The 126,986-nt window shown below is 40.7% G+C and overlaps 1 protein-coding gene across 1 annotated transcript; it reads right to left on the bottom strand.

Annotated features, from left to right (window-relative positions):
- Positions 1 to 5,632: 5,632 nt before the first annotated feature.
- LOC124051436 (ephrin-A5b-like) lies at positions 5,633 to 71,796 on the bottom strand. The gene is made up of 5 exons (XM_046374809.1): positions 70,857 to 71,796; positions 15,025 to 15,317; positions 8,251 to 8,316; positions 8,036 to 8,116; positions 5,633 to 7,187 (listed from the first exon to the last, which is right to left on the bottom strand). The coding sequence occupies exons 1-5, from the start codon at positions 70,979 to 70,981 to the stop codon at positions 7,063 to 7,065; spliced, it is 690 nt and encodes a 229-aa protein (XP_046230765.1). The 5' UTR covers positions 70,982 to 71,796; the 3' UTR covers positions 5,633 to 7,062.
- Positions 71,797 to 126,986: the final 55,190 nt, after the last annotated feature.

Genomic DNA, 126,986 nt, shown 5'->3' with positions numbered 1-126,986 from the left:
AAGTACCTCCTGCAAATCCTCATCCATCAGCTATCCATTTATTTTTTTTCTCCAATACTGGGAACAGACTACACCAAATTTTTGCCTTACATGATGATCACTGTGTCAGATTAGGCAATCATAGAGTCATAAATTTTTGGTATGACTTGGCTTAGAGAAATGGTTCACTACCTGCTGGCCCCTGACCAGTCATAGACTGAGGGATGTACAAGGGTAATGGAGAAATTCTCCTTGACACTGAACCCCAAATTGTTCCCAAGGGAGCAACTTGCATGGTAGCTCATAGCATTTATGAGTGAAAGTGAAGCTGGAACCTTCGCTCTGCGGTAATCAAGTACAAGAGTGAGAGTGTGTGGGTGCAGCATGTTGTACATACAGATGTGATTAATTTGGTATAAAGCTCCTGACTCAGTGAAATTGTCTCAAGTTCAAAAATTCTTGTTGTTGCATTAGTTGTCTTCAGCTACTCAGAATGAAAAAAAAGTCTGGCCTGATGGTTACTTTCATTCTCGACATCATTAGGCGAATATGGTGCAACAGCGCGCTTTATAAGAAATATTTTCCTTTTTAAATTTTTTTTTTCTTTTTCATTTAAAGTTACATTACTATTATTATTATCATTATTACTCGTGTTTCTTTCCTTTTTTATATATTTTCTTCTTTAACTTAAACTTTTTTCCTATTATTTATTTATTTATTTCAGTTTTATTTAGTTGCTGGTCCATATTGCAGAAAAATCAGTTTATGTTTGAAAGAGGAGAAACCTGTTGGTTGCATGTAGTGTCTTCACAAGAGACCTCACTGACGTTACATAATAGGCTTTGGCAGAAAGTGCAACACACTTGCCAGGTCATGTAGTGGCATTATGTCCATTACTCACTCCAAACATTACAACCATGCTGCATGTCAGTGGTTTCAAACCTTTTGAACATGTGTAAAATTTATCCAGAAATTCACCTGAAAAAAACGTTAAGTTGGAATAAGTAAAAAAATAAAACAAGTTCATTTTGTGTAGTGCAATTATTCCTAAACTGTGAGCATTACTCTGCTGCCTGCAGAGATTTGCTCCCATTACTGCGCTCCAACACTGAGGTTTGGCTCACAGTCTGCATTTCAGTTCATCCCTATGGGTGCTGGATGGAGTTAAGGTCAAGACTCTGTGCAGGCCAGTCAACTTCTGCCACATCAAACTGAAAAAAAGAAACTTCCTGTTGAAAGAGGAAAGGGTCAAACAAACCTCTGACACAAAGTTGGAAGCACACTCATGAAAAATATCACTGTATGCATCAAACATTAAGATCTCCCTTCAGGGGCCTATAACAAACCTTGAAAAACAGCTTCAGACATTAAGTGCAGTGGATAGTGTCTGCATACTTTTGGACATACCTTATGGGAAAAAACAAACCCATTGCAGCTGCTGTCAGCCTACACTTTATCTCCTGTTCTCTCAGACCAAACAACAGCAACCATCAGACTCCACTTCCTGCAGCTGACATTTTCTCAAGGTGGCAGGTTTCTTCACAGCTGAGTTAATGAAAGTGACTTTCCTCACGCCTCCCGCGAAGGCGTCTGCTGCACGAGGCGCGCTGCAGATGGTTTCAGTAAAAGACAGAAAAGAGCTTCTAGGCTTTTACTGTTTGAAAGAAAACGATGGGGCAGGGTCGCTATTTGCATCTCATTCAACTCCCTCACTCTCTCAGGTGGTCTAACGCAGGATTACATACAGATGATCAGCTGCAACCGTATGCACAACACTCCCATGATGTCACATCCCTGCCCAGTAAAAAACATTTCTCCAAATTTTATGTTGTTTGTAGGTATGGAAATATTGTCATAGGCTGATAAAACTCTTTAGAATCTCCTAGAAATGCTTAAAACAAGGCTGTTTATCAATTCAGAAAAAAGCTGTTGTAATGAAGGGACAGGAATGAGTTCTAAGAAATACATCTCGCAATGATAATCATCAGCTTTTGCAGTCTTAAGTTGATCTATCTAACAGCAGAGCAGATGCAGTGAGTCTGACTGTAACTAATCCCGCCACTGAGAACAGGCTCCTGGATTTATCCTCCATAATCTTGCAATAAGAGTTTAAACATTTGAGCTATCCCACAGTCCTAAACACTGATTGTATCCTCCAGAGAGTGGTGGAAAACACTGATTACATGTTTACTTCTTGACACTGTGTTCATAAAGGTTTACTGAAAATCACTGCTCACATAACCACAGACAAGGCCACAAAATCAGAGGTAGCAGGAAGTGGAAATGCCTGACAGATATTTTTCCCTCAGACCCAAAACACAGATAACAGGGGACTGGATATCAGTGGGAAGTCCAGTTTGAGACATTCCCACAATCCCACATTTGTCAACATGAAGCTACAGAAGTTTAAACTCAATGTAGCCTCTATGCGCATGTTTTCATATATACGGTATATATATATATATATATATGTAATATATATTTCAGCATGTGTCCATTGAAAGGGAATGTTTTACGACCACTGACAAAAACATCTGTATTTAGTCTAACTTGATATATGGTGGGTTTTTTTTAACCCTATTTTCAGTACATGGGGTGGTTAACTGCTAATTGGCAACACCTCCAGTGTTGGCAATATGCATTAAAGCCTTTCTGAATGAAGTGTTGACATTATTCCCCTGGGCCTGCAGTCCTACCAATGAAGTGACAGTTTATGAAATACAAACTTAGAACTGTAAGACACTGAAATTATCTCTCTATGGCTAATGTCTAAATGCTTTTTCCAAAGCCTTTAACACACTCCAAGGCAACCATTCATTTGCTACAAATTACATTTCTAATTTACAAAGGCAAATGGGTTTTGAAAGAAACACGATGTTGGTGTGAATGCATCTGAATGTGTTGTATCAGCAAACCATTTACTGATGGCATATTTCATTTGCTTTTCAATTTCCAATACATCTGATTTTTCAGTATAGTATATGTTTATTTTTAACATGAAGTCGGCGTTATAAACTAGTGGGTTTTTGAATTTCTATTTGGGGTCGTTTAGTGAATGACAATTTCAAGTTGAATTATGGGAACATGTAGGAACCAGTAGTTTGGAACTTGGCACCTTTAGGGGGAAAAACCTGAATATGATATGTCAGCCTCTATTGCATCACTCTTGACTGTTATTTTATCGTTCTGTCTTGTGTGGACTCTATGAAGGTATAAGACAAGTACAGCATCAGTGGCACCAAACAATCCAAAGCAGAAATCAGACATTTCCACCACAAACACACCTCATCTGCACCTTCCTCACTGCATCGTTGGCCCACAGAGCAGTGCGTTCTTGACCTTCTCCTGTAGACTACCCCGCTGTGTTTGTGACATCGGCGTGTGAATGCAACGACAGCACGTGTTTACGTTTTTTGCAGCAGGTTGATGAAAGGAGGCAAAGTCAGCGGCGAGACGGAGGGAGGAAAAGAAAAACTGAGGAAGACGAAATGAGGAATTGAAGCAGACAGCAGGAGAGGCAGAGCGAGGCGAGGAGCAAAAGACCGTGTGAGACAGAGTTTTCTTGGCAGAGCTCCCCAAAGCGCTGCACATTCCCGCAAGATTAATTGAAGCGGTTTGTGTTTTTGTTTTTTTAGGCTGTGAATTACCTCCAGATTACAGAGAAACAGCTGTTCACCCACTTCCCCCAGACCCAGTCTGTGATTATGCATCGAGTGACAACCAAGACAAACATCCAGCTCTCAATCGAGCCGCTCCGACAAAACCTTCACGCCTTTTTGATGCTCTTTCCATTTCAAACTGTCACTCTTTTGCATAGCGATCAATAAAACAAGTCAGGAACATGGCTACAACGACAAAGAAATATTTATTAAATCTTTTTTTTTGTTGTTTGTTTTTTGTTAGTCATAGCTGCTCCAACACGTGTATTTACAAAGAAATGACCTTTTTGTAGAAAATTCTAGTGAGGGGTTGAGCAGGAAACAGAATAGTTTAGATGAGTACAGGAGAGGATGGGGCTCATATAGGCACAAGGTACAGTTACTACAATGTTAAAAGAAGTGTGCAGTTTTGTGGCACATCCATGTCTAGTTTAGGGGGGAAAGCACAGATGTGGTAACAAAAACTTTCCCGATATTTGATGCATTGACAAAAGCACACATTCTTTTGTAAGCGACAGAGGATGGAGAAGAGACATTGCAAACTGGGGACACAGTGGTGTTAGCTTCAGGCTACATGGTACCAAAATCTGAAAGTCCTTGTGCTTGTAGCACAGTTTGTTCAATAAAACATGGAAAAAAAAAACCCCTCATAATTCAGGGTGGAAAAAACATTTTCTCCTGCTGACACAAAGAAACACAATGAGCTTCTACAGCAAGAAAAATCAATTACATCTCCTGAATCTTGCAACATCGTCATCACAGCAATCTTAACAGCAGCTTGGCTTGGAAACAGCTGGAGGTGAAGGTTAGCAAAAGAACAGAAAAAGAAGAAGATTCTGCACCTTAAAGACATTTTGATGTATCAATACAATGAATAAGAGTGTTTTTGTTTTGTTTTTTTAAAAAAAAGGGGAACAAAAACAATTATTCCAGAGACGTCTGCTCTTTCTTCAGGCCCTTTGATTGATGATTGTAACCTGACTGCACCGCGCGTTTGCTACATCCCTTGTTTTACAGATAGAGGGTGCAATGTTGATACTCTTTTTTTGTTTCATATAAAAGACATTTAAAATGAAACAAAGATTTTTTTATATATATCAAACTGTGAACTTTTTTCTTGCTAAGAACATTAATGTGTCAGTTAAATCGCCCTTCAAAAGAGGTGTGAAAAAGAGAAAATATCTAACACTGTATGTTACAACAGACTAACTGTTGGATACACAGTATCCACAAAACTAACTGATTGGTTTTTCTTATCACACCGTGGCTAAAGGCAATGATTTCAGTGACAGTGGACTCTTAATGTTGGCTGAACTAAAAGGCTGGTAGGTGCGAGGGGGAAATGATTTAATACAGTAGTAGTTTGTGCTCTCGAATTAAAAATCACCTCCTGAAATTAATCAGTATATTTAATACACTTATTTGCTCCCAATTCGTAGTACTGGATAATACACCCAAATGGACAAAGTAGTAGGTCTCTGTGCACAACTTTCTGGAGTCCTCTTGGAGGAAAACTTTTAACACATTGCTTGCTGTAGTTGTACTTGTCCACAAAAAATTTTAGTTACACAGACGTCCATACAGAGGGTACACGTACGTCCTCTGATGATGAACTGCATGTCATGCAGACCCTTACGTGCAGATACTTGCAGAATTACTTTGTAAAGCAAAAATTTTGCACATCAACTTCTGTTTACACAGAGAGCTCTGCTCAGTCTGTGAAAGCATTGCAAAGGGTGTTGTGTGGCTCTGGAGGATTCTTTTTTATGAAGTCCTAAAAAAATAACAGTGATGATGTCATCAGATCTTTCATATCCAAAATAACCAATACGAGGGGGGTCCTGGTGTCTTTTCTGTACAGACGCCACTTTACATAAAAAGGGCAATTGAGTCAGCCCCCTACACGCTACTGCCATCGCCTCTGTAACTCCGTAACTGTCTCACTGACACACCTTTAGCCATAGAAAACTTGTGCTGCTGCATTTGAGAAAAAGTTAACCCTTCCCGATTAAAAAACAGTAATCTTATTTTTTTTTTTTAACCTCATGTTAGGCATGGACACATCCCTGAACTTTAGGAAATTCGCTTCTATATACAACACTTGTGTTATGACAGTGATTCACAAAAGCAATAGTGTGATAGTAAAACTACATTTGTGACATTTTTAATGACAAAGTTTGAAACACAAATATTCTATGTTTTCTGCACCCTGATAGCACATCAGATGTTTTTTTTTCTTCACGGACTTTGTTAAAAACAATTACAAAAAAAAGCAACATCAAAAAAAACAAAAAAAAAACATCATCAGCAGTCAATTCAAGCAGATAGATAACATCATACTCAGTGTGTTTGTATGATTGTATCAAATAAATTGTGTGTAACATGACCTAACTTAATGGTAAGTGTACTGACTTTTTATTGCCTTTCTACTAGACTTGCAGACGAAACCAGAACAGAAAAAAGCACGAGGACTTCACAATAAATAGGAAAATACAATTTTGCCTGGCAAAATACCATATCCTCTTCTACGCTCCGTTCAAATATTTTACTGTACACCCATGTTGGCTGCTACAATTGAATTACGTGACTTATTAAAAAACAAATACATTAATCGATCATTAAATCGCCCCTATCCAAACACTAAAAGATGAGTGCTTCTTTAAATTTTCTTTTTTTATTTACTCTCAACAAGGGTCCTCCACAGTCCGACATGATGCATCTGACTCCTTTTTAACCTGAGAGGAAGGTTAAGTCGTCAAAGTCCTGCCTCCTACCCTCACGCCCCTCTCAACAGCCTCCTCGCAAAAACATCCACTTTTTCCGTCAGCCTCCGCGTGATGTGTCGCTTCTAGATCTTCTTCGAAACTTCTTCCACTTTTTGACGTGAGATTTAATCATGTTACAAAGTTGGGGGTTATGTGATGTTTTGCTGAAAACAAGAAATGTTAAATGTCTGTAAACTTTTGAGGGATCCTGCTGTGCTTCTTTGCCATTCAAGCTAAAGAGTGTACTGATTGTGTAGTTTGTGTTCTCTATGTGTATATGTTTAAAAGCATGTATGTGTGCTTGTCTTTAATGCAAAGAAATGTTTAATATCTGCATACTGTGTATGGTAGCAAGGCGAACAGATCAGAGACGCTACCTCTTTCATCTCCGGGTGCCTCCACGATCAGCACCCACCAGAAAGTCAAGAATCATGCTAGTTGGCCAGTCAAAAAAAAAATAAACAAGAAAAAAAGAAAAAAAAAAGGCTTCAGTTTTGAAGTCCCTTCCTCTCTCTTTTCACTAAGAGAGATTGTCAGTGTTTCTTTTTTAAAAGTGCTCCTTGAGGGGAGAGGTTGCAGGGTAGGGCGGCCTGTGGTCCAATCAGGACAGTCTGATGGCGGGGGGGGGGGGAGGGGGTGGGGTTTCCTCAGACTGGGCGCTATAAAGACAAGACAGCAGCCAGGATTATGAGGGCGGAGCTGAGCAGGAGGACTGAAGTCTGGTGCCGACCAGCGGAGTTCACATCCCTTCGAGCTGGTTCTGGTGACTCGTGACTGATGTCGTCTGAAGGCAAAGAAATTAAAATGATCATTATTTTAAAAAGTGGTGCTTTTGTCATCTGTCTCAGTTAACATTGAAGAAACCAGACACTGTGAGCAGGACTCTTCACACAGGACTAAATGACAGACAAAAATATACAACAAGGCAATTACCAACCAGGAAAACAACAGTTTTACTTTCACATCTCAGTCATACTGGAAGCAGCCAAGAGATGGTAGCTTAGCTAATCACAAAGACTGGTAATAGCAACAAGTTGGGTTTTACAAGGGGTTATGTGCTGTACTGTCTCTTAGATGGGAACAGGGACCAGGTCCACATTCTTTTCGTAATTACTTCGGTCGGATAGTCTTGTTCAAAAAACACTCTTTTCCCATTGTGATGGATCTCTTTCTTTTTCCAAGCAGATCTAAGCACCAGTTCTTTAATTTTATATTCCAGGAAATAGACGATTATGGATCTTGGGTTAGATCGTAGGCAGTGGTTTGTATTGCAGTATTGTGCTCTATAGTAAATATTCCTGTTATTAAACAAAAAACTGTCTATCATTATGTCATCAGCACAATGCAAAATCAACCTGACTTAGTTCTACATACTTAATTTTGTATCTTTTCCACTTCTAAACATGCTGAATACATTTAGGAGATGGTAAGGAACTGAGACAACTGATGACATTTTGACATTTTTCTAGGCAACAAGTCGTGATATGAAACTTTATTTATTATCTGATTGGTGTGACATCTGACATGATGTACAAAATGAAAAAAAATTTAAAGGAAATGAAAAGAAAGGAATATTATCATTTCTAACACACACACACACACACACATTGTGTACTGTTTATTCTCACCAACCTCTGGGTTCCAGAGAGTTGTGACTGTTGTCATCAAAATCGACCCCTTCCTGCACACTGCCAGAGTTTTTCACACAATTGTCTGGAAAAACAAAGAGCAGAGAGGACATGTGAAGATTAGAGAAGTTGAACGTCATTGGTCCACAGTCTGATTGCAAGATGGTGCACAACAGAATGGAAAACTGGACAGAGCAGACACAACAGTCCGTGACTCACTTTGAGGTCTGACAAAGACTTTGAGCCGAAGGCAGCTTCTTCTTCCCTTGTCGTCAGTGATAGACGCTGTGGAAGCATCACGCAGAGTTAAACAATTTGCCAACACTTTCCAGTTTAGTAATACTTCTTGATCTCTGATCTAATCTAGGCATTCATTATTGTGGTTCAAATTTGTTCAATAATGAGATCATCATGAGTTTTCAGAACCAAAACAACTGAACAAATTAAATTACATTTTAAAATTGCCCTCAAGAAAACAGCTTTGAATGTACAAACATTTAAATCAAAATGGGGTCAAACAAGAGACATGGTTAACGCAAACACACACATACACGCACACACACACATGCACGCAGTTCTGTAATAAAGATTAAAATGTCATTATTCAATAACACAATCACCTGTCTCTTCAGTTTCATATTAGCAGCTAATCGCAAAACACCTGCAAGTTTAACTGGCTGAAAACAAGACACACCGATTTCAAGATCTGTTCAACTGCCAAAACTGAACAACAAACAGCGACTCAAACTTTAAATAGGCAAAACTCTTGTACAGCTTCTTGTTTTCACACGTTTAACATCTGACGCAATATTTACATTAGTTAAATAAAAGGTTGTTAAGTTATTAAAGAAAAGTTTTAGTATTGATACCGAAACTGGGATACTGTATATGCACAAGCTTATGACACCCAGTCCTACCATGATGTACACAAGTATGTCTCAAGCATCTCCACAATATCTCTGATATTTTTGTATCTGTTGTCCAGAATCCAGAATCACTGCTGCTTGTTAATTCAGCATGTAATCAGATCATCTATACTTTCAATGACTGACAGACAGACCTGTAAAAGGTTTATATGTTACCTCAAACACTTTGACAACTGCAATTTTTACAGTATGTCCCTGGAACCTCCTTCCCGTTTACCTATAGCATGTCTGTACTGCAAGTTTTGATAGTAGCGAAGGTAGTTGCATAGTCTGATTCCAGCATATATTTTGTGGTCCTAGTTCTGCAAAATCACTCAACATTCTCCATCCCTCTCAATCACATCACAGCGTCACCTGAGATCTCTTCACTCATTGGTTAAGCAATAAAAACTAACAATCTCTGACAAGGTCGATGGTTTCTTCATCAGAGGTACTCTACACGTATCTGCTTTATATACAGTCTGAAGGGTTTTATCTCGCCTTCTGAACTTCCCACTCATCCTGATGTGAAATGCTCCATATTTTATGATACGAAACAACTCAATGTCACCCTCATATTTCCAAGTCTAATTTGGACAGGGGCAGCCATTTCTGCAGATGTGTGTCATGCTGTCATGCTCACCTACAAAATCTCATTTCCTCTGTTTCCTGATTGTGAAAGGCAATCATTAAAAAACTTTTTTGTGGGTTTGCTGTGATTGTTTTGCAGAGCTACCAAGACTGATTAGTTTTCAAGTAATGTTAGAGACCAAGTAGCTAATAGAGCGCTGAGGTAATCTCCAGCTGTGACGAATGACTTCAACTTCTGTCTGCACTTTTGTCAAAAATATTTTCATGTTTTGTCTTGCTGTATCTTCATCCAGTGACAGATTTTCTCCTTTCTTTTTCAGAATTTTCCTCATGGGCCTTGATAGTCTGACTTCTGTCATTTCCTGTTGGCTGCCAAATCTGTCAAACACACACAAAACCATGAGTGTGTATGTTCGTGACCATGTGCTGGGTTAATATGCATGCATGTATGTGGTTTCTCGAGTATGTGCATCTGTGCTCAGACGTGTCCATAGTTTGTCCACAGACACTCTTCTATCCTTTCACTCAGACGCTGTGTGTGTAATGGATTCTGACCCAGCAGTGAATTCCTGATAAAAGTAAACCATGTCAGTGTTTCCACTGTCGGCAATGACTCTGGCTCTTATTTCAAAAGGCACTTTATCAGATACCATACGGCTGTGAGAGGAGATCAAAATCATCTTTAAAACTTCACCATGAGAGAAATATTAGAATTGAAGCAGCAGAGAGGAAATAAACGAGAGAGAAACGGTGTCAATCATGCTGCTTCTGTCTGTGTCAGCGAGTATCAAGTAACTTACCTCACACCCCAACGGTGGCTGGAACAGACGGGAGAACTCACTGTCTCAGTTTCTGTCTCTGAACTCCACTGGACAAAACCTTCTCTTTCTTTTGCTTTATGCCTCTCATGCTCCTTCTGTCTCTATTTCCCGACTGTCATTACCTCTCTTTACTTTGTCTGACATATAAAGACACATTATAGGATAAAAGAAAGGAAGCTTTGCTTTGTCTCAAGCTCCCAGCTGGAATGTTATATGTATAAAACTTTGTCCAACTAATGGTCCATAAGCCAAAAACATGGTTTAAACTGACTGAAATGTCAGTGTGCATAAGGTTCTGCTATGCATATTTAAGTTGTACTTAAATAAAAACAAAATAGCAAGTTCAGATTCCAGACTTTCTGTAGGTGCACCAGGCACCAGAGTTGTTGGCCAGTAAGCAGTAGTCTTTTGGACGGTGATGCCTCTTGGAGGGATGAAACTCAGCAGTTCTTGTTTCCCTTTGATAAGTGACCATGGTGTAAGCAGAATAACACACTGAAGTGTCATTCATTAGGAGACATACACATTGTTGTTACTTAATTGTTATGACATCTTGTTATTGCTTAGATGCTTGTTCTTTTGTGTGTTTTAAGTACTTTTGGCTAATTACTTGTTTCATTACACATTTTTTTGATTTGGGATTATTTGCCAGATGAGCTCTCCTTTATGAAATGTTTTTAGATCTGAGGGAGATTCTCCATCTTCATCCAAAATGTTTTCTTGTTTGTGAATAAAATGTCCCTTTTTTTTGGTTTGTCCAACCCCTCTACCTTCATCTCTTTCTGACATCGTGTGACACTGTCTTTCTCTCTTCGCACTTTCTCACCACCATCCCTTCACAGATTCCAGAGCACACAAAATTACCCAACTGTCTCTCTTCCTCTCTCTCGTGTCTGCCGCTGAGGTCAAAGTCTGGGTTTTCTGTCCTCGAGCAACACAGTTGTGCTTCACCGCGACTGTAACTCCAGCTCTCCCTGCAACCCTAAACCCAGCGTTACTCAGGTCATTCGGCAGCCGCCTCACCATGGCGACGGGACGATGGTGAACCACCTGGTCACACGTTTGGGCACATGTTACACATTCAGCCATGTGCTGTTGGACCTGTGAACTTTGCACACATCACAAATTCAGGACTGGCAGCACATACCACTGAACAGTCTGGAATGCCGTGTAAACGCCAGGCTTTAATGCGACTGTGAGGTGAACTAGACGGATCCTGATAAAAATACTGCGGGATCAGATGTTTTTCTTGTGATGATCAGTTTATCTTGGGAACAAAGCCTTTTGTCTTTCCTTCAGCAGTGGGAAGCTAAAGGGAAACTGTCAGGACGCTGTGCTGGCGGGGTTCATGTCATTATCAATGTAGATCTGCACTGGCTGTACAGAGCGGGACCCTGGTGTTTGAAGCACAAGCGGCTTTACAGGGAGACAGTCATCTCTCTCACACAGGGAGAGCCAGACTCTCAACTGTCTCCTTTGAAAATTGGATTTCTATCCCCCGAGATTAGGATCAGGCTTTCCCCGCTCCACTGAGGCTCTATTAGAAAAACATGCCGCCCTCTGAGGCTACGAGAAGCTCGCAGTGCAGGCCTCGTCGTCATTTCAGTGACCTTTGACCTTCTAGGACCAGCCGCAATACTGATCCCACACTAGGGTGGCTTTCCTCCGGGTGTTTGTCTGACTGCCAGACGGGCATGCTCTTAGCCAAGTGCAGGTGTCATCTATTTGACGTGGCCCCACCCGCTCTTCCACCCTGCCTGGGGCAAATGACGATCACCACGGTCGAGGACAAAGGAGCGTCTGTCTTCGTTGAGACAAGCAGACATGAACACCCCATCTACCCCCCCTTCAGTGTGTCATTTACATGGCTACTTAACAGGTTCCCAAACCATATTATATGTATAACACTAGTACTAACTATCAAGCATTGTTAGGTGGTGTGAGAGCAGCAAACAGTCAACATGCAATCTGACACTGAGAGCAGCAGCTGATAAAACACACCAACATTTCTGCATGTGGATGATGCAGCTGGGAATAAAATAAGGATCTAACTGGATAAAAGTGTTTTCATGTGTGACAGTAATACTTGTTTTCTTACTGACAACAACAGAAGTTTAAAGGCCCCAAGAAAGACTCATTAAGAGAGTGAATAAATTATGACATAATGTAAGCATTCAGTTTAATTTTTTTTTTTTTTGTTTTTTGGCAGAGATAATGTGAGCTGCGTGACAGTCGGAACACCCTTCAGCAACTTAAAGCTGCCTCAATGCTGCCATATTCTACAGTAGATCAAATTACTATGTGTAATGAGAAAGGGGTCGCTCGTAATGAGAAAAAATGATCACTACTGTGCTTTTCCGCTGCTCTCCGGGGCATTTCAGCATCTTTTAGCAAAAGGCTTAGTTTTTAATCAGCATGCATCTTTACTGTTTTGGTTCACTTGCATCAACCTTGTTTTTAGCCACAAGAGGAAGCTGTTCAAAAAAGCATTGATAAAGTCATTGCACTTCACCAACACCACACAGCAGATATTCTAAATGAATAGCTAAAATGAAAGACAGCATTTAGCAGCTAAACGCTGCCTTCTGGATAAAAAAAAAAAAAAAAAAGCAATAAAAGAAGAGTGAATATTCGACTTGTATTCATCAGATGACCAGAAATTAGCTTTAAAGGAATGCTAATGTTGCAGCAGCTGAAGCTCATGGGTAATGTAGTATTTAGAGCCATTCATCACACCAAGACAGGTGAGTCAGGTATTTCTATGTGAATGAACAATGGTTACTATTCAAATGGGAATTTTTTGGCATACATAATTCCAGAAGTAGCTCTTTTTTCCCAACTACACATCTCTGTACAATGTGAGGACAAATATGGGTATTATGTGAAATGTCCTGGCTGTCAGGCTTTGGTATTTTCCCGGAGGTGTGTCTGTCTTTTGTTATTTCATCCCATGCTCAGATCCTGTGTTCTCTGAAGGGAAAACAGTGTCTTTACTGAACAAGGTTTTGATGGATGAGTCATGAATCTAAGTCAGTGAGAGACAGTCCATATGGCTTGAAACTGCCTGAAGCCATATGGACTGTCTTTCTACCTCTTTCTTTCTTTCTTTTTTTTTTCTCTCTCTCTCGTTCTCTCTTTCTCTACCCCCCACATCTCTGTCTTTGGATGATCAACCATCACCTAAGTCTACCTAAGTCATTCTCAGTTTCACATCAACCAGAACCACATGGCCAAATAAAGCAGAAGTATGCAGTCTATGACTTTCCAAAGAATTGCAGTAAAATCAGCTATTCTGTGGAATGACTAACAGCACACCACAATTTCCCCAAACAATACTGACACAAAAATGCCTCACGCAGACTAGCCAATAAACACAAAAATCCAACAGAAGCAAGGGTAATACACCACAGAAAACAAGTTTAGATTTGGTTCAACATGCATGAGGTTGATGCTCTCCTGTAACGCCATCTAAGATCAGAAGTGTTGAAAGTTATGAGAATAAATTCTGCAGTGACTGAGATTTTGCATTCCTTGTATTTAGATTCTGTTAATCTTCATACCAAATGGACCCAACTTCATAGTTTATTCTTAATTTCACAGAAACAAAATGTGTCAAGTTGGAATTTAATGTGGATCACAGGGTTGAATCACTGAATGCATTTTAACTGAGAAAAAAAAACATCCTTTGAGACTGGGCAGGTGAGACAAACTGTATTTTCTAAATGAATTTGGAGTTTCAGGCAGTTTTCTGAAACACCTGCTGTCAGTCTGGCTGCAAGGCTGAAAAGCTGCTCCAACTCTGAAGGAGAAATGGAGAAAAAAACTTTCCTCAAAATGTTCCTACCAGTCCTTGGATTTAGACTTGATATCTTTATTATGTACTTCGCCGCGATGCCAAGACTGTGCTCTCTTTTCACTCTTACTATGGGTTCCTTCTAAGTTTGAAGTTCCTCTGCCCAGTGTCAGTTCAATACCACAATTCTGCCATGGAACACACTGTATCTCATTTATCCCCTCTCTTGTGGCCCTGCAGGGCCCTGACTTCACTTATGGAAACATGACTTCCCAGCTGTTTGTTTTCCTGACCGTGTCTTCTCATGAGGAGGAGAAAGCTGAACTCAGCCAGACACTTCAGACAAGACCTCAACAGTAGAGATGTTTTGCTCCCCATGACTTGTATTTTGGCTTGGCTCTTACTCCAAGGATTTGGAAGAAAAGAACAACAAAAAAAACCCTGAACACTGCTGCTGCCTTTGTGTGAGATTCCAAGATGAAACTGATATCTACTAATGTAACTCCCCATTAAAACTGGGTATTTTTGTCAATCTTTCAGCACTAATGCTGTAACAATACCCGAGTTCATCAAAATAATAGCTTTTGGGCACCTTCCTTTGAGATTCATACACAAACTTTTTTTCTATTTTTCTTTTCTTTATTTCTTCCCATTTTGCACTCAGCTGAAGAAGCCAAGGTTGTCAAATGATAAACGTTTAAACACAAGCAGCCTTACCAAGTGATAGTATTTATATGATCAAACAAAAAGTAAAAAATGACGAAGTCGTGCTAATATTCGTTACCAAATTTCAGTATTTGACAGCTTTTGATACTGAGCAGCATGAATAAGTCTCTGTCTGTATCAAAAGTGCAAAACAGAAAACAATGAAGTGCATACTCACAGATATAATAGTACTCTCTGCCAGGGCGAAACTCAAAGCCCAAGGAGAAGGGAGTGAAGAGCTGAAACTTCTCTGAGAACTTCAGCGGCCCATTTGGAGCCAGAGGCCTGTTGCACTCCCAGCGTTTGAAGCCCTTGGCCGTGTGGTCACACGAGCTGTAGCCGTCATAGTTCACCATGTAGAGGATGTAGCGCTCAGCCCGTTCGTCAGAGACCGGGCCAGTGTAGTGCGGACAGTAGACGTCAAGGTAGTCATTGATGCAGACGTCAATGTGGTAATCGCCCCGATAAAACCTGGAGGGGAGAGAGTGAGAAGAGAGAGAATTGTGAATATATCAAACCTGTGTGAAATACCAAAGCACTTAGAAGTATTTTGGGGCAAGTGTCAAGCCATTAAAGGCAAATTATGAGTCATTTGCAAGTCTTTCAGGTCTGTGAATACTGACCAAGTTATTTCAAAGCTTTCGTCACTTAAAGTTACCCTTTGGAGCTTTTGGCCACTAGTGGTGCTATGGGTTTTTATTATTTTTTTTAGTTTTTATTGTTTTTAAGAGTTTTTATTTTGCCACATACAAACATGTGGTTGATGCAGTGCATTCCTGCCGATGGTTTCGGACTCCTTCAAAAGGCAGGTAAGAAAAAGAGTGGTGGTAAGAACTACCTAAACAATGCAGGCTTCAAAATGATCCAGAAATTGGCTTTCCAAATGCTTTGAGGACAGACATGCATTCGCGTTTGCTAGACCTCAAGGATATACACAACAAATTTTGGTAAGTAATACTGAAAATAAACAGGGCACCTTTAAATCTACAACCCTGGAAGATACATCAATAAAATTATGTTTTCATTTACACCAAAGACACGTGACCACTTACGCTTACATGGCTGAATTTAACTGTGGTTATAATCCTCAGTAAGGATGGTTTCCAACATGTAAGCAATAATACTAATGTGATTAATCTATTACCGGCGAGGTGGTTGTTCTGCATGTTTACATGCAAAGATAATTCCCAGCATCCTACATCCATCATTTGATCACTCATCTTGACCTTTATTTAACCAGTGAAAATGTGCTGCGCAGGCACGCTCTCTCTACAGCAGCCTGCTTTGTGTTTCCTGCACATTTAACATTCAGATCCCCTGAAGCAGTGCTTTGCACAAGGGTACCTTGGTAGCAGCTGTTTAAATGTGAACATAGTTACTCATTGATTTGTTTGGGGAGTCTCTCGTCATAATGCTACTCGATGCTGCGTTCTCCAAAGAGTTATGAGTACTCCAACACCTGATGATGAGAGATGATACTATGGGTATCTTAGAGAGGCCACAGCTGAGGTAAAAGTTACCACATGCGTTCTGAAACTGAGGCCACACTGTGAAAGACATATCCAGGCTACCACTGGTCTGGTATTGTTTACAAGAACTCATCATGTCAGTCTTGATCATCCAAAGCCTCTTGTGAGACTCACCCGAATCCCCCTGCAGCACAACCGCACCGACAGGAACCTCTTATGACACACACTAGTCAGTCCTAAATCATATATCAATGTTAGTGCTCAGCAGCGATGACTTATGCTGGTGCTGAAATTAAAGTCCCCTAGTATTACAGGGCTAATCCCTTGGTTAGCATGTGCCTTTAGCAGCTTTAAGAGGATCCCTCTGTAGAATGAGATTTTCATTAGCCCAATATGACAGCTTGATGTAGAAGCCCCTTGTGGAATCTCCAAGTCTGGGAAAAGAAGGCCTTTCCTCAAGACTCGCCTTGAAACTGCCTCAAGATTTTTTGCCTGGTGCGTACTGTAAACCAAGTGGACAGGAGAAAGTGAAAAAAGTGCAGCGGCGAGATATGCCAGGTATTCATTCCTGAGGAGAGTGATTGGAAACATATATTCCCATAGGCGCCATATAAGGTTGCATTTCTGAGGCTTTTAGCGGAGACAGATTAGGCTTGGACAGCCGGCTGGTTGTGTCTCTATAGCTGCTAATGGCCCGTGGTTCAGTATCACTGACATACTGCGGATGTCTTCAATGCTCCACCTCTGTTCATTGACACAGTGAGGGCCGTCAGGGGAGCCAGGCCAGGGACCATGTTGGAGCGAAGCAGGCCAATGATCTGATACGGGTGAACTCACTGGAGCACCAAGGAGGGGTTTCACCCCGCCGTTTCACCGTTCACAGATCAGATATTACACCTACTCCTGCTGTTCACCAAGGGAAAGGGAGTACCACTGAGCTGATCTGAGGCCAGGTGAGACAGGGAGGGAAGGGTTGAGATGCAGCTGTTGCTGCTGACATGTTGGGGCTTCAGGAGGCGCGAGTTAGCATAAAGGGAGGTGTATGTGGGCCTACTGGGGGTATCAGGTTGTCGTTGTACAGACTGTAAATATGCTGCAGGATTAGTGGCCGTCCTAGTGGGTTTGCAGGGGCCACAAACGAGCGGATGTGTGTATATACATGATAGCGAACTGTGGGGGTGTCTCATGGCATCAATGGCCATATTCTAATCTTTTTCTCTCTCTAATTATAGTCTGGTCAAACGTGAAACCAAAGCTCTTGTTTTCTCTCAGCTTTTTCTTTTTTTCCTCCCTTCAGCACCAGCTGAGCTCTTTGGCTCCAGGCAGGCACAGCATGGCTTCCTTTAGCCTCAGTTTCAGAGCTGCTCACTGATATTATGACTGCCAGGGGTCAACCGGCTCCACAGTATCATGTCGTCAGCCAGAGGCACTGTGGGATAGCCTCCTTTGTCCTCCTGTGTCTTTACATAGTTTTAAATGTTAGTTTCAGTCTTGCAAGGGTCAGTGGCTGTCAATCAAACCTGACGTGGGAGTAACAGCTAAGATTAGTCAGGATTAAGAAGGGTTTCTTACAAATACCACTGTGAGAGAGATGTGGGATAAACTTTTTGAAAGTGATGATGATCCTGGATGATCGTGTTCGGATACATCCTGATTGTGTCTGGAGTGGGGTCAGCATTTGCACCATCAAAGACCCTAAAATTAGTCTGCAGTGACCACTTCTGATTGGATATCACTTCTGCACTCAATAGAAATCAATCATCACTACTCAGTGCTTCATTGCATTCTCTCTCTCTCTTCTCTTCTTCTCTCTCTCTCAGGGATACATTTGCAAATTAGTTTATTTAAAGAGTTGCTGAACCTGATGCATTATGATCCTTAAGCAAAGTTCACAGTATATTTTTGATGTGATTTTCTTGTCAAATCAGTTCATGCATGCAATGTTTGACTTAGCCAATAAAACTGCAGCATTAAAATTATACTTTTTTGCTTAAAAAACTTTCAGAATTCCTTTTCAACACTGTACATCACATTTTGACAGCATCATATGACGTCTGGTCAGTGAATTTGACAGTCTGACAACATTATAGTTAGGAAAGGCACTTTCGTCATTAAGATAACTACACTGCCAGAACAGAGGCGCCACTCATGGCATGACCAAAGCTGCATTTAAGCTGTATTTGAACTACATTTAGCTGGAAAGGCGGTCTGAATTCGATCCAAACGTTCCTGCCACAAGACATCAAAGCAAAAAAACATACTGCAGAACACTATCCAAAATATTGTGCCATGGGAGGGCATTGCACTGCAGTGCTCCTACTTAGTGACAGACAAATGCAGTTTGGGTGATCGGGTTTTCATGATCCATGGGTTTAGATAGCAGCTCTGAACAGTGTCATATGTGACCAAACATCTGCAGCAAAGAGGCTATGCACAACAAAAATCTAAAGTATGGGCTGTAAGGTGTTTATTACAAAAGATGATGAAATGCACTGAGAGAAGCAGGAGTACCAACAGATCATCCAGATGTTTTCCAGATGGAGGATATAAGGACGTTTTTGAGTGGCAGAAATGAAATATTGTTAAGACACAGAGTCATAAACACAGCCTGACTCAAGATGTGGATAAATGATATTTAATCTCTCAGTGTCTTCTTCTGCTGTTGTCTACTCTAATTTCTACTGTCTCTGCCCTCCATAGACTCTGAGAGCATCGGTGACACCAAACCCCCAATAGGCTGGACTCAATTGTGAGAAACCTTTATTTACTGAGATACAAACCTTCAGAAATATGTGCAATCTTCAGCACCAGGGTTTCTTCATTTTCATTACCAACAAGATTTATTCATCTGTTTTTCTAAATGGCTTTGCTGTTATGGGCGATTTAGTGAGTCATTAAGCCTTCACAGGGCTGATAGAGGCAATTTAAACAGTTGTGTTTTCCTGTTGGCATTGTTCTGAGCAGCAAGGCGCGGCGAAGGCTGATAGAGGCTTTGGGGGTTTTGATAGCAGGAGGCAGAAAGAATGATCAAGCCATGGTTCAGAAGTTCAGCACCGGTGTCAGTAATAAATGTGTCATAATGAGCCATTAACAAAATAAAAGCACCTAAATCCTAAATCGATTTGTTTTGGGGATTAATGATCCCCGATTGGCTGAATTACTCACGGCCAGTTGGAGGGGCTTATCAATGAATCAGTAACTGGAGCTCTTAACAAAGCACACATCTATGGATAATCCCTCTTTTCAGTGAGCTCCCCTGCTTGTTTGCTTTCTTTATCCCCTTCTGTTGTGTTCTTGTCATTGTGTGTCCTGGCACAGGTAAGGTATGTTAGAGCCAGTATGGAGAGAGAAACAGACAAATTGAAAAAAGAGAGATAAAGGCAAGGATAGAAGAGAGAATAAGTGCAGAGTACAGGAGTAAAGAAAAAAAAGAGGAGAGGAAGAGAAGAATGTAGAGAACAAGGAATATGAAAGTATATATAAAAGACAGAGGGAGGCTTGAGGGGAACTTTCCACTACTTCCCTCCCTAAGACAATCTGACAATCAGGTAATTACCCATTGATTATAAGTAAATAAACTTTAAAATGTCTGCATGAGAACTTTGTCTCTATTTGTTCTATTTATTACACAGTTCTTTCCAGGAAACTTCCAAGGAAATTATGAGGAAGTTAGAGAGCTGCACATCCCATAAACGTGTTACCATTTTATTTTCCAACTTGAAATTCTAAATACTGTTTCAAAGTCTTCTCCATATTGCTTGGAAAATAATTCTGGGCCAAAAATACTAAATTCTTTGTGTACTTCTTTTTTCTTTCTTTCTTTCTTTCTTTTTTTAACTTTGCTGGCAAGAATAAAAATACTAATTAAAAAATGAAAAACTTCTGCATACTATCTCCCTAAATACTACTCGATCTAGATAAAAAGATAAGAAAGAAATGGAATCAGTTAAAATTATTTAGGCATGGTTTTAAACTGTTGAATGTCATTTCAAGGCTTGCTAATACAATCCAATTTCTAGAGAAATACAGAAAAGGTGAATAATAAACAAAGGAGTGAGGAGGAAAATAGAAGAAGAGAGGAAGTTAGTTGGGAGAAGGAGATGAGTTGAAAAAGGGGAAGAACTGTAGAAAAGGAATATAGAACACAAGAAGAGAGTAGAGAAAAAGAAGACTGCCAAGGAGTAGAAGGATAGGAGGGGAGAAGAGGGCTGAACTGACGACAAAGAGAGGAGAACATACGAAAAGTGAGAAGAGGAGCAGAAGAAGAATGCAGACAAAATGAGGGTGGAAGAAAGTAGCACAGAAGAGGAGGAGGAGGAAGAGGAGGAGGAGGAGGAAAAGCAGAAGAGGATAAAGCCCTCCTGTTGTTTTCCTCATGAACACAGTTGGGTCAGACAAGGGGCAGCTTCCCAGGGTTATTCCACAAACAGAAAAGAGGAGATGCTTTCAGCCCACAGAAACACATGAAGCTCCCGTCTTAACACACACACACACACACACACAAACACACATGCAGAGATAATGTCAACACAGAAAGACACAAACCGCAAACTGCAGACCTCATACTGCTTCTATATCAAGTCCCTCAATTTCCTCCTCCGCAAACCGATGTGTACTAACTGTCTTTTTAAACCGTAGAAATGTGCAGTTCCTGATTACAGCCTCTAGGGGGAACTCTATATGGGGCCAGAAAAGGGGTGATCAGGCCCTAGTCATGTGACTTGATGTCACCAGATGGGGTCTGTCCATCCTGATGCCCTAGGGGTTGGGAGGTCTCGATCACCCTCCTTCCACCTGTCCCATCATTCATAGCTCTTTTGCCGTTGGGAAGTTAAAGCCATTATTACTTAGTAGTCTAATTACATACACACATCTGCCTGTGGACTCACAAACACATGCGCACGCACACACACACAGAATGTATTTAAACACATAATGTGTCTGCCAGGGGGCTCAGTCTGACTGGGCGTTGACAGTGGAGAGATGGGAAAAATGGAGCCTGTAAAGTATGGACAGTTCTCTGTTTCTCTGTTTTTTTTCCTGCTGGGAACAAAACCAGAGGAGGTGAATAATTGGCCTCAGATTGAAAACACATTGCTGCTTGTGGGAAGGCACCTCAGATAGTTAAAAACTAAAACAGAGGCTGGTGAGGGGAGGGAGTGGAAGCAGAGACAGGAAGAATGAGAGCGGACCGTCTGTTTATGGATCCTGGTGGTCCTGACTGTGCCAATCACTAACTTCAATGCAGCTGCAGCCCCACTTTGTGCCAGGCTGAGTGAATCCACACAGACAATGTCTTATGTAAAGCTTCATGTATATTCTAATCTGTTGGTTTGCAAATGAGACATGGTTGTCCTTGTGACAAGTGTGCCAGTACACACTAAAACATAACGATATTTTTCAATACCTTCAGTGTTTTTCTAAACTGTTTTTAATTTAAAAAGAGGAAGCCAAAATTCTCAAATATTAATTATTACCTAAACACAAGCCTTGTAAGACTGCAGTGTTTGCAGGGGTAACTAGAAATTACCTTGAAGGAAAAGCTGCATTTAAACAGCTGCCCTCATGAACACAGTTGGTGAACACAATCATGAACACAATCAAAGTGATTTAGTGATGCACTTCAAAAACGTTAGACTTTAAAAAAAAGAATTGTCAAAATTAACACAGAACGAGACATCCTGACATGTAGTTCATAGGAAGGATCAAGCTCCAAAAAGCTCATCCTCCCTTTCCAATACTGCAACTAACTTATGTCTTAAATTAGACCCTCCCTGCCTGCCCATGACTGACAATGTCAAAGCTCCTCATTTACTACAATGCAGAGAAGATATGAAGTCTCAACCACAGAACCACAGGAAACAGTAGCACACAATAGCATCCAACAAAAGCTGAGAATAACTAACCACGACAAGTAAACTGATCCCTATGCATAAAAGCAGTGCAGTGCCCCTTTAAAACCAAGCAAATATTCATTTATAATTAATTTATTAATGGAAACTTTATTATTCATCCATCCATCTATCTATCTGAAGACAATTTCATGTTTGTGCAGCTGAATTAAACTGAATGTTGTCAGGCCATGTACTGCACGAGTCTCCTGCTCGGCTCAGACTAACAACAGTGCAAAGTGCAAAAAATCAAAGACTCGCAAAAATGGACTAATGTTACTGGCTGACCAGTGCGAGAACAAAGCAGCCAATCAGGCTACTTGATGTGAGAGAGCTCAAGATGAATATTTCTGACTGTGTGAGACAAGAGTCTTACATGGATGAGGCAGGTTAATTAGTGACAACGCTATTCTGGTGTCAAGGAGGTCAAAGTAGCAACAGCAGCATGGGGTGAGTGTCAGTCAACACACACACACACACACACACACACACACACACACACACACAGCAGGACTCCATCATTCAGTCAGTGTAAAACCCCAAGGGGCCGGCAGAGCGACTCATAAATCCCCTCTGTGCCAAAGATGGTTGTTCAGGTTGCTATGGCACCAGTTTACAACAACACAATCTTCCGACCACAAACTCCGCACTTTAGACAAACACATAGTGTTCATACTTGCAGGTGCATACATGCAGGCATGCATATATGTGGGCCTCGACACAGGAACACACAAGCGTACCACGACTACCACCTCTAATGCCACATAACTCCAGGAGGCCCCGAGCAGGTCCTGTTAAAATAACCCCACTAAAATCTGTCCCATCAGCACATGCTGGACATGTGTACTGAGGAACAGGATGCAGGATACTACAGATCACTGCATGGCGATGATTATACAGTATAGTCAATGAATGACTTTTTTAATTGAATCTAACGCGGGTGCAATGTAACCTCTAATAGCGGCCGAACTTCCCAGGATGCCTCCCATCAGACGAGCTGCTCACCGTGCTCGGCTGATATCGATCTGACCCCTTAGACTCCGAGCTGAGGTCAAGGGTTAGTGACAGCCCATTATTCAGCCTGAGAGCCAGTGTTTGGTCGGTGTCTGAACACAGGTGACAGAGTGACCTCGCTGTTGTCCATCTTGGAAGCTGCTGAAGGATGGAAGGTGAAGTTTAAAAAGTCTCTTCAAATAAAAACAAAAAATCTAAATTCCCTAGTGAATTGCTCCATGCTGCCTTCACTTCTGTATTTTAATCCTGTGAACTGGAGTCATTCTCTCCATCTCTGTCCTGTTCAGGGGACATCACATCACCTTCTTTATTGCTGTTGTTTATATATATATATATATATATATATGTGTGTGTGTGTGTGTGTGTGTGTGTGTACAGTACATACTTGCACAGGTATAGGTATAGATTTTACTTTCTTCTTAAAAACTTCTAAAATGTTTTCTTCAAACGGATTTTCTCTTTTTATCAATAACTTAAAGTCATTAAAAATATATATTTTTACAACTGCAACTCTTGTCACACATGTGCAGGCAGTGCACCCAGTCCACATACATGCCTGTGTGCATGGGCTGATGAACAAATGAACAAAAGTATAGTTTGAGCTTGAGCTTCTAACTATAAAAGAAGAATAAAAGTCCTAAAAAACAAGTACTCTAAGTACTTTCAAGCAGGCAAGTTTTTGCTTCGAAAATTGATCTTCTTTATGTGTTCATGCTGTAAACATACACTTGTTTTGTTTCTGTATAGATGTAGGTGTGGAAAATGTACACTGACATTGACTGATTTCCTCAATTTTCTTCAGCAGGAACAAGATGAAAGAGAAAGTTAAAAAAAAAATAAGACAATGAGTAATAGTTAACACACAGAAGTAAGACTAATGCACATCTCCACTAATGCACATTCTCACCCATGCACACACGCACACACACACAAACCCAGATGTGAGCTAAGAAGCAGTGGATTCTACAGGAAGGCCCCACCTGAAGCACGTTTCACTAACATGGCCCTGATCTTCACTCGGCAGGGCCGAGAGTCAGACCTCTGACCTCCCTCCCCAGGGGTGATCCAAGCCCCCCGCGCTGCCCTATCACTTTACTGCACCCCAGGGAACCACAGCCCCGCCTGCCCCGGGCCCGACACACTCTGAACCCACAACCAGCAGGGGGAGGGGACGGCGGTGAAGAGAGGAACCCACAGCGTCTGGACTCAATCACCCGCCCATGACAAGCCTGAAAAGCTCTCACACACACATACGCACACACACACACACACACACACACACACACACACACACACACACACACACACACACCAACACCAGCACTTATCCACCAGTGAGGTCTCACACACATCAAAGTGCGGTGGAGCTGACTTGGTTGAGTAAGAGGCGTTCTGTGGGGAGATGGTGAAATGCTAAAATCTCAGGCTTGGAAAATTTGTTGTTTTCATGGTTTGGAGAAGAGAGGGGGAGAGAGAAAGGGTGAGAGAGGATTATATTTAAGGTCTGAAAGAGAGAGAGGGGGGGGGGGGTAGAAGTGGTAGAGTGAAAGATTGACTAGTGGGAGAAATGTGAAAGAAGAAGCCAAAATGATGTGAGAAAATGTGAGGGATGTGAAAGAGGGAAGTGGGAAAGAGCACATCCTTGATTTAAAACTCCCATAGGTGCTATATAAGAACTAGGAGGTCTGTATGTGTGTTATTTTTCTTGTGTGTGTGTGTGTGTGTGTGTGCATGCATACTTGCTTCTGAGATTGTTTAGCGTATTCGCAAGGCCTGATATCACATACTAAAGACCTTAATGGCTCACAACCCAGCAAGTCAAACCCCTGCAAGCAAAAAGTAATGAGATGTGTCAAATGCAACTCATAACTCTTGGTCAGCATTCCGATATGGCAGCACAGCTGGGAGATGACAACAAGGAGTCTCTCAAGCCTCTCAAGGAGCCACTACAAGATGCAAGGTGAGGCTCACAAACAGAGCAGGAAGGCATCAGCAGTTCTTAGTTCTTGATTACAGCTTGACGTCGCTTGAGATTCTCCAGGTGAAAAACACTTTAGGGGATGTAATGTGGACCTCTTGTCAAATTGCTAACTGAGTGACATCGACATCGCTGAAAACCATGGTTACAAAGAACGGTTACGCATGTGTGGGCATGTTACTGCAGGTACAGGAGAGATTAAGACCCCCCGCTGTGCCAACGAAGTGGTCCCTGTGACGCAAATGACAGGGCTGCGTTTAACACAGTGCATTTATTGGTCTGAAATCAGTGCAAACATAAGGCAGAGATGCAGAACACATGGGGATTATTACCCAGCCATAGAGCAATTAGCTCAGTCATCTCATGAGTTGTGAAGATGAAAACCAACTGTGTTAAGTGCACTTGAGGAAATAAGTTAACACTGAGATACTGAGTTGAATGTTGAACTGTTCATCCGGATTTGCGAACGGTACAGTTTGTTTTGATTTTCAGTCACATTCTCAGTTTGATAATTTTGGGAAAATAAACACAACTCATCTTAAAACATGTTAAAGAAATAAATCAAGTCCCAATAATATCTGTTACACGAAAAAGTACAAAAGGAAGACTCCCAATGAGACAATGCATGCTGGGAAACCTGTTAATAAGACACTTAATTTGATGAGTTCACTGAACTCTCAGCAGTGCCTTTAATCAGCTGATCATTTCAAGTCAAAACACTTCAAGGTAGGTGAACTCATGTAACAAATGGGTCTGAAGATGAAATGGGAATGCTGAATGCACTTGGAATGAACAAAACTTCAATTATATCAAGTTGATGATAAAGAATACATTCAAAGCTGAGGTGTTTCTGAACTTTCATTAAGTTGACATGATATTTGACAGTGTGCGTAACTGATGTACTGATGTTACTTATAAAAGAGGTCTAAAAAAATTGCTACAGAGGGCAGATCACTCAGGAGGCACAGCTCTGTCCCCTTTACATCCTGCAGCAGGCCCAGAAAAAACAGCACAAGTAACATCATGTAAGGGCTAAACATAGAAGTGCCCTCCGAGTGCCCCGCATGCCAGCGCCGAGGCGTACCACCTGGCCCGCTCAATCTGCCCCTGCAGGGCCCCCCATTCCACCCCACGCCCCTTCCCCTTGACACAGAACGTCTGTCAAAGTCTTGTCCATCAACCTGCAAGCCGGAGACCGGCTCAGATCCGCACATGCCGCCTTAAGAGAAGCCCTGCTCGGATTCACGCACACACCGCTTAGATGTCCAGGGCTCGGTTTCACACGCTCCACCTTAAGAGGCTGTATTTCATATTCACACCCACCGTAGCATTCCAGTGTCAGCGCCAGTGGAGGCCATATTCCCCATTCACATATTCGGCTCAGTGCAAGGCGTACTGTCAGCAAGCTAATGGCCCGCCTTTTGGGACTTCCAGTGGACAAATTTCAATGCATATAAAACGGTTTCCCACTGCTAAAGAGTGTAAATGGACCTGAGAGGTGCTCCAAAATTTCAAGCATATGTGAATATATACAGGACCTGCAGACACACACACCCAGGCTCACACAGAGAGGCAGCGGGAGCTAAACAGTGAAGACTTATGACTGAAAGGCTGCTAATTTGAATCCCTGAATCACACACTGTTCAAACACACGCTTAGCCTGACTGTTCATTTTATAGCACGGAAATCCAGTATTAAATCTAGTTATCTAACTTCAATCTCCCTGAATCTCTTTTCTAATCTTTAAAGAATTGATTTTCAAAGTAGCAAAAGTTGTTAATAATCATGTATTTTATAAGTAAAACTTCGTTCACCAGAGCAACAATTAATATCCCAGACTGATCCTAAATTTCCTAAATTACTAAATGTTACTCATTGCTGACAAAATGGAGATTGTTATAAAAAGTATTTCATTCCCCATTAGCCCAGTATTCACAAGGATTATTTTCTTTGGAGGAAAGTCACTCCAGTCAAGTCTTTTTACAGTGTGCTCTGTGGATTATCCTGAGTAATGATGACTAACTGACATTGTTCCTGGCTTTTGAGATTTTGAGAGAATGTTTTGAGGATGACAAAAAGAAAATCCATCCCTACCATTGTGCTGGAGCGGAGGCGGCCGCCTCAGAGGAGAAATAAAACCAAAAGAATTTGTGTGGCTGCATGCCACTAGAGGTTAGTTGTTAATTAGGTGAACTGACCTTTTAATGAATCAAAGTATTTTTCCAGTTTAGAACCAGATCCAAACTAAATCCACCTCTCAGAAAAGACTATGCGCAATTAGTGCAGAAGGCAGTCATGTGGCTAACTTTGTGAACCTAGAACAGGGCGTTGCCAACAGAAAAACCTCCCTGGATAAATATCAGTTAAGAAAAAATACACACATACAAATCCATCCGCCCACATGTACATGCACTTTGCAGACACAGCTCATATTATTCTGAGCAAAAGGCCGCAGAGAGCAGCAGAAATCTGGCCCAGGACATAGCAGACCGGTCTGACAGGGTGGACAGGCCAAAAAAAATATCAGCAGCTGCTATCCAACAACTGATCAGCATTAAACCAAACTGAGCTCACTCACATACAGAAATACGCCTTTCAAATGTTCAAAATAAACTCACATCTGCACCACATCCAAGAAACATTGTGGACACATTCTCCTCATGTGTTTTGCAACACCTGATGCATGTCCAGTCTCTAGCCGCCGCGCTCTGAACTTCACACCTGACCCCAGATCAGCTATCAGCGCATTCCTCGCCATGGTGAGCGTCACCTCGGCTGAATCCAGGTCAGTTGTGAAATCACTAGATAGGAACCACATGTCAGCAGCTACATGTCAGTTTGGGGAAGGATTTACTGCTTCGATGTGATGATGGAGAGGGCCATAAAGGAGAGACAGAGCCGCTGATGATAGATCACCTCACCGCGGGCCAGTTTCCACCTCTCTGAGAACACAAGCAGGCGGCTTCTTCGCCTCCACACCTCGCCGAAGGGAAGGAGACATAAGACAGATGTGTATCTATTTTCTGACAGTCTCAATGTCAGTAACTTCCTTTTTCTTTCCGTTCACAGTCTGCCACAGTGCGCGCTTTAACACATACACTATGAGCCTGGGTTAAATTAAGCATTTCGTGGCAACCAAATCCTCCCCTCTGCCCGTCATTATCGCTGTGTTTTAGGGAGCAGACTGCAGTGATTAGCCCCAGCCGCTGAACCGTGGGCCACCTCATTTAACACACCACTTGATGTAATTGTTATTAGAGTGGAGATACTAGCCTGCTGTTCAGACGGTAACACGCGACAACACTTCTCACGTCTCACTGTGACAGTTGTTGGAGACGCTGTACCCGCCTGTCCTTGTTTGTGAGTTGGAAGAAAAAAAAACAAAAGGCAAAATCTGGCAAAGGTCACAGAGCTTGAACAGTGTATTAAATATATGAACGGAGGCCAAAAATACAGTTAAAGACACCATCTGCTGAGCCAAAAACATCAAGAGGGAGAGATATCATTACAAGCAACTTGTTACTTTGGGATTTGTCAAATGAAAATTTAGAAATTGAGCTATGTTTGGCTGAAAAATTGAACTGTTTTTGATTTTTTTTTTGTTTGTTTTTTTGGAAATCTAGATTCATCTAACTGTCATCTAACTGTGCTTCAACAGAATTTAAATGAATATAATGTATTTCTGAAGAAGGTTTAACTAATTGATCTGACCATTTTAGATCATGATCAGCATTGAATGCCTCAACATTCTACTCTTCAGGCGGATTGAACAGGTCGTGTTGTTGTTCTGTCAATGTCCTCTTGTTTCTGTCTGTCCAAACTTCACATTACCTTACTGCCCAGGAGATCCACCCTACATGAACAAACCAATAGAGTGATGTATCCAACTAGATGGCCATGCTGATTGGACATGACATTTACCTATCAATCAGTCCTAAACTTTTAAAGGCGCAGAGCTAATGCTCGTTTGTTAGCAATCTGTTTGAACGTTTAGTTATGACACGCCTATTTCTCAATGTTCAGATACCCCCAAACGATAAATCCCGATGAAGCCTATCCTGCTTCACTCAGAAATACGTCACGGCACAGGGGATAGAAACACTCAAAATGTTGCTTCATTTGGACGTTGATAAGACTGAAAATGAACAAAACGCGGTTAACGGTGGTTCACTGTTATTTGTTCATGTAAGTTTGTTGAATGCTGTTGTTTATGTGATTCTGTTCACCTTTGCCATATTGTGCCATGTATTCCTATCAGAAAAACACCCACATTATTTCATCTTATTTTATTACACTTAAATCACCACGTCAGTGTCTGTGAAGGGATGTGAGTGTGTGTGTGTGTGTGTGTGTGTGTGTGTGGGCAGCGGGGGGACTGGGTGGAGGTCGGAGACGAAGATAGGGATATATGAAGGTGAAAAAAGAAGAAAAAATGAAGGAAGAAAATTGAAAATGAAAGATTTAAAAGAGGAAAAATAGGGAAAGAGCTCAAACAGGGATAGAAACATATTCAGTGGGAGTCAGTTGAGACAGTGGGGTGGAGGGTTGGATAAATATACTTCCCTTCACTGAATGACAGGCATTCTCATCTCTCATCTACCCCCTGGGGAGATAGAAAGAGCAGAGCGGGGCTGGACCTGCCATCTTAACCCTTCCTCTCTGCTCATTTTACACTACAATCCCTCTCTTCATCTCTCCGCCTGCTCCGTTTCCACTCGCGCTCCGAGCTGCCATCTTAACCCTGGATCTCTAATCGTTTTAATAGAACCCCTAACCCCCCATCTCTTTCTCCCTCTCTCTGTCCTTTCATTGCCATTAAACCTCTCTCTCCCGCCCTAAATGGCATGTGACTGCCATTATCGCCTTGTGGAAAAGAGCGGCGTCATCATGTGTGCCATCATTTTCATCCATTACCATTAGAAACGCTGTAAAAAGATACGACCACTCACACAGTGTCTTCAAATAATGGACTGTAGGCACACGGTTGGACTGTAGCTGCACGCCAACATCAGCAGACGCTGTCATTACTTTTTACGACTTTGAGTACTTTGGCCCTTAATGTACATTCTTCCTGTCCTTCAGTGTTTGAACCCGAAGAGTGAGGGCAAATTAGCAGTGGGGGCAGGCCATTTGGTTATCAAAACAGCCACATGTTCGATCTGTGCAGCAATTAGCAGAGCTCTGTTTTGGAGCTGAGGCCAGGCTGGCAGTATTTGTCCAGGGTGTGGCAGCAGTTCAGTAAACTGTTGACTGTTGTTTAGTAGAATCATATCACAATGTAGTAGTGGTGTTGGCTTGTCATGATGCATGACTCTCTTGTGGAAAAGATATAAATACAAAAGAAATGTTGAGTGTAGGTGTTTTCAAGAAAGTATGTGTTTACTGTGCTTTTATGAATCTTCCATTGTAGGATTATTAATAACATGAAAGTCGAACATTTTGCTGTTGCTGATCACTAAATGTTAGGCAGAAAAAAAAGATGACAGCCTGTGGAAGTTTGTTATTTTTGTTAATTATCCTCTTTTATTCTCAAATCTTAACTGCAGATAAAAAAAAGACACACACAGAGTTACATAAATGAATCACCGATTAAAAAGCTGCATTCCTGATAAGGAAATACCCAGCAAAGTCTGTAAGAACACTCAAAAATATGGAAGTCCTGAGTAAGTAACTTTTCAAAGCTAATATATAAATGCAGCTTCCTGACTGGCAGTGTGACAAGAGCTAAGTGTTTCTGCTGATTGGTTGACCTTCAGAACTACAATCACTGAAAGAAAAAGCCTGTGTGCATGAAAGAGACAGTTTAGGTAAGATGGCCAGAGTTAAAAATCACTGTGAATCAGTGTCAGTCAGCACATACACACAGAGTTCGGGACACAGAGTACACACACTGCACTCAGCACTCAGCACGTTAACACACACACACACACACACATCGAACACTTCACAGGATCAGCTCTTCTCAGATAGTGTTTATCCTCCGAACAAGAGCCAATTACATGGACAGGGAGGCTTTGAGCATCTACACCAGGGCCATTATAATCACAGAGACACAAACATTTGGACATATTTCATGTTATTCTACACAATATTGTTTGGGTTAAATTAAATAAAATCAAAGTGAAAAACATAACTCAGTGTAGACATAAATGCACATTTTTCAACTGGGGCTCACATACACTAAAACATTAAACATCCTGAACTCTGTTAGCGTTGTAATTCATCAAACCTACTATTTCCCTTATCCTTACGTACACTACTGCAAGGCATGCTGGTGAAAACTCATACAAATAAGACTCAAAGAATGGCCCCAGCTTAACCTGCTGGGGGTCTGGGACAAACTCACTCCCACACTTAAGAATAAGCACAGCATAAGAAACCAAACAGTATGAGATTTTCTTTGCCAATGCCAATACTGATATTACAGTGTGAAAAAATTCTGATATTGATATGAGAACTATAATTGCATTATAATCTGCAATCATAGTGAATATCAGACATCACAAATACCAGTAGCGATATATAAACTAATAGATGTGTGACAGGCCAATATATAGACAGACTAAGTGATAGCTTATGAACCCTTTCAAAGATTAATCCTTCAAAATCTAGTTTTCCTATGATGACTGCTGACTAATAGCTCAGTCTCAATACAAGACCATAAAAATGAGTATTTGTCTAAAGGGTTCTTGGTCCAATGGAGATCCTCAAAATCAATTTGTTGCATAATCGACCGAGAGGCAGCAGACCGAGAGTTCAGTTCAAATGAAGCTCTATATATTTATCCTTATATAGATTTATTCCACTGTTTTTACTTATTCTTGTGCAAAGTACTTCAGTGTGACTGCTGTTATCTGAAGTCACTCACATGGGAAATCACTTATGTGCCCAGAGTTATGATGTCATCTCGCACATTCAACCTGTCTGATTGCAGAGCCGGGTCATCGCAGTTGAGGAGAGGTCTCGGTTTAACACCTACAGGTCACAGAGTGCACCTTGTCTCTGTCATTAGGCGCTAGCTGAGCTTAACCCAGGGAGTAACCCGAGCCCTGCCTCGGCCTGCAGGCGGCTAACCCACCTCAACATAGCCTTTCTGCTGCTCTGACAGCCTGAGCGATCATCAGTCAGGTAAAGCAAACTGCTCCATCCTGGCCACTATGCACACAGGTGGCTTTACTGGCCGCTTTGTATGTTTGAATAGGTGGGTATTTGTGTGTGTGTTGGGGTGGTGTGAGGTCGCAGGAAACACATTTGATAAACAGTGTGTCACTGTCTACTGATTGGTTGTTTGTGTGTGTGCGCGTGCGCGCATGTGTGTGTGCCTCAGTTGCTCACAGTGTGTGACATGCCTGGACCTGTTAGGTTTCATACGACATGAGAAGGTCCGACTCAGAAACCGAGGCTGCAGCCACCACATCCAGACAGACTGATTAGGTCGCCTTTTCTCACAGCAGGTAAAGACTCAAATCCCCATAATCCCTCAAATGATTAAGCTCCAGTCAGAAGTGACAGCACACACACATGCACAAAACTCCAGAGAAAAACACTACTTTTTAACTGAAATCTGATAACTCACTCACATAGTAAGTGATAGAGACATTTGTGTTTAATGAATAAATTGTTCTTGATTGGTTGGCAGTGTTTCGATTTTCGCACTTTCCTATATGTGACATTCAGGCCAAAACCCAGTGGTTCCTTGTTTCCTTTTAAAAATGGTTCCTGAATATGTAGTTTAATTTTGTGAAAGGCTCTGTACAGGGAACTGTAGCTTTCAAAAAAAAAGAAACAAAAAGGAGTAAGTAGTGCATTTGTGCAGGACTTGTAGATGAACGTACATGAAGGAATATGGACAAGAGTGGAGCTGTATGACACAGAGGAGTAACATATATCAGCCTTTAAACAGTCAGTGGGATCTGTTAGGATCTGTTAATTGAAGAAATGTTAATGATGTCGATAATGAACTGTGAAATGTAGCAGGATTCTTTACCTGCACCTCATCATTATTTTCTCATGCCAGAGCATTCCTTTGTGTTTGCATTATGTCTTACTGAAATTACCTTTATGTAATTTGCTACCCAACTGAGAGCCTAAAATTGTACTTCTTTGTGTCTGCCCTCATTATTTTTCCTTTAAAAAAGTTATTTAAATGTCCAGTGTTTCTTAGATATATAAAGGTGACAATAATAAAATCCTTCCATAATAAATAATAATTAACATATTTAAAGAAGAATAGGTAACAAACCGAGTGCTGAGACATAAGGAGGAAGTGAATGGTTTTCTTCTGGGAGGCTTGTTGCAATTCTCGAAGAAATGCAGGTTAGCCACAGGCAAACAAACAGCATGTATCAGCTTCAACAAGCTAGTGAGAGCAATTCTTCCAAACACACACACACACACACACAGTGTCTGCTGCATTCCTGTGTGCCTTCTGCCTCTCGTCCCTCCACACTTGTCACCGGACAGCAGCAGCAGCAGGGCCCTGCGGTGTGTGTGCCAGCCAGCCTGAAGAGGCTCTCACAGGCCTGTTAGCATGCAGATGGTGTCAGGTGACAAGAGCCGGAGCTGTAGGACACAGAGGGACCCTGCTGGCTGCTGCAGTCTGAACACTCATGAGGGGGGAATTTATTAAAAGTCCAACGTACAACATCTAGGATCCAGCTATGGTGTATAATTGCTTTAAATTAGACAGCAAAGGCAAAGTGGCAGTTTGGTTTGACGAAATGGAAATTAACACTATATTAACATGCATGATTCCAGTAGATAATTGAAATAAGTGATCTAATCAGTTCATCCTTGAGGCTAAATCAACATTTGTGCCAAATTTGAGGAAATTCCCTGAAGGTATTCTTAAGTGACCTTTCTGACCTTTTCACCTATCAGGCTGAAGTCTCTGTCTTCTCTCTTGTTTGGTGGGTCTTTTTTTGATAAAACAACAATAACACGATTTTGTTCTCCAAACTGTGGTGTCAACAAAGTCTGTTAGGGTATCGCTTCTGAATCTCAGTTATTGTACTGCAGTGATACCAAGCTCTACTTTTCTATAAAGTATGGCTGGTATGAATGTCATATCACATATCCAACAGATCAAACTGCCAAATGTGCCAGCCTTTGTGTCCAAGTACTGTACTGTACTAAGCTCTCATATGGTGTCCCCAGCCGAGCCAAGGTACAAACGAAGGAGGGGCAGGGAGGAGTTCGGGGATTCCAGGAGGAGACCGAGACCCCTCTGAAGGGTCACAAACCAGCTGTGCTCTCTTGGCTTCATCACTCAGAAGGAGAACAGAGAAGGGAGGAATTACATTATGGGAACATAATAGACTAAGGAGCAGAGATAACTGACTTTTGGTGGTTTATGGGTGCAAACATTTGTCAACTAAAATGTTTATAGAACCCATAATAAGCACAAAATCCCCGCTGTGACAGAATATTGAATATTTATATGTGGCAGCGTGTGTATAGTCTACCCTGCATGGTGCAGTATGTCTTGTCATGTCTTTGTATATTGTAAGGGCAGTCCTGTTTATATTTTACCATATGTTTCAGTATAAACTGTTGTTAGAAAGTCCCTGTGGCAGCGTCATTAAGACAAATTCTTGCCTATTTAATGTTTCCTGGTGATTAATTGATGCTTAAACTATAAAATGCTTGCTTGTCTGAGTTTGTATGCATTTCATTGCTCTCTGATATAACACAGATGATATTATCGTGACACAGATGATTAAAACGTGAAAACTCATACATCTTAATAACTGCTAATGAATCCTTGAGACAGTCTTTAATTCTGTAAGTCTTCTTGGCGTTGTCTCATCCTCTATTTGTCTCCATAAAGAGGAATTTCCCCTGTTTGGCATAAATATTCACCTCTCTGCTTCCTGTCTTTGAGGCGATGATCTGACACCGGAGATGAGAACTCATACTTGTACTTACACACACACACACACACACACACACACACACACACACCTTCAGGCTGTTCTGCTTCTCATTAACACTGCAGTGAAGTTCACAGATATATGCATACAAAGGCACGCACACACACATCCTGAGACATTTGCAACCACACACACTGCAAGCTTGCAGGTCGCAAATGAGGCTTCTTTCAGCAGAATCAGTCAGCGTGCCCATCACCCAATATTTGACACAATTTTCTGCCTCTGACACACACATCACAGAGGGCTGCTTTCAATCACTCACTAACTTACTCTCACAAACACTCCTGGGCTCTGCCAGCTCTGCCTCTGGGCCCATCGTCATGACTGAAGCACTCACTGCCTCGCTGTAAATGGATGAGAGCATCAGGGTGGCCCTGCGGTCAGCGGGAACGGCCCACAAATGACATGTCACAGATTTTGGTGCCAGCCATGGCTGATATGCGCATCTGTGGCTGCATTAAGTGGACGGTGTTGACAGTGAACACTGCACAATAGGATGGTATTACAGTCGATGAGTTTTTAAATGGCCCCGAGTGGATTTCTCAGCATAGAGCGTCAGTGTTTGTCCCAAGGTTGCTCTGACACCACAGAGGGGGGTAATATGGAACAAGATCTGTGGGTGGATTTTGAGATTAGAGATTCTTTCTGAATGGTGTTGAAACATGAAGTTGATTCCCTTTACCGTCTCAACACCATTTCAATGTCTCTCGCTAATTGTACAGTGCTGGTGGAACACCAACGTGAACCCCCACAAGGGGCAGGTCTTTTTTTACTCAAGTCAATGTCGTACTGTAATGACTGTAATGTCTGTAAACACCTGTTTGTGTTAAACTAACTAGTTAGCACAAATCAGAGGTGTCAAATCCAAAATTTTTGTCCAATAAACTTCGCTGTTTCATTCATCTATATGCATCTAAGTTGCGCTGTCTTTTCTGACAGAGCTATGCGGGTGTATTTACATTTTCTCGAATCTGTTATGGAAATTCCTGGCCAATTCAAGGAACAGGAGACTTGCTGAGCCATTTTTAATTTAAAGCCACAAAGCTTACTCATCAGTTTCCATTCAGCCAAAAAACGCCAGAATGCCAAGTTCAAGGCTTTTTTATATGCGTGCTAACTGCAACACATCCTACCCCTAAAAGTAAGGATGTAGATGATTTAAGACAAAAGTGGAGGGGAACTGGTGAGGGATGATGGGTGGCTGGAAGGGTGGGAGCTTCCTGGCCCTTCACTGACGCTCTAATCTGCCTGAGCTTAGAAGGTGTCGGCGTGGAGAACGGGCCTGTCAGCACCCAGGGACTCCATCCTCTCCCCTTTATCCTTCCCCTCCCCTCATCCCTCTCATCTCACTGTCCCTCCATCCCTGGTCTTGCTGCATTCCCACATTCCTCAGATAAAATGGCAGGTAAAGAGGAAGAAGAGGAAGGGAGAAAGCTGAAGTCACAGCTGCGGTACATTGGGTAAAGCCCACCACTGAAGCCCTGATAAGCGTATCTCCCTCCCTCATGTGTGCTAGACAAAACCCATTTGTTTCTCATCTGTTCCCCTGATTTGGGCCTGACAGCTTGGGGTGAACTGTGGGGGACCTGCAACAGAGTGATGGAGGAGTAGATGGGGGGGGGGAAGAGAAAGATAGGTGGGTAAAGTGAGAACATGCCTTTCGTTTTCCATACCTTGGTGTTTGGCATGTTAGCAGTTGCTTTTTGTCCATCCATCACATGCAGTATCAGACACCACTAACAGGACTTTGATGGGGGTAAAATTTCTTGCCTTTGAGACAGTAAATATATTGTCCTCTTTTGGAGGACAAAATTATTTATAAAATACTCTCAACTCCTATTAGCTTTGTTTGGAGCTTTTTAAATGCAAAAAAAATATCTTCGTTAAGCCCTGCAGAACTCAAGGGAACTGCAGTCAGCCTTTGTTCATTTTCCCACCAAACAAATGATTGACAAGCTGTTGAAAGCTTTCTTCAGGTCTAAAAAAAACTGAATGTGCAGATTAAAGTTTTTCACCAAACAGTAGCCCTGCACAGTGTGTAACAGTCCACACACACAAAAGACATGTGGTGCAACCGTGACCAAGGCAGCTGTCATGAAAATCAGGACACCACTCTAATAATTTACAGAAGCAACTGCAGGGACGAGCTAATGAGGACGAAAGAGGTGTGTGGTCCTGCATAGCTCGACTGGCAGAGCATGGCACCGCCTCTGCCAGGGTGGCGGCGGTGGGAGGGGGCTGGCGCTGCACTCCCAGTGGAGCTACCAATGCTAAAAATGTACACACGCATGGTACGGTGAGGCACTTTGGATAAAAGCGTTCGCTAAATGGTGCAGGAGAACAAAAGAGAAGAAGAGACAGGAGGTGAACACGCCTGCGGTTTGTAAATGGACTCTTTCTTTCCACGTTCTTGCCTTCATCCTGTTTTGTGTGGATGTAGGTCTCTCATCCCTCATAATCCCTTCCCCAAACACCGATGAGTAAGTCCTGACACACAGCCACATTGCCTGCTGCTGGGGATTTACTACCTAAATAAACACTCACACACACACACACACACAAACAAATACACACACACTCATAAAAAAGTAAATTGAAGCAATAAATTCACACCGTCATCTGTTAATAGGGCTGGGGTATCATTTTGAAATGTTCTGGTCCTGGTCGTGATGTGAAACCTGAGAATGTGTACCAACGGATAGACAATTCTTTTATGATTTCCTACTTTGAAGGATGTAAAGTTGTTTTTCTACAAATCTCTTTATTTCCATTTAGAAGCCAGAGTTCTGAAATGCTATGTTCTGCATTTGCTAAGTTCTGATGCTAATTAATGTCCCATTACATCTTTTATTTCTCTTTTATTTTTATTTCCTTGGCATTAGCAGGATTTTCATTTTTTACACTTGTATCGTTAAAATGATGAATATCACTGGCAGCAGTTTACAGCAGCTGTAGTTGATTAACGTTCATTGAGTAAAGCTAGGGTGGCACAGTGCTGCACTGTCGCCTCAGAGCAAGAGGGTCCCAGGTTTGAATCCCGGTCTGGGCCCTTCTATGTGGAGTTTGCATGTTCTCCCTGTGCCTGCATAGGTTTTCTCTGGGTACTCCGGCTTTCTCCTACAATCCCCAAAACATGCACATTAAGCTAACTGGCTACTCCATGTTGCCCCTCGGTGTGAGTGTGTGCGAGATTGTGTGTCTTTGTGTGTCAGCCCTGTGATTGACTGGCAACCAGTCCAAGGTGTACCCCGCCAGCTCCAGCCCCGCCCCCCCACGATCCTGATGAATAAGTGGTATAGAAAATAGGCAGATGGAGTCAAGCTACTTTGACTGATGTCCATTTGGTGTGTTAGCTAGTGTCACAGAAGGTACATGACGTAGCTGATCACATCACCATTAAGAGAAAAAAAACTTTTATTCATATCACGTAAATATTTCCGGTTGGCAGACTCAGTCATTTCTTATTTAACATAATTGGATCTCGAGTATTTGGATAAAGTAACATTTAACGTCTTCTTCAATTGTACATTCTCATTTTCAGGTTAATGACACTGTCACTCAAAACTGCAGTGCTCCTGCCTCCGCAAACAACAAAAGCTGATGTCAGATAGATAATTTAAGCTATTAATAGTTCCTTGCAAATGTTAAAAGCTAAATCTTATTAGACCTGATAAGAGGATTTGGACTGAATAAATACAAAGTGATACTGGATTCGATAAATGCAAAACCCAGATAAACCCAAATTCTACAAACAAGATTAAGAATCTGGCTCAACATTCAACACTAGCCTTTTGTGCTTGTACTACAGACACATTTTTCAATAGTAAAATATACTGGGGTTCGATACTTTTCATTATTTTTAAAGATGAAATAGCTGTTAGCAGAAAACCTGCACTCACCCTAACATCCCCAGCATTCAGCAGTCTGAACCTGAGATGTCACACTGCCTGAAAGAATTTAATTAGCATTGGTCTCAGTGGAAATTTTTAGTGGCCCATCAGCTCAATGCCTGTCTGGAGGCCAGCATCAATTCTGAGGTGAGACCCGATCTAAAACAAAGTTAAAATCTCATCTAAGACAATATAAAGTTTTATGTTCCTCCTAATGTGATACACAGAGCGAGAGACGAAAGGCTCCCAGGAGGTTTAGGTTTCCCTTCCCTCCTTCTGCCTCCCTCATCTTCTCTGCTCACTCTCTTCTGTGACCATGCTGCTTGCTGCCTCATGGCCCATGTTGATCACCCACCACCCTTGGCCTGTGTGTGTGTGTGTGTGTGTGTGTGTGTGTGTGTGTTTTTGATGAGCCTGTAATGAACCTTTAGATGCACATGAGAAATGTATGAATTAATGAGTGTGTGGATGTGTGTGTGCGTTTAATGTTTTCTCTAGCACACCTGCTCCACATACAGCCAGCGCACACACTGTTAGCTCCTCTCAACACTCTGTATTGTGCTGTTAGCCACCGTGGCGTAGCTAATCTGTAGTGTTCAGGGTTAGCTGGAGGCTACCATGCTTTACACTTGTGAATGAGAGAGGAATGTGGCACAGATGTTCACTGTGTAGACCTGCCTTTTGGATTGCATGTGCTCTTGGCTCAGACATGGACTATTAGTGTGTCGCCGTATTAAAGAGTAGTGACTTTTTAACATGGTATTGGTGTTATAATATCCATTTGTGCTGTGTATGACGTTCTTAGTTGTGTATCAAAATTTACTGAAAAACTTTAAAGTTAGACTATGGTTGTTGTATTGTACTTAAACAAGGTGTTTTTTTTTAAATTAATTCTAATTAGTCCAAATATTTTTATTCTAGTTGTCTTTTTATTTATATTTACCCTGAACATATCCTTTTGATCTGACTTTGACACAAGCTGTTTCGTTTCCCTGCTCACTCATTTGTTTTGTCAACTATGACGTTTTATAACTTTTGTTTCTATGTTCCATTTTGTCTTACCTCAAAACATTTTTGTTCTCAACAGTACATGTTTCTGTCTACTTCATCAGGCTTTAGGACATTGCTGAACTGAGCTCAGCTTCGTGTCGCTTTGTTCTCCGAACTGCGAAATCGAACTCAAAGGGGTCAGGCCAATAACTGATAAAGAAATTGATCAGTAATAGTTTCATTTTTATTGAACACTGCTGTTCAAACTTAACTGTCATTTTATACTTCCTGCTGATATTTAATAGAAAAGTTTGTGTCCTATGAGCTCGCTTTTCCAAATTCCACTGAACCTGAACATTATATCAGACCATTCAGCTGATGAACCAACCCTCCTGAAACTCCTGAAGATCATGTTCATTTCAGTTGGTTATTTCAGTTTATTAAGATATTTACTTTGGTCACTAGTAGAGTTTAGGAGAAACTGATTTCTGGGACAGCTTTTTCCAGCTTGAATTACCAGACAATAAAATACAGGCACATACTCATTTGAACTAAGACAACATGATAAATTCTGTTACCATTCATCCACAATAGATCCTTTGACTTATGGTCACCAGTGGTGTATGAATCAGAACACCGAGGCCTGTTGTTTCCTATGTGTGCCCGCTCACCGTCTGCTGCTATCTTGGGCTGTCATGCAAAAATGTCACATCGGACAGGTTGGTGATTTAGAAAAGCAACATTTTTCTCATATTTGACACATGCTGTCGTACCATGACTACTTCTGTCCATATGACACATCTGGTGTGTGTGCTACAAGCATGAAATGACATGACGCAATGTGACAAGGTGTGTGCTGCCCTGTAACTAGTGGCATCTTGTGAAAGCCAATGTGGTTGTGAATGCTAATGAAGTAATAGTTTTTTTCTTGGGTAAAATGAAAAGGTGTGTCATTTTTTTCCTACCCAGTAGCAAACTCCAGGAACATGTTTGATCTGACAGACTGATAAAAGTGGCATAGAATACACATTTGCATTACAGATTCTAGCGGAACAAAATTTAGCTAGGACAGATGCTGGGACTTCCTTGCACATCCCTCAAAAATATACACACATTTTCCCTGGATGATTCTATTACAGCCAGTTAGTAGTCCCAGAGTCTTCAGTGTCTCGGTCAGAAACACATGAAAGGACTGAAAGACTGAAAGATTGCTGAAATCAAACCACAAGATGTGACATTGAAGCCACTGCTTACATAAGCACCAAACCTGCAGCTCCCATAGCTTTCCAAGAAGAAAGCACACAAACAACTCCAGCAGGAAGACAATGAGGCAATAACTCTTATTCCCTGAAAGGATAGTTATTATGACAGCAGGCCCATTAGCTAAATGGAGAAAGAGCATGTGCAGCATGGAGCTCTGGCTATATAAATCTGCATCCCTCACCCTGACCTCTAGCAGTCGCTCCCTGGAGGAGGCAACCTGGGATAATTCCAGACACCCCGGGATGGCCTTCCCTGGGTCAGGTCACGGTAAATTTCAGGCTCATCAAGACAAAGTGACAACCAGGAACGTCCCTTTTCTCCATGGCAAAGCAGTGTCAGCGGTCGGGAGGTATGTCAAGGACTTTGCCATGACCAAAAGTGCTTAGCTGGGCAGCTGGTGGTCAGGAAGCAACCAGAGTCACGTGTCTGCACTTTTAGTTTTCCACTAAGGATATTTATGTGTGTCTCAGTAGGCCTTCCGCAAAAAGAGAGAAAAGAATTAACTGTGGCTAATAGCCATGTTAGCTAACGAGTCACACGTGCATAGAGGTTACAGAATGACTTCCCCTCCGTGCTTTGAAACAGATGAGGGCTGTGACCACACAGTCACACAGTAAAAAACAGGACGTAAATTAAGGCCTTCTCCACTGGTGGAGAAGTGTTGGGCGAAAATAACCGTCTTAAATCAAATGCGCCAGCAGCCTTCATCCAGCTCTGGGAAGCTGGACCTCAAAAATCCTCATGTAATGGCAAAGAAATTCATACCAAAGACACGAACGGGAAGGTCACGAACAACACATCTCAGCAGAGTGTGATGACGAGAGCCGATCAGCTCGGTTTCCTAAAAAAAGAATGTGATTTACAAGTGCTTTAGAGTGGAAAAGGCAGCGCAGACAACATGTGTTCTGATTGTGACTTCTGTACATTTGATGCATTTAATATAATTAGGTGGATATGCTCTGTGCTGTGCGCTTTAGGGCACAGACTTTTCATTTGCTCAGTGAGCAGAAAGTTGTAATTACTCACTATAACCATTTAACCAAACAATAATTTCATTTAAAGCCCCTCAGAAAATATTCAGTGAATGATTATAGTCACAGTGCAATCCAGTTTAACTTGGAAGAAACAGTATTGAATTGTGGGTAGAATGTGACATCACTGTAGGTAAAACAATTAGTCACATTCAGGATGTAAGATTTTATTATCTCACACTTTTGACTTAGTAAATAAAATATTTGAGATTGTTTCTATCAATTATCATAAATTAGTCTTGCTGATTGATTTGCAACTTTACCCACAATGTCCTTATGCAAGCAGAGATATTAAAGGGAGAATTGCCTCTTTTTGTGAAGTTGGTTTAATGGTTGCAAATGTATATTGCATAATATATAGCATCACATTTCCCTGTTCTCTCCCCCCTGACTCTCACCACATTTGCAGTACAGCACTGACATGTAAAGGACCACAGGACTCGAGCAACACACAGCTCAATGATGGGACCCTCCTACTCCCTCTACCACACCGTCATCCAGCTTTTATCAATATCAGCTGTCTGGACGGGTCACCACACACTGGCAGGCATCCCGTCCTTTCAAAGAGCGCTAGTGGCGGATGTATTGAACTGTTTTGGAGCATTTCCTCTGATCTGCTTTGTCTGTGTGTGTGTGTGTGTGTGTGTGTGTGTGTGTGTGTTTGTATTGACAATCTCAAGAACACAACGGGAGGATTGGATACAGGAGGAGGCAGGGACATCATGATAAGGTCAGGCCCCCTTACATCTCTGTGTGCTGATAAGGCAGAACACACACTCACACACTCTCAGACAGCCATACCGAAGCATCAAAGACTGATAACACACCTCTGTGTTATCATCTCGTGGCTTTGTCTCCAACTACAACACCATACTCTTTAGTTTGTTTTTCTTTTTTCTTTTTTTTTTTTAACCAGAGCAGGGCAGTGTCTGGCTTCAACAGGGCAAATCCATCTCAAAGTGTTTACAGGAGATCAAACACACGCTTTATTCTGATGAAAGGTTTTCCTCAAAAACAAGATTTTCATCAGCTGATAAAATCACAACTTACTGATATCAATAACAGAAAATAAAGATAATGGTGCTTTTAAAAAAATTTGAACTTCTTCCAGTTTATCTCTGCTGCTGTCTTGCCTTTTGGCGCCTTTACATGTTTGACAAAATGATTTCCTTCTCTCATATTGGATATTGTGTTCACACATGGACTTTTTAAATACGTCCTGTAATTTAAAACAGCAACTGAGAAAGAACTCTAAGTCAGACTGTTTGGCTCCATGGTGGAAACCCAGCAACTGAACTACCAACAAGGTAAACTGAAAATCCTTGGGCATTTTGACAAAAGCTCAATGCAGACAATAGTCTTATCCCTCATCCAGTACAAAGCCCATTCAGTCAGCTCTTTCATCTGCGCAAACAGGGCAGGGGGGAACAGAAAACATTTGATCAAGTCAAAGTTAATCTTCCAACGGTTTGAACTCACCGAGCTTTGTTACGATGGGACCCGCTGGAGGATTTTGTCTGAAAATCTCACGAAAGGATAAAGTCTTTTCTGTGCTGTTACCCTGTCCCTGGGCATTATTTAATGTATTTTTATGCAGTTTCATATCAAGGTATCATCATTTTCTCTTCTTTTCTAGTGCTTTCATCCCTTATCAACAGACACATCATGCACTTGGGGGCTTGAGTGAAAATTCCATTTAGTATAATGACAGTAGATTTTGTAGTGATCTGACAGCTTCTCCTCCTCCCATCATACACTGTAGAATCATGCAGGTCTATCTTTGTATTTTAAATAGAGTTTACTATCATCACAGCCACATTTACAAGAGGATGCAAAGAATTCTTGAGATTATTTTTGCAGTAGTTACATATGTACTGTATGTACGGAGCCTACAGTGTGTCCTCACACTGCACTCAGCGCATGCAAGGCTGTTCAGTCCTCTGTTAAGTTGTCAACACATGTGTGGACCAACTGGAAAACAAATTCCTCTTAACGCAAATGTCTCTTAATGGCAGCTAAATGGATTTTTCTGTGAAAATAACTTTCCTCAAGCTTGTTTTTATAGTTTTCTTATCACCCCTGACTTAGCAGAGATTATCTTTAACCCCACTTCGATGGAAACAGAGGGAATAATCAATGAAAATTACATTTTTAAAAATGTGAAGTCTTTTGGGTAATACAAGCATTATCTGAGTAACTCTAGCGCTTTCTTGAAAAGAAGTCAAGAGATCCTCCAGTACCTTTGGGAAACTCTACCCTGATTTAAAAAAAGTTGCCATGGACCAGTTGATAAATACATAAACTTTAAGCTATTAAAGGGCATAAAATAAGCTGCCGGGCTGAACTCGACTCCTTGGGTCTCTGGCTGGCACACTGGACAGTAGCGCCACCCGATCCTGGAGCCGTGGGGCCTCGCCACCGTAAATCAAGAGGCATCTGAGACGCTGAGCTCGCGAGTGAAACGAAGATGAGACCGCAACCAGACAGACAGGAACGCTGATGTGTGTCTCTGATAACACTCTCGTACAGGGAACACACTCAGATCTGCGCATTTCCCTCATCGTTCCCACTCGGCTCACAATAGAGCCCCACAAACCGTCGAACAAGAGGAGATCACAGGACGACTGACATAGTTGTGTACACACTAATTAGGCACACTTGCACGACCACAATGGGCTTTTTCATAGCCTTCATGCACAAATCACACTCACAAACAGGATGTGTATCAGTGCTGGGATCTCTGCCATGTTTGCTATGATACCCTCTTTGATCTGGGGTGAGAAGTTCTCTGCCCTTGCTAATAAAATAAAAGAAATGAGACAGACAGCTTTTTGAGAAGGTGGCAGCATTTGTTGGAGCGTTTGACAGTCGCAGTGTGAATGGTGGATGCTGTGTTTTGTTCCGGCTGTCCATGAACAGACGTTTTGTTTGCCAGATGACATTTAGACAATGGCTGCAGGGCGGGTGGGAGGATTGTGGTGAGGTTGTGAGCGAGGTATGATGCTTTTGTGGAAGACGACTGAAGGTCAGAGGGTCAGTAGGTCAAGAGCGAATGACCTCTGCTAGGAGGAAAATCAGACACAAATATGAGCTGGAAAAAAGTCAAATTGGGAAATTGATGGTTTACTATAACTTCCAAATAAGAATTAACATCATAGCATCATTTCATTTTTCATTAACTTCCAAATGCTTCAAATCACTTTGCTTTGAGCATCACAAAAAGAAAAGTTCTCATGCTTTGCTTATGTACAGATTAAACAAAGAAGTTAGAACATGTACTACTAGTTAGCTGAAGCAGACCAAAAGCCAGGCTTTCAGTATACCGCCAATTCCAGTCCCTTAGCTAAGCTAAGCTAACAGCTGCTGGATGTATTTTTATATCAGTTTCATCAGTCAAGCAACAATCTTCTCCTCTACTCTCTGCAAAAAATTGTATTAGTGCATTTCCCAAAATGTGGAACTATTCCTTTAGGTTTTTTTTTCTTTATTTCTCCATACACATTGTTCTCATATAGTTCACTGCCCACTGAAGTTGCAAAATTATCTTCACATCTTCACCTTCTCAATTTTTACAGCTGATCCTATCTTAAGGTTTTTGCGAGCGCACGGGAGTTTCCGGCTGTGTGTGTTGAGTGACTTCCTGCCGGCTGTTTGTCCTCTTATCTCGGAGCCAGAGGCTGATCGCTGCGATAAACACACACAGGGTCATCACACACACATGTGCAAACATTCAGGTAACTCCAATCAGACCAGTTGCTGTGTCGCAGTTTTTCACCACAGGTGACTCAGGTAGGACTGCTGGTCTAATCAACAAACACATTTCAGTCAGATCACCCAACACACACACACACGCACAGGGAGCAGATGATGATTTAATACACATGGCGGGACCTCAGTCTCTCATGAGTGACTCAGTGTCTCAGTCGAGATGTTGACACAGAGACAGACATGAGGATGAAGGTGGATTCACTGCATGTGCTACTCTACCCCCCACCCCCAGCACAATCCCACCCCAAAACACACACACACACACACACATCTTCCTTTTCCATGCACTTCTGTATTTCCTCATGAAAGCTTGTTCATGTGTGCAACTAAAATCTAAATGCCTTCCAGGAAAGAATGTCTGAAAATGCACACGACTAACCCACATCAGCGGGTGAGTGAGGCTATTCAAAACAGCTATAAACACTTCTGCCTTCAGATATCACTCGACAGTGAATGTTTTGTGAATTCTATCCTAACATAGTCTGACCCTTTTTTTTTTGTACTTTTAAACTCCATGTTGGAGCAGAACATGGGACAATGGGTTCCCTTTTTAAAACTGTGACAATGTGTTGCTTTTTCTTGTCCCACATTATAGTAAATACAATATCTTGAGTATAGTATATACTATGCAACAATTAAAACATTAGTTCTAGTACCACTTCTATAATTTTCTTATTTTGGATACAAGATGCACCACTACATTGTCTATCATCCCACCTTGCTCGTGTCCCAAATTGTCCTGTCCCTGTCTGGAGTCTTTGTCCCCCTCTCTCTCTTCCTACTTGCTCCCCAGACTCTTTCCTGGATTCTCCCTAATGGGGAAAAGTTAAACCTAGACCATCAAGGGTACAGTGAGGCCCTCACAGATTCCTAAGCTTGGCCTTTATCCCCCCCCGATTTAAACACCTCATCAAACCAGACTAACACCTCCCCCAGAAATAGACACCTTCTATACATAGTAAATAAAATAAACAGTTCTGTGTCTGTCTGCCTCCATGGCTGCCTGGCCGACAAGAAGATTTCTGGGATATCAGCTGCTCCAGGGCAGTGCTTAAAGGGAATCACATGTTTGGCCTGACATGAGAAAGCTCTGTCAGATGAAAATAAAAAAAAGAATTGAGAAATAAGTGAGAGAGAAGAGGAGTGACTGGTTGCACTGGTTGCTTTCCAACTTTGAGCTCTGTAAGCTCCGAGCAGCTACGTGAGGTAAAGAGAAACAGATCTTTATGGGAGGCTTTACTGTGTGTAAAATATTGGGTGTTGATAAGGTGCCATGTGGTTGCGAGCCTGAGAAAAGAGCAGAAAAGAAAGAAGCATTGGTTTTATTTTGGGATTAATTTCCCCATCAATTTCACTCAAGTCTCTAAAAGGTCCATCAAGGCAAGCTGAGTAGAACAGCGACACAGGGCAACCTGACATCCATCACCGCCGCTGTTTCGCAGCCCGGCAACGCACACCCCAAAGAAAGAGGATAAAAGAAAGTTGGTCAACTTGTGTGCAGTGGTGCACACAAGCAAAGTGCCCTCAGTTGTATACAATCCTATCAGTGTCACAAAGGTTACGCTCCCTCAAGATAACCCGCAGAGATCGCTGTGTGCTTCGGCTGATTTTTTTTTTCACTCTTCTCTTTTTGTGATTAGGTGTCAGCAGAATTTCCTTGGTGCGCAGACGATGGCTTTCATGTCTGGGATTTCTCATGGTCTCATGGCCTATGTAGCCACCCATTCAAACACCATGCAAAAGTGGCTGCAAAGCAAAGTACACAATGTCTGTTTGTAGTCTGGTCACATAAGTATGAGTCCATATTTATCTGAGCACAATGTCATTCACTCGGAAAGGCTTTTTTTTCCTTTTCCTTTTACAAACTAAAGTGCCGTAAAGGGTAGACCTGAAAAACTGCAAAAGTTGTTTTTCACATACAGTAGTCACATAATTTAAGAAAGTTAAACTTAAGAGCCTTAAAAATTTGCACTTTAAAAAAACTGAAGAGAGAAAATGAGAAAGTGATAATGATCGTGATCTTAACTGTCTTCTCAAAATACCATGATTGAAAACATATCTGCATATTTTTAGCAGAGGAATGGAGCTGAAAAACCTTTGAGTAGGCACAGTTGTGGCAGCACTGGCAGAAATGACACAAAGTCTGGAAATGGGATTTTTTTTCCTCGGACACCACTTGGGTGGACTGTGGTATGGTCGGTATGTACTTTCTTTTTTACATAAACTTGTCATTTAGTGCAGTAAACATGCTTAAAAGACCAGTGGTACTGCATAGCTCGAGAAACTGAGTTCAGTATTTGTCATGCCTCCACCTGCTCTCACTGGTTCTTTCAGTGTGTTATGGTGTTATTAAGCTACTAAATAATAAGTAGGTCACAATTTCCAGGTAAGATTAATCAGAATTTTGTGTTGTTTTATTGAAAATTATTATTGAAATGATAAATTAAATACAAAAAAAACAATTTTAATATAAATTGTAATAACAATTTTTTCTGAGCTGAGATGGTTTTTAAGTTCTGCACATGCTTGATTGCCTGGGTTAGAGTAATGCAATGCAATATGCAAAAGTTGAACCTGGCTCAGCTTTTGTTGCAGTATTATTCAGTGTCATCTGCAAACACTCTGCTGATCTTTCAGATAAAATAACGTGTTAATATTATCATAACGAGTCAAAATTCCAGGCAGAATATGTTTTGTGAAATGCTCTTATAAGCACTGTGGAGCTTTTTCATTATAAGACTCTTATTGTTTTAATACTTACGGTTTCTTCTGTTTCCCTTTGATTTGCTTTTGTCATGTACATCACATTTGCATTTCATTTACATTTGCTTCTTATTTGCTGTTGTCTTATCTCTTACCTGACACAATTTTAAAATATAATTCTGGAAACTGACTACGAAGCTCTCTTGAAATATGAACTAGTTCTAGTATTTATCACTATCTAAACACTGAGGGGTGAGAAAATTACTGTTTCTTTAACATTTCAAAAAACCATGCCTCAAAGAAGTATACATGGCTGAAAAATGTGTTGGTGTTTGATATAAATTCAAACCGTACTTCCTGATTGGTTTTTACAAATGGCCTGCCAACGCAGGCCGTTATGGTTTTTTAATGCAGTGCCTTTGTGGTTCTGAACACAGCCTCTCCCATAGTATTCCTTGCATTCTGGATGAGGCCTAAAATGTAAATGTGAATGTGATTTACCATGGGAACTTCATGGCATTCTCCTTGTTTTGGAGGACTGTGAAAGGAACCGGACTTGAGCCAGCTGAAAAGAACATTGAGTGAGTTTAACAGCCAAGAAGCGTCTGCAATGCAGCTAAATTGAGAATGTCATATAAATCTTGGCTTTTAAGAGTGTAACGTCAACATGCAATCACATACACACCCATCCACAGCAGCTTGGCAACAAAGTCTGTTTACAGCTGATACGTTATTGGTTCGATCAAGGCTGGTTTAGTGCCAGGGTGCCCACACTAATGAAGACGAGCTCACAAAACCCATTTACACTTCGAGGACAGAAGGGAAACACTGAAGGGTGTCTTCTAACTGAACACTAGCTACTCAGTGTGTGTGCAGGTATGTGCGAAACAGAGATTGAAGGTGAGAGAGAGGTTTTGGTGGTAAACAGCAAGAGACAATGAGTGTGTGTGTGTGAGAGAGAGCAGTACAAGTGCCAAAGCCAAGCAGCCATCCCAGTGTTGATACCCATCTTGGACAGAAATGCCAGAGGAGCAGAGAATATGGGTGAAGACTGTGGGAGATTGTTAAGAGCAGCACATGAGTAAGGTGAATAAACATAACTAGCAGCGGAGGAGTCAGCAGACAGCAGAGGGGGAGAGTTGCTCATCTCACAGTGAGTGTCGAGGAGGTGAGACAGAGCCATGGTGGTGGATGGTGGAAGCTTGAGGAAAGGGGCCGTGGTGGGTGGGTTTCCTGGACTGTGATGTCACAGGGTGGAGGACTCGAGTACAAAGCTGACCCCTGACTGCCTAGGCTTGCCTGATGCTTATCATGCCAGCAGTGCTACTACACTCCAGACAGTCTCTCATACAGTTTGAGCCGTGACAGAGATGCTATTTGTTTGCTGGCTTTATTTACATATATGGGGAATAGCTATTTTTAACCAAACCTGTTACTGAGGGAACATAGTTTTTGACATCATAAATCAAACCTGGGCAAGAAAAAAAAAACAAGCACGTAAATAATGTCAATGTACAGCAGAGTGATTAAAAACCGCATTGGTCATAATTATTAATCAGGGATATGAGATGAGGTATTTTCTATCTGGTGAAAAATGGCAGAGGCACCAACAACAGACTGAACCAAAATAAATAAAATCCAATACTAACAATAAAACGCAACGCACATGTACCATCATTTGATATGAATAAACTGATTCCTACAACACACTGTGCTTGTGCTTCTTACTGGCAAGAATTTGGCACAATACAAGGATTATGACTGAGAATATTGCAATATTGTAAGCAAGATGATACATTGTTTCAGAGGCCTGTTTTCTTTGACTTAACATTAGTGATTTGTGCTTATTTCTTCATGTCTCAGCTGACATTAAATCAAATAACTGAAGACAGATTAATGCAGTACAACGTTATTCTGGTGTGTTGATGTTTGTTGGTATTTTAACACATGTCATATGTCGCCAATGTGTATTGCCTTTAATACAGCGGCTCATTAAAAAGGAGTCCTGTGTCATGAGCCAAAGTTGTTTGTTTAAATCTGGTTTAGATAGTCAGTAAGCAGCTGCAAATATGATAAAAGATCAAAAATAGCTTATTTCAGGTACTTTTCCATCTATTGGTCATTCCAAACAGTGGTGAGAAGTATCGCTGAATAGTATGTGATGTGAACATAGCTGGATGCTATTTTATGATTTTCATCTTATGCCAACGTGCAAAACTTTAAGAGAACAAACCTAAGAACAGGCTCATTAAATCTATTCTTGATCTTATGCACCCTTCATTAGCATGTTTGTGTGTTTAGTTCACTTGATCAGTGTATGTGTGTCAGAAACTTCAAGGCTGAAGTAATGACCAAAAACAAATATGTGAAACTGCTGCCACTTGTTTATTTATTTCCTTCTCTGGGTTTTCCCTTCATGCTCCAGCTCAGTCAGCACATGCTAACGGCAGGCCAAGGCCAAACACCCGCAGGGAGCGACCCTGTCCTCAACACTGCTGCCTAACACATCATGCGGCTTCTTTCTGCCTTCCACTTAACCCTCACCGCACACACAAGTATGCTTCCCACTGCCCAACGACACAAAATATGCCGAGACCAAATAAGCTTGCCTGGTGAGCTGGTGAGGAAATGCAAATAAAAGCTGAGATGTAGGACAAAAATTGTACAAATGCTGAAGCCAGGCAGGCTGAAGCAATGCTGGCGATATACCAACCCACACACACACACACACACACACACACACACACAGAGGTCTGCAGCAGAGCGAGGTGTCAGAGCCCGTTAGAGGCCTTTGGCTGGACGCAGCTCCAGAACAAGCTGGACAAAAGCGTTGCCTGTCTCCCCTCATTAAGTGATTTAAGATCCCGTGTTCCCCCGACTCCTTTCATCGCTGTCCAAAGTGAACACACTCAAAAAGCCCAACAAGACTGCCAGGACCTGCTGACATGAATGGGGTGAAGAGGGGCAGGAAAGCCAAGTTCATGGCGGAGGACGAGGGTCTAAAGCTGAGCTACGCTAGCCATGCCTATTAGGCTCCACGCAGATGGAGGGGGGACATCTAGCTTGAATAAACTGGTGTAGGATCGAGGCTTGGCCCTCAGGAGGGAAACGGCAGCCACTTAATCCATTAGCAGTTCTTCCACCACAGAAGAAGCAACGTTTTCCCATGAAGGTTTAGTTTAGCAGAAATTTGCCATTTCTACATTCCTGGCTAACAGGCAGCGCTATCTGGGGAGGTGGGAGAAGACGGAAAGATGGAGGAGCTGCATGGAACATCAGAGCTGCATCCAAAATCAACTTCATGAGAGTGCTGGCTTGGTCGAGTCGTGTCATAATTATGAGCAACTAAAGCAGACTATCATGTATCACATAGTTACCAGGATTTGCTATGAAAACTCCATTACTGCCTGTGGTCTGGGTTGGGGCCAGATTTTTCAGAAAGTGTTGGAATTTACCAAAGGTTTTAGTAGCTGCAAAAAAAAAAAAAAATCTCAATCTTTGCAAGCCATTTTGGTATACAAAGTTACTGTGCTGTTATAACATGAAAAAAGTAGATGTGTGAAGAGTTTTCTAGAAATCAGTATCTTGAAATATGTAAAAGATAGAAGGGCAATGCACCAAAGGACTGTGCAATCATATCTGTCAATTCATACCTGCTAAAAGTCTTGATTTGTCAAAAAAAAAAGCCCTGTAATAAAGGAAAATGATGCTTTATAGTTAATTCAGCTAATGTATACATGAAACAAGTTGAGTTGTACACTCGTTTTTACTTATTTTAACAAATTAAATATTGTCAGGACTTAATAAGGGACAATTGTCTCTTAATGAGGTAGAAATTTCTCCATTTCTTTATGCGTAGGGGTGAATTCAAGGCAAACATGTATGCATATAAACATACCACACACAGCTTCAATTAACACCTGAAAGGCAGCAGGCTCCTCTGGGTCATTATGTCATCTGTTAGCGTTCAGTTTGAAGCTTTGAGAACGCCTCCTCAGATCCACCACCGTGCATGATCTGCACTTAAGAAACCACTTTCTTCTGCAGCTTTGATGAACACAGAGATGTGTTTGATGTTGGTCAACTCTCAGAGAGATGTGACAAGCAGAGGGGAGCCCCCGACCGAGCTGATGTCAAGAAACCTATAATTCAGACTTGTCTGATACTGCACAGCGCCGCATCAGAGAATTGGTGGCGTGGAAGAAATCTTTACCATTTCCTTTAAAAGAAAGAGTCTAATTGGAGAGTGAGTGTGGTCTGATGTGGACGGTACACAGAGAATGCGGAAAATGCACTATTTGGATATGGAAAAAAGATCCACTGAGCAGCCAAGGCCCAATTAGTGTGGTATACGATGTGGGATCCAAACATTTGTTTACAAGAGGCCAGTTTTTTCCTCGGTTCTCTCTCAGGGACAGGGAATCCTGGTCAGATTCCACGGCGGCTCCACAACAGAGTGGGTGTGGCTACACTGCACAAACCTCGGGGCCTTTTGACATTACACTGCGCACCCATGAGGTCAGAGGAAGGCTCTTTCTTCCATGGCACAAAGGAGTGATTTTTCACTCTCCCCGTGAGAACAGCAGCAAATAATGAACTCTTGGGCCCCTAGTATCACGTTCGGTTTCACACGCGTCAACCCCATTCTAGAGCGGAACAAAAGGGCAGTAGGAGAAACATTTGTGGGGAGGGAACAGTGTGCCAAGGGCATGCCATGCAGGGTGAGTTTAATGCATTTTAATGTAAGTAATACTCATTACATTAGTAAGAAATTGTTGCCTTTTAAGACATAAAGAGTAACATACAGAGTTAAGGCTACCAGGCAGGAGTGCACAGACAGATATATGTGAAGGATTTGGTGAACCTGCAACCCGAGGCAGCAGCACATTATGAGCAAAATCAAAATCGCACAAGCTAGTAGCATTTGTCCAACATTGTCGCTCTAAGCAAATATCTGGATCATAACTGTGACTTGAAGGTCTGCCAGATGTTGGATACAATAAGAGTCTGTCTGCACAGTCTTGTGAGCAAGTGTAGCCGCAAACTGATTCATCTTGGAAAGTAAGAAAAGGAAACAATATGTTCTACAGAAAGGAAACACATGGCTGGGAGGTAAGGCTCGTCGTTTGTGCGTTTTACAGATTTTTGCCCCAAAGAGCACACATTGATGTTTACCTGGTTTCACCTCAGCTCTCACAATACGTCCAAATTCATCAAAATGTTACGTCTTATAGTTTAAGAGGAGATTGTTTAAATGAGAAAAAAACGTCCTCTTGCAGTAAGTATGGTTTGGAAAATGCTTCATGCTGCAATCATATTTTCGTTTTCACCTATCTCTTAAAATTTATCAATAAATTTCCAGAAAATAGTGACAGAAAATAGTAATCTATATGGAAAGGGTCTACGCAAAAACCAAAAATTTCTGACCAACTGCAAATGAACAAAGTCGAGCAAAAGTTAGGGCTACCAGGCTGCAGTGATTAAGATTGGCATTTCAACATGTTAGTGTGTTTGCTTGACCAGACTACTGCAGTATGTGTGGAGCAGAACAGCATCATCGAGGTTATAGCAAAGAGATAGTAAGACATTCTGCCCTATAATGGTACAGTCCTGTGACTGAGTCACTGTCCTGTGACTCATCAGCCTGTCAACCTGAGACTGACCAATCAGCTTGCATACTGTTTATTAGCTGTTGTGATGTCTCTACATATTCTTGGTGAGGGTTTAAAGTAAAAGTCCGAATCAGGAAATATGTAACTCTAGTCTTATTCTTTATAAATATGAGAGGATCTCTTTTTACTTCTTCATTTCTTGTGTGTCACTTTCAGTATTTACAGTGCTTCACGGACTTCAGTCACTTCATTGAATCATTTCAGTGCTTTTTGGCTTTGTTCCTGCTGCAAGTCTTTGAATCTACACACCTCAGACATTTCTTATAAACAAAAGAGAATGCAGATTCCTTGCTTGCTTGGATTCTGTAGAAATGACAAATTGCCTGAATGAGAAACTAAAACATCCTCGTGGATACACATGTAATCAGTGGCACTGGGAATTATTGTTCTCAAGAGACAACAGGGACTACAACCTATGACTATCCAGTTATAGGACACTTCTAGGAGCACCAGCACCGAGCAGCCCCACTCTGTGTCATCTGCTCTGCCAAACTATAAAGCTTTTGGGAAAGGCCAGACGGATTAGGTTGGAGTTACTCTGACATGAAAAGCTGCACTTAATTCAAAAGCTCCCATGGCTGATTAATCACAAATTATGATCAAACAGCTGACTTACAGGATAAACATATGACACCCTGCTCACAAGTCTACATCTGTGTGTGTGTGTGTGACTTTGCCTGTGTGTGAAGGCACGCATGGCCTATGTGTGTGTACGTGTGTGTAAAAGTATGTGTGTGATCACACCGTCTCCCCAAAGTCTGCTCACTCATTTTCCACAGCAGATTAAATGTGCGTCTGCACCCACAGAGCACACCGCCAAATTAAAGTCACCAATGTACTGACGTTCATCTGTGCTGCATGTGACCCTTTTTATGGCAGGATGACAACCAGCCTCATTAGAAGATCTAATAAATGGTCCACGCTGACAAAACAAGTCCGGTAAATACAGACTTGTGTTGTCTGAAAGCTGATCAAATACGTTTCTTTTTCCACCAATGTCGTCCTACAATGCATGCTCAGTGGCTGTATGTCGCAGACATAGAGGAAGTGACTTCAGCTCAACCCTGGCAGAGAGCGAAGAAGTCAGCTGAGTGGTCTGGAGTGGAGGTGGATTTTTTTCGGGAGTAGAACAAAGAGTTGTAGTCTGAGAGGCTTTAATCGCCCTTCTCATATCTGATAGCAAAGCGGCAGGAGTCAGCAGCTGGATGAAAAACATCTGGACAGCGGGGTCAACAGCTCAGGGCACGACAGCCACCAAGGGCTTCCTGAATGTACAGAAAGCTGCTTCTGATGTTCTCTCTTGGTCTATGATTTAATACTTAAAGATAATAATAAAAAGTCTTTTTCACTTAGCTATAGCAAACTAGCTTAGTCGACCTTTTTTGAATTTGCGGGAGCTACAACAAATTTTGAGGGATGTTAACATTCTGGTTAATTACAATAGAGTCTGTCCTGCTACAACAAACATCACACTGTATTTTACAGATACAACACCACATTTGAGGGATCTGTTTGCAGAAAAACATTTTTTGATCATGACAAGAAATATTTGTGGGCCCTACGTGCAAATTTTCAGATTATATCAAATTCTGGGGTAACTGCAGCACATAATGGTATTCTGACACTGTAAAAAGACTATGACAAATAACACATTTCAGGAGCAGTAAACCGGACTGACAGGAAAGCTTGAAGGTCGATACCAAATGTGGGGATTATGACAACTGGATGCTGGTTTTACTGCACCACATTTGGGGATTCTATGGCAACTAATTAACAGCGAACACAAATGGCAAATTTGCATGAACTGTATGCAGGATATTATAATTTTGGACTAATATGTTTTGATGAGCAACATAACAAAGATTTTAAATATAACAAATTTTGGGGTGGCTTTAATGTTGCTTATAATGTTGAGTTGGATTTGGACACTGTAAGATATTTTGGAATTACCTCAAGTAATGCATTTTTTGTAATACTGCCAATGCCAGTGGTGTTTTTTTATGACAAATTTGTTACAATTTTAGGGCTTACTAACTTTTTTTTAACACATTCAGTATCCTGAATCAAAAAGTTTGGAAGCATCACAAATTGGAGGCAATAATAGAGTTACAGAATAACAAACTTTTATTATTGCAGTGCTTTAACAAATTTGAGGATGATCACAACTACCTATTGTTGGGGGACCAAGACTTTGGGGGTTGTGTTCATTAAAAGAAAATCACAGAGAGTACTGTTACACAACCTGTTTGTTGTAGTAGAAACTGGACAGAACATAGTTCAAATTTAAACAGGTAGACTTTTTACTCAGTTTGATTTTAATTGTCATAAACTTGAGGAAATTACTGGAGGGTAAAAGGCTTGAGGTTCTTTGACAGGAAAGAGAGACAGACAGAAATCAGAAGCAGCAAAAGACATAATGAAAAGCGAGACGCACAAAATAAAGAAAGAAAACTCAGCTCCTTGTAACCTAATATTTACACTGTATCAGACTCTACAACAATATGTGTGTGTCCTTGCCACAATGAATAGACCATACAGATAGTGATTTATTCTGATAGTTGTTGGCATTTCAGTTTACACCCCCCAGAATGCACCAGTCTGCTGCAGCATGAATTCAACATGCTGCATTAAGAGCTTTATTCCCTTCAGGCAACAGGAATTCTGGGTTATTTCTACCCTGGTGTATCTGGCACAGTTTTGGTTATCTGTGCTCAACGGGCCAATGAAAGCACAGCTGCTCCACGGCTCATTGGCTGCAGGGTAATGGGTTAATCCTGATTGGTGACTTTCTGAGAAGACACACCCCTGGTTTTTTGAGGGGTGAGTATTGTGGGGTGTGGGGGTGGATTTGCATATTTATCCATTTTCACTGTAGTATGGAGGATCTGTAACCTAATTTTTAAACATTTTTGTCTGCAAACGACAAAGATGTGATGTCATCAAATATAAAAAAAACAAACAAAAAAAAACTTCCAGCTTCAGTGTTGTTCTTTAAAGTCTTCGTTCATCAGCAGAATAATTTTTAAAATCATTTTAATCAGCTCTGCACAAAACTTTACACCCAGGCAGAGTCTTTGCTGTACTTTGAAATAACCGGAGTTCAATGTGATTTTAGATTGGAAAGATTCAAGAAGTGTTTCAAACAGTGGTGCTGCACCATAGCACCACATCTCCCACTACAGTGCTGGGTTGCTGGGCAAAATTTAAAATGGGCCTGCCTCCATACAGGAGTGGCTTGGTGGATGGTAAATGTGTGTGACGTCTTCGCCGGCGTGTTTCTCTAACCCCCCTGTGTATCGCGTGTCTAGACCTCACCAGCACGACTTCTGGAAAGAAAGACCATGTGACCCAGAGGAGCAGTCACAAGACTTCAACATCCACATTTAAGGCCCATTTTTTTTCTTCTTCTTCTACTTCGATCAATTCTTCTCTTTTATTCCAGCTTATAATCAGATAGGCTCAAATAAGTGAAACTGAAGGAAAGTGACAGAAGTAGAACCCGCCGCCAATGACACATGGCTGCATCAAAGCGAGGTTCCACCAGCTCACTTTTTAAATGATTTTTGTTTTTCTGTTATTTAGGTAAAACACCATTGATAAGGCTCATTATCATAATAATTTAAAACATTATGGTGACAACGACACAAAAATTTTAATAAAAATTTTAAAATTAAAGAATGAACTTATGATAGATGTAACTTGAATATATTTACTGTGATTATTTATTTATTTAATACATGAAAATGCTGTTGAATTCATAGACTTCCAAACAACTAGATTTAACTTTCATATTTCACTTTGGATTGATCCAGATTTAACTGCAACATCATTTACACCATAGATATATTCTTGCATGCAGGCTTACACACATAAAAATAATATGCATATTTGTACTGTGTTTTATTTAAGATTATATTTTTTGATAAATAAAAACTGATTTGGATGTGCAGTATTTTCTTTTTAAAATTATAAAGTCAAAATAAAATAAAGAAATAAAATTTAAATTTTGTTTTACGCAACTTTATGGAAAAGGTTCAGTAATTTTTGCATTAAAAAAAATTCTAGGTCACTATAAATGAAAATAATATTGTTAAAAATGTTGCTTAGTTGTGAGATATGAATAACAAGAGAATATCTATGGAAAAATCAATGAAAATGTTATTACGATGAATAAAAAATATCCCTGAATGCTTGTGGAGGTTAAACATCACTGATTTAAATGTTTACATATGAACTAAAATAAATTTTTCTTGCATGTGAATGTGTCTCCCTGTGATATTATAACATCATCACAGTAGGTAACACACATACTCCTTCCAAAGTGTCACACTGCAGTTACAAAAATAAAAATCTGTTAATGAAAAGTAAAAAAAAAAAAATAATTAGTGAACTTTTGGTGACCAGGCTTTTGCTACTTACAAAAGCCCACTAAAACTTAATAGTCACCTCTATCCAGAGGCAGAAATATGAGCAGTGAGCCATAAAGACTTCTGATGGAAACCTAAGCAGCTGGCACACTCAGGAAACAAATAAAACATCTTTATGAGCCTGATTTTATGATGTTAATAGGCACAGTCCCGGTCCAGTGGCCTCTAAGTGCTCTGCTGGACTGCTCCGTGTTTCAGAGCCGACTTCAGAGCCCGGCTACTGTCTGCACCGCCACACACAAAACTCTGCACAACTTACTGTCTTCATTACACTGTCTGGTGGATAATTAACAGAACACTTTGACTATCCGTGAAATTACAATAAATTCCCATTAGCTGTGTCCAACATACAACTGGCATATTCAGATGCAGAATATAAAAATGACACACAACAAACACTTTAGGAGTCATGCGGTCTGTGTAATAAGAGCAAATTTTCAACACTTTGGTGTGATGATTACAGTGTAAAAACTTTTCCAATGTACTTCACTGCAAAACCAGATTTGCCTCAAACACGTGAAAATCATCTGCTAATGAAGTGAAACTATTTCACCTTCCAGCACAAATTGAAATGTTTCAAGCAATTTCTAAACTTTTTTTTACTTTTCTTACCTTATTATTAACTTGTTATTCCACTCCATCACAACCAATGGCAGATTTTCTTCTCGTTTTTAGGCTCAGTATGACAAGACTGATCCAAGTGGATGTTTGGTTTTTTTTGGTATGTTTGTTTTGTTTTGTTTTTTGCAGTGAAAAATTATTACAACTGACAAGTGATCAGCTCACTTCCTGAGTAAAATGAAATGGATTTGGTGCAATAAATAATTCTTATTTACATTAAGTACTAATTACAATTTTTGTTTCTTTTTCATTTTTGTTTGTTGTTTTTGTTAAACTTCTTCTTATAACACAAAAATTCACATAGGAAGATTAACAGAGTGATTCAACACTTTTCTTTTGTTTCTCTCCAACATTTATTTGACTTATTTTCTTTCACAACTTTGATGTGAAATCAGAGTGAAACTTTGGGTGAGGTTGGGAGTGAAACTCGTCTCTTCTGCTGATTTTTATTTGTGCCCTCAGAGTTCATTGTTCTCTTTGAAGCGGGACAAGGCAGGTTATCTGTGATCTCGTCCGTTTTGTTAAACAGACAATACAGGCTTGTTAGGCCATTTGTTTGTCTTTAAAGGTGCTTGTCTAGGTGTGATATCCACCCTGTCACTGCTGATACCGCAAAGTCGACCTCAGAATCCACTACAGGGACAAAAAATGGCTTATGAGGCCAGAGATATCCTCAGGTGATTTACAACATTCCTTTCCAGTTTAAGAGGAATCTTCAGTAAAGGTAATTATACATCAGAATCAACTTGAAGCTTTAGCGCCACAAATAAGAAGGAATAGAAGCCGACAAGAGCTCTGCCATAAAAGTCTCTTCTCCGATTCATGAGCACATAGTACTCCGCTCAAGTGAAGGCATCTGATTGGTGGGGAAGAGGAGTGCTGTGATTGGCTGAGGCGATGACATATTCTGTGTCGACTCAGCGCTGGGACCTGTTACGCCAGATGCCCTCCTCTCGTCCCCTGCAATGTTTGCAGCCCCACGCACGCGATCCCTCGCTCCGCTTGGCTGCACCCTCTCATCGCATTACTTCTGCTATTCTAACTCCTCCATCAATTATGCACTAGAATAACTCAGGGCCCTGATGGAGCCAAGACATAAAAGGGGATCATCAGCGCAAACGCTCGCAGCGTCTGCTCGTGTGTTCCCACCGTGCTGCTGCTGCAACCAGTGATATGAGAGCCAAGGTGCCAGCTCATACAGGGCAGCAGCGATGGCACACAACGGGTTTGGACATGCAGCGTCATCATTGTGTTAGTAGGTCAATCAGGCTGGAAACAGACCTCAGCAACTCAACAAAGTTCTAAAATCTTCTTCTGGGATCACCGGATCTTGTTTTTTATTATTTTTTATTGTCCTAGATGAATGACCTAGTCTCATATCATTTGCATTGCTTTGTTCCCACAAAACAAGTCTAACAAGTGAATTGTGTTATTGTCACACTTGAAATTAGTTTTTCTTTTTGGCTTGACATACAAGTACTTAAAATAAGTCTTCATGAGGTGGATGTTTTACAGACATGCCCCGCGTATCAAGTTAAAACTAACTTAAACTGAGACAAAGTTGTTTATCAAGACAAAGCAAGCAACATTCACCTGATTTAAGTCAAACGATCTCCTTTACAAACACCACATAATCCATCTATATTAAAAATAAGATCAATTAGCTTTTGAATCCAAATACAAGCTAAATGTTATATTATAACATTTGGTGAGAATTTCAGTTTTTAAAGTGAAACTAGATGGTTTTACTTATTCCAAGAATCAGACAAGACAAAAACAAGAGAGCAGCTGTCCCATTAACCTGTGCTGATAAGGCAATGAGTTAACCGATGTGTCAAGAACCTTTATTTTGAATTTGTGATTGCTCATGCGTCCTTTTACCTAGTTTTAAGATCAGATCGTGTTTTGTAGCGGCCTGATCTATCATCGAGTTATTTTGTCTACCTCACAGGTTGATTTTTTCTTAATTAGATTTTCTCATTTTATCAGTGCTAAATGATAAAATGAAGACAAGTTGTCACAAACTCAGGATGATTCTCTTAATCTTCAGCAAAATCACAAAATAAAATGTATAATCCATAATGAAACAAGTCAAAATTGTCAGCGGCAAAAGAAGTTTGTTTAACAGAAATCATTAAAGACGTCAAGATTTTCTCAAAAAGTAAATGCTTGTTTTTTGAAACCGCCATATGTAAAGCACGTCACTGCACGAGAATTAAGAAAGGTATAAGAAATCTTCAAATACGCTTATCTGCATTGGCAACAGAAATATTTAACTACGCTTTCATTTCAATGCATTTTTCATTTTTTTCACACTAGAGGAAAAACAGAACTTCATAAATGACAAAAAGTTACTTTTTTGCACAAGGGTAGAAATAACCCAGAATCCATTCATTAGCGGAGTGCCAGATCAGAAAAGATAAGAAAAATGCTCAAGTGACATTCAAGGATTCGTAACCTACTTTTGTTCCTCAAATCAAAATGGAGTCGATTTTGGAAAATGGCTGCCTGTGCTCCGCTCCGCCACACACCACAGAGAAAAGACGAAAAGGAGAAGTCAGCCACGTCTATGGAAAGTGTACAGATCTTGGCAGTCTGAGATTTCAATTAATGACCCTGCAGCTCAAGTTGTACAATGATAAAATACCAAAAACAATTTAATCGCAGCCATTCATCAGCAAAGAAGCACAGGCCAGGAAAGAGTTTGTGAAAAGAAAAAGAACAGCCGACATAATGTCAACCCCTCTATTAAAGTCATGGCGGTCCTGACCTGGATTTCTCCTGGTTGCGTGTGAAGGTTTGTCCAGGCTCTATCGTGAGATCACAAACGACTTTTTTAATATTTCATGGGTCCCAAAGCACCAAGTGTGCTGAAATCCAACAGGAGGAAACACTTTGCGTCTCAACGGACCAGAGAGCCACACGAAAGGTCCCGCAAAGTCACACCAAGTTCATGGAAAAACAACTGTTCTTCACACGTCGACAAATAACATTTGTTCTTTCAGTAATTTTCACCACGGGGGTCTGAAAACAGCAAAACAAGCAAAGAAAAAACCTTTCTCTGTTGTGGTATGAAGGCACACAGCTCCAAACCATCACCAGATAAACCCTCATACCCAAACGATTACATGAGACATTTGAACTGGAGAAACAAAAGCAATTACACAGCAGCAGCAATGTCTCCCACAAAAGCATTTTTTGCTTCATCAGAGATGTTTTGGTTCATCTTTGCGGCTGAAAGAAACACTGGTCATCGTACGAGCTCCTCCACGCCGTGAATCACACATGATTCACAAACCTTGACTGGAAAAGTAATGCGCTCACACATCAGCTTTGTCTAATTTCTTCCAAGATACACAAAAAGCTACAAGTCAGCAGCCATTTAAAATCAGGAAATATCGTCCTGATGAGGAGGCGCACATACTTTTTTGTTTCAGGCCTCCCTCCAAAGCCGCACTGACCCACATATAGTTCCAGAAACATTTACTTGGAGGTTTGGCCCCCGCTGTCAAAATGATCACATTTGCTTTTCATCAAGCATATATTTCAGTCCAGTTTACATTTCAGCTGTGATCATATATGATTTCAATCTGCTGATGTGCCAATTTTTTCATTACGTCCGTTTGTCTTAAAGGAGAAAAGACAGCAAAACCTTCCCTGTCAGGATAACGTCAACTAATAAAACTACTAACATCGCAGCTAACTCAGTCAAAACCACAGACTGACCATTTTTGGTCCAAAATTAAACTCATTAACCACTACAAGAATGTAATCCACACATGTAAGAGGAAGCTGGTAACACTGATTCTGTTCTCTTCCAGCTTCCAATCAGCTCTGCTGAATCAACTCAGCCTTCACATTTACTCTGTTGTGGAGAATGATATATAAATGTTAACTTCTACACTGCAAAAAAACCTCCCTGCCATAAAGTCTATATAATGACTCCCGAAAGTCTGCAATAAAAAATAGACCAGTGATAAAGCTTTAGTCCATCCTGTTTCCAATACAAATCAACTTAGTGTAAGAATTTTCTGACGAGAGGCCAGTTGTTTCACTAGAATCAAGAAAAATATCTCATGACTAGATGCTTGTAACTGATTGATTTCAGAAATAATCTTTGTGCACTATGTAAAAGGACCCAAGACTCAGATTCAATAATACATTAAAAAAAAGTCTTGGTAGGATGGAGATTTTTACAGTGCTAACATTTGAGGCACAGGACAGAACAGAAGACGCACACTCCTGCAGCTGCAGGATTCTCTGACAAGCTTTCATTTTTTCCCTTTGACTCTAGTTTACACAGAAAGTCTTGACAAACTTCATAAATTTGTCTTTTATCATTTCTTGGTGTTGAGGAGACCATTAAAGGACGCTAGGAACGCTAGGATGGCCAAGCACCCACCCTGCTGTCTTTGATGGTGATGGTGATGCCCTGCAAACAGCAGCAGCCTTGCCCGGTCTGTTAGGAGCTTAGTGGCTCTTTAGGACCTTTTTGGAAGCAGTTTTTAGAAGCTTTACTGCAGTCATTAGGAGCTAAGGCTGATTAATGTGAATGGTCAGGCAGGGCCTGGCTTTCTGAAGGAAGAACAGACAGGGGTGAAGGGTCCCACAGGAAGTGTTTTGTGTCTCCACACAAAGGGAGGGCTGACCTCTTAAGCCCCTTAGAGCCTCTTTGCTAATACCCTCACCGGTGCCTACAAAGACACAGGGGATGCCATTTCACCACTCACATTTGAACAGCACACACACAAAAAAAGCCCCGCCAAGATTAAAACGGCAGAAAAGTGAACCTCTGTGCAGCGGAGTGAGACTGTGAGATTATGCCTGAAGAGTCCCCCGCTAATCCATTGACTGTCGCGCATATCAAACACTCACACGGTATCAGGTCTGGACACAATGAATTGTCTACTGTTGAATCATAAAAGTTTGATTTTCTCAAATTAGTGAAAAAAATCTGCCAGTACAGGAAGATTATTTGATATATACTTGGTTTACTGTTTCTAGTATACACACACATGCTTAATGTATTTTCTACACTCAAAGGTTTCTTTTGTTCTGCTGTTTCTTCTTTCAAGATGATAACAATTCTATAAAGAGTCTTGAAACAAGTGTTGCATTGAAAACAGGTTGAAATAATCATCCATTCAGTAGACCAAGAAGAATTCTAGTGCTGTGACATACTTTATTCTGTCATCTTTCACAATACTGACTGATTTGTATCGAAACGGGCTGAAATTATCATACTGCACAGGAAAGATTTTTTATTTTCAGTTTTATTTTCCAGATTAAGAGGACACTCCAGAAGATTTTTGAAACGAGCCGATTTGTATTCAAAACAGGTTCGAGTTATTGTGCTACAGGGTTTTTCACTAATGAGTAGAATCTTTGAGATTCAAGTGCTGCAATTTAACTAATTCTGTCATCTTTCGAGATACTGACATCAATTCTAGAAAATTCTTGTAATAAGTTGTCTTGATTGAAATCTTATTCAAGTAATCTTGCTTCACTGACAATTTTTTTAAAAATAAGTTTTAATAGTAATTTTTGCATTTGTGTGTGATTTTTTTCCAATTCTAGTGCCATGACTCTTTGTTCTTTCAACATACTCATTTCTAAAAATCTCTTCAAACTGATTGCAGTGAGGTTTGAGATATTATACTGAATGGTTCAACTTTTTCACTTAGACTAAGTTCAATTTTTTCTTAATTTAGAGTTTAGTGATTAACCTTCCTCTCAAGACACTTCTAAATTCTAGAAAGCTTTTTAAATTGACTGTTGTAAATTGAAATGTTGTACTGGATGACTTTTTGCTCTTATCTTAGGAAAACAAAAAAATGGTGTCTCAGAAATTGACAATAAAAACACTTTTTAAGATGAAACTTCTAGTGATGAAAAATAACAACCGCAAAAGAAAAGACATTACCCAGTTTGTGAAGCAGTTATTCTAACCACAGTGCCTTTGCTGTGTCAGAAACCTTGCCGTAAACCAATAAACCCTCCACACTTATTAGTTACCGCTCATCACTAGTTCCTGTCAATCACGACATGGCAGCCTGGGGGCCTCGCCTTATTGGTCACAGCGTAAAGAGAGGCCATGGGCAGCTTGTCTCTGCAGGCAGGGTCATAGAGAGCATGAGGAATGATGGGCGTCTCCATAGGACAACTGTTCCCCCCCTGCAGAAAGCTTAATATATGAAACTCATGGCTTAATTGACCTGAAGGTGCAGTCTTATTACATGTATTCTGTAAAGTACAACTGATTAAAGTAGACTGAGTGGTAGGAAAATGACATGATATGAGAAACTGAATAAGGGAGATTTCCTATCTGTGATATGATGCTCTTTCATTTCATGCACTGGCAGCCTGGAGTGCTGTGAGCTGGCTTAATGCTCCTGCACTTTGTAATAAAATGGAAGGTAAACCTCAGATAAGAAGCCTCTTATCCTTGGTTTATTGATAGTTTCTGAACCCTCTCTGCAGGAAATCACATTCAGTCAGCTCTCTTTGATGCCTTTTGAGATTGACACTTCCTCGAGGTGGAAACACTGCTTCTGACCCCACCCCAGGACTCCACAGCCTGGACACCGTTCCCCTGTCGTAGCCTCTGGCCTCCAGTGCGGAAGTTTCTCTCACCCCTGCGACTGTGTTGTCGCTCCAGTTATAATCCCCCTGCCCCACCTTGAATAACTTATGCACACTCTCCACAACCACCTCTCCCATCTCCTCCTTCCCGCCGTCTGTCTCTCTGCTCAGCTAAAAGCCGGCTATCAGCCGCTGAGTAGTACAAGCGGAACAATAGCAGCCTTTTCAGGCACTCTGTCCCGGCGCTGGGAGAGGGCTGCGGTCCTGAGACCCAGTCAATATTTGGACGTGGTTGCCTTTTTGTGTCCGTTTTTAATCCAAGCGGAACCAAGCAGCAGGGAGCCGGGAAAAGGCTGAGAGGGGAAAGCAAGGGTAAACACTGGGAACAATGCAAACGGGCCAACTCACAATGCCACTAGGGAAACTATCACAACATCAGCTCGCCACCAAGTGAAAAATGGAGTATTGTTTCTTTAAGTGGAGATTAAAAAGAGAGCAGTGTAAGAAAAGCAAATAGCGGAGGTCATTCTGCTGTGAGAACAAATGTGCGCATGTGTCAAGTCAAGGAGCTTACTCCGATTTCTGACATATTACTTCAACCAAAAACAACCAAGCATCTTCAGAACGTGAGAGGGAAAACACCATTCATATCATTAGAGAGGACTTAAAAGTCAATAAACACACTTGGATCACACATGAAAATGGGCCACTGAAATGATTCTTTGATTGTGTTATGGAGAAATATGTTGCATCTGCTGGGGAAAGCTTTGGATGGGCATTATCAGGGATTAAAGGAAACCCCTGGGGTGACAGTGCTCTGCCTGAATGCTGGAATCCCTCTCTCCCCAGCTGTCAGGTCGTTAGTCCCACCCAATGAGGTTCTTTGATGACGAGGGGTATCAGTTTCCATGGCGTCCCAGACACAAACAGCTTGAGAGATTAGGGACGGAACTCGGCCCTGATTCTCCGCTGATCCCACCTATCAGCAACAAATAAACACCTTGGGCCACGGCAACGCCTGCGTGCGGACCATATGGACTCGAGTGGGTTTTAATGAAGCAGCTAAATAGCTGGTGAGCAGGGAATTCACTAATAGCTCCTTGTCAGAGCAGCAGTAAATACCCCACTCATACACTTTATTCCATCATTGGTTACCGACACAGACGGCGAAGCTGACAAGGAACATCTGTGGCTCATTTTTCTTACATGAGCTTTTCCTCCACAGCCCTAGATTTGGGTGTTCTCGTCCTGGTGCTACTTTATAATAAAACATACGTGATCCAAGCTTTATAAACTAACTATAACTTTATAGTAAGACTTTATTGATCACACAGAAGGAGCAAATGTTTGGATCCACATCTATCTAATCTAATAAGGCTTCCTTCATAAAGGGTTTATAAGTTGTAACTAACGGCTTTATTAGCTGTTAACACTTCATAGATCTTTAATAATCTATTAATAAGGACTATGTCAGCACTAAAATTTATTTTTTAACTACTTTTTGACATTTAATTCATAATAAGGATTTCTTTATGAGGGTTTACGAGCCGTAATGGTTAATAAATCAGATGTTAATGCTTATCAGATATTAGCGATTAGCTAAAGCCATAGCAGCCTCTGATCTACAATGTATTTCTAAATTATTGATTAAAAATTTGCTACAACATGCTGACTTATTAATCCTACTAACAGTACCTTGTCAATATGGCATGCGCTTCAGTATAGCAGCATTTACACATTAGCCTTCATTATTCTTTGATCACAAGATATCCACGTGTAAATTTTTATCTCACATTTTAATCAGCCCGCTGTGTAATTATAATGTTAGTCCATTCTAGTCTGCAGTTGTAAATGTCAGTATGTTGTTAATAAATACATTTAGTCAGCATGTTCGGCAGCCCTGTCTGATCTGTGACAAATAAATGAATTATATTAAATCCATTTGAACCTTATGTAGAGTCTGTTAAGTACTTCCAAGTTAAAAATGTGTAGGTACAGCTAACAGTACTTTGTCAACATGAAAAAAAAAAGGAATTGTAGTACTGGCGCTATGCATTACTATTCAGTATTCTCCTCTAATATGATCTGAAACCACAGAAACCACAAAAAAGGAGTCACAACAGTGTTTTGCCACATACTCTGCACAACTTTATATTTAATTCCTACATCCAATCTAAACATAACATCGTCTGACTAATGGACTGACCGAGTGGAGTAGTGTAGCAACGAGTGAATTGCATTTGACTGATAAATACCAAAATGGCACAACTGTCTAAGCCTTTTTTGGGGGGGGATCTGCCTTAAAAAAAGTGCTATGAGTCATTTTGTCAATTACGTCTTGACAGTTTCTTCCTAACAAGGCTCCCTGATACTGGACTTTCACTTTATTTCATTATACGAGCACGGCTACTCTCTATCACTGTGGGACCTTTTCAAACTCCAGGGGAAGCTGAACCATCCTTGCCGATGTAAATCCCTCCTCCAGTCACTGCTGGTCTGAGCCTAATGAGCAACGAGTATCAGCCCAGGAAGATATTTCCCTGAGATGAAAGCGTAGCAAACATGGATGCATGTTTATCTAAATTACAAAAAGGCTCCTTTCAGCCACACTGAAACAATAGAAAAACATGAAAATGTCATCGTATTTTCATTTTTCACGAGTCACTTCCCATTTCAATTCCAGAGCTCCTGTAGGGAATTTCATGAATGGCTGAGTATGGACTGCTGCTCCGGATGCCATTTTTTCCCCACTTTAGTCAAATATACAGCAGAGAAGGCAGAAGAAGGGGGTAAAAAAGCTCATCTGGAAGTTGGGACTGTACCGCAGCAGGTTCCCAGAGCTCAGATACTCAGTACGGTTACATTAAACAGCAGGGATCCGGGGCCAGCGAGCTTGTGTGGAATACTGTTAGGTTCTGCTGAGGGTCAGGGGGCCCGGGGTTTAAGCATGGCCCTCTCTTACATTAAACAGCCCGGGTCAGGTTTAGATTAAAGTCATGAATGAGAAAAGAGGACAGTCATTTAGAGTTACTCATTTATTTAGCCTCCATTCTGCAGAGACAAAGCCCAGGCAGGGTGCCGTGCCGGGGCCGTCACTGGGCCCCATGGCCGGCGGTACTGCCCCGGTTTTGACCCTGACAACGGTCTCCTCTGTGCTGCTTAACCCGCGACTCGCCTGGTTACTACCAAGTGTGTGACCTCAGCATGTGTGGATCTCTCACAAGACCGAGCACCACGCTGTGCCTTGGCTGCAGCTGAAATACCCCTGTGTACCCCCCTATTGTCTGCCCCAGCGTGGGCCTGGAGGGGGGACACTTGGAGCGGGGGAGCATGGCAACCAAGAAACCAGACTTGGGAACTGGGAACTGTTTGAGGCCAAGAGGAAAAAAAAAAAAACAACCTGCAGCCTGTGAGTGGGACAGAAAGCCGTTATCAGACTCAGATATCTGTATGTTAGCAGAACAGGAACTCCCATCACCCTTTGATGTCATCACTGCATTTGCATTTGTATCATGGAAATCTTGTCTGTTCAGCTCGTCTGAAGCCCAAAAAACCAGCTTTTAGTCCCTGAGCAAATGTTGATATAAATTTATTTTCCTTGACTCATGCCGAAACTGTACGCTGCAAATACCAGACAGAGAAGAAAGTTTTCCTGTCCAACTGAAACAAAATGACACACACTCATTATATCAAAAAACGTGATCAAGTGCCAAGAGTGAGAGTCACAAAGGGAGGTTCCCTGACACACACAGGAGAGGTTTAGGAGGAGAAATGTCCCTTTAGTGTTGAAACTACAAGGATCTGGACTCATGAAATGATTTTTTTGGGGGGAAAATCTGTAATAATTAAAACCAGGAAGCAAACTCAAGTTTGCAACTTCAGGTTTTCAGTTATTACAGAGCAGACTTTAATCAGCACTTACTGAGCAAAGCAGCGTGTCACCGTGATAGTCAGATGAAAAACAAACCGCATAAAGTCTAACTTGTCAGAAAAAAAAACTCAAAGTCTCCTCGGATGAGACTCCGTTTGGCACAAAAACAATTCTGTCAGTTCTGATCGATGGCAGCAAACTGAAGACTCAGCGTTATTTCAGCGCAGCCGGCGCAGCAGCTCGGTGGAATACATTTCTCCCGGAGCTTGTGACACTTCTCGTGTATTTCATTTTCGACCTGAACGTGGAGCAAATACTGAAAATTAATGCGTAATAGCGCGTAATGGTGCGTAATAGCAGACAGCTTGTATGAAAATGCCTTGTTGTTCCTCTGTCAAGCATGATTTATGCCGCTCAATGTGAACAGTTGATTACAAAGATGATTCAGATATGGCGGATTATTACACTGTAATCACCACCACAATCCATCAACGAAGACAACAAATAAATGTTAGAGTCAAGAACGAAGCTAGCAAAAGCTCAGTTTATCAACCTGATGTGTGCCGGAGTGGAGTTCATCATGATGGTTACTCAAAGAAAATGTTAAGTCATAACAGGGAATGTTACACACCGATGTATTAAAAGGTTGGCCTTTAAATTGTGAATCTACAAAGTGATATTTCGTTTATTCTTTAAGTGCATTACTTTGCTTTTTTTAAACACTTGTGATGCCTCGTCTGATCAGAGTGTACAGATTGTACATTCACTCACTCAGTTTAACTGCTGTAAACTGGTTAGAATGAAGCTTCAACCCGACAGCGTCAAGGGTGAAGTCCGCCGCCTGCTGCGGGCGGATGGAGCTCCCGTGTGCCGGTGCGTCCCTGCGGGAGAGCGGGCGTGTTGCTTACCTGGGGTTGGTCCGGTTCCAGTAAACGGCGTAGCGGTCGGACACCACCTTGGAAGCCGGGTCCTGGCCGTAGACACACATCCCAATGACGAGGATGAGGAACAGGATCATTTCCACCTGCGGCATATTTGCTGTGGAACTCTGATGAAGCCAAAGTGATTAGTGTCCCTGCTCCAGTTCAGGTTTAAAGATTCTGATGGATGCGCTGGGATGAGAGTCCAATTCACGCTTTTTATTCCCGCACTGATGTAGCTTCCTCTTCAGTGTTTCTAACAAAAAATGAAGCTTTAGATATCTTTCTTTTATTACGGCGGGTTCTTGTTCAGTCTGCGTTTAGGTGGTCAGATCAGTTACTTTGCACCAAACGTTTACTTTTGACCTCCTTGAATGGAAACCAGTTCTACTTAGAGTAGCAAAAAGTCGGTGAAATCCACTATAATTTTGCCTGAGACACGAACAGTCTTACTCCGACTCAACTCCGCGCAGCGCAGTGAACAGTTTCTCCAACTCGCACTGAATTTCCCACACAGCAAGCAGTGTTGCGTACGCAGTGGAAAAATAAAGAAATAAACATACAATAAATGTTCCACAGTGCAAAGATAAAGACAGCAGACACGCAGTTCTTGTACCGTCGCTCTCTGCAGCTCAGGATCTCTCCTCCTGTTCGCTGTGAATCACCAAGACGCCAAAAAGAAGAAGAAGAAGAAGAAGAAGAGGAGACACAAACCAAGCGGCTTCAGCTCCGGCTGAACCCGCGGCTGCACTGCCGAACAACAGCGTACGCAGTAAATCAAACCTCTCCGCCGCGCGTAGACGCACACAATCTCCGGGTTAAATGTCCCCTGACGAGCAGCACGAGAAGCGCTCTTATCGATGTGAAGGAACCAAAGCAAGTCTGCAGCGCTCAGGATCCTGCGGCCATGCTCTCCCGGACCGACCCCCCCTCCCCCTCCTCCTCCTCCAACCCCTCCACTCCCCCATCCCTCTCCCTCTCTCTCTCTCTCTTTCCTCCCTCCCACTGTGAACGCTGGGGCACACTGTAAAAAATATTGGTTTTAGCAGTCGAGGCGTTTAAGTCGCAGAATCTTCCTGAAGCCGACACTCCCACCCCCCACATTCAATGCCGTATTAATGCTAACGGATTAATCAGCTCTGCTCTGTTGCCACTTTGTGACGTTTCACATCTTCTCACCTCTCGGAAAATCCTTTCAAAGCAGCTCGGTCAACTTGGAAATAGGGCAATAACATGTTGCCGACGTGCGCAGAAACTGATCTAATTGTTCGCCCCGTGAATAGGCTCATTATGAAGTTCATCTGTGTGGGATTTTAAGAGCAGCCGCTGCAGCATGTTTGTTATTGCACGTATTTCTTGCAGCGTACAGTTTCACGGTTGCTCACAGTCTCATTGGTTTGGATTTTGAATGACGGGCGTTTCGCTTACAAAAACAACGTCCCTTCTTCCTGAAGGGGTATCTGTGCTTCCCAGGCCAGCAGGCAGATCCTAGGTCAGTTAGCAGGAGATAGCAGTCCTGTTCTCAGTCTGCCCAAGTTTCATTTCGTAACAACCAATTACAGAGCTATAAAGTTGTTTTTTATTCGAATGCTCCATTACTACAATTCAGCTGTTTTGAAAGAGAATTAACTTAAGTTTATGAATTTTATGAATCTGTGGGCATTAACTATTTTGGCAGTAAATGCAGTGTTCTATCTTGCCACAAGGCAAACTGGTTCCAGGAGAGTTATTTAACTGGCTAAATTGCCTTGAAAACAACAAAAGTATCTCAAATGGCAGAATTTTCACTTGTTTTGGGTGAAAACTGACCCCAGAAGAGACACACATTTTATTGTCAGCACAGAACAACGCCTGCTTTCATATCTTCCAGTTTTACAACTTATGTATTTTTATTGGCCACACATTTATATCACAGACATTTTCAGGACTGTGGATCTACCGCGTGCTGTGCAGTGGTTTGGGTTTGGGTGACTCAGTGCGCCACATAGTGGTGATCATGGGAATTCAGTGCAATCATGAACTGTCTGAGGATCCACCGGGTCTCATTTAGAGGAATTCAATACACTGCTCCTGAAGGAAGAGAACATTTGAATTGCTTCTCTGTTTGGATGGAATTATCATTAGACTACATAAACATCACTAGCTGGAGTTTGGAGATTGTCCATCAGTGAGTCAGTGCAGATACAGACAGACGTCATCCTGGTAGTTTAACTAATCCTCCTTATAAGAACAGTACCACAGAGGAAGTTTGTCTAAGGGTCGCTGGACTCAACAGGAGGGTTGTAAACTTTACAGAGACACTGAACATTCTCCACTTCTCAAACTGTGGCTCCTGTTCGCAAACGGCCTGATTTATTCCACCTGAATACTACCGGGCTTCTCAGAGCACAGAATGAAATAGCTTTTATAGAAGCAACACTTAAGTGGATGGGCACAAATACTTTTTCAAGTGTTTTATTTTACCAGGACGCATGAAGATAAAAAAATATTTATAATAAAAGCTGAGGGATGTTTAAGAAAGGAGTGGCAAAGTGCTGAACAAACCCAGCAAAGGGAGCAAGCATTAAACTGTTTCATGAGCCAGTGAATAAAATTTGTTTTATTTGATGACACTGAAACACAGACCTGAGACATCACTGACCGATCACACTGATTCACAGTGAAGAAACCTGATGTGTAAAGACGCCCCTGTGGTCTTTAGAGCAGTGCATTAACCCTAGAACACTAACGTTAAAATTAGTAACACCATCACTAACGTTGGGTATATTTTACCCGATATAATATCTTGGATAAAATACAGTTTATCACACCAGCGTTCATCATGCCATATAGGACACACAGTGGCCACCTCTTGGTTTTTCTTTCACAGCTGTACTGAGCACACATTTGGTCGAAAGTATCAACACATCCCGTCATTTGGTTGTAAAATTCAATCACTTCAAAATTGTGTGGGTGAAAATCACCCGACGTTAGTGTTCTAGGGTTAAAGCAACAACAGAACGATCACAGTTAAGAATACAACAATCTTTAAGGTTTTGTATGTCTCGTATAACAAGTGTTGTAATGCCTGACAAACAGATGTGGACACGACACAAAATGAAATAAGACAGCTTGAACTTATGAAACAGGATGCCAATCAAGTGATTGATTTTATTGCATAAAATACAATGACATAACAGCCTCCACCAGATGGCTAAAATAACTTCACAAACTTCAAATAACTAACCCTAACACCAACTCCTTTGTGTTTTTAATAAAATAAAGGGACATTTAGCTGAGAGCCTTGGGTTACTTTTAGAATAGCTTTAATATTGAATTTCAACATATCTAGAATGACAAAGGCTATTTGATTAAAATAGCTTACTACTGATAACCGAAAAAAGAACTAACTTCAGATTTTAATAGCGTAACACGTTCGGTTGCCATTTTCATGAACTCACTGGAAGCTGACTCACAGTGTGGAACTGTTAGGGAGGAACTCTGGAGAGCACACCGTTTCAGTCTGACTGATTAATTGTAACACTGGTTAATCCTGAGGTGAAACTAAACCTGACGTGGGCCAGCCCAGCTTTGGTCAGACTTATTTAAAACTCCTTTATGACACATAGTTTTCTGAAAATAAACATGAGTCACTGAAATAAGCCTGGGTAATCTGGCTTCATGAAGCACCTGTAACTGCCCACCTGTCCACATCTGTACCCACTAAACATGCTGTATCCCATCCATCCTGAAATCGCTGGTGAGCGAGCTGAATCCAAGCTCCACACATCGTGATCATCTTCCTGCGGGCTTTGTTTACAGTAAATCCACCTCACACTGCGTCTGTTTGGGTGTCCTGGTGAGGTCATTGTGTTTGTGCATGCATGCACGTGTGCATCGTGTGAATGCACAGATACGCAAACCTGCAGGTCTGAGAGCGTGCTGATGAGTTTAAGTGAGTGTGTGTGTGTGTGTGTGTGTGTGTGTGTGTGTGTGTGTGTGTGCATGCACATCAGACTGATCATCCACCTCACCCAGACTAATCCATGAGCTATAATCACCTCATCTCCCCAGCTAAAGTGCCTGTCCTACTTCATTTACGCCTGATATACGTCTGTGTTCCCCAAGACAATGGAGTCATTATAAATTAGGGTCAGTGGGGCTGCCAGTACAACACACGGCGGTGCATCCTAATGTTTCTCATGGCCTTATGAGTCGACTGTCACACACATGGAGGTCTGAGATCACTAAATAAAGTGCATTATATATCACACACTGTTTTTCCACAGGTAAAACACACTGAATTACAAGCATGCTCACAGCGAGCAGAGTGAGCTCCAGATTGGTCTGATTTTTCCTGTTGTTTATGAAAGCAATCTGTAATAAACCAGAGCTGTCAACGTGCCACTGAGTATTTATGTTGTGACACAGGCATTACAGCCCCTCAGTCCTCTTCCATTAGCAGCTCGTAAACAGACTGTAATCACGTTCGCCTCTGCAAAGAAAAATCCATTTCAATATTCCTGTCTTGTAGCAAGAAGTAAATAAATTCTTTCTTTTTATAACACAAGTTAAATATCTGCTGTAACCACTTGGGTTGTTTATATTTAGCTGATTCATTTGTTAGTTTTGTCAGGACTTCCAGTAGAACCTTTAGTGCTATGTGGTAGTCCTATTTGGTAATAATATGAGCTGTATGAGCTGTAGAAAGCTGTAGAAAGACCAAAATGAACCCACTGTAGATCCAGCTGGGGAGTCAGGAAGTGCCAAGTGTTTTTAAAACTAACATTATCTGATGGTGGGGAGGATGCCATGTGGCAAAAACAAAACTAAAACAAACAAATCAGTTTGCGTTGTATTGTTTTTCCTTGCCAAAAAGCTCCAGGAAAGCTGTAACTATGTTTATCATTTTGTCAGGTTTGTTATAAGAGTTGGGACCTGGATGGATCCATAATTATTTCCTCTTCAGCCTCAGCTTGCCGTCAGCTTTTATATGAAATAACTGGCCCAAAATGCAACTGTTCAGTACAATAGGTGTACCAAATCTGACTTTCAGCATTTGGACTTGACTTTCCTCAAAATTTAAACTTGTATGTTGGTGTTATGTTTTTGGTTAATTCAACTTTTTTTCCTACCAGAATTTATGAATAAAGTGACATATGTTTAATTAAATGAATGATATCTGAAGGATGACTACGTTTGTACTAGTGAGTGTTGTCTGCCCATATCTTAAGGTTAAAGTCTTTATCACTGTCCTTAAAGTGAGGGTGAAAAACCTGCCGTCACAGATTTGAGAAAATTGCAACAGCTGCTAAAATAGTTAATGGACTGTATTTATGTGCAGATTTTCTACTCTTATTGACCACTCAAAGCACTGGGCTGCTATTTCAGCTTTCCATTCAGAGTAATCAAAGCTTGCTGCCTGCATTGCACATTAATGCCTATTGATGAGGGTCATTTAACATTCTACAAGCCTTTCTCTGCTAGTTTTCCAAAGGTTCTTAGGAAAAAAGTAAATAGTGAGGTGTTGTTTCTGAAATAGTGCGTTAGATCCTTACTGTTCTTGACAGTCATGTATGTCTGTCTGTTTCCTCTACTCTTACTGTCCATCTGAATTCCTTTTGCTTTCACCATTTCTTTTTCCACGTTTTTAAGACTGCTTGTGATGATATCGCCATCTCCTCATGGAAAAGTAAATGTTTATCTCTCCCCGAAGGGAGTGGTTTATTCCTCTGTCTCTCTTTGTTCATCACTCTGTCTAAAACTCCAACATGAACCTTCCCAGCTGGTTTTGCAGTGCAGCTTAGTACAGGACATTGATGTTGAGGTAGAAGAAGAATAGCCTCTAATAAAAGATTTGGCCTTGGTGAAAAATATACAAATTAAGGTGGAATAGGAGCTGAGAGAGGAGAGGTGTGAGGAAGATGCATGATGACAGGCTGACTTAGACCCCAAAAGACGTGGGAGGTCTGAGTTATTCCTGTCAAATCTGCACTTGTAGGTCTGTGTGTGGCACCTGGTTGAACTCCTTTTTGTATACATGACCTCTGCAAACACAAATACACAAAGTCACACTTGCACACAAAAGCTTGAGAGCGTGTGTAAGCTCACACAAGGACACACACACACACCTCACATCTTTTTATGGAGAAGAAAGGTCTCCCCATCAATGTTTTCATAGTGGTGTTTCCCTACATGTAGGTAAGTAATGCCTGTGACCCATGGAGCCTGCCCTGCTTAAAGTCATTCAAACTGAGGGCTGCTGACACTGGAATGCTAGCTATGTCAGTGGGGGGAAGTGCTCACCAGATTTGTGCATTTATGCCAGTGATGTGCACACAAGGAGTTTGGAGGGGTGAAATGCCCCTTTGTTGTAGCTCTTGTTGACCCTTCATGTGTCTTAACTGTAATGAGACAGTGTTATGCTCTATTTTAACCCTACTGTTCACACCGAAAGTGGACTTGGTGCCCCTCTGTTTAAGTAAAGTCTATATTTGCTTGACCAAATTGCCCCCAAGTAACCTTCTTATTAGGCCAAAGTGTCCTTCTTGTTGAATAAAGTGACCTTGTGTGATCAACAAAGTGCCCCCTTGGATCAACTCTAGTGTATCTATAAAGCCTCTAAGTGCCTCATAGGTCAGCTACCATGTGCCCCCCAGGTTGCTCAAGTGCCCCTGTGGTGGGACGGTGTACTTCTGGTTGACCCAAGTTATATGCCAGTCAACCAAGGTCCTCATGTAGTTGACTGAAGTACTCCCAAGTAACCTTGTTCTCAGTTGAAATGTTAGCCCAAGTGCTCTCTGATCAACCCAAGTGCCCCCGTGGTCAACTTTGACATAACATTTATTTTTATTATATGTCACACACGTGTAGTACAGCTATTTTTGTGAACATTTTTGCTCATTGTACTGACAACTCCATCCAAGTACACTGCACTTGACTTCAGAACACCATAGAGTGGATGGATTGACAGTTAGCCAAGCAAACGTTGCATTAAATTGAACACCACTTGCAGTGATTGGCTGTAAACAAAATCATACAAACAGACAAGTGTACTTCTGTCCTGTGCTTATTTCAAATACCTTTCTTGCAGTCTTAGGATGAATAAAAATTAAAAAAAAGAAACCTGTGCAAGGGGGTACAGACTACCCCTTTCCATTTCCTCTTGGCCCTATTATGTTTGAATTATAGTATAGTATATAGTCAATCTTTCCACGGTATCAATTCACTCAGTTCATGCGGAGGAGACTAGGAAAAGTCACAGCAGTTGTGGCTGACTGCCCCAAATACTAAATGAGAGGGTGTTACCCGAATCAAAGCAAAACCTGCCTCGGGGAGTTACACGCTGTGGCTGAAGGTCCAGCACTCGTTTGCTCATTGATCGACCCTTATTGTCCTTTCAATCAATCCTCTCACTCCCATTTTGTCAGTTCTGTCAATTTTGTCAGTCTGAAATTAGCTTATTTCTGAAAGTGTAGGAGTCCAGATTAGATTTAGAGAGAGGACAAAAGACAAAATGGAAATTTGCTCAAGAAATGTATGTATATTGAGTCATATTATGTAGCCAGTGCCCATGTCTTAACTCCCTGCTGAAAAACAGAAAGACAGTCTGTACAGAATGTGGGACCTGTAAACATAACCAGAAACAAGCTTGGCAAAAACATGACCCTTTGAAGTGGCTCTATGAGTTAATTTCTATCAAAGAGACTAATTATACACCCAGCATCTATACACCTTTTATTTCTTCAAATGAAAAGGACTGGAAATGATCTTAGCCAGCTTTTGTTGATTAACCTTTGATCTCAGGCATTTCAAACTGAAGTGAGCACTTGATCATAACAGGAAATTGGGGCAGCTGGGAATCAGACTGGTAAAACAACATGACTCCAAGCATGATAAAATTGATCAGAAGCAAATGATCGAAAGGATTCATCAGCTCATGTGTCATGTGCAGATAAATGAGGCAGCAGGATTGTGCGTTCGTAGGTTAAGATCTCGACCTCACTGGAAGGCGGGTGGGGGATACATTGTCTGATTCTTCTTCCGACAGATACCTGATCCCCCCTCTGGGAAGATGAAACGGACACTTTTCAATAAAGCTAGTGGCCTCTAATAGAGGTTTTGAAAATAAATGACTTGGTCAGTCTCAGGAAGGGCCCCTAAATCAAAATGAAAACATTTAATAATTTGAAGAGCTTCCAATTCCAGATTCCAGGGTACAGAAAGCAAATACACTCAATAACACAAATAAACTGGTGAGATACGGAGTGCTGATGTGAGTATGTGATACTTTTCATATAAGTGACCTCGCATGTATGATTGTCTTTTTATACATATTGTATGAGCAATATGGAGGCTAGCTTCAGAACACAAATTTCACAGCTCACAGCATAACCAGGGCAACAGTAATAAATTGATTTTCCCTTCAAAATTCCCATCTAATGATTATTCTCAATATCAATTTGACTTTTTTGAATAATTATTAGTTTGGTCCACAAAGTGCCCATAATAATTGCTAAAGGCAAAGATGACATATTCCCATAGCTTTTCTTGTTTGACCAAAACTCCAAAATCCAAAGACATTTGGTTTACTATCATAAAAGCAAAGAAATATTAATGATGACGAGGTTGACCATTGGGAAGCAGCCCTCTGGTGAACCTCACATCAATACGTACTTTAAAATGTATTTGTGAGTACATAACCTTGGCTCGAGTCCAGATTTCTTGTATATGTTTCATTCAGTGTATCTTACTTCATGTAGATCTTTTTTCTGAGACTGTTGTCCATGATTTGGACCAGGCATCATTGTTGAAGGGAACAGTTAATACTGTAGTACAGCATACGATGACATTGCGAGTGCTTTCAACTTTGCACCAAAAGTTGTGGGAAGAAGACCCTTTCCATTTTTGAACTTAACTGGTCTGTAGAGCAGCTAACAGCATTCTGTACACACACAAACACGCTGCATGTTACCTCAAGAGACACTATCTTTTTTTTTAATGCTCATGCAGTTTGAATGTAATATACAGCTGTATCATCATCATTCATAAATAAAACAGTGTAAGTCATGTAAATCTTGCTCAGTTGCTAAACACAACATATCACTACTTTGGAGTGCTAAAGGCTTGTAAATGAAGATTAGAAATGTTTGTAGCTTGTAATTTTCCCCTAGGACAGACCTTACAAAGACCCTTATGTGGACCGAAACAGATTGATTTGATTTAATCAAATCCAAAGAGTGTCAAATCTCAGCCCTACTCTTCCTCATTTGCATATATGTGGCCTTCCAAGTTTGGACTGAAAATTCCTACCCAGCATCTTGTGAGCGAACAAATCATCACGATTTTGTCAAAGAGCCAAAGGGAACCAGCTGGCAGGTGTAGCATCTATGGCATTTCAGCGATTGGTGGGACATGTGGTAACACCAGCATGTGGGCGAAACCGACTATGCCACTGTAAAGATCACCTGAAAGCAGTCATCAACATTTGCTGACATGTCTGTGCTCTGTGGAAAAATAAATGGTTGTCTGACAGGTGGTTTGGTGAGATGCAGCCTGTACTCAAATATCATACAGAAACACAGCCTCATAGTGTTAATGTATGCAGTTTTACAAATATGAATAGCTATAAATGAAACATACTCGTATTTGTGTTTGTCTTATTTGTCTGATTTTTGCCTACCTGGTGGTGCTATTATGTGTTATCAGGTTGTTAACTTTCAGCTAAAGTCATTTCATGAACTAAATTTTCACATTTAATTTGAATTTTGTGCCTTTCCAAAGGAAGTTACTTCATTCCAGGACAAAACTTTTGATGTAAAGGCATATTTAAACATCCCCTTACTGGGCTAAATCTAAAATATCACTGCTCCATGTTGGGCACGCATGCATAACTTGTAGATGTTATTACACCGCAGCTACTTCACAACTCTCTGCTTCTCCTAATTAGCAGACAGCCTGTGGAGAAGTGTGGGGCTGAGGTGACTCTGCATTGGCTGTGGCCGGTAATGATGGATCACAGGCGTCTGTGCCAGCCCAACAGAGCGGCACAGCCAGGATTCAGTGGAGGGAAAGCAGCAAAATATCTGCATGTTATCCACAGATTCCATCTTGTCGTGGGTCGAGGATTCATTGTTATCATCTTAGTCTTCTTAAAGACAGCTTGAGATAAATCATCACATACAAGAAACAATACAGATTTTTATTCCATTCGGTAATCTTGATTTAAGCTAAAAGACACTCAACTGTTGCTGAGTAACTGTTGCCGTCCTTATTTCGCTCTGGTTCTTCAGATTGACAAAGTACTTCATTAAAGACCAGTTTTTAAATCTGTTTATAGGTCCTGTAATATACTACTGCATATGTAAAACAAACAAACAAAAATAAATAAATATATAAAAAAGCACCATGAAGCATTTTTGGGGTCCAGAGGGAGTTTCTCAAAGTCTGATAAATTGGATCAAGTGATGTAAGCTGAGCCACCGTCAGTGCGAAAATGAAATAAAAAAAAAACATCTGGAGGATCACTTTGTTACATATGTTTAGTTTCTTTCTTTTTGAGAGTTAGATGAGTAAATTAGATGGGATAATACATACCACTCTTCTGTAATGTCTGTCCATTAAATATGAAGGCAGCAGCCAGTTAGCTTAGCTTAGCATAAACACTGGAAACAGAAGGAAACAGCTGTCCTAATTAACACATTATCTCTTGTTTGGTTTGCCCACACAAAATGACAATTCAGCGTATTACTATGGTTTATATGCTGACCATTTCTTTGTAAATTGCTTTGTTGAGTGTATGGCTGCAGCAACCGCTCTCATAAACCTAATAAAACAGACAATTTGGTTTTTATACAGATTAAGTAAAAAGATATAAAGTGTTAATTAGTGAGCTTTAGAGGTGTTGTGATAGGCACATTCTGTTTCCTCTGGAGAGAACAAGGCTACTTTTCCAGTCTTGACTGTAAGGGAACTGGCTAACAGACAGATAAGAGTGGTAGCCAGTTGATCTTCTCATCCAACTCTCCACAAGAAAGCGAACAGCAGTATTTCTGAAAAAGGTTTGTATTTAAGTTTTAAAAGATTCATATATTGTACATTATATGAGCACTGATCACACCACTTTTACTTTATAGCCTCACTTATCAACTGTCGTTTTCCAGCAGTGCCTCTGCTTCCTCTCAAGCACCAGGTGGCAGGTATTATACAAGCTTTGAGGCTCTTCATTTATGTCCCTTTATTTGTTTTTAGAACACCTTGCAAAGCAAAATAAAGACTTTATTTTTATGTGTTACTCAAGAGAGGTCATACATACCAGGGAACCGAGGCTCCTGGCAGCAAATCACAGTTTTTTTTCAGCTTTTGCTCAAGGACACTTCAGTAGTGAGTGACACATTGATTGCTGTAAAGATGAAATGTGTGATTTCCAAGTCACAGGATGCCCTCAGTAGCTATCAGATCATCCTGCTGTCACAAATAGACAACTTGGTCTCATTCATTGTCTTTATTTCCCTGCACAGTGGCTCATCCTTCACCAGTCTCCTTGAAGACAGATTTAGCCTATAAAGGTGATGTATTTGTTTAGTTAATCTCCTTTACAATTCCCAAAAGCCCTCAGTGGTGAATTGCTAGCAGGGATTATTTGGTAAATCTGTTCGAGGCTGCTTGGAGTAGAAGTAGGGGTCATATTTTTTGAAGAGGAAGAGGAAGGTAGGCCTCTTGACTGAAATCTGCAATTTTATCTTACGTGTTTGATTACAGTTGAGAGTAAAAGAAAGTCTCCCCACCTTCGACCTCATGAAGGCAAGCCATTGATCTAAACATAATTCTTCCTATTCCTGCAGAAACTTATGCTTTAACATTGACCTGACAGCAAGTCGACATAAAATGAGTTCTCAGTCCCTGGTTCGTGTCACACAGTGGATACGACTTAAGTGATTCATAGAAAGGTTGAATGGGAGCTGGCAGTGATAGCTCAAGGTAATCAGCATTTCACAGCATTGGGGTGCCTGGTTATTGTAACCTTGTCATGAAAAAACAATAGATTCTCATAATGGACTGAAGTGAGCTGGGTTAGAGAAAAGAACTCAGCCTATTCCACCTATAAAGGCAGGCAAACATCAGAGCAGCAGCATTTTCAAATTTTTGTGCTTCTTATGTGAAAGCTCATTTTATGAAACAAAGATGAGGTCAAGGCACGATACAGTGACTCTGAATTAGTCTCTGCTGTCATCTATGTGGAAACAAAGGTCCAAATTAGTCATTTTTTTCTGCTGTTGTGACTTCCATAAACAATATCTACATGTGCATTAATTGTTTTGGTGGACAAAGACATTCTTAGTCTGACAATAATTGAAGACAACACATCTGTGTCTCCATTATGCATATTTTTTTTTTTTTTTAGGAAAAAATAAGCTGCAGTGCAGAGCTGAATGATTTTTATACCGAAATCACAATTTCAGCTCAAGCAGCTGAATGTCACAGTCAAATACTGGACATCTTGAAATAGCTAGTTGTGTCCAACCAACAACATAAAAATCTGCAGAATCTCATAAAGAGGAGTGGAGGTAGTGTCTGACTTTGAGAGAATGTGGTTCACATCCCCTGTCCTACCTACTGTCAGCCTTTGTTTTAACAATGACAGCCCTTTTTCAATAACCAAAAACACGTTTTAGATGCCTAACCTTATCAAAACCTCAACCATAAGAGTGGCTGATCATAAAATTGTTATATGAATTGTTTTTGTACAGTCACATGGATCCATTTGGAAGGCAAGTATGAGAATTTGAGCAACTCTTAATGAGGTAAAGCTTTAAATTGTGACACAGTTAGACAAGTAATGGCTTTGAATAGGTTTTATGGGCTTGTGGTGTTTATCCAGTACTTGTAAAAACTTTAAATTTAAGAAAAATGCAAAAATACCCAGGCTGCAGTTCACAGCATTTCATCCCTCAGAATAATTATGTGATTTTCTGCAGACATTACGGCCAGTTCTAAACAATAGTTTGTCCTTGAGAGTCTATTACTGCAGTGAAACAATAAACCCTGCTGTGCTAGCAGAGCCATTAGCTTTGTATTGCCTCTGCCTCTCATTGCCACTTTATGAATATGTTTTGTGTTTCATCTGCCAATTTGGTCAATGAATAAAATTACAATATATTGCTTCTCTGCCTCCTGAAAACACTGTGATGGTACATGATCACATGATTTATTCTCTAACATTATGGTTTCATCATATAGTGTGCATGGATGTGGATGTGGTCATGAATACATACGCTCATTGTTTTCTTATGACAATATGACCTCTACATTGTCTCTTGGCTCCCCTGACTGTTTATACATCTCTCTGTTATTACAGCTGATGGTAATTCTGATGCTGAAATTGTTCATCTCTTGCCCCCATCCACTGGCAGGTGAACATGCTGTGCCATTAGCAGTTCCACACCTAGAAGGCATTCAGTGCCTTGCTAAATGACACTTTGCCACAGTATATTCACTCATTCACACACAAAAGCACTCACATACTGATGGAAACAAACTACCACATAAGGCACTGGCATAAGCAGTGGGAGAAAATTCAGAATCAGTTTCTTGTTCAAAGACACATCGGCATAGACAGGAGGAGTCAGGGATCAAACAGCAGACCCTTTTGATTAATGGACTCACTGAGCCATAGTCGCACTAATAAAACTAGCAGCCAAAATAGAAGTCATTCTGGCAGCAGATTTTCATTGTAACCACTAGCTGTAGCACCAGCAGTAGCAGTGATACCAGCAGTAGCAGCAGAAGTGGTAACAGCAGCAGTAAAGCTGTGTCTGTAGAGGTTGCGTTGTGAAAGCATCGCAACAGCCATGGAAACTGTTGTTTTAATATCAGTAGGAGTAGTGTCACACTGACATAGATGTTGTTGTCCTATTGATTGGCTGCCATAACAAGTAGGAGGGTCTTACATGAGTCTGTCTGAGGCAGATGCCAAGACAGACGGAGGAGTAAAAACATCAGTGCAAGAAAGTTGCTGGTCAGCGAGACAGTGATGGACACTGAGTAATAACACTCATCTGAGTACTGGCTTTGTTTGTATGTGAATCATCATTATGTTTCACATACTAATCTCTGTGTTTGTCTCTGTGAGCTCTCAAAACAATGTGTTGAGAGCAGTAAGAGCAAACCAAGACAGTAAAAATTTGGGCTGGCCAGCTGAACATTGAGTTGAAACTTGCTGTGAAGGAGCTGAGGGGAGCTGCAGATGTTGGTAATAATTCACCACCATGAGCGGCCTCTTTCACATCGTCACATTGCAGTTTGATTCATGGAGTGGTGGTACCGCTATTATTAGAAGCGGTGCTTATGGTAACCTCTATACCTATATTATGACACTATGAGTAGTAACAGCATTGTGGGTTCATTGCTAGTAGTGGTGTACAGAGGGACACTTGTTTTAATTGGTCTCCTGTGTGTTGCTTGTGTGTATGTATTTGCGTTCACAAGTGAATGCCGGCGTGTTGTCACAACCTGTCATTTACATGTCATCCTATTAGCAGTGACTTTAAGTCAACACAGTGTGTACAAAATAATAAGAAGTCAGTGGTTCAAAGATGAGTCAACCAATCTGTTTTCCCCTCCATGACTCTGCACCACTCTGTGAAGCTTTTTATATTGCTCTCTTCTCCTCCACCATCTTCCTGTGTAAGGGGCGACAGATAATAGCAGAGAGGATGAAAGATGATGATGATTAAAATAATACGCCTCTTATCATAGTGCAGAAAGCCTCTCCGCGCACACTGAAGGGGCCGTTTTAGATGGTCGATATTGCCTCTGTGTTAAAAATGAAAAATATTGATCTCCTTTACCTCAAGCTGCTCAGCTGATTGAGCCTGAGAAAATCTGTATCAGCTGCCAACACTCACAAGCGGGCCTTAGAATGATAAACCAGACGAAACGTCTCAGAGTCCATCTGAGGGAGCAGCGTTTCCTGTCAATATGATTTTAGGGAGGAGAGGTGAGTCGCCTGTCCAGTCCTGTAAGTCACACTGATAACAGCTTTATCTCTGAGACACCTCTGCCTCCATCACACCTGGACATCCCCCAGGTTTCAGACAGACCTGCATGTGTTTGGGAGGCCCAGACGTGACCCCTTGTTTACACTTACATGCCTAAGCGGAGCTGTATCTAAATTGTAGCAAAGGCCGCTCGGTCCCACAGTAATCAGTCTGGGAAACAGCCACAGGCTATCAGAGTCGGCCCAGACGCAGATTGTCATGGAGCAAAAGGTAACATGGTGACAGACTGAAGTCTGTGTTGTCCAGCACAGCACACTGAGCTCACAGATAGATCATTAGATTAGTGTGACCTGTAATCAAATGACAGACTCCTGTGACATGCACACACACACACACACAAACACAAACAAACACATCACAGTGGGTGATTTCTGCCCATCTCTACGTATCACAACATCACATGCACATACCAAGACACTCAGATATGTCAGATAACTCTCAAGCACGGACACAAATATGTATCTTTCTGAGTTAATGCTTTGCATCACTGTGTCCATGTATTTTTGCAGGAATGTGAGATAATGAGAGAAGTAGAGAATGGGACAGAGCAGAGATCAGCTGCTCCACATTGATGAGACACTGATGTCAGAATTCTACTTTCAGTCTGTTAGCGAGTGACTGACTGCGCCTGAGCAGACCATAACATTTACAAACTGCTTTTCTTGATTCGGAAATTAGCCTCCATGAAAGAGTAATGTAAAAACTGTACAGCAAAGTTTAAATCGCAGAAATGATCATACAAGTGTTGCTGCACTGTGTTGGCAGTGTTGACTCCCTCAGTGATTGCTGGGTATATGTCCTGTATCTGTGATGCATTAAATGCGAAAGGACACAGTAAACTCACTCAGGGGACACACCCTATTTTCCCATGATGTTACATCTTGAGCAGCAAATCTGTGTTAAGAGATAAACAAAAGAAACCTCACTGTCAGAAAACAATGGGATTCCAGGTTTGGGACTGAGTTCACAAGTAACGGTAAAATAGAGCATTGGATAGACAGGCAGACGGGTGCAGCATAGAGTGTAGTATTGCGCAGTTGAGGTGAAGAGGTGATATAAGTGGCCGAAACGAGTTTAGTCAGTAGCGTGGTCGAGCTCAGTCTCTGAGGTGATGAGGGGAAAAAAAACTTGCATCTGGGTCCTTCCCCTTTTGTCACTGTCCCTCGCAGACAAGCACACTCATATAGAGTTATATATCACTTTCCACCTGTTCCAGTAAATTTAGCAAAGACCAAAAAAAAAGTATGCTTTAAAGGAACAAGGTCATATAACACATCATCCCTCCACATTTAAATGTAAAACAGTTCATAGCCTTATTGACAGTAAGTCAAAATTTGTTGATTTCCAAAAGACGTGCACCAATCTTTTGTATTAGTAAAACAGAAGAAAACTGGCATCCACCAAAAACTGTGTGTTTTGAGGCATAAAGCATGGGAGGACAGCATGAACTAGTGCGACAGAGAGAAATGTAAATTAAGAGATGCAAAGTGCACATGCAGTAATGCAGCAGCCTCCTATGCAACTCTTATACAACCTTGCTTGTATGTTTGCTGCAGTCACCTCCTGATTATTTTCACTGACCTTTAAAGGCTCACAGCAATTCAGTCTGATGCAATATAATGTAGCCATTATATAAGACTGTTGTGAAAGGATTTTGTGTTGATTTATTTATTTTGTTCTTATGAAAAGTCAATAAATCACTAAATCACTTTTTTGAGCAGATCAAATCTTTAGCACTTAATATTTCTCAGAACGTTATATTCAATCAATATTGTAAGTCACATGTCAAAACAACCCTGAATTAGAACTTATTTAGGAGCACTTTATGTAACTCAGATGAAGTGTGTCTAGGTTCACTTACATCTGCTATCTCAGTAAATATCCTTTCAAACTGAAAAATTACAGCAGTGAAAAAGTTTGCGCCCCTGATGCTAATTTACGACAGGCTGAAAAATATCCTGCTTTGTTGCATGTTATCAGCTCGCCTGTTTTTAAGGTGGTGTTTCCAACAGACACTTAAATGATGATGGAGTGAACATTAATGGATGCTAGGAGAAAGAGAAGGAGGAAGAGCAGAAGCAGAAGATAAAGTAGAGAGCAGTTCTGACTGGTGAGAGAGGATGAGGAATGAAAGGAGAAAGAGTAGCAAGAGGTATGAGACAGTAAGAAGAGGATGAGGGGGAGGGTGTGGGATAATGGATAAAGAAAAAGGACAAGAAGGTGGAGGAGAGGACTGAACGATGTAAGTGGAGAAGGAGCAGGAGATTAAAAAAAAAAAAGAAAAAGGTCTTGTGAAATTTGAGACAGAAAGTGGAGCAGAAATAAAAGCAGGAGCACAAAGATATGGGAGAGAGACGAGAGTGAAGAGCAAAAGATAAATGGCTAAAGGAAAGTACTCAAGTAGGAGGAGGCAAAGGAGGAAAGAAAAGAAGGATGAGGAAGAGACGAGTGACAAGGAGTAGGAGGAATATTCGATTGGCACAAAGACTCTGGGCTGCATCGCCAACCCTGCCTGCAGGTCATCGAGGCCACAGCTGAATCCACACATGCTCCTTAGTCTGGAAGATCTGACAGTGACCTCCTCCCTGAAGGAGGAGGTCATTTATCACAGAGGCCATAAATCAGCATGTTTGACCTCCCCTGCACACAGCTCACGCCCCGAATTGTTTACTCTGCCGCCCCGGCTATCCATTATGTGGTAACTGTTGGACCCAACAACAGCAGATACATTGACGATACACTGGTCAGAGCTGCGGGCGTGGAGGTGGACTGCTTCATGTGCTGCACAACCATAAAAATGTGAAAAGTTCAGCTTCAACATGCTTTCAAATACACACACACACACACACACAGACCAAACAAGATTTTCCAACAATCTGTTTCATCAGAGATCTTTGATGCTTCGTTTTTGTTTGGTGAAGACCAAAAGCATCATCCACATTCTGAATCTAGTTTCACATTGTCAGTGGTAGACACCTAAATACAACTAACACAAGTAAATGATCTCCGCCTTAGCCTGTTGCTTTTGGAAGGTGGATTACAAGTTGAATGCACGTCACCTGTGTCATTTGATATTCAAGACCATATCTGGAAGGTCTCACAGCTGGTTGGTCAGGGAGGGCAGTATGTTTGTTAAGACGCTAACCAGTTTCCAAAAAGAGTTTTGCATGGTTTTGTCAAAGTAGGAGCTTTGGATGGAACATTTTTCTCCAGTCCACATTTAACTGCTAAGAGAAATACTATCCATCCATCCATTTTCTATACCGCTTATCCGTCAGGGTCGCGGGGGGAGCTGGAGCCTATCCCAGCTGACTACGGGCGAGAGGCGGGGTACACCCTGGACTGATTGTCAGTCAATCGCAGGGCCAACACACAAAGACAGACAACCACACACACTCACACCTAGGGGCAATATAGAGTAGCCAATTAACCTAATGTGCATGTTTTTGGTATTGTGGGAGGAAGCCGGAGTACCCAGAGAAAACCCACACAGGCACAGGGAGAACATGCAAACTCCACATAGAAGGACCCAGACCGGGATTCGAACCTGGAATCCTCTTGCTATGAGGCAACAGTGCTAACCACTACACCACAATGCCACCCAAGAGAAATACAAATTTTTACTAAATGCAAAATTTTTTATCTATTTTCTATATTTCATCTATATTCATAATTATTTATTCAGAGTTGACCATTCGTGTCTTTGAAGTCCTGTGATTGGTTGAGTCTGAGCTCCAGACTGGTGAATCCAGGTCTTAAGACAGAACCTATGCAACATTTTCCAAAGCTCCCAATATGCCTGAGAGTAGAGTCAGACCAAACAGCATAATTAAATCACATGCCTTCCCAGTGAGTAACTTTTCAAACATTTTCTTTACTCTGAAAAGGGACAACAGAATTGTCCCAACCAAAGTATGTTCTGCAGGCTGTTATGTGAATTTATGTTTCCCCACATACATATGTACATGAATGTTGTGTGTATATTGCAAACACTGATACTCACAAAGGGTCATGCTAATTAGAAGGATTTTTTAAACTTTTACAGAATGTATCCGTCATATCTATTTTTTCTGCCTATAGTTTGGGCACAGATACATTTGGAATTTAAATTTTGGAACGCTCTGATGTTTAGAAAACTTGCAGTTCAAAGTGCTTTAAAGAAAACTGCCACATCAGTGTCCCTAATCAGCAAACAACTTTAAAGGACTTGAGTGGTATGTGTGATTGTCAGTAAGTCAGTTTAGCCTTACACTGCTTTTCTATGAAGTGTTTATAAGGTTTTTCACCGTAGCAGTAAAAAAAGTCCCTACATATTTTAGTATTCTGTCACAGTTTTATCCATTTATTTCTATGACTGAAGTAGAATTGACCTGGAATGTTTTTTTTTTTTTATCTTGCTTTGGCAGACCAGGTCAAAATCCTGGCAGAAGTCCCTCCTCCTTGACAGTAATTGTCTTGTGACTGTTTTGCCTTGAGGCACAGTACTGTTGTCATGTTTCTGGCTCGTTGCAGTTATTTACATAGCAACATTAAGCTTGTCGAGAGTTCAAATTCATATTCTGTTCATATTCTACTGCTTTTTCTCAGCAACCACAGTTTCTGTGGAGAGTTTCACCTACTAAGAGAAGCACACTGAGTACAATTTGTGCTAATGTGTTAATAGTATTTGGCTGTGTGTATTACAGCTGTATTCACAGGAAGTGTATCTCTGTGTTAGGGAAAAAAATCAAATGGCACAAGTATGACCACACAGCACAATCATGCCTTAGAGCTTGCTATATGCTTGATAAAATCCTCCACTCATCACAAGTGATGGTAGAAGATAGGATGGGATTTTTAATCTAAATTATATGTCACACAATCAGATCATTGTTCTTACTTTCGTATCTGTTAGCCCCCTCTTTGCCGTTTGAGCTGTCAAATAACAGCAGAGGTCCACCGGCTTAAGATATCATCATCATTGTCCTCCTATAGACCTCATAAGAAGACCCGGACACTCATATGACCTGCACGGCCTCCCGGTGCCCGAATGAAAGGACGGTGTGAGGTCACAGGATAATGAACTAATCAAATAATCACAATGACATATTCAGAATTCAGTTAGTTCATATCAGCACAGACAGTAGCCACATTCAGATGGAGAAAATGATATCATAACCATGCCAGATCTGGAACAACACGTGTGGGTGAATTTGGCCATGTATGAACTCCCTCACACAAATGCACACAATAAAATGAAACCAAAAATGAATAAATGCACACAAATGCAACATAGACACATGGAAAAAGAGCCCTCTGATGATCACCTGACATTAAAAATAGTCCTGATAATTTTAGTTAAGCTCCGCTCCTGATTAGAAAAAAAACTCATCCTCTTTTGATTTAGATATGTCATTCTGTTCCTGGCCTTTTATTTTTTGGCATTTTATGCCTTAATAATATGCTATGAAACAAGAAAAGAACAATGGGGAATGACAAACAATAAAAGTCCAGACCAGAATTTCATCAGTAGTATGGCAATCCATGAGAAATGCCTTAAACCTTTTAAGCCATCACATCTCCTTAGATTTTTGACACACCAAAAACCACCCCAAAAGCCAAAGACCCAGTCCAAAAGAGGCCCATGAACAGTCAGCAGTAGTCCAACCAGGTCCAAAATGTGGCAGAACCAAATACTGTTGGCCTTAAAAAAGCAAACACTAAGTCTAATGGCAGTGTAATTCTTCAGCAATTAAAGCAACAATGCCTAATTTTTTCTGCTCTTCACAGCTGCATTGTGCCTCAAAAACACATGATGCACCCTGTAACCAGACCTGAAAAGAAGCTTTTGGATCCAGTCCTGGATAATACATACTGACACAGATCCAAGACCTGTGGAAATAGAAGTGGACCCTACCTGATCTGGATTTAATATGAACACTAACCTAGACCAGTGAAAACCTTTTTGACACCTTGTTTGTGCTGCAGCAAAGGAACCTGTCACCAAAATAATTTGACAACCTCTGTAGACTATGAATATCAACACAAAATTTTATGGGGGGCATTAGTTTTGGTGCTACCTTGTCATCAAATATACTGTATCACTATGAGAAAGGTCAGAGGGTCATCGTAAAGCATAAGGAATTATTTGGATTATATGGCCACCTCTACCAAATTCCATTGACATCTGGCCTGTGGCTCTGAAGATTTCCTGTCCTAGATTAAAATCCAGATTTTACTTGATCTTTGGTGTGACATAGACATATTTGATTACAGTATTCCTCCTCACACTCCCCACTGCTGTTTGTGATGAACTAAATCTGCTATTGCATTCACTGCCAGTCCCATAGTGCTGGCTGCATTCCTAGAATGCAACGTGTTGTGTAATGTAATGTCATCACAAGAGCTTGTGGTGCTAACTTCTCCCTGAGCACATGAGGAGTCCACATTCCACAGGCTTTCCCTGGACATCCAGGCAGGGGGTCATCATTAGTAATGACCTCCCTGTTAATAGCTCTTAATTTCACATGAGCATGGTGACCTTTAGCACACTCGGGTCAGAGGCCATGGCCTGGCTCTCGTTAGCTCCGTGAGAGGACACTGGCAATATTTTATACCCTGGTGACTGAACCCAAAGCTGTGGCTTGTCCCCATTTCAAGAGTCTTTTCTCCCTGAGAGTTTACGCAACCCTAACACTCAGTTCTGTTTAGAGTCAAGGAGTTTTCAAAGAGAGGGACGTGACCCCACACCACCATTTGGATTAGAACTGAAATACCTTGACAGCTGTTGGATTGAGCATCACCAGCTGGTTGACAATTTTGATTCAGACTGGAATGTCTTGACAACTGTTGGATGAATGGCCATGATAACATGGAGAGGTCTTATTTTTACAAAGTTTGATTGAATTGTTTGGCTGTTTTAAACTTTCGACAGTTGTTGTAGCGCAACCACTAGGTCTATCACCCCAAAATGCCAGTTGGGAAAGGATTGGGCTTTTGTGAACTTTTGGATGATTTTCACACATGGGAAGCCAGCTTTGAGTTGATATGCACTGGTTAGCAGACAGTTGCCTACACATCCAGCAGACATGGAGCAGTATAAACATTGTATTTTCATACTAGTAAACATAGTACATAGTATTTTAACTATATTTTGGTCTCCACCACCTCCTGTGGGAAATATCTGGCCCCTTGTCCACTAAATTTTCCATGTTCACCAACTGTAACTTTTCATGTTGTTTGTTTTAGCACTATGAAGGTGACACAAAATGGATGCATACGCAAATAACTGCTGGTGCAAAATTTCATACATCTTTGCAGTCTGTGCTTTGTGTTATAAAGTAGATGCTGTTCCTGTAAACCCTGTTTCATAAGGCATGGGTCAATGAGTCCAGGTCCATGAAATAATACTAATTAATTGCAATTTTCAGTTTTGCTAAGAAAGAATTTAAGCCCGATTGTCTTTTGACTGTCTGAGATTTGATTTTTGCAGCTCCTCTTTTCCAAACACAAATCGTATTTAGCATAGAGAAAACAAAAATACACCAGCTTGGTCGACAAACTGCTAACCCTAACACATCATAAATGACTGCAGTTATGAAGAGATGAAACATTTGAACCCCACTAACATTTTCTCACTAAGACTAATGAATCTTCAGGTTTGGTGAGGTACAGCGTAGGATCTAGAAATCCCAAGGTAGTATTCAGTGAATGATGTTTTTATTTGGGGAGCTAGTTGGGATTTTTCCACATGATGTCATCAAAAGGCTCAAGGGTGTAGCAGCAGAATCCGCAAAGGTGGAGATGAGGCCAAACAGAGCTTTTCACATCCAAACAGTACAAAGAATGTAAATTCAAATATTGAGTTACTGAAAACAAGCAAGAAGCAGGGAACAGGGTTTTGTAAAATAAACCTTCCCTTGGAATTTATTAATGTTTCTGCTGTGATTTGATCAAAATAAATGGCAGATTAAATTCAGCAAGTAGAGACAAGAAGAGAATGATGAAAGTCAAGCTGAGTCAAACTTGATTAGTGCTTTCCTTTAACAAAGCGGTTTTGTCTTTATGGAGCAAGACAGGGCAGAAAGATATTTATATTGCTTTTTTGCTTTTCTCTACTCTAACACATTTGAGAGCAAAACATTGTACTTTTTGCATTAGTACTTTTATTTTACAGCTATAGTTGGTAGTTCTCTTGCAATTAAGATTTTAGATTCATATATAAAAATATAATCAGCTTGTAAAAGTTTATTTCATTTCAGTCTTTATTGTCCCACTTGGGAAATCTGGTTCGCAGCACATTAAAACAGACTCATCATCATCAGTTATAAAGACACAGTGGTAGTGAAAACAAATCACAGCAGATATAAAGACACTTTGGTAGTTAAGACAAATTACAACAAGTAAAACAGATAAATATATTTTTAAAAAAGGAAACAATAATGCAATAAGACAGGCAGTATCTTGCTTGTAACTACGGAGGGTGCAAATTAATCGCTGGAGTGCAAATTAAGTGATTTTATTGCACATAGTAAAAAGTGTTGTTTGTATCTATTGTATGTATCTGCCTGGCACTGGGGAGTCAAAGGAAGCAGCTCAAACTATTTATCTAAACTATGGTAGGTGTCAGTGGCATTTATGTTGACCAATTTTTCTGTAAAAAATGTCAGTGTGGGCTGGTGGTTGCCCAACATTTGCTAAGAACAGTGTAAAATGACTGTTATGTTGTAATTTTATTTAAAAAAATAAAGAAGTGAGATCCTGCGCAGGCTGATTTTATATGTATGTGCAGGTGCACGTCTAAAGTTAAAAGCACATTTTGATGATGACGAAGAGCAATCCCTGTCACTCATGTCTCTGCCTGTGATATTGCTATGCTCCACCCCAACCTGCTAAAATATATATATTTTTAAAAATTGTTTTAACGCTTTATCAGTCAGGGTCACGTGGGGGCTATCCCAGCTACTATGGGCAGACTATGGGCGAGAGGTGGGGTTCACCCTGGACTGGTCGCCAGTCAATCACAGGGCTGACACAAAGACAGACAATCACACATGCACACACTCATATCTAGGGGCAATATAGAGTAGCCAATTAACCTAAAGTGTGATTTAGTGTGACAATTTGGGATTATGGGAGGAAGTCGGAGGACCTGGAGAAAACTTTAAAAAAATAAATAAATAAATAAAAATGTGCTATATATCTGTATTTAAAAAGCAACAAGAGAGATACAACTGAATGTGGGATGAGAAGGTAGGACTACCTGCCATAACATATATTCTAACAATTTTTAGTTTTTCATACACTATATAGACAAAAAAATTTGGTCACCTGACCATTACACCAGCAGGGACTTTAATGACATTACATTCTAAATACATAGACAGCTTTGCAGCTATTACAGCTTCCATTGTTCTGGGAAGGCTTTCCACAAGATTTTGGAGGGTTTCTGGCCTGGGTCATCACTGATTTTGGATGAAAAGGCCTGGCACCAAACTCATCCAGCCATGTCCTTATGGACATTGCTTTGTGCACGGGTGCACAGTCATGCTGGAACAGGAAAGGACCTTCCCCAAACTGCTGCCACAAAGTTGGAAGCATAGCATTGTCCAAAATGTCTTGGTATGCTGAAGCATTAAGATTTCCCTTCACTGGAAGTAAGGAGCCAAACCCAACCCCTGAAAATACTTATAGTTTTATCAGAATGTTCATTTTGTTAGACAGTCTGCCACCCATACAGCAGGACATTTTCAGTGAAAGCCTCTCAACAAAATATTACACTAATATTTTCTATTAAGTTTTCCAAAAATGAAAAAAATACACTCTTGCCTTGTTGTCTCCTATATTACACTATAATTTGGCAAATAACCTGGGTTACAGACATGCATGGACCATGTCTCTTTGTCCAAAATAAATACAAGAAGTGCCAACATGTTACAGTGTCCTTAAAGTTTCATCAACACATTATAGAAGTCCCCATTCTCAGTCAGCCACAGATCAGATGAGAGCCTTCAAATCCACATCTCCACAGTCACATGAAGATTAGTAGGGCTTTAACGATCCATCTATGTAGATCGATACATTGATACAAAGATGTGATATGATCGATGCAAAGTGAAAACATCTGTCTACTGTATATCATCTTTTATAAGACACACCTTTATTCTGTAGTTTTCGCGGCATGATATGCTACATGCAACACAACTGCAATTGTTTGTCATTGAATTTTAAAGTGATTTACACAAAGGCAAGATTAGATTACACACATGGCCAAATAAGTCTCTTATCTTACTGAAAATATATCAGATAACGATGTGATGTTTCTGAGTGAAAAACTTTTCAGATACAGCTGTGTGTTCACTACTTTTGTGTGTCAAGAGTCAAGAGGTTTTTTCTTGCCATATCAGCTGTTGACAGTAACAGTGAATAGCAAAACAAGACAGTGTTCCTCCAGGGACCAGGTGTTATTCTAGAATTTAAATGCACACTGTACATAGTACAAACCAATGCAAGACTATACATCCATGCACAGGACTGTACATAGCGTACAAGGACTGTGCAGACTACACACACAGCACAGAGACTATACAAGACTATACATACTGAAAAACGACAATAGATACAACAACAAAGAGCTGTTGTTAAGAACCTTGTTCTGGTCCTGCTGTTGTTCAAGCCATCGTTCTGCTACAAGAGCTCTGGGAGAGTACAGGCTTGGTATCAATGAGTGCAATACAAATAAAACCCACAATATTATCAACAATGACAACAACATTACATGAAGTTTAAAACATCCATCACCTTTGTTTAGACCAATGGAGTAAATCATGCAACATACTGAAGGGCAAGGTCATTTTAAAGGCTGGATTTTTTTGTTATTTACATCATTACAAGTGTCAGTGTGATTTTGAATTATGTTTTCTTACCTCATTACAGTTTAAATTCATGTCTCTGATGCTTATAAAATGGAAAAATCACTAAAAAGGAGACTGAGAGGAGTGGGCAGATGATGTCTAATTACAAACACACACAAATACCAAAACAACATCTCATGATCACCTCAGGGCCCATCAACAAAGATGTCAACCAGAACAAACATATTGAGTTGTCTACTAAGGCCTAATGATAAACAAAGGCTTACACACACTCATATGAGACTTCATTAGACTGGGAATTGATGCTGACAGTGTATGTGTGTGTGTCTCAGCTGGTGGTGTGAAGAGAGACAACACACTGTTCAAAGACTGATAGAGTGCATGGTTTTGCATACTCAATGCTGATATAGCCAGCACCCGCTAACACCTCAGCGCAGCAGGCAAATAACGCCACTAATGATTTTTGCAAATGCAAGTGGTAAAACCATTAAATATTGTGACAATGTTTGTTCTACTTACTGTGCATGCATCAGATATTATCCTATTGTTATTTTATTTAGGAATTGTTTTTGTCTCAAACTGTTTTCAGGATGTGAAAGATAATAGGATCAGATGATTTGTAATTAATGAGATGGCAATAGCAGTTAAATATGGGGTTGGTGAAATCAGGATGATTAATCTGCAGCGACCAACCAAGACATGGAAGAAGTTGAAGACTGCAGAATGGAGAATCACCTTTTCTATCAAACAGTATCAATGGCAATTGCTGCTCTTGCATTAAAATAAATACTTTCTCCTCACTGGTATCAATATTACTAGAACTTTATGCTCCCAGGATGCAGGGTTACATGTGGTTCCTGTGGAGTCTCCAAAAGTAGAATGGGAGCCAGAGCCGTCAGTTATCAGGCTCCTCTACTGTGGAACAATCTTGCAGTCTCAATCTGGGAAGTGATTTCTGAACTCACTTGGAAATTTAAAGAGTTACATTTCCAAGTGGGTTCAGAATTTTCCTTTCGATTAAAGTTATTGTTAGGGCTGGCTTAGGATAGCTTCTCTCTCCTTCTCTTCCTGTGTGATGATGTTAGCTTGGCATCTTCTCCCAGGTCAGCTCCAAGATTCCTATCTGTTAAAAGGTAGTTTTTCCCAGCTACCAAGTGGTTACTCGTGCGAATGATGGGTCTCTGTAAATTAAAGAGTATGGTCTAGACCTGCTCTTTCGTCTAAAGTGTCAGGGGATTGTGATTTGACGCTATAGAGTCTGGAAACTTGGATTCAGCTTATGTAAGATGCCTCCCAGGGACCAGGTTTTCTGTGGCTCCTTTGATTAACAGTTGAACTTGATTGTGTTGGTGGAAAACACAAAGAGTTCAGTAGGAGTTGAACTAAAAAGTGTGTATTCTTTGAGTGAAAGTACCAAAGAGCTGTTATCTAAAGTCCTCTTCTGGCCCAGGTCTTCAGATATCAACTCAACCCAACCCAGGAAAGTATCATAAGGTGGATAATGTAAAATCAGCAAAATGTTCACTGGCAACATATTGTTTTATTTTCTGCCAAAAAAATATCTAATGTTGTAATACAGTATCATCCTGTGACAACTACAGCATTATTACATTTTTAATGGTTATGTTTAGGCACTCGCAGCACTTGAGACGCAGTGTCTGGAAGTATGAATAACTCTTGTCTCGAATGGCAAAGTCATCGAGCTACGACTCGCTTGCAGCACATAAATGTGCATAAAATGTGTTTCATTTACTCAGATTTTCTGTTGCAGTCACACATCTCAGATACTTTAATGTTTGATCTTGACATGCTGTCGATTTTTTTACCCTGAGAGAAAATACATTTCCTTCAACTGTATGTTTTACGGCTGAAACATCATATAAACTTTTAATTTGCCTGGATGATAATTGTATAACAGAAAACACAAAATGCAAAACAATAATAATGGAAAACAAGAGATGAAAGAAACAGAGCTAAATAAGTAAATTATTTCCATCTGTGACCAGTGAGAGCATTCATTTACCCACCATTGTGTTATAATGGTTCAAATTATCTTGCATCTACTGGTAACACAATAAAAAACATTTTTCTCCTTTTTGTAAGTGTTTCCAACCATTATGCAAAATAATGTCAGTGTGGTCTATAAGGGAAGTAGAATCATCATATAACTGATTACAGCTGTGCTGCAGGGAAATACCCTAGTAAAGGAAAGCAGAAAATCACATGAGCTCAGGAATTTTTTCAGAAGTAGAACAAAGGCTTTGGGACTTACTCTGGGCACAAACACCACTGCAGATACAAGTTTCTTTAAGAGGTTTTTAACATAGCCTCGTATCAAACCATTAAAATGATGGTAAATGAAAACACAGTAATACCATTCTATTGTTTCTCTTGCATTTACTATAAATTATGTGAAACCAAAACAGGCTTTCAAAGGAAGACAGACCAAGCCTGACATTTATGACCTGCATGCAGATACAAGCCATACCAGCACATGGAAAACACACACACATATACACACACAAGCAGGCACACATAGACACACACAACAAACTAATCAAGCCATATTGATCAATGTCAGGCAGAGCCTGCACTCATTTGGACAGCCATGGGTCATGTATCAAAGTTATTACAGTAAACCAAAACTACAAGTCAAAAGGTAGGTGTTAAAATACACTGAGAAATAAAATCCGATACAAAATGAACTCAAACCTGCATACTTGTAAAATTACACTGTGGGAGTGTAAGAGTAGGTGTTGGTGCAGCATGAACGTCATACCTCACCTACTTGCACCTACTTGCACTATACTTCCACCCTGCACTACCTCACTTTTGGACTACCTCCAGAACCATATATATTTTACTTACTTTATTTTGTTTTACCTTATTCTATTTTATTTTATTTTATTCTACTATTATATGTTACTCATTACGTTCTATGTATGCACCAATCACCAAGACAAATTCCTAGTAATGTGAAACCTGTTCACTTACAATGGCAATAAAGACAATTCTGATTCTGATTCTGATAACTAAATGAATAATGATAAAACATTCCAGGAGAGAATGTGCTGTGCAAACCTGCTTGCATTTTTGTATGGTTTACTCACCTGCCTGTAACAAGCAGCAGTATCACAGTGTAATTCAATGGGCTTTTTCACATGCATGTTTGGATATTTATAAATGCACATGTGCATACATAATGAATGCAATACTAATGAGCAGGAAGCCACAGGTGTATCACACTCCCCTCAGGCTGCAGAAAAGATGCCATATGCATACATGTACCAGTGTGTACTTCTGTGTAGGTCCATGTGTGTCTGCACTTGTGTAATGAATGACCTCCACCTCACAGGTGTCAGCATATTTTTCTGATTGATAGTCCTGCTGATTCTTCACAGACCCCTGTGTGCAGGTGCACAGGGATTTGGAGCAGAATTTGTTAAGTCTTTTTCAATGTTACTCACATGCATCGTGCCTGGGAGTCTCCTCAGGCTAACTTGCATGTAAACCAGGGTGGGTATGTGTTTACACCCCATAATCCCTACAGTGCACCCACCCTTGTGCATACCAGCCGCAGCCTCACATTTCAGCTTCTGGAATATAGGTTTTCTTTTGCTTTTTATTTGTTTAAAGCTCCGCTAAACAATATTTTTGTACTTACAATGGATCAAAGGACTGTGTGAAAGGGCAGTGACAAAGAGAATTCCCACCAACTCCGAACTTCTGCCGAGCTGTTTGGCATCTTTTAGCTTGTAGTTTAGTTTTGTTGGGACACTTACTGTATGATTCAGTCTGACAAAAACCACAGTACACTACTTGCCAAGCATCAAATGGCATCCAGTCAAAGCTCTTAAAGTCAAGGAAGGATCCTCAAATAGCTGAATTTCAAGGATTATGTCATTGAATGCTTCTGAATCCTTCAAATTCTACAAAAAGATTTTTCAAGAATGCATGTGTGTACCATCAGTGTGCCATAAATACACATTATGTTATGCCCTATGCTATGCCCACATTTCTTCATCATCATCATTTCTTTTTCTTTTATAGGCAAACTGCAAGTGGTTGGAGCATTATTGCCACCAACTTCTGTCGACGCGCACAGCACTGATTTGATCTTTTTAAAAGTGCCAAACGAAAGAATGCTAGGGGAATTGCCATGCCTCTGCAGGACCCAACTTGGAAGTACCTGTCCTACCATAGAAGTAGCATTCTGAGGAATTGCTAGAGAATTGTTGGTGATAAAGTAGAACATCTTGCAGCTAAAGAGTCTGATGTTAATGAACGTAGCAAGCTAATGCGGCCAAATACAACAGCACACCCAAACTTCATACCAAGCATCTGGCAGCCCAGCACATGAAAGAAGTTGAATAATTGATCATCTTGTCAGGACTCAGAACAGCTCAAAACAGATGAATGAGTGTTGATAACATTCAAAGTCTTCAAGATATAAATTATAGGTATAAAGTGGCAATTGTGTTCTAACATGTTAACCATAACAACGCTATAAGGTAAAAGGTCTGCCAGCTTATTATGGAGATCTTTGGATTCCTAAAGGCTCAATAATAAATAGACAAGCACAGTTTTAAATGCATCTTTCTATCTTCCTATACTGTGGTATAGGAACTCACCTCAATTTTCTCCATGGCTGTTATGCACACCTGGACAAACGAATTTATGTGTTTAAGCTAATATTTTCAGTTTCTGGCATACACGTTTTTAGGACCCAAAGGTGGACACAGACATGATTGCATATACTTATACTTAAGTTGGAGTACGAAGAGAAGATGCTCGCTAAGGAGCACGCAGGTGGACAAGTGAGGTCTGATTGTGGCTGACTGGGGCTGATGGCTTAAGTGGCGAAGGCAGATGGAACAGTGTCTGAGATGACACAGGATCCTAAGCACAGGAAGAATAAAGGTTAGGTAAAGCACGAGGAATCACATGAGAACTGGTCAGTAAGTATTCGCTAGACTATGAGGCCAAGAGAGCCATGGTGGTGATGAGTGGAGAACAAAACCAGGGTTCTTATACTGTGAGTTCATGAGCAGAAAGGTGTGGAGATTAACCAGGTGCCATGTGTCTGTAAGCCGCACCCACAAAACACAAACACAGACAGGAGAGCAGGAGACACAAGGGAGGCAAGAAAAGAACAAGGAAACACAAGGAAAACCTGGAGTCATGACATAAAACCGTTTCAGATCTCAGCCGATAAAAACTCTTCAACAGTTATTAGTAACGATTCTGCTGATCGGAATATCATGTTTCCTGAGGGAAAACAAAGAGAACTTGATCTTTTGTCTCTCATATCTATTTTATTATCACAGGCTTTCTTTATTTTTAGAGGCACTGACTGTTAAAACATACACTGTGTACTGAAACAGAAAGGTTGGTCAGGACCCAGAGTCAACCAAACTCCTGATTGCATGTGCTTGTCTCTGAACTGAGTTTAAATGTAGCAGATCAGAAATCAGCTGAATGTACAGCTGATGACAGGTGTTTGCTTAGGAAGACAAAATAGTAAATCTTCCCCAGCATCCACAAGGTGATTATCCATCCCATTCAATGTGGCACACATAGGAAAACCGTAGCAAACACTGTCAATACGTGATAACACTGAAAACGTGTGGCATTCTCCAATGTGTCTTTGTAAACCATGAACCATTTGGAATAAATGTGTCCAGAGATTATTACTCCAGAACTTCAGACTTTTCTTAAAATCAATGGTGACCCCTTCAGGATGTACACATGTAAGAAAACAAATGAAACAGAAATTAAGTAGCCAAAGTGGACAGCTTATGAAGCAGCATGATTGTGTGCACTGCATTAAATTTTTGCTATCACCCCTCTACTGTTGACAGGTAAGGCTGCAATGTGAAATCTGTCACACCCAGTGAAAACTATCACGAGGACTTTTCTAAATGTAACCATCAGTCCCATTCAGACTTTCTTCAATCAGCTCACATGGTTGGTTATTCTGCAAAGCCACAGGAACCTGTAGGGTTCAGCCTCTTGCTCAAGGACACTGACAAAGGCAGAGTCAACACTGTGATTTTAAAATGATGGGATGCTCTCTTAAACTACCAGGACACCCTATTGCACATTTCTGTTAGCCAAGTTTCACTTCTCCACTGCTGCTACTGTGTCCTTGAACCCATAGTCACGTCCTTGTTGATGTTCAGTGTGAGCCATGTTTGCTCTGGTATTTTGTCGTTGTTTTAAGGTGAATACTCAAATGTGAAATGACCTTCAGATCATTATTCTCTTTGGCCCTCCATCCCATCCTTGTGGTTGTTGTTGTTGTTGTTTGCTTGTTTTTTTTTTTGTCTCAATTGCATCTCAGGTGGCCTTTCTCTGAATTGTGACTCCATTGGTCTTGCTGTTTCAAAAGGCAATGAAAGGAAGGCAGTCTAACCCTGCACAGGAAACCAGTCAGCCTGTTATTACTGGCAGCCAATGGAGCGGACATGTTTTAATATTTATCCACCAATCCCCACATACCACATAAATCAAGGGTGCAGAGTCGCAATACTAGACCTTACCCACTGTTACAAAAACCACAAATGTCCTTCAGCAGGAAGAAAAGGTAAATAGTTGGACAGATTGGCAGAGAGGAAGGGATCAGTAGTGCCAACATAGAAACTGAGCTGCTACATCGATAAATGAGGAGAGAAGGTTAAAACTTTCCTGTAGGAGGGAAATGAAAAGAAAGATGTTCTGTTCTTGATTTAGACTAATCCAAATCACATCTACTTTAAGTCTCTGGGATTATAAATGACAATGGTTTTCCTTCATGGCACTGTTGTAGACATATAGACAACTCACTAATACATATTCTGTATGTCACTATTCAACATAACATCTGTCAATATGTGCATATTTCCTGATATGTCAGGAAAATATGGTTTTGTGTCAACAAAAGTGGTTTTGCTTGGAAATGATTCTATCTATTCATTTATTTGGGGAATTTTATTGAATTTCTGTTGTCATATGACACAGTGCGTAACTAATGTGTTTCAGTGTAAATCCCCCCTGTGAGCTCTACATCGTGTACATTTCAACAGAAGGGCCGGACCGAAAAAGCAGCCAGGAGCAACGTTCCCAAAGGAGGCTTGGGATTCAGCTTTAAGTTCATGGAAACTTTGGCTGTTGCTGGAATCAAACTTGTGAATTATGGGGTATCAAAGCTACACAGAACAATAGCACAATAAGGCCACATTAGAATAAAGCTTAATTAATGTATCATCAGTCATTATCTGTGAAGCATCCTCACTCGACTCCACTGCATCGTCAGGCTCCCAGGCTGAAACTGACAGCTGGATTCTGTCTGTCACTTCCAAAGCAAAGGCCAAAATCCAGAGCAGGGGCGTAGTTAATCCTACTGAGCTAACAAATTGGCTCTTATCTCCCCTCTGAGGAATCAACTTGTCAGATCTCACAGATAGTGCTTGTGCAATGAAATGGTACAGTGCACACCATTTAAACACATAAAGCCATTAGCGTGTCATGTTGGAACGTTGCAGGTCCCTGGGTCCTATAAACCCAGTTTCAACTGGGTGTAGGGATCAGCATAAACCAGCACATCACATGGTCCTGTCACCAGCTAATATGTCAGTTGTGGGGTTTTTTTTAATCCTGCACTTAACACAAGGGAAAACATTCAGCTCTGACAGACCCCTGAGAAAGTCCTTTTTTGCCCACTAGATTTTGAGTTCAATGTGAGGCCAGCATCACGGAGATCCCCAGAACCATACAAATATTGTGTTACACAGTATAGTATAAGTGATAAAGTGTACAGACTTTGTTTCAGTTTTGCTTGCACATAGGAGTCAGGACGAGGGAGTGCAGAAAGTACATGGTTCCCTCATAAACTGTCAGCAGGGTTAACACAGATGCCCGTCTCACTTAGTGGAAAAGCACAAACCTGTTTCTAGGTGCCCTTAAGGTCTGAAGTCACGGGGAGTATCTGGTGTCAGATACACTGCACATGTTCAGCCTTCCTCAGTTTTATAGAAAGCCCATATGTTTATGAGAGGATTTATAAGCGGCTGAACTGCGCTCTGGAGCTGACGCTGTGTAGCAGACCGTAGCTTTTAGCCTGGCATTCTGTTATTGCAGGTTGCTAATTCTTTCAGGGGCGTACAGTTTGAAGAGGAGTTTTACGGAGCAGAAAAAAGTAATAGCACCCATGGGACTGATAAAGTCAAAAGCAGCCTTTATCAAACCTGCACTGAGATGCTGAAAGGCTTTTTTGTTGTTGTTTATTCTGAAGTATGAGACACTGAATATGTTGCTAGTTTGCCTGCCTGTTTATTTGAACAAGGACCCTCTGAAGTACTTTTATTTGTATAATTTTGTTAGCAAAAGGCGAAGGAAATGAGATAGAGAGAAAGAGAGGGGATTTAAATGTTGCAAACATTTTTTTTCGTATGAATATCCAATGTATAGTGTATGAGATGGAAAAAAATAGAATGGGGAATGAGCTGCACAAGAAACAAACAGTTTAGTAGAAAGGCTGTACTCAAAAAATTAAATATAAAATCAAAAGCTACACAAGAGTACAATACTCAAAACCAGTTATATTATTAATTGCATGAGCAGAACTTTTGACTTAGTAGTAAGAAACACACAGAGGTTACTGATAACTGATAATTAACAATGGTCTATTCTTTTTTTATTTCTATTCGAGAAAATACATGTTCTCTCCAAAGATGATGTCATGACTACTGGGAAAAAGTCTAAGTATCTCAAGAGCTTCAGGATGAACCAAAGTTAAGTTGCAAGTCTTTGCAATAAAAAAAAAAATATTCTAGGTTATTAAATAATTCATGTACAATCAGAATATCAATAAATACAGATGCAACAAATGAATAAATAATATAAAAGCATCCTGTCAGTAGTAATGGCTCCTGTGCCCCTGAGCAGGACACAGTGCACAGTATAAATAAGTTTGTTGAACAGAGCAAAACACAGCTGCTCTCCAACTGAGTACAACTAATATTATTAGCGTAGTGGAGACACACGCCGACAGAAACTCAAAAGTTGATCCAGCTGTGATCAGCTCTCGTTGTCACCAGAAATGGACATTGAAACATAATGTGACGTTTCAGAGGAAAGGGGAAAGCTCATTTCTCTTAATACACATTTCATCATTTCCTCTCTCTCTCTGTCTTCATGTGGTTTCCCAGTGTCTCGCCATGCATCTGCAGTGGAAGACTCAAGACTCAAGTGAGGGAAACGTGGATTTGTTTTAACACACATGGGATGTACCCTAACATCATCAATCATTTGGAGTTGTTTTTGAGTTCACTTGGCAAATCTACAGTGCATCCGGAAAGCATTCACAGCGCTTTGCTTTGTTCACATTTTGTTATGTAACAGTCTCATTTCAAACTGGATTAAAGTAAATTTCTCCCTCAAAATTCTAAAAATCTTTCTGTACCCTTCCCCAGATCTGTGCCTCAACAATCCTGTCTCAGATCTACAGACAATTCCTCTGACTTCATGGCTTGGTTTGTGCTCTGACACGCGCTGTCAACTGTGAGGGCTTATATAGACTGGGGTGTGCCTTTCCAAATCATGTCCAATCAGCTGAACTTACCACAGGTGGACTCAACTCAAGCTGTAGAAACCTCTGAAGGATGATCAGTGGAAACTGGAGGCACCTGAGCTCAATTGTGAGTGTCATGGCAAAGGGTGTGAATACTGATGTTACATTTTTTGTTTTTCATTTTCAATAAATTTGCAAGAAATTAAAGAAAACTTTTTTGACTTTGTCATGATGAGGTATTTTGTGTAGAATGTTGAGGGAATTTAATCTAGTTTGGAATGAGACTAAATGTGGAAAAGGCAAAGTGGTGTGAATACTTTCCAGATGCACTGTAAGTCTTTCACATAATCACTTTGTTTTCACATTGTCACTTGATAAATAATTACTATAAAACTGTTGAGCGTTATTGTTTTTAAGAGTCAAATTTCGCAGAAGCCAAACTAAAAACAATCCTCAAGACCACATTTCACCCATCTCTGCAGTTCCTCTCTCTATTTTATTATCTTTCAACTTGTTGTTTTGGTTTAATGATCATCAACCTCTTTTTCAGTCACAGCCCCACTTTACATGACCTACTGAGCACCAATGGATTTGAAGATAGTGGAACATTTAACTGTCACTTCATGTTCACTTATTCCCTGCTATGCTGTTTTGTAAAGGTTACTCATCTATATATTCACACATCTTAAAATACCCAGTCTGTACTCCAAATGATGGAAGAGAAAGGAGAAGAGAATAGATAAAACAAAAAGAGCATCTGGAGGAAGACAAGAGTTTCTCGCTCCGGGTAAATCTGCCCAGTTAATGACTATGTGAGGAGAATCTGTGTCACTGGGTGGCCTAGCTGGCAGTGGCAGTGGCAGTAGCTGACTCTTATGGACCAGCTGGACAATCAAAAGAACAAACAGGCTATTTTATTCCATTACTACTATGCATTTTCTCCTCCATGTCTTGCCACCTTTGCCTCACAAGTATCAAAACTAAGATAAATCTGCAAGTTAGTTGGGCAATCTTCAAATAAGTTAATTCAAATAAAACTAGAGAGCAAGATTTATAATGTTTGATCTCTTGTGATGGTGAAGTGAGAAAACTGTCACCAAAATATGAAAAACAAGACACATGCAGACAAACAGACCGGGAGATAGACAGGCAGCCTGACTGATGATGACTTGTGCTGTATTATCCCTCAGTCATGTCACAGTTAAGGGAGAAAACAGGGCAGGATGAATGTGACTATTATTTTTATCCATGATAGGATGTGATCCTAATCTAATCTCCTCGTAGCCAGGGGTAAAAGAACAAGTTGAGACATGTGACATAATACATCTCTTGCTCATCTCCCTTCAGTAAATGTGAAGGTGCACAACAAGAGTCACATGTTCTTAAAGCTCTGTCATCTACATGGTCAGTTGATATAAAACTGTATGTATGCACAGGACCATAACAGTTCCATGATATGATGTGAGTCATTGACTTATGAGATAATTAAGAACAAAAAAGTTAAGAACTCATGACTTGTGCTTTCACAAACACTGAAAAATGTCACAGCTCAAATTAAAATGTGAATGTGAAGCATGTTATGTGTCACGGTTTGAAATGAAAAACAACAAGGCCACTAAGATTACTAGACTCTTTAGTTTTTTATATAATGTATGTTTGGTTGGCTGTACTTATTTTCTTCTGTTAAGTTCTAGAAATTACATCTTCCAACAGTCTAAATGCTGTTTTAAAGCCATGTCATCATTTGGGGTTTTAGGTTAGTTAGTTAGTTCATGTTGTCTTTTTCCCACCTTAGTGGTTGCCCTGATGACTTTCACCTGTTACTTGGTAATTGTCCCTCCCAGACACATTTAGTCTTCATGCTCTCTTTTCACTTTACCAGTTTGTCTTTATATCTTGCATGTTAAGTGCCCTAGCCATTTTTTTTTTCATAATTTTAAGTCTTTGTTTTGTGTTCCTGGATTTTGTTTGCCATTTTTAATAATGGCAAATAATATTAAAAATAATTTTAATATTATTTGCCTCTCTTGGACTGCTTTAGGCTTTCCATGTATACATGTTTAAAGCCATGTCATCATTTGGGGTTTTAGGTTAGTTAGTTCATGTTGTCTTTTTCCCACCTTAGTGGTTGCCCTGATGACTTTCACCTGTTACTTGGTAATTGTCCCTCCCAGACACATTTAGTCTTCATGCTCTCTTTTCACTTTACCAGTTTGTCTTTATATCTTGCATGTAGATAGCCATTTTTTTCATAATTTTAAGTCTTTGTTTTGTGTTCCTGGATTTTTAATAATATTAAAAATGGCAAATAATATTAAAAATAATTTTAATATTACTTGCCTGTCTTGGACTGCTTTAGGCTTTCCATGTATGTTTAAGGACTGGAAGCTCCCAGTGCAAAGCCATACTGTTAAATACAATTTACTGCAAATGAGAAATGAAGTTTCTTTGATAAGAGTGACCTTGATGTTGTTGTGTCAATAGATGAAGGATCCACCAGAATGGACCTATAGGTACTTGGTATGATCCAGTAGGCTATCTCTGATCCAAAGCTGACCCAAGTGGTGCAGAATGGACCCAGACTGGTTCATTTCTACCAAATCTAGCAGCCATACATGGGCTAAAGTTGGCACAAATTTGGTCATGTAGTTCCAGAACAGTCCCAATCAGACAACCCAACTGGTTCCCTAACTGTGTGAGCTGGGAGTAGCTGCTTATTATGGGTTGTTTTTACATTTGTCTTTCACATTATAGGGAGACATCTGATTACATCTGTACCAAGATACTGCATTGTGGGGTTTAATAATGAAGAATCAATGATTAAACACAGCTATGTTTAGTAAGTGATGCATTCCTGTTCCTCTTTCCTCAGCCTCAGACTCTGGATATTTCAATGTCAAGAGGCAATTTATTCTGCTCCACAGTCCCAGTTCATAACAATCAAACCTTGCTATCATGAAAACCTTCAAAGGTTCAAGTTTCTCTCCCCTTTGTCACCAAAAGAAACTGCTTTTAACAGCTTTATTTTTTGTCTGGCTGATTCACACCCTGGCTCTTTGTCCTCGTCTCCATTCTGTATTCGTATTCCCTTTTTACCTTCTCCACTCCCTCTCCTAAGTTCAGTTGCATTCCCCCTATCCCATTATCAAAACCATTTTACCATGCAGGAGCAGCTCGCTGCTTCCTCCCTGAGACATAGAGCATACCTTTCACAAAAAGTGCTCTCTGCCTTGAATACGTAGTATTAATAGCATCTAGTATGTAGCTTTCACTGCAGTCTCACAAATGGAAATTTTTTGTAGGAAGGTGTACATCTCACATTTCTCACAACGGGCTCCAAGGAGTACGTGTCACGCCACTGGCACTATTATGATTTTTTTTCAGTCTATGGCTGAATTATTGATCACATAAGTCTAAGAGTGGCAGCTCACTGATCAATAGCAGCCCTTTAAGGTTCCATTAGCTCTATTGTTCAATAACAACTCTGTTCTTTTGAAATGCATCTGACAGGCAGTAATGCCTCATCAAAAACCATATTCCCTGTTAACTCTTTTCAATACACATGAGCCTTTGTTCAACATAGAGGTATGACATATGCTAATGGCTTGGTACCAACCGCCTCTACCAGTCAATTACATTTCAACTTTATGGTACATTTAGGTTGTTTAAAGACAAGTAACAGCTAACACAACCACAGCCCTACATATGGTCACAATATGTGTGCCATGTTACCAAAGAATTCCTAAAATAATCAAAAAATTATGGAGTGTTGATGTGTGACAAAGCATCAGCATCTGTCAACCTGGGAATAGAAATACAATAGAAAACATCCTGACTGGAAATATCATGAATTGGCATGATTCATGTATGGTTATATGGGAGATATGTGCAAGGTGCTTCAAGCATACTAAAAGACAAGACGCAGTCTGTTCGCCCCCTCTGCTGTCTGGCAAACAATACAGAAGTGTCCGCTGCTGTACCACTAGACTACAGAGCAGCTTCTTTCCTCAGACTGTGAGACCTTTTAGTTTGTCCGTCACACATCTGTACTGGATGACTGTGAGAGAGGTGCCTACTTTCCTCTTCTAGTGGGTCACATGACTTGTGAAGAGTGCTAAATGGCACCTGTGTGGAGTGCTTAATTGACTTTTACTTACTTTTGTCATACTGTGATAATTAAATTATTTAATAATAATATTAAATAATTCTAGTAGAGCATCCTCTTGTCCGGTGAGATGGTTTTATTGACAGTTTGCTTCTCTTAAGCAAACACTTCACTTTCATCTTCTTCCTATTGTCAACGTATTATGCTTATTAAAATGACATTCCTATTATACCCTACAAAGACATTTAATTGGTTGTACTTATCATGTATTTTTTTAATTAATTAATTTATTATTTATTTTCTATTTTATTTTATTTTATTTTTTACAGCAATATGCAATAGTGTGCATGTCATTTCATGAAGTTCAGATGAGCTGTGTGCCATGAGTGACCTCAGCAGGACCTCTTTGCCTTTTTTTTTTTTTTTTTTTTTGCCCTGGACCACTGACTGTGACTTCTACAGTGGCCGCGAAATCTTCAGGCCTGCAATGAGCTAAAACATACAGACAGGGGACAGCAGATGTGGTTTGACATGGTCCTTGGTTCCAGCTCAATCTCCAACTCAAATCCCTCAGTTAACAGCCAGGGCATCTTTGGCTACTAATCAGGTTATTTAGAACCACAACAGATCAGCATTGTCAGAGGACAACGCTGTACCTAGAAGAAGTCATTAAAAATAAAAATTGATTTATGTTGCAGTGCCCTACAAAATGCAACTTGACCCACTTGTCCCATCTTTTATAATCTATTTATTAATTTTATTTTTTTCTATTAGTGAGTAGCCTTCTCCTCAGATGGAGAATAATGAAAAGGATTTTGGGGCTCAGGTGCCACAGCTGCACAGTGACTGAAACACAAAGCATCTATCAACAAGGCATGAGTGCAGAACACATCTTTTCATGCCAGTGTGTGTCATCTTAATTGGATGGATGACATTTTTCCCAAATTGGCACCAGTAAAATGAAACCCCATTTTTGAAAATATGTATGGTCTTCATTTTCAGCAATAGTCCTTCAGTTTATCTGCATTATGTATTTGCTTTTTTTATTATAGTTGTTTAATTGTCCACCTTTCCTGCAAAATCTGCTTTCCAACCCACAAGCACAAAAAGGGATGCATGCAAATACTGGATAACATGCCAAATATTACATTCTTTAATGAGTTCAGTGTCATCATGAAAAGCAACATTGCTGACTGTCTTGTTTGTGTGTATTAAAACATGTGACGTGATAATTCCTCTCAACCTGTTGTTTGTTTGGCTGAATTGTAAATAGATACAGCAGTCGTTTTTCTTACATTTCTCTCAGAGAACTTGTTTGTTGCTCCCAATGGTCGCAATATGCACAATTTTGGATGAAAATTTGGGACCTGTGGGGGAATTGATAAATCTGGGGGAAAGCAGTGATTTAATAACAACAAAACTGAAAGACCAAAGGCTCATGGAATAGTGAGACAGGCAAGGGCCAAAGCCATAGACCTCAATCCAAACAGGCAAACAAATCCAATGGGGAACAGGCAAGAATCTAAAATTCAATATCAGGCAAAAATATCAAATTGGCAGGTTAGGCAAGCAAGCAACAGGTTCTGGTAAACATCCATCAACCCATCCATTTTCTATACCGCTTATCCATCAGGGTCGCGGGGGAGCTGGAGCCTATCCCAGCTGACTACGGGCGAGAGGCGGGGTACACCCTGGACTGGTCGCCAGTCAATCGCAGGGCCAACACACAAAGACAGACAACCACACACTCTCACACTCACACCTAGGGGCAATTTAGAGTAGCCAATTAACCTAATGTGCATGTTTTTGGTATTGTGGGAGGAAGCCGGAGTACCCGGAGAAAACCCACGCAGGCACAGGGAGAACATGCAAACTCCACATAGAAGGACCCAGACCGGGATTTGAAGCTCTGGTAAACAGATAATCGAATAATGTACAGAGGTCAGTACAATATGACAGTCTGGCAAGAAATGAGTTGGAATTGTCCTGTTTAATACCTGCAGGGCTGATAAGGGGGAAGAGGAAGCAGTTGAGAGCAGATGAGGGAAGTGAGAATAGGTGTGTCATTGGTTGGAGTCAGGTTATTGGGAAAGGAGGGAAAGTTTGAGGACATCGAACAGACTGGTAGATAATGGCAGTGAAAGTTGCAGAGAAAGTGGGAACAGAGCCAACAGAGCCATAATACAGCTCTGTTGGCCTCTAAGACCCACAAGCTAATGGTCAAAAGCAATAATGGGTCTCATTCTTTTGTTACTCCTTTTTTTTCATATACTGGTATAGAACTAAATTAATGGAATTAAAATTTGGAAAATGCATACTTTTTTATCTCAATATCAAAACGTAAAAAACAAGTCTCAAAATAATTTTACCTTTGCGATGACACTCGTGAGTAATCCTCTTATCATGGACCGCTAACCAAATAAAAAAGAAAAGAAAAAAATAATTCAACATTGCATGAACAGACCCCACACTGGCTAATAGTCAGTGCAACTTTCAAAATTCCTACTTGCCTGATTAAATGTGGTCACATGCCCTTTCAGTAACTAAGCTTGGGTTTCAGCAGTAAAAATGTAATAAAAGTGCATAAGGACAAGTGAAGGAAAACAGACAACTTGACAAAATGAGGGACAAGTCACAGAGGAAGGAGGCAAACAGAAGGGATAAAGGACAAAAGGGATGAAGGGTAAGGGGAAATGAAGCTGGAAAAAGTAAAGGTCATTCCTTAAGGAAGGGCGGAAAATTCACTTTAAAACAAATCCTAAGAGACAGTTAAAAACATGTGTGTGGGTGTGTGTGCATGTGGGTGTGTGTGTGGTTCTCAGAGCCAGGCAGCAGGTGTTGGTTTGGTCCCTGCTTCAGTGAGCTGTGTCTGGGTGTCTGGGTGGCTCCACTCCCAGCTGGGGCACAACAAGTTCTGGTGTGTGTGTGTGGGTGTGGGTGGGTGTGTGTGTGTGTGCATGTGTGGGTGTGTGTGTGTGTGAGATGAAGGAAGGTGAGCTGCCATGTGGACAAGGTGATTAGATTAGCAGCATCTGAGGCCTGGGTGCTTGGCCGGATGTCTGTTGGAAGGTCAGGGCTTGTCTCTCACTGTACGTTGAGCTGCTCTGTGATTAGCTGATGATGGGTGAAGTCACCCAAAACTTACACCAGAGCCAACTTTTCTTCTTGGTAAACAAGTAATCAAGGTGACCGTGTTCCACATTTGCCAACATGTCTCTGCTTATCGAAAATTAACGAGCTCACAGCCATGAGTTTCTGATGGGTATGTATCAGTTATGTACATGCAAAAAGCACTGGATGGTCAGCTGGATATTTGCTGTGATTGCTGTGCTCGTCTCTTAGGACGTTTGTATTGTACTGATAACTTTAACATATACTCACAGGTGCTAAACTCAGGACCTAAATTGAGAAGGATTTAGTGCCTTTATTTTGTCTTTTTACCACATCTAACAACTTAGGAAAAGGAAAGGAAATTAGGCAAAATGGAATAATAACATTTATATATTTATAGCATATTTATAACCATGCAGGAATGGCAGGAACCTCATGTGCTGCTTCATATTGAAAGCTTTCCACTGGCCATCCAGTAGACTTCCTTGTGAAACATCTGTCAGAAATGCAATGTAATTGTGACACAGTCACAGAGTTTTGTTGGAGGAACTATTCTTCTAAAAATTGGTCTACTGGTGACTAACACAACATATTTGGCACTATTTTGGTCAGCAGATCAGTTTTGAGTACATGAAGAAATTTGAGCTATTGCACTCATTTCTTTGTCAAGAAAGAGAAGAAGAAGAAAAGCAAGCATAGAACTGGAGGTACTTTCAATGTGCCAAGGATATACACAGATATCCCGGAAGAATGTCTGTTCGATGGACTGTCCTTTTGGATTGTCCTTTGCAGAATCTGAAGGATCCAGGACACAGGAACAGACCTTTAGAGGCATTAAGTGACAAAGAATTCAGCTGTCTGAGGATCCTCCCTTGGCTTTGAGACACACTCGGGGTCTTACTGGAGTTTACACGAACAAGCAACACACCTCAAACATGTCATCAGGGTAAACAGCATCTGGAGTTTAGCCTGTACAAGTATGCCCTCACTGCTGGGGTACCACATGTTGGTACAGGTCATCTGCTCAGACCGGAACAGTGAAGAAAGCTGAGCATCTTCAGGTTGTCATGGTGGTAAGGAACAGGATGAAGGAGGGTTAAAACTGCTCTGCAGTAAATAACAATAAGCTGTGTATCCATCCAGCTCACTCCATGGTCACCTTGGTGTCACTATGGTCGCTACGAATCAAGTTGAACATAGCCAGACTTACTTTGTGTGAGCTGGCTTGACAAAACCTAAAACACCAATTAGAGATGTTGAGGTTCATAATGATGTAATCAACTTTCTTTGTTAACCCAGGCTTTCTTCATCACACTCTGCACACTTTGTGGTCAGTTTTGGACTGCTGAAATCTGAAGTAAGCGAGTTCTCTGCTTTATCACTAAGGCTTATAGACTAGATTTACTGAACATTCCTTTAATCCTACAATCTGCACCAAAAAGCTCTGCGGCTCCTGACCAAATTCCCTCCTTGAACAAACTTTTCATTTGTGTCCTTTTTACCGTCTTTGGTGAGTTGTTGCACGTGTATTGCCTGCAGATCACTCTTTATCACGGAGGTTTCACCTTATGAGCTACTTAAGTCTGACACGCATCCATATTCAGCGTCCTCCTTCCCTCTTGAATAATCTCTTTTGAATCTCAGCCTCTCTGTATGAGTGATGCTCGTCTCTCTGTCTCTGCCATCAGTACCTGGACTGGCTGGTGTGGCTGGCAGCAGGGGTACCCAGGTGTGATGCTGAAGGTACCCAGCTGTGAGGCCACCAGCCCAGGCATGACTCATGACAGCGTCCCCCTGTCATCCTGTCAGTCATGGCTGACAGAGGCCTCAGCAGGACACACAGCATACAGGGTGACAGTGCATCTGATGGCAAGTTTGAAATGTGAGGGGCCATGTGATTAGTGTGTGTGTGTGCGTGAGTGTGAGTGTTTGGCTTTGGCCACTGTCCACAAGGCACATTTGGGATGTTGCATACGTGACTCAGAGAAGAAGTATGGCATCATCGCCTGGAGAGGTGTGTGTGTGTGTGTTTTTCCAGCCCTGTAGCGCATCTTGGTTGCGAGGCACACAAGTGACGCATAACCAGGAAAGGAGGAAAATTGTCTGGTCATTGTCAGCATGAACAATTCTCTCTTTCCTGCTCTCGTTGTCCTCGTTTCTCTGCACACCTCAGTCCTTCAGTGATCAGTAGTCTCAGGCAACAGTTTTACTGTGCTGTACTGAATTTCACTGCAGTGCGTGAGTCTCCATTTTGTTTAAACAGCTGCATATAAGGCACATTGTTATTGGTTTTTAGACATGCCTCTAGAGATGACAATGTTGGTTTTTTTGGACAGTCTACCCCTTTGGTATAAAGTGGAAATATCTCAACAATTATTGGATGAATTCTCATTAAATTAGGTACAGATTTGAATGAATGTTGATTGATGTTGAGAGGATGAAGCCTGATCACTTTGGTGACCCAGTCTCAGCTAGACTGTGTTTACTACTAATTAGCAAGTTTGTATTTCGCAGTCAACATGTAGGTTTTCATAGAGTTACCTGACTTTCAACCATTTTGTACTATTCTAAATACATACTGGTAAATTGTTCATAGGGTTAGGGTTATTATTTTTGTGCATTGTTTTTTAATTACATACATGTTTTTGAAAAAAATCAATCTTAAAATAACAGGCTTTAATTTACTTGACCCTGGTCTTTTCTTCTCCCATCATGCTTCTTCCATTAACCCCTCACCCCTCCTTCTCCACTTACTTCACAGCCTCTCCCATGGCTCCTTCATTGTGTCCAGCCATGTGAAAGTGATGATCTGTGAGCCCGCCTCTGAATGCACGTACTGTGGGAATGACCCATTATTCCACACTTCAGCAAGCAGCACGAGACCATATGAATAAAAGACTTCCCCCGCTGACACCAGAGGCTCACACCTCCTGTTCTTTTTTTCCCCTATTCATTTCCAGTCTCTCAACCTCCTCACACTTCACCAATCTTCCAGAACAACAATCCCTCTCAGCGAGTCATATAATCTTCATGTCACTCATGGTCACAAGTCTTTACATAAATTCAATTTCCCTTATCAAATTAAATCAGTCACTTTGCTTTGAGTGAGAGTACCTTGGGTGAACCCTTTACTGGTTGCTCAGATCCAAGCTGAATAGCACATAAAATCCAGATATAAGTTTTTACAATAAGCAGCAAAGATGTGTAGTTGTTAACCAGGAAGCAAAAGCAACATGCAGTTCAGTCAGCAACATAATGTAGTTATCAAAATAGATTTTCAGGAAGAACAAGGGAGGTGAAGACTCCAATCATGAATCATCATCATCATTTATATATATGTATATTTCATCATAATCCACTAAAAATGTTTCCACTTTATCTAGTCTGTTGCTGTTGATGCTGCTTATGCTAATGTAAAACTTCTTCCTCTCTATAAATAATAAGAATAATGTGCATTTCTGCTACACTGATTTCCATCAGTACAAAAAACATCCCATGTTCAACTTTCTGCTTCTCTCACTTTGTCCTCTCTAAAAGAAATACTCTTTTTAGTAGTTTTTCGTTTGCCGTTACAGTAAGCCATCGATGAAAATTAACACGTCCTTCACAGATGTTTCACATTAAAAGCTGCAGCAGCTCAAGGACATCAGCATCCTGTTCCTGGTAAGTATTTAACGTGAACCATTTGCAGGAAGAGTTGAGTTTCTTTAACAGTAACATTGGTCTGTTGGTTGGTCCACCACCAAATGTAAACCTACCGTGGCATCTCCCTTTCATTTGTGGACTCCATATTAGAAGATGCCAGTTTAGCATTACGCCCGTCATCACTTTGTTATATCTGGAGCAAATGACCATATGAACGATGGTGGAGATAGAGAAGAAATCCATTGCTCGTACCCCCCATTTGTATACAGCGGAGAATCCGAGGACAGGCCATGGTTGATACTTGTCAGTTATAAAGTAACCATGTCCTAAAGCATGCTCTGATTTATCATCTATTTTACAAATTTACCATCATGCTGTATTGGAGAAGACTTGAAACTAGTGTCTAAGACTATAAGCTCATTAAGGAACTTTTCACTGAGGCAATAAATCAAATGAGAAGTTGGGTCATTTTCTCACAAACTTAGATACAATCTGACTTTGTTTTGAAACCAGAGGAGTCGCTCCCTGCAGCCATTAGAAAGAATGCAGATTGAAAGCACTTCTTTGCTTCACTTTTCAGACCAGGAAGCTCCATTGATATTTTATATGGTCAACATCCACCACTTTGGTCCAGGCTGAAATTCCCAAAAATATATAACATGGATCACCACAAATTTTGGCTTTTATCTTCCCTACAGAACACATCATATTGACTTTGGCAATCCCTTGTCTTTTCCACTAGAACCACAATGAGGTTAACATTTTGGTTTTGTGTATCTAAATGTTAGATGGACTGAAACTAAGTGATCCTTTAACTTTTCACTTAGAACCATCAGCAGTTTGATTATGCCTAGGCTAACGACATATCTCTATCAGCCACAGCTGTACTTTCCATTTAGTGCCAATTAGTGCAAGTGCGAGCACGCTAACATACTCAACCAAGACAGTAAAAATAGTAAACATTATAACTGCATCAACATAATAGCACTGTCATTGTTATGATGCTGACATCAACTTAAAGATGTGCTCTAAGTTCGTAATGGCTGTGCTAAAGTACTTATAGAGCCACTGTAAAAGCTGTTACTACTGTTAGTACTGTAGGACAAGGAATTCAGATAAGTTGTATGTAATTAGTCCTTTGATTATGAACATCATGCTGTATTTATCACAGGAACTGTCAAAGTACTATAGGCTATTCTTGAGAGGGTCGCAAGGGTCCTGGAGCCTATCCCAGCTGACAGTGGGAGAGAGGTCCCAGCTGACACACTGACAATCACACACACACACACACACACACACACACACACACACACACACACACACACACACACACACACACACACACACTCACCTTGGGGCAATGCAGAGTGACCAGCTAACCTAATGTGCATGTTTTTGCCAGAGTACCCAGAGAAAACCCACACAGGCACAGGGAGAACATGCAAACTCCTCACAGAAGGGCCCAGACTCGGATTCCAATCCGGAACCCTCTTACTGTGAGGCGATGGTGCCACCCCGCTGAAAATTTCTTTAGCAAAATGCATTCAGAATGCTAAGATAACTTAAACTCTTAGGAAACTCTGTAGCTGCTGCTACAGTGCAAATCACACTGAGGCTACAAGTGGTCTTTAGTGATAATCTTTCAAAGTTTAGTTATTGTTTAGACCGTCTGCATTTTCAGTTAGTTTTCCTTGCATAAATATTTTTATGTACACTATTAAATTTCCAACAATGTAGGAAATATTGTCCTTCGAAAACACTTATTTCCACATATGTTTCATGTGAATTGCATGTAGTTTTGTATGGAAATGGATTTCACACCACGGTAAATAAAAGGCACAGCTGCAGGTTGACAGTACTGGCAGTTCTCTTGATTGCAACTCAAGCACTGACCTCATAAACACTGGGGAAGTTCTTGACACATCTTGTTTTTGTTTTTCTTTATTAGTGCCTTTATTGAAGCATGATTACAGGAGGATGTGAAGGCGTGAGATGAAGAAAAATTGGCTGATAAACGACAGAGAGGGGGAGCGTGAAGCAAAGAGATGGTAAAAAAAAACCCTTTGTATTCATTAGAGAAGAGGCTGTGATGATGAAGATCATTTTCTGCTGGCCTTATACACACTCATGTTGATGTCAGATGCAAGCCTCATCCTTTCATGCAGAGCCACCTAGACCTGTGACACATAATTCACTTTAGCAGAACATGATCAATGGAAGATTTATACCGTTAACAACATAGTAAAGACACTCATATGTAATTTTCTTAATGCAGAAAAATATAACGCCATATGTAAGGCGGCAGCACAGTCATAAATGATCTAACCCTGATTATTACAATTTGCTATAACAAGCAGTTTCAGAGGTTTGGGCTATTAGCACAAAGTGTCAATCTAATTACAGCCGGGTACAGCTCATTATCCATCAGGTAATCCGCTGTGAGATGCTGCAGACTCTACAATGCACAACAAAATACGGTTTCAAGAGGGCTCTTTGTTGAGTTTGGTGCTTGCTGCATCTGGAGAGGCTGTTTGGAAAAAGAAATTGTAATCCTGTGGTGGTTCTCGAGGATATCAATTTGCACAAGATACTTTTCCTCTATTTTTCTTCTTTCTTCAAGCATCATAGACAGGAAAATTAATTATGAGTAAAAGGTTGTGCCTGATTATTGTACTTTGATTTATTATCCTACAGAGCCTCATTAGAGATAGATGGATGGATTCTTCAATTTCCAGATGAAGGTTTCCACATTTTGAAAACAGACACAAAAAACAAAAAAGCAGAAAAACATGTCTGGTGTTTATTCAGCTTCTAAGTTAAAAATTTGAATTTCTTTGTGATCATGTTGTAAAGAGCATTACCATATTACCAACCATATTTTGAAATATTATTTAACAACAAGTTATCAACTTATTAAATGTACATAGATTTTCAAATAGTTTATCTCAGCTGTAGAGAAACAGGCCTTCATATGGCTTTTACAAGCTTTTATACAGTGAGAGTCTTCATTTCTTATTCAATACTACTTCTTATTCAAATATATCTTATCATGCTTTCTAAACTGTTACTGCTATTTTAAGTTGTTGTTGATGCAAATTCTCCATCCATGCTTACCTCACCATAATGTACATTTCCACTGAGCTAATTGGTTCAGTAGGGGAGAGTTGCCGACTCAAATTCACCAGCTCAAGGAGCTTAAGCTACACTAGGACAGTATTTCAGAGACTTAATATTGTTAGCACAAAGGATACTATATGGACAAAAGCATGCAGGCAAATTTCTTTATAGGGCTGTTTTCAGGGGTTGGGATGGGCCTTTTACTTCAATTGAAAGGAAATCTTAACATCTCAGCATACCAAGACATTTTGGACAATGCTATGCTTCCAACTTTGTGGCCGCAGCTTGGTGAAGGTCCTTCTCTATTCCGACATGACTGTGACCCAGTGCACAAAGCAAAGTCCATAAAGACATGATTGGATGAGTTTGGTGTGGAAGAACTTGACTGACCTGCACAGAACTCTGACCTCAACCCCATCAAACACCTTTAGGAAAAAACTGGAGACTGTGAGTCAGGCATTTCATCCAACATCAGTGTGGAGAAAAAAAAACCTCCCACAGAAACACTCCAAAATCTTGTGGAAAGCCTTCCCAGAAGAATGGAAGCTGTTAAAGACACAAAGCTGTTTATGTATTAAGAATAAAATATGATTAAAGACCCTGTTGGTGTAATGGTCAAGTGCCCCAATAATTTTGTGAAATGCATTTTCCAGAAACGTTACAAACCCACTATGCTTCGTCCCTGACCTATCGCCTGCCATGTTGTCTTTTTTATTATTTTATTTTGTTTGAGAATCAAATTGAATAATTAGAAATGAGCTATAGCTGAGAGCAGTGCTGTGAATTTACTTGCTATGGTGACATTGCTCTGTATGTTATAACCTTTTGTATTTTCCATTAGGAAGAAGCATGCTTAGAGGGCCTTTGTTAGGTTAACTCCCCTATTGCAATTCCATGATCTATATGTGAATGATCCCCTTTGTAGCTCAGAAAGGTCAACATGCCATACCTGATAATGTTTCTGCAGCCAAAGCAATTACACATAGATCTGTGGAAGTGAGGGGGGAGGAGGATCAAGGTCTTGTTGTCCAGGTTGGTGTTTGCTATGGCCATGAGGAGACTAAAAACTGCTGCTGGGATCATTTTATGTGTGTGCATCCCCAATATTAATAAAAATAATAATGCAATATTTTATGTATGGTTTCCATTTCTGTGTAAAACAGAAATATACAATGAATGGGCTTGTGTCTCATCACCATCATAACATTCGTTTCACTCACTTGTGTTTACAGTAAGATGAAAATCAAGTTAACATAAAACAGACCTTTCAAACAGGCTACTTATTAATAATGCCTTGGAGCTATGTTTATACATGCAATGGCTTTAGTAATCAGTTTGTGGTGAAGTAGAGGGTGACTAAGAATTTATTTAAGATATTTTTTACCACTGGCATGTTTAACATTTAAAGTTTTTATAAAACAGGTCATCACTTGTAGTTTTAAGCAGTTTCATACATTTATATGTTCTCCCTGTTGAGGGAAACTGCTGATTTTCTTGACAAAAACAAAGATGGACTCCATAATGGACGACACAGTATTTCATGTTTTGTTGTCAAGTGGTGAAGGGACATGATGCAATTCTCCACAGGTCTGACTGTGTTGTCAGGGTGAGAAAAATACATATGTAAGTAAATAATCTTATTCACTTGTAAAATAAAGTATTTCTGATCCAGAGGAACCTGAATCAATACTCCCCTTGTGATTCCTTGCAGCTTTAGCCTCATTCAAGCAGTTTGAATCAATACAGCTGTATCTCAGACATTAAGCCTTTCGCATTGATTCAAATCACTCGGTTGTTACACTCCTAGATCATAGCATAACACAATAGTGTCAGGATTAAAGCTCTATTTCCCTTTGGGTTAACCCATGCTAAACTTGTTTGCACTGTAACGACAGACACTTACTGAATAGATTTAGAGCCAAGATGCTTCAAGGTAGAATTTAACTTTGCAAATCTACAAATGTCAACCAACAGCAACATGTTCTCAAATGGAAAATATGTGATGGCTCTCGTCTTTTGCTCTTATTTTACCACTTTTGTCCTTTAGATTATTTGTACAGTGTGGAGAAAGCTTTGTACACCATGTTCTCTAAAGAGGGTTTGCAGAACCATTCTAGCATTAGTACAGTATAACCATATTTCCAATCAGTTGTCTGGTGATTTGTTAAACTTTCAGCTCCATTGTTTTTCTTGAACACTTTTTCTGACTGTGTTCAACATATTCTAGTATGAAATATTGTAGCAGAGTATTTTCACACCAATACTTTCTGAATCGACTGATGAGTTTGGACAGTTGGGGTGTTTTTTCTTTTGGTATACTTTCTTTTCACACACACTCACACACACATACACACACACACACACAGAAAAAATCCAAGAAAACCAAAATGTTTCACTAACCATGTAAGAGTGTTCATGGTGCCTATTGATCAAATGTGTCTGGGGCAGGAGCAAGAAAGCAAAGAAAGTAAATACTGATTCATGCCTCTTCTGTGTCCAAATGAGTCAAACTTCTGATCAGAGCCACTGTAAATCATCTCAGTAATGTATGTATTCCCTAGCATCAAACTGGCCTCCGTCAGTCCTGGTCCAGCAGTGTTCACTGGGTGTCTGCTGAACCCTGTTCCGTTATCTGCTTACCTAGCATTCCTGGTGTTTTTAAGTTCCTATTAGCAATGTATGCAGATGTAGTCAGAGGTGGGGACAGTAGTCACGAACCGTATTCAGTTAGAAATATTTGCTACGTTGCAAAAACGGTAATTGTTTCCAAGGTCACAGGAGAACTTTAACATTCCAAAAGAAACTCCCTGACCCAGCAATATAAACACTGCAAATGGCCAGTTTTCCATTCTCCTAAAGTAACAGGCTAACTCTGTCAAACACCTAGAAAGACAAGAGAGAACAACACTTCCTCATGTACACCATATTTGCCATCCACTGTGTGGACAGACTTCAGCAAAACACCATAGGGGGTGGGGGGGTCAATGGGAAATTGATTTTTTTCTCTTTTTTTACTGTATTTCTCTTCACAGACAGACTGTCCTTGAAAACAGACCATAGTTGAGGTGAGCTGCCAGGTCTGTACTTCTGTGCTTTTGTATCTCCATCAAAGAGTTCAGGGGACCCCTGAGGAGTATCAGGAGGTGAGAAAAGATGGACATGGGAGTGCAACATCATGTGACCAATAAAAGATTTTGTTCAACTGAAATTACAAAAGTCATTCCTTGTGTGTTGTTACTGAAAGGTCAAACATTTTTGGAGCCATATGAGAAATACTTTTTTTAGCCTCCAGGCATCTAAGGGGGCATTTGTCTGACAGCCGGATAAGATCCAACTATGGATTGACTCAGGGGAGCCAAGGTCTGTCAGCCACAGGGAGGAGAGTAGAGTCCCCATATGTGAGATACATCGCTTTGGTTTGTGTGGTTAAAATTATGAAACAATTGTGTTTTTGTTACATTTTGTCGTGGTTATGGTCATGTGCATGTAATTTGGTGATATCAGAGTGTGTTTTTCTTTCAGAACAACAAGCCTTTGGAGCGTGTGTTTGTTTTTGGAATAACAGTCTGCTGGACAAATAGGCTTTTGTTCTGATGGGACATTTTTTGGACTGCTGCGGTTTGGGAATAGCGGGTGGTCGGAACAATGGCATGGAACCACATAGGCTAAAGGGCAGGCGATGCTACCTTGTTGAAGAAGCTAACATAGTTATGCCTGTGGAAGGTGAAAACAACTCTTTAGGCCTGTCAACTCAGATCTTCTTCCACACATGATCTTTGGTGGAAATGCAATAAATAAGACAACTATTTTATTTTATTGCTGAAACAACAGCAAAACCAAGATGGCATCCAGACAGCATCTGATTTGATAAAAAGAAATTAATACATTACCTTGCAGACATTGTTTCTTTCTTTTTTTCCACACACACACAGCTGCTTCTTCACAATCACTCCTTCCGTGTCATATCAATCCATTTTTCATCTGTTCAATGTAACTACCAACCATTATTTCCCAAAAAAATATCTTATCAAAGGCACACACTAACTTTGATATTGTTGTATATGAGTTTAATTATACATTTTGATTACACACACTTTGATTATACACTTGAGAAAAATATTTAGGCCTGTAACTATGTGGAACAGATTTTAATAGAATTTCCAGTATTTTTTAACTCTCTCCTCTGAGTTAATGACGCCAGTAAAAACTTAATGACACAGGTAGACTGAAAAACAAGAACTGAAATGTAGCTTTTCCAGTCCCATTGTCAGAGTGTTGAAAATCACAGTTTGTTTGGGGTGCATAAGAATCCCAGCTATAAAGTGGAAATGCATGCTAACATCCCTACAATGACATTGTTAACATGCTGATGTTTAGCAGGTTTACCATGATGACCATCATATTGGTGTTTGCACGTAAACATAAAATTATCAGCATTAAACATGACATTCAATTGCAGCTGAAAAGGCTAAAAGGGACGATACCAGTCAGGAACTTATCTGACACATGCTGAGATTTGTTTGCAAGTTTGTTACCGGACTTGAAAATGCATCCATCCTTTTCTTCTCTGGAGTGAAATTCGTGAGAGCTTGTAAGGACATGGTATCGTTGATCATCTTTGATTTTGCACTGTATAGTAAAATTGAAATAAAGGCATTTAATTGTCAGGCCTTGGGAGATTATCCCTCTGTGGCAAGGCGCTTTCCATGTCTCTCATGCCCACTGTGGCACTGACATGTTGTATCTGTCAGAGACAGAACTCTGTGTTTGATTGAAAATCTGGTGATGATCATAGTGAGTGGGAATTTTGGCAGAGGGTTGGGTTGCTAATGAAAGTCATCTGTTGGACTGAGATAACCCTTCCAAATGTCTGTAGCTTCTACGTGTGTGTGAGTGTGAGAGAGAGAGAGAGAGACATGAAATGAGTGAGCGGATGCCTTGAATTGGAAAATAACATGTCATGTCGTCCTGTGACTTGAGTCTTGATGGTACTGATAATCTTTGTATGTTTGCAATGTGATTTTGTTTGCTCCCTACAGAAAATTGGACTTATCATGTTTACCAGAGATGAAAAGAGTAATACAGTATACATCAGTAAAAAGCCAGAACACATCACAGCAGCACATATAAAGGCTTTCATCATGTAACACACCGAACACTAGGTGTGCTGCAGTGCAGAATGTCAGCAGGTCAAAGCACTCTGGGAGAGCAGATTTGTGAAAAAGTTGCTCGGCTTATTATTAAAAGAGGTTTGTTCTTTTTGAGTCCTCAACTTAATCAGATATGCCTTTCAAATCACACTTACATTGAAAGTGACATGTTTAAGTCTCAACCAAAAGACAGTGACATGTCAAACTGCCATTAGGTTAATGTCAAGAGCTGCATGTCTCAAAGCGGCTTAAATGAACACAGTGTGAACACATAACTGGTAGTACAGCACATGTAAAAGACTGAGGATCCACAGCTAGCATCTGAATGCACATTTGAAGACAAATGACACATGTCCTGAATGTGATGCAGGACATGCTCATCACAGTGGGAACCAGAGCCCTCTTTGCAGCTGCACGGCCGGCACACTGAGTGCTCATTACGTAACGGTTGCCTTTTTTTAGTTTTGGGTGTGAAAAGTGGGACCAGGTGTGGCCAAGAATTGTCACTGTATGGAGCCAATTTCTGCCTCATCTTTTGGCCTTTGCTCTGCCAACTCCGGTGCTTATTTCCTCTTCACCTCCTTCTGTGTTCTATGCTAAACATCGGAGGATGTTGTTCTGTTCCGAAATGAATTTGTTCACTTTGTTCACTGCTTCTACACACTGCATCTCCCTACAGTCCCCATTAAAACTTGTTTTTACAGTAGAGCAGTTAAGAGCAGGTTAGTAATTAAAGTACAGTGTGAGCAAAAGATAAAAGGAAAGTCCTCAAGAGTGGAAGTACTGATTAAAAAAAACATGAAACAAAAAAAAAAAACAAAAAACGCTTCACTGATTTGCATTTTGTGTTCCCATGCATGTCACTGTCTTTTGTTTCACTGCCTTAAGGTAATCTTTAAATAAGAAAATAAACTATGAAATCACAGTGAGGTATTTCACATGCAGTATTCAGAGATTTTCAGGTTAGAGGAAAAGCCTGTGGCAAACATCTGGCTTTCTGCACCTACCTTGAAAGTTTAAAAGCAAGAGGAGTTATTAACATAAGACCTGCACACTCTATTTCTCGCAGAGGAGAACGGAGGAGTGGCTTCCGCCTTTGTGCCGCAACCGAATGTCAGCCACATTGTCATTAGAAAGCACTCTCCTGCACTCTCCTCCTGTTCATCGGAGCCCCCCTGCAGCTGAGGGCATCAAATGGGTCCATCATTGACATTCCCATGGATGCTCTGCGCTCCGGTCCTTGAGGCAGGTTGGAGGAGTAGTTGCGTTGAGCGGAAGAACAGGGGAGGGGGGGGATAGGTAGAGGCAGAAAGAAGGCTAGTGTCACCTTATTATAACCTAACCCTGGGGCATTGGATTCCTAACAGCAAGATCTCAGAAGCTGGTCATTTGTGTGATGTAGTACACACACACACACACACACACGCACACACACAAATACACACATCTCTTATCAAGACTGGGAAATCTGGGAGGGTAAAGTGAATAACTGAGCTGCCCTTAAGCAAGGCACTGAATGCAAAGTTTCTCTGTCGGAGCTGCTCAGAGA

This window comes from Scatophagus argus, chromosome 20, assembly GCF_020382885.2.
Source record: "Scatophagus argus isolate fScaArg1 chromosome 20, fScaArg1.pri, whole genome shotgun sequence".
Taxonomy (NCBI): domain Eukaryota; kingdom Metazoa; phylum Chordata; class Actinopteri; family Scatophagidae; genus Scatophagus; species Scatophagus argus.
The sequence above is the reverse complement of the archived record's forward strand: the minus strand, read 5'-3'. Positions and strand labels throughout refer to the sequence as shown.

Excerpts from the sequence above, each read along its gene's own strand:
- LOC124051436 (XM_046374809.1), bottom strand. The coding sequence starts at position 70,981 with ATGCCGCAGGTGGAAATGATCCTGTTCCTCATCCTCGTCATTGGGATG. Across the intron at positions 8,317-15,024 it reads CAGAGAGTACTATTATATCT|CGTCTATCACTGACGACAAG; the intron begins GTGAGTATGCAC and ends ATGCTTCCACAG. Across the intron at positions 7,188-8,035 it reads CAACTCTCTGGAACCCAGAG|ACGACATCAGTCACGAGTCA; the intron begins GTTGGTGAGAAT and ends CTTTGCCTTCAG.